This window comes from Pomacea canaliculata, linkage group LG1 (assembly GCF_003073045.1).
Source record: "Pomacea canaliculata isolate SZHN2017 linkage group LG1, ASM307304v1, whole genome shotgun sequence".
Taxonomy (NCBI): Eukaryota; Metazoa; Mollusca; class Gastropoda; order Architaenioglossa; family Ampullariidae; genus Pomacea; species Pomacea canaliculata.
The window spans coordinates 44,469,490-44,613,668 of NC_037590.1; the positions used below are offsets into that span (position 1 = coordinate 44,469,490).

The following is a 144,179-nucleotide window of genomic DNA, read 5'->3' on the forward strand; positions in this document are numbered from 1 at the left end:
CTATCTTCTTGCCTTCTTGGACATCTTAATCTACATGTTGGCAAAAACATCTGGAATCCTCACCTGAGTTTGTAGGTCGCCTCATTCTTCGGTATCATGTTATTTCATGCAATGAGTGTACTTTTCTTTATTGTTATTAATTTAATAGCTACTTTAGAATTAAAATAAGTCGTTTGCGTGCTTACAAAACCTTAATCAGTAATGTTTAGAACAATAGCAGCACTGTCTTTTCTGAGCGTTACATAAAACATAACATTTTAATTACGATTTTAGGGCTCCTTGGTACGCACCCCCCCCCCCCCCTTCTTCTTCCTTTGCACTCTCAGATTACCACGTTATAAGAACAGCGTTGTGTCTTTCGAGCCAGTCCAGATGCTGTCACCAAGGTATATTGTCATTTTCTTTTTGGGAGTAACTCAGATCTTAGATGCCAAATAGATAAACTTACAAGAACTATATTATAGGTGATATTTCCTTGAAGAAGTTTGTTTTACGTTTTACATCATGGTTGTCTATATAACTCTTGCTTTATTTTTTTTTTCAGATCATTTTGTCACACGATTATTGCGAGACAAGAGTGTGACCATCAATGATTTGGTCTATGTAGTAGACTCCTGCAGTAAGTACCATGATTCAAGTTATATATATTATATATTCTGACCAAGTCATACATGTATAAAAACAAACTGCAGGCTTGATTTCTATATCTTGCTCGTAGCATCACAAAGTTTTGACCATGTGTTACAGGTAAAGTGTGAGCTGTTTACATCCACAACAAACATGGCAAACTATGCCACAGTGTGGGCATCTAATAAACTAACTTAAAGCAGCGAAGAGGAGAGCTGGGCGTGTCAGCTCTGGTTTGCATTCCACCGTGCAGTCTGAGCTCGTTGAGTATGAAGAGGTCATGCCAGTAGCAAGATTTTCTAGAGATACTTGTCTTCATTCTCTGCATTTTACATATTAGCTGAATTTCTTCTGTGTGTAATCTTTAGGTCTTACGCTCTCATTTTGTCCCTTTGACCTCGATGATGTTTTGACATTGAAAGTGAGGTATCATCCTGTCTATGAGACAATATTTTAAAGTATTTTCTAGGCGTGTTTACTTTGTTGTTCTTTAGGGACATTTTTGTGTGAACTTGCTTTAAAAAGGGGCGTTGTATCATGAGTCTATTCCAGTTTTGTTTTAGTATGTATTTTGCCAATTCAGACTGTTTCCTCCATATATTGAAAGAGTGTTTAGTCTCTTGGTTGCCATCTACTGCAAGGGGTTGGTTAAGATGGTCATTGGCTTCAATAAAAGCTGGGAATAAGCATAGCCTTAATGCTGACTAAGATTACTATGCTGGCATATGTAGCTTGCACTCTTTGCAGTTGCAACTTAGGTTTTTGTGCTTGTGGAGCAATGAAGTACAACTTTATTCATCCCAGAGAGTGTCAGTTACAGCGGATAGGGATGCAGCTATGAATAACAACAATAATATGTTATGACAAGAGAGCTTCGTAAATCTCAGAGTCACACTCATTGTGCAAGTGTGCTCACCATTCTAAGTAAGATTTCCTGATGTTAAATTATACAAGAGAAAAATAAATGAAGATAGTGAAAAAATAGTTTTTTAAAAAACCCAGAAAATCAGCATTAGACAGCATTTTAACAATAGTCAAGAGACCATAACATAGCAATTGATTAGAAATAATAATAACTAGAAATGATAGTTTTTAAGATTACAAAAAGGATACATTTTTTTTAAAAAAAGTTTATGTTTGGAAGATTCGTGAGAGAGATAATAACTGGGCAAAACTTTAGGCTGTTGCAGAATTCTGTTGGAAAATCTTGAGATGCAGCGATTGACACCTTTCAGGCTTGACCAGCACACAACACCAAAATCTTCGGCCCACTCCCCTTCATGAACTGGCCTGGCCATCAAACTGCTTCACTTGGGCCCCATTCCCCAGTTCCTGAACAAAGCAGTAGAGCCACCACAACCAATTGATGCAGTCGCGGGAGGCTGAAGCCACCTTGAAAGGTTCATCTTTGATCCATCTAATTACCTCAGTCCATGTTCTGAAGACTTAGCATTTTTCATTACAGATCACTCTTAACTAAGATGTGCATGTTCTTAAATATTTTCTTAAGTTTTTATGGTTCTCAAAGAAAAACTTTTTTGCTTAATGTGTAATCTGTTGTTTGCACACTAAATCTGTTTTATATGGCTGATAGCTATGCATGCCCTGGACAGTAATTGATGAGCTGACACCTCTGGCCGATCCCTGGCTCGCTTTGCCCATTGAGCCACATCTGGGAAGATGATCATCTATGGATGCATCTTCTAGTAAGCAAGTCTTGGAAACTGTTATTAGCAATGTGCAGTGTATATGTATGATAGGTGAACTTATTCTGTAACATACATGGTTGCTGCTCTTAGACATCTTCTTGTCACCATAAATTGAGATAAAAAAGACAGCCATCTAAACTAAAGCCATATAGTTGCGCTTGTATAGTCTTTCAGCAGGCCTCCAGCTAAAAATCTTCAAGAATCTTATAGATTGTGTTTCTCATTGCCGCGGTAGAGCTGCAGCAACAAATCTGACCACATTGATAAACCATTTTAAAGTGGATGTAGATTTCAGCCACTATGTTCAGTTGGTGGAAACTCCCATTTAATGCTTACTGTGCATGCACGTGCATTTTACTGATAATACAAAGGTTACTCACTGAATATTAGAGTCTAGTTGAACATTTCAACCCACAAATGTTTAATGCCATTGGGAAGATCAGATTTTCTTTTAGAAAGTTGTTTTTCTTTCTTATATTTAGCATTTCTGATTTATCTGTTTTGACAGCATGTTTTTATGAACAGGGTTTAGGAACGGTATCAGAATCTTCATCTCCCTAGTATTTAAACAGTTGCAGTGGTATTGCATGTAAATTCTATGTTGGGAAGAGAAGATGAGTAAAAAGAAATGATGGCAGCATTGGAGACTTTCGTGGTACACCCAGTCCTTATGTTGCAGCATGGGGGATGCTATGTGCACAATAGCAGCAAGCACTACATTTCAGGTAGCCATTTGTCCCGCCAAATTGATCGCAGGCGTTTAGGTTGGGTGCACAAATCTTTGGCAGGGTCACGGCACAGTGACCACGCTGCCCTGCTCAATGCTTTCCAGCTATGGGAAAAAAAGCCAGGTCAGTGTCTGAAAAACATGCCTTAAAACTATAGCGAAGCACATGATTCTGCTTGTGCAAGTGTGCAAAATACTCACTCACTTGAAGAATCTGATAACTGTTATGAAAAATACATGTTACATTTCTCGATGCTCAACCAAAAAAAAAAAAAATTCCTTGCGCTGTCAGCTAGGTTTTTGGAGAGCAAATAGTGCCCATTTCCTTTTTTCATGATGAGCTTATAATCTGTCATTAAGAGATTTCTTTGCAGATGTAATGGCGGCGAAGAAAGAGAGATCGCACTTTTGTGATCAGAAATCACCTTAACATGCAGATTCTTCGCATGACTTGTGAGGCCGAGGTTTGGGTTTTTCTCACAGTAGTAATATTTTTAAGGGGATGTTTTTTCATGATGGACCACATGTTATACACCTAGAACACAGACTTTTACACAATTTGATATATTATCCGATTTTAGAGAAATTTTTTTTTTCTATTTTCTTGAGAATAAATTATGAGCACGAATGCTGTTAGTTAATTTTTCTTCTTTCTAGGCGTACATTTATTTTGATCTGTGTTTAGAATGGTCTGCTGTGCGAAACTGTTATATATTTGTAGCAGAGATTGCATTCTAGTAATCAAAAAGGACACCAGCTCCATTTGCAGAAATGGGCTTTTCTCACATTGCATGCATACAAATATTTACACACATATGTGATGACATGTGTTCAGATAGATGTATACACACACACATGTGATGTGGACACATAACATGCTTCCCTACTTGCCTAGAATGGACATTTGGAAAGTTTGCTGTTTGTTTAGAACCAGTTGCGAGACATACTGGTGAACACAGGCGTTCCCAGAAGTGTGCCTATTGCCACAGTCATTTGACTTCAATGGTCCAGAACAATAACCTGGATGTGGTTGGTATATATTATATATTTTTTTAATACAGAAGATCTAGTGCTGGTGCATAAGACTCCTGCATTCTTTAAAGAAAGAAACTTGCTCTCTTCTGAACTTTCACTCAACGAAAAAAAAATATATATATGTTAGATAGTCCCATGACCTTACTGTTGGGGAATGAGGTCAGAAGATCGCATTTACATTCTTTGCCAACTTTCTTGTGAGGGTGGTGCAGTCCAAAATGGCCGGTGCTTTGTTCTTGTAAAATAATGGCCTTCAATATATGAGATTATCTTAAAAGATTGAATTTTGGAGGCACTGCAAATTTCTGCCTTGTTAAGTTTCTTCAAGTTGCTATTACAGTATATCTAACAGCTATCGTTATAATTTTACCAATGATTTACATATAATTTACAATTCCCAAACCCTTGTTCTGTCTCACCAGTCCCCTCCTACCATAACTGTATTTGCCAGAATCTTTTATCTCAGAGTATTTTAACAAGAGAAAATCTGTTTTTCCCAATCCATTTTGTTCCCCAAATGTTATGTAACGGATGACAGCTGTCCTTTTTTTCAAAACCTTTGAAGATAACTGGTGGCTTGTTGATGTCAGGCCATCACCCTGCTGTGTATGGGGCTGTACCCCAACGTGTGCTTCCACCAGGAGAAACACAAAGTTTTGACACAGGAAAGCCATGCTCTTATACACAAGTCCTCTGTCAACTGTTCCAGCTTTGAGATTCTCTTCCCATCTCCCTTCTTCATCTTTGGAGAAAAGGTATGAATACACCTGTTGTTTATGTCATTATTACTCGTGTCTGCTTGTCACTTTCTTTTTTTAATCAGTAGCTTTTGAATAAATACTAGAAGGAACTATTTGTCGTGAATGGTTGAATACAATTAGGTCATGCATAAATTACAGTTCCAGTGTGTTGTCATGGCAAAGAGGTTTTGGCATATAGGTCTTGTAGAATCTGTTTTCAAATGCAAATAAATGCAGCCATATATTCAACTGGGAGTCTCTCCTGATGTGTGCTTAGTGTTAACGGTATGATGATGCTATATTTCACATAGGATGCATAGTGGAGTGATATTCAAGATGACAAGTGGTCAAGTAGTTATAGGTGAGGATGCATTCCTATCTAAATGCATGATGACACATGATTACAGACAACAATGTACAGATCAGAATGTCGTTTCATATCATGATTACACACAACATTGTTACAGATCAGAACCACCGTGCTGTATCAGCCAAGCAGATGACAATGGTGTCACCTCTCCAACTTTTACTGTTTGCCCACGATCAGTATCATGGCAGGAGTCGATGGTGCGTGCTTGACAACTGGTCAGTATGTAAATGGTCAATGTAGCACTTATTATGGCATTTGGCTCATATTATTGTCATGAAGTCTGGTACTGTGCTGGCATATTTTGACTAATGCCACTTTTTTTTAACCTTTTACTACCAGTATTTAACACAGAAAAGTTAATACTTTGGTAAACATGCTGACGAATGCTAATTCATACAAATTAATAGTTAACTCAGAACCAATAGTATTGTAGCTACATGTCGGTGGTGCAACTGTTCTCATCTGTCAATGATACAGCGAGGACTTTAGGTTTAGATCTCATCTTGGGCATACTGTTCTTTCTCTGCAAGTGCCATCTGCCTTACAGGATTGGCTGCTTGATATAGCCTTAGTTGCTGGCTCATCATAAAATAACAATTCCTGCCTCAATGACCACCCCGTTGTCTATCCTGCCTGCCCATGCAACGCTAATTATTGGGTGGTCTGGAAAAACATAAAGACCTGGTAAAATTCCGTCAGAAGACCATTGATTTTGTTTGAAGCTATGGTTTTGGATTTGGGTACCCTCATCAATTACAAAGCCAGAAGTTTTATTGATAAAGTTTAGATGGAAGACTTCGCCTTCTTCTATTCATTATTCACTAGGATGTACTTTATCACTAGTTTTAGATGTGGAAAACTGGCTGATAATTGAATTTTTTGCTGCTTTAAAAAAATATGGTTTTTGAAAATGTAGAAGGTAGAATGTCATTCCAACATTGAATGTCTTTGCTCTGTGGATTTTTAGGATCAACCTACAGCTGGATTCAGAGGTGGCTGCAAAAGTTGTGGCTTTCGCGGCCAGCTCTTGAGGCTCTAATGATCCGGGCCACCAAAAATCCTTCAGGGGATAGGTCATCTAGACCCACAGGAAGAGAGCCTCGTGTCAGTCCTTCAAGCACTTTCTCAACCATTGCTGCTGGACAACATGAGCTGCCAATTGAGGGGTGAGGATCGGGAATGCAAAGATCTACAGCAGTGAGACTAAGAGTGTGTTTGGGCGTGTGCTTGTGCACTTCCACCTCTTTACCCAAGTGACACTTTTTTTCTTGATAGGTAACTGTATTTTGATGCTTTTCCAAACTTGTTACAGGCAAGCTGGAAACTACCATGGTCGTCCAGCAAAGATTTCAAGGATGGACTTTGATGGCAGTTTTCAAAGCCGGGGAGGCCATGGCTTGGGTAGGAGCTCAAGGGGGCGGAAGAGGAGGCTATGGTGGCCAAAGCAGTGGCAGGAGGCTTCTTCAGCAGCGGAAGAGGTCATTCTTTTGGAGTTGGCAGAGGAAGTTCCTTCAGCGGCGGAAGAGGTAATTCTTTTGGAGTTGGCAGAGGAAGTTCCTTCAGCGGCGGAAGAGGTCATTCTTTTGGAGTAGGCAGAGGAAGTTCCTTCAGGGATTACAGAGGTGGTTTGATGGCAAGAGGAGAAGCTTTGGGCGAGGAAGAGGATATGGCGGACGTGGTGGCTACTAACCTCTTTGGGTTTCCTGTGTGATTGCATCGCAGCTGGTTTTAGATAACTTTTATTTTCATTTGCGACTGCACTCACACGACAGCATTTGGCATTCCTAAAATCTCTGATAACATTTATTTTCCGAAAACATGAGCATGTTGATTTCCGTCACCTTTTTTTTTTTTATTTTTATTTCGGTGTTCTGCATAAAATGTACATTGGTGCTTGTGGGAAATGTATATTGGTTTGATCTGCAGGAAGAGAGTAAAGCAAATATGATTGATTTACAAGACTTAAGTCTGTAAAAAAGATTGTCAAGTATGACAAGCCTTAGATGTTCGTCTCTCTCATCTATAGTAAAAACGTTTTTTAACTATAGCTCAGTTGCATCAATACACCTATATCTAAGAGTTAAATTTGATTGTAAAATACTTTTGTTACCTGCATTAAAAAAAAAAAAACCTCCACTTTGACATGCATTTATAGCATTTACATTTTAAGTCAAAGCTAGTAAGTTGTCCCAGCTGTACAAACTTGTGATATCTTTATCATTTTAAGAGATTTTATAGGACTATGAACCAGGCAAGAATTACGGCATAAAAATCTGACACCTCTCCAACTTAAAAAAAAGCTTAGAGCAGAACAGCCAAGAAAAAGAAGCATTTGAGCTGCCAATAGCGTAGTCAAAAGAATTTGGAAAACATCAAATTAAGCAGTTATTAATATAGTTAAAACTCCCTATTAAGATTCTCTAAAATTCTCTAAAAAGTAAAATTGGCCCAGGCTAAATGAATACCTGAGCAGTAACACCTTTTTCATATTTTATATGCATATTTAACAACATATTTAACATCCAAACAAAAGAGCGATAAACTTTTTAAAATTCGATTAAGAGAAAATTGTGTTCTGCATCATTGTGTGATTTGTTCTGAGTATGTGTAAAGTGGTCATTTTTATTTAGTAAGATGGAGGCTGAAACTGTTTTGAACACATGCTGTTATTTGGTGAAATATATGACATTAACAGTTACTTTCATGTGATACTGATTTGTCTTTTTGTGCCTGGATTGATTTGAATTTCAGTGCTGGGATATTTAGTCATTATATGGTTGTGGCAGGGTCAATTCAACTCAGGCAGGTGGTGGATATGACTGGAGTTATATAGTTTGCTTGTTTATTGGGATCGGTCATTGTGAACCAGTACTAATTTTATGTGATTTCAGCAGAATAATGTAATATCAGGCAAGCAGTCAGCCGGAGGTAGTTATTTACAAAATATTTTTTCAACAAGCTACTTCTGCAAAAAAATTTTAATAGAGCACAAACTGCTGCTTGTTGTTGTTGGGAGGTATAGTCATAATAGATTGCAATTAGATATACAGCAAAATACATCCATGAAATATTTTGGGGTTGGAACGAAGAGGGGTTTGTAATATAAAAAAAAAGGTCTTAATAAGGAAGTTTTATTGGACAAGGAAAAGTCAGGGTAATATTGCACTAGGTTTTTTCTGAAAGAGGTTTTAAATTTAAAACGGAAAACAGTGTCTCTGCTTCATGGAGAGAGAGAGAGGTAGCAGGACCAAACGAGAAAGAGCTACAGCTGAACCTCTCCAGGCTCATCATCTATCATTTATAGTTGAACATAACGACAGCAAACAATATGTCATGCGTAAATATAACTTACTAGTCTCCAGATTTAGCTTCTGAAGGTGACAAAGACTGTATTTTCCATATACTGCTAGCAAATGTAAGGATCTGTATAATGAGAAAATTAATTTTTTTTTTTTTTTACAATGTTTATCCCACCACTTGGTATTTCAAATGGGTTACATCATTTATTGGGAAACATTCAACTAAATCATTTCTAGAACGCTATTTTCAAACTACAATTGTTCCATAAGCACAATACAATATATCTTTATTGTCTATGTCTGGTTGCAACAGAGATAGAAATTTTCCTTTGTTGCTGAGAAAAATAAACTGAAGAGATTACTCAGGCAGTTATACTCATGCTTAACCCCCTCATATGACACAATTGTCAGATACACTTCCTCTTACTCTCTTACACACACACATTCAGACTATGTCATCATCATCATCATCAGCATCATCATTCCTTGCTACTCCTCGATGAGCATAGGGCCGCAACAACACCTCGCCAGCGGACCCGGTTTTGGCCCCTTCAGTTAGGCCCATGTGGTTCTGGCAGCCTTTGCCTCGCTCTCTACTGATCTTCTCCAAGTCTGTTTTGGCCTCACAACTTTCCTCTTCCCCTGCGGGTTCCAGTCAAGTGCCTGCCTGGCAATGGTGTCAGCTGGTTTCCAGCCCCACTTGCGCTTTTTGATGTCTTGACTAGGAAATCTATGTACATTATTGAGAATAGATTACACAAAATCTTATGCAGGACACCATGACAATGACTGGTTGAATTAAAAAAGTGTTACGAAGCTGCAAAAATTTAAATAAAACATATGCTCAATATTTTTATGTGGGCTAATTGCAAAAAACACATTGAGGAAATGACAATATGACCATTGCAATAAAATCTGCCCATCATAGTGAAATTAGAATATCACTAGAGCGGCAACATTGTTAGCCTGAGAAAATGTGTCAGACGGTTGTACATTTTCCCTTGTATCTGTGCACAGATACATGGTTAAGAGACCAGTGCATTATGTAGATGTAAGTGCTAGAGGCGGGTTTGCAGGGATTGTTTCAGACTTCCTATGGTTTGGTGGTGCTGGATAGAATAGCGCAGTAGAAGATTAGGTCCCACTGCACCAGACGATCCCCGAGCAAGACCAGCTTCCCTGCCATGACAGTGAACAGGATTTGGAAGATTCCTGCAGCCAACAGATATGTAACTATTTTTAGATGCAAATATGTTCACTAAAGAAGACCTATTCATGCCCTGCTGTAACTATAATAAATTAGCAAACTGCATGGAGAAAGATAAATCTAAGAGTTGCATCCAAACGCCTCACCCTTCAATTCATCCTTTCCCCTCCCCTCTTCCTCCCCCCTTCAAAAAAAAAAATCATCCTACCATCATAAAAATAATCATATAAAAATGGCATCGTTCACCAGACAAAACACTTACTGTAATAGTGATAGGTGTGGAGCAACACACAATGATGGGTGAAGTATTGGGCCCGTGCCTTACAGTACATTCCATCGTGACTGTGTGGCCAGGTTGTTATGCCTGGGGTTGGCTGGTGACAACTGGTGACATCTAAATTATCTACCTTGGCAGGAATAGGCCTGAGTGTGGAGAAAAATAAGGAAAAGGAAATGTTTCCTTCAGTAAAATTAGTTTTAGTCAGGGTAGAAATGCATACTAACTGCATCATCAGAGTGAATTAAATGACATACTGTGTAAAAGATAAACAGTCGAACCACAAATTTGATGAGTAAATGACTATCAAGGTAAAGAACATAAAATGGAACAAAGATAAAAAAAAAAAAGCCAATGACACTAAGCCACACTCAATGGTCAAAATGTACAGTGAAAAAAAAAGACAACGTGAATGGAAGCTTTTGTTATTTTCCTAAAATATACCAAACTAGTTAACCATAACAGCTGGAAAAGAAACACAGGACAGTTATAACAACCTTTAAGAGAGCCAGGTTTTCTGGGTAAAACCTAGGTGGCATGGAGGGACTAATGTCATGCCATCAAGATTTTGTGACAAAAAAACCCCAACAACAAAACAATAAGGAAACACAATAAAGGGGTAGGTATAACATGCTCATCGGTCATGAATCCAGTTGCAACCAGTGATAGCAGTTCTAGTGCATATCAGGTCTTTTGATCAGGGACTCACGCACTTTGTTCCCGCTCTTCCAACAGGTGAGATATGTCTGACGATAGATTGAGTGCACCCGCCTTCTTAGCTGTTTTGCTTATGGGGTACATATCCAACAGTAAGGTCGTTCAGAGGCTTGGCAATTTGCGCGAACTGGGGAACCTAGCGCCTATAAAATCCTGCAAACCCCAAGAACGCCTTTACATCGCGAACTGTTTTGGGGACAGGCCAACTGGTCAGAGCCTCGATCTTTTCAGGGTCTGGCCTAATGCCTTCTGCGGAGATGAGGTATCCTATAGGTGTCTAACCTCAGTGGTGGCGAAAATACATTTATCGGGGTCAAGTTTCAGTTTAAAACTACGCAACCTCTCCAGAGCTCTAATTGTTCTATCTTCTAGCTGCTGGAGGTTAGTGGCATGTACTAAAATATCATCAAGAAAAATTATTAGCTCTGCCAAGCAACAGTCACTCAAGCAACAGTCCATCAAACGATGAAAGGTCATGGGGGCGTCGACAAGGCCAAATGGCAACCTCTGAAACTCATAGTCCAAACGGGGTGTGAATGCAGAAACCTTCTTTGCTCGCTCGGACAGAGGTACCTGGTAGTATGCCTTTGACAAATCTAGGCTAGTGAAAACCTTAGCCCCACTCAATGTTAAAAACAGTTGTTCAATCTTTGGCAATGCATAACCGTCTCTCACTGTCCGCGCGTTCACTCTTCTGTAATCCACACACATGCGCAGTGCCCCATTCTTCTTCCTCACTAGCACAATCGGAGAAGCGAAGGAGATAGTCGACGGCTTGATGATGCGAGCATCTATCAACTGTTGCACATGCTGTCTGACCTCCTCCAGGTCCTGTGGCGGTATAGGCCTCGGTCTTTCTCTAATCGATGATCGAGCTGGAGTCAGTTCGATGTCATACACAACATCTGTCATGTTCAAGTCAAACTCTTTTTCATTAAAAACATCAGTAAATGTCAACAACTTCTTTGTGAATCTGTCTTTTCATGTTTGATCGACTTTGGCCCCGAAACGAAATCTACCCGACAGTTCAGGAACACTGTTCCTCCCTTCTTCCCCGTGGTTGGCATTACAGTGAGTCCTGCCAGCGTCTTGTATGTCACAGTTCAAATCCTGTAATACACTAAAAAATAAATGTCTCAATGTCTGACCACACCGTGAAATGTGTTGTCCAACAGCCAAACTGTCTTTGGGATTTAATTATTGTTGTTACACTAATTGTCTTAAAGGGCGACAACTTGCGATAAGACGCGATGGACTTTGACATCGTCTGAACACTTGATGAGAAGTTTGTGTAACAGGTACACTGGTATAGTATTAGCTGTTTGATAAATAAAGAGAGATTTGTGTTCTACTAGCTATAACTTAGCAGCAACTTTACAGTCTCTATAGGTCTCATTCTTCTTGTTATGTTTTTTTCTCCGTTTCGTGCTCGTAGAACTCTTGATCGGGGCCTTGCATTTAGATATTTTTTTCGTGTGTTTTAATGGACTGCTCGGAAATCTTTTCATTATAGACCATCCATGTGTGTGTGTGTGAGAGAGAGAGAGAGCAGTTTTCAGCTGCTATACCAATTCAAATTCAAGATCTCCTCTAGGTCTATGGCTGCCAGTACTTTGAAGGTCCCTGCAGCAGACGGCTTTGTAAAGCCAGGATTTGAACACGTTCAAGATGTTTTTAGGTATAGTCACGTTAATAGTAAACAGTAAACTTATTTAATTTTAACACAGCCTGACAGTTTTCTTCGATTGATAGTTCAAGTGTCTCTATTTGGTGAACCCATCGAAATAATGTTAATCATACTTTAATGCACTTTGAAATATATTTCAGTTTACAAGTGCCATATATATCTTTGTCATTCTCATCAGTCGCATTCATTATCATTCTTCTGCTGCACCCTTTAAGGTAATCCAAGTTTGTAAGGTTTATTTTCAATTAATGATGGTTTCCTGCACTTCAAAAATATAAACTCCATAATCACTGCAAAGTCTGCATATTAAAAATGTCATAATAGTATAGTCAGAGTTGTAACAAATGTAAACCGTATTTTATTTCTTGGAAAATATGATTTTAAAACTGCCTATAAATTACACAGTTTGTGACATTGTTATGTAAATAGTGATGTCCAAAACATTTGTTTTATAAACATATGTATATATAGTATTCTCTCTGTATATCTCTTTTCATGTGTATTTCCAGGCAGACCATTGAAGAAGGAATAGAGCGAGGTGGAAGTTTTGCAGCATACTTTCAGGGAGAGCTTGTGGTGAATCTTTGGGGTGGGTTTGCTGATGAGGAGGCTCGAAGACCTTGGAAATATAACACAGCAAGTGTGTTCTATTCTACAACAAAGTCTCCATCTGCTGTGGTAATAGGTCACCTGGTTGACAGGTATGTCACATCAGCTTCAGTGTCCGAACTTGACACATTATCAGAATTTGTGTTGTATAGCCAGTTTGCATGTCTGCAAAATGTTCCTCTAGCTCAGCCATAGAGGAGCACATTATAGCTACCACCTAAAGTGTGACTGCTTATGAAGCACATGAGAAAAATATAACACTGTTCTAGAAAATGAAAGGAATTCATCGATCACCATTGCCACTTGCTAAGAATTCAATCTCGACTCACAGGAATGCATTGTCACTGTTTAAAAAATATGTATCCTCCTGGTTGATCAGTCCATCAAAAATTATTTCTTCTTCATGAAAACGTAGTTCTGGTTAGATGTTGCTGTCCTTTTCTGTCAATTTGTTAGTGAAGGTAATATTCATTTGTGGATGCTCACTCTGTTCAAATCTAGAAGGCAGTGAATAACTATATAATTAATACTTTAATATCATTTCTGAAAAATAGTATGCTGTGAACACATGATCTCGAGACACTGCAGCTGCTGCACATTTACTGACTAGTATTTAAAATTAAGCCAGGACAACTAAAGTAGAACAGTTTGTGAGCTGATCCTGTGATGCCATAAGGACTATAAAAGAGTGGCAGGGAATTGTGTTAGTCAAAATAGGCTACTCATTTTTTTTCATTTTTAAAAATCATGACTGTTAACTGTTAGTTTTGACAAGGAGATGACATATATATTTATCTTGTACTACGGGTTACATGACAGGGCTAGGTATTTGACTCCAGTAGTTCGGTGGGGGTTGAGGGGGTATAAATTATTATATTCCAAGCCAGCAAGGTAGCCAGCCCTGTAAAGAGATGCCACATACAGAGAAAGAACAGCGTGCTCGAGGTGAAAGCTAAACCCAGGACAACCAGCTCTCACTGTATTGGTGACAGGCACTAATTGTTGTGCTACCAGACCACCCCCAGTGACTCTTTGACTGGCTGCTACTGACTCAAGAGTGTGATGATAGGTATTTCAGATCTTGGCAGGAGTGCATGGTTGCTAGGAGACAGAGATGATAGGCAAGGAGCTGGGAATAAGATTAATCAGTGAGTGAATGGAGTTGTTGCTAACAGTCCATGCAAGGATGTGAAAAATAAAGTGTGTGCACTTCAACACAGCGACCAAGTTATGTTTTATGAAGGTACTACAGAACCTATAGCTGCCTTTGTTTATCCTAGCATGTATGTGACACTGACCAAACAACAATGTTTCAGGGGATACCTAGATTATGAACAGCCAATCAGCAGGTACTGGCCAGAATATGGACAGAATGGAAAAGAGAAAACAACATTAAAACAACTGCTTTCCTTGAAGGTGTGTTGGATATTTTGCAATTATTTTGTGGCTGTTCTTATAATTGTGCTTTGATTATACTTTATTCTTAAGTCAGGTAATTTTTAAGTATTTATGTATGTATTGTTATAATATAATACTTTGAAATTATAACAAGCCATTACCTGACAGTCCTTAGAGATCCAGATAAGTCGCAGGTTGAGGAATGCAAGCCTGGCTTTGTTTATTTGGCTTCTTACTCCAACGCTTTATCTCTACACACCAAGATCTGCATCTTTAACACAAATGTAAAGTCAGTCCTTCTATATGGATCTGAGACATGGCGTGTGACAAACACCATGACCAACAAGCTTCAGACATTTGTCATCAGATGTCTGCACCACATCCTCAACATCAGATGGCTGGAGAAGATCTCCAATACAGACCTGTGGGAGCGAACCAACCAAAAGCCTGCCAGCCAAGACATCAAGAAGCGGAACTGGGGCTGAATTGGTCACACCTTGCCAACAATTTAACAAGACAAGCTCTGGGCTGGAACCCACAGGGGAGGCGCTTGGTTTTGAGACCCAGTCAGACATGGAGATTGGTCCACAGCAGGGCAGAGGCAGCTGGCATGACTGGGTCCCAATTGGAAAGGGATTCCCAAGACCGGGTCCAATGTTGTGGCCATATGCTCCACTGGGGGCGATAAGGAGCAAGAAGAAGAATTTGACAATTATACATTGTGCTTAAATGTTCTTTGACATGTGTGAAAATGTGTGTATATGATACACATATTATTTTTTACCTACCTATTACTGTCACCTGTGTTTTGTTGCAGTCAGGGGTGCCTGTTCTTTCAGACCCTTTTAAGCTAAGTCTTATTCGTGATGACCCTCAACAGCTGGAAAGCATTTTAGCTCAGCAAACTCCTTGGAAAATGGGTATGTAACATGATAAGATGTTTTAAAGTAAGGGGTATGGTTAGAGGAAGAAGTTGTTTAAAGGGTTTAGGATCAGGGTGAACAGCAGAGTTTTTAATAGAATTTTTGAATGTAAGTTTAATTAATAAGCATATGCACCGAACAACAGAAATAATACTATGATATAGATTTTTGTGGTGTTGTGTAGTGCAGATCCTGTATCTCAGCACAGTAAAGTGACATGTACTTGAAGTTTTACTGTCTGCACTATTTTTAGTAAATTAAGTTCGTGCTAGTTATATCTATCTGACTCAGTCTTGACCTTTACCCATTTATGCCAGAGGTTGACCTTTTTGATGTTGTGCATGAAATTCATTTATGATAGCACCAGATATTCAAGGGACAAAAATTTGAAGAGAAAAAAAAGTTTGTTACAATATTGGAACATGAGGAATAAATGGGTTAAACAAGTCTGTAACTTCCTGGCGCTAACAGGAAACATTGTCTGAATGATGCTGAAGTGAAAGTGATAAATCCATTATAACTCTTTGCACTAACATGGTGATTTGTGTTCAGGAGATGAATTCTATGCATACAGTCCAGTTGCCATAGGTCTGTATCTAGACCAGATTGTACGAAAAGTTGACCCACTTAAAAGAAACTTGAGCCAGTACTTTCAAGAAGAGATTGCAAAACCCTTTGGTAAGCATATTTCTATTATCTTCACCGTGTAAAAGATATAGCCTCTATATATATTTTGCTCTTTGAGAGGTAATCATCAATGATTGAAGAACACGTGTTTCCATTGTGATATCGCCATTTCAGGATACTTTAATTATTGTCTTACATGACCAGAAAATACAAAGAGGGCTTCATAGAATAGAAAGTATCGTAAAGAGTATAGAGTGATATATATATAAAATCTCTTAAAGAACAACATATATGTTAAATAAAATTGTTAAATACCAATTGTTAAATAGAAATTTCTTCCAAGTGATTGCATTCTCTACTTCATACTATATATATATATCCATGCTGTTCACAAACCACAGATTCCTGCACAATAAAATTATTATCAGCTGCAAACCATAATAACTGGGACAAAACAACTATCTAACAGAAACACATCATGCTACATTTTTAAATTTCATTCACTAGTTGAGCCTCTTATTGGAGAAACATCAGAGCTATCAAGCTGCAACAGAGTGGTAAATGCTTGAAGAGAAATAACCATTATTTCTACGTGTATAACTGTCCTATAACTAAGAAAACTGCTGCGTTTTTATACTTCTCCTAGGCGTTGATTTTCACATCGGGATTTCCAAACCAGCTTACTGGAGAGTTGCACGACCAGTAGTGACAGTGAGAGGCCAGGCTTACAAAAAATATATTCAACAAATGGCTGCTAACCCAGACTTAGACATAAACCTCCTGCTGCTCTCCCAGTCTCAGCCTATTGATTTTCAACGTGTAAGTCAGGCTTTTGCAATATACATGCATATGTGTGTGTGTGTGCTTGTGTACATACATATATGTGTGCCCAATATCACTGCACCTAAGTAACAGCTAGCTGATCTGTACATCAACAGAACTCATTGATTCACGATCCTGATTTCATGGAGCTTCCTGTGGGTTCTACCCATGGTGTAGGCTCAGCTGAGGGAATGGCAAAACTGCATGGCATTTTGGCAAATGGTGGCTTGCTAAGAGGACAGTGCCTCTTATCTGCCCAGACACTGAAGCTGATGCAAACTCCACTATCTATGGGGACAGAGAAACATTTTGGGCAGGAGATGTTTTACAGCTATGGGATGACTCTGCTGCCTGTGTTGGAGGGCAATGAGGTATATTTTATTTTTCTACTCTCTCATGAGCTATTATCAAACATTCACAAGTGAAACTGAGGAAACAGTGTATAAATGTATCTGTGTAATTTGTTAGCATTGTTTATCAGCACTTATCATAACATAAATTTTCAGAGAAGATTAATTGGAGCGCTGGGACCGCCTCTTTTCACTAACATCATCAGGGACAAAACTGCTAAAACATAAAAGATGCAGATGGAAGCATTAAACATATTTATGCAACTGATCCTGTCCAGTTTTGAATTGAAGCTGCTGTAATTTTAACCATGCAGATCTACAGAGTGATGTAATTTAGCTGTCTAAGGCATCAAAATATTCCTGTTGGTATTTTGGTTTAGATTGTTTAAAGATATCCTTTTCTGTAAATTGCAAGTACATGACCAAACATTTTTCTGCTTTCAGGTGAAGTATAACTTTGGTCATGGTGGTTTTGGGGGTCAGTTTGCAGCATCTGATGTCCAGCACAAAACAGGTTGGGCCTATGTGACCAACTATCTAGACCCAACTATCATGGTTACAGGAAACTGCAAGTGGCAAAAACTGGAGGAAGCTCTGTTCAAATGTGTGCAGAAAGTGAAAGGAATAAATCTTCCTCGCAAACATATCTTGAGTGCCAGAGACTTACAGAATACATTAAAAAGTAGTCTTTGATCATAGACTTATCTTAGTGTACAGATGTATGATCATTACAAGCAAAATTCATGTGATGAAGAATTTTGACAACAGATTTGATTTATAAAACAAAAACAAATAAATGCTTTAAATTAATTATTAGGTGTCTTATTTTAGTTTTATTTCAAATATATTTGATTGCATATTTTCTAGACAAAGGTGGGCTCAAAGCAATTTACATAATCATTTGTAAGTAAAAGAGCATATGAGCACCCACCTTAGGATACATCAAATGCGCCTTCATATATGTGTGTACATGCATGCACACAAAATGGAGGAAATTACAGTAACTGGAGAAAATTAATGATAGTCAGCCATATGAAAAACTACATCAGAAAGACGTACGTGCTTCAGTCCGGAAATCCAAACCCATAACACCTAATTCTCACAGCACCACTAATTCCCCGTGCAGAAGATATAAAGACTGGTGAATCTTCCATCAAGCTGTTCTTTTCACCCTTTCATTCTCCCATCCCTCTTCTCTAGAATAAGATATGTGCATCAAATTTTGACAAAGTATTTTTGTTTCCTTCCCTGCTTCCTTTCCTCCTCCTAAAAAAAATAAAGATGGTTAACTATTTCTTACATACATTTGATCATTACCTGTAATATCACAGTAATATATATTTATCAGGAATGAAATGTAACATTATTAGGACGATTAAATTCTTAAATGCAAATTTTTTTTGCATGAAAGACTCATTATGTCTTTTGACTCAATAAAGTAAATTGGATTGAAGATTTTAAGAACTTTGTGAAGGGGAAAGAGCAGATAGCTGAGAGATTAGAGCACTGCAGTCCAAAACTGAATGCATACTAGTTTAATTTGATACCTGCATGTGTGGTGCAGCGACATAGTCAAATCAGCTGTTGGTAATGGGCATATGATTATACAAAAGGCTGGGGAAGGTAAAGCAATGAGAGGAAGAGGAGGTGGGCATCAGCCTTAAATAAACAAATAAATAAAAAGCTGACATTGAGGGGGATCTCTTAACACCTCACTCCCCAAACGACTTTAAAAAAAGGGAGACTACCTTTAATTTACCTTTACTGGAATAAATTTCTGAAAGTTAAAGTTGCCTTGGAAACATAAGCGGTAGCTGTTGACAACACCGCTGGGCCAGCAAAAGACTGAGTTGAACGGATTACTTTTATGAACAAGAAACAAAATGCTTAGTTCATAGACTTTCAAACAACAGATACAGTACACGACAGAGATTCATACGTCACATTTACCCCTCCAAATGTAAGACAAGAACAGTTTTTGATTAAATACCATTTCTGATTACCTTTAATTTACCCGATTCGATGTATTCACATTTACACATATTAAGTGGAATGTGACTTCTATACCGTTCTCTAAATGTTCTGTCGCTTCGTCTATTGAACGAGCTGAGAGCTTTTGTTGGGCTGGTCGGTGCGGTCAATGATGAGACAGGAGGCAAGAAACGACCTTCACTTTGTTGGTCGATGTGCTTTTTCACTGTGCTTTTTCAACTTGTGGTCTGTACTCATATGATATCTTAACCGGATGGTACATCACAGGTATTATTTTTGAAACCAAATTTTTGTTTCTTTTAGTGGTCGGCGGACATGTTTTCCCAGGGGCCTGTATACATATCAAAAGACAAAATTGTGTGAGTTATGTCCCTTAAAATAGAAAATTGTATATTTAGCAAAGATTTATAGTCATTGCTGCTCTATCACAACACAAAATGCATGATAATATTGCGTTTTGTAGTGAGCATTATATAACAATAAAATAAAGACTGTCTAAATGTAAGATTAGAAAAGAAAGATATATATAGTAACAGCCCCCTTAGATATGGAGAATTAGCTTGTGAGGGCTGAACGACGGACCTTGCTTCATTACTCTGGTTTCTCTTCAACTCACGAGAAAATCTTTCGCCTTTTACTAAAGATTTCCGTGGAGAGGAACAACTTAATGAGTCTAACGACTAATTTCTTGTGCCCTTCATGAGAAGGGTGATAAACTCAATGGAAATATATGGTGTTAGTTAAATTTGTTTATAGTATACATGTAGTTCAAAAGCACATAGCGTTTTCACACGAGTGTATCTATTCGTTTTGTTCACATGACGGGGAAGGTGTGTGTGTGTGGGGGGGTCAAGTTCTTGCTGACGACTATGCCTGTCGACAGTAACAGATGGCTGTCGACTCGTTTGTGTTTTGTGTACAGCTGAAACATGTTCTACCAATTCTATTATTATTATCGTCATCTTCCTTTTATGTAGTTTCAGTGCCACATTCACTAGCTTCCGGGTAGACAATCTGGATTAGACGAAAATCCTCTTAATACTAATATGTCATTTGTGTAATTACTCTTCGATAGAAAGGCAGGAGAAATTAGTCTACAGACTCGCTGACTTGTTCCTCTCCGCGGCAATCTTTAGCAAAATGCGAACGATTTTCTCATGTTGTTGAAAAAAACCCAGAGTAACAACCAATTTCGAATTAAAATTTTCATAGTAATATTAACGAAACAATTTTGAGCAATTTTCTCATTATGCATATAGTTTTTAATTTCTTCCGCAGAATTAACTTTCTTTGTGAGCGTCACAAAGCTCTGTTTTATGAATAACACATTAATAGTTAAAGGGAAATAAGTCGTCCCAACACCTCTGCACACAGTTATGAGTGTTTGTTTCCCTTGATTTGGGAGAAAAGAGTGAGAGAAAAAAAAAATGTCAAGTTTTTTGCTGCCTCTTGCTCAAATCCAGATGAATCACGAGCTGAATTCCTGAATGCCTATGATTGCATGATTGTACATGTTTATGTCCACAGAGCTGTCAGAAGCCACGTAAAAAGACACATGGATCACGCTGAGTTCGCTGTGGTGGAGATGAGGATACATTGTGCCCCCTCACAAAAACAACAATTTAACTTGTTCTTTTTTTAATTTTTTTCTGAGAATCAAGAGAAACCCTGTCTAAAAAAAAAAAAAAAAAAAAAAAAATGAATGGGGACATGCGTAAAGGGAAAAAGAAAAGAGAAAGGGATACATCCTTAAACATAATATGAGTAAACAATATGCGGGCTATCGTTCTTTTCGTCTTTTTTCTGACTGATGTCTTGATGGTAGTTGTGATCTGTACTCAAACGATGCCTTAACCGGATGGTACATCACAGGTATTATTTTTGAAACCAAATTGTGGTTTGGTTTTAGCGGTCGACTGACATGTCTTGCCAGAGGCCTGGGTTAGGGTTAGATTTAGTATCTCAAAAATTGTGCGAGTTATGTCCCTTAAAATAGAAAATTGTATATTTAGCAAAGATTTATAGTTAATGGTACTTTATTGCAATACAAAATACATGATAATATTGCGTTTTGTAGTAAGCATCATCGACTTTAAAATAAAGGCTGTCTAAATGTAAGATTAGGAAAGAAAGCTATATATAGTAACATCCCCTTTAGATATGAGAATTAGTTTGTGAGGTGAACGCTGGACCACTGAACGATACTCTGGTTTCTCTTCAACTCACGAGAAAATCTTTCGCCTTTTACTAAAGATTTCCGTGGAGAGGAACAACTTAATGAGTCTAATGACTAATTTCTTGTGCCCTTCATGAGAAGGGTGATAAACTCAATGGAAAGTAAGGTGTCACTAGAAAGAGTATATTGTATTTATCTACACAAGACATGAATGTTGTCCAGCGTTTTCCTCTCGATTTGTTCACGTGACAGGGGAGGTTTGCGTGCAGGTGTGTCACCTGCTTGCTGACTACTGTTTCTTGACTGTTACAGATGGCTTACGACTCGTTTGTGTTTTGTGTGCAGCATGTTGAGCTCTCCTCCACACCAGAAACGTGTCCTACCAATTTTATTATTAGTATCGTCATCTTTCTTTGAAGTAGTTTCAAGACTCTCCGTAAATGTTCACACACTTTCTATTAATGAAAAAAAGAGAAAAATTATGTTAATTTATAGAGCTTTCGCTACTCTTGTTCTCCATTGAATGAAATGAAGGGCAATAAAAAAGGTTTAAATCTCCGCACTCAAACTTTTGCAGTTATTTTCCGTCAAAGATTGTGAATAATTATTCAGGGGTTGTATTCATGAAGCAATGGTAAGTCGGCGACTTGGGTAAGTCAAGGGCAGTCTTTGTCTCCGTGGTTACAAAGCGGCGTCCAGAGGTCCTTTTCTCGTCGTTTTTATCTCCAGCAATAGATTCACATCATGTCATCGACTGTACTTTTACATCAAAGGCCCCATATCCCTCCAACATTATGTCAGTGTATCTGTATATAATGCAACCTAATGGTAACATTCATACCAATGATCTGCACCATGTGCACATCACTGGACAACATGAATAACCCTACGCACTTAAAAAAAAATCGCGATTAATATTCTTTTGTAATTCTTCTTTTAAATTATATTGTGAATGATCTATTAAAAAGGACGTTTATATGTATCTGAGAGTTCATAAGTCAACTGAGTACGATACGATTATCACTAAGAACTTGACCAGATACATTATCGATATTTTTTTAAAAAACCTCATAGTTGACACGGTTAATGTGGCCAGCAACTTGTGGAAGATAAAAGCGATGTGTGTTAGTGGAACACTGTTCATGTCAACGCTCATATCTTGATGGCGCGCAAAGGCTTTGGATTGCAAACCTTTTTAATTGTAGATGAGTCAAACCTCTTTAATCTGAACGTTTCTCAGGAGTATGAGGTGGGATGCCTGGACTAAATGCACATGCCATCATTGTCAGGCTTGAATTGTATGCGGACGTCATCGAGTTACCAAGTGTATGTATCTGGGTTGTATATCTGCCGAGAAAGCTAACTTGCTTTTATCTGTCTCTTTACCAGTATCTGATGATCTTTTGTTTTGTTTTGATAAATTATATCAAGTGCAGCACATGAACGATTTTCCCCAACGTGGAAGAGTTGTAACCCCTTTCCAGTATGATGCCAAATAAAAATTAAAAAACTTTCTTGTCCTTCGGTGATCGTGTTTTTACAACCAAGCCTGCCACCTTTGTACATCCGTGAGGGCTTTTACACCCTGACACGAGACGACTTCTTCCCCAACGTGAGAAACGTTTGCAATGTAGTGAGTCAACAGTTTTGTGCTCGACAGAAATCTTTCTTCCCCCTCACTCCCCACGCCTTCCCCTCCAATCACACTCACAACCTTTGACCTGTAGACAGAGTTATCTGGAACACGGCGCTGACCTTTCGTTCTTGGTTGGATTAGGATCTCAGAAAGCGTCGATGGCGCCAGTGTATTCGATGCTCAACGTCAATCTTTTACTCAAATTATGTTTTTGTCCAATGGTGCGAAGTTCACGAAGGTTTTCTTTTTTTATTCAGTGTTCACATTTAATCGCCTTGCCACCTCTCCTCTCTCCAAACACACACACTCCTCCCCCATCTCATGACCTTCAGAATGTTTGGGCGGCCTGGGTTACCCGGATACCGGGGTCACAAACCCAAGTAGCGTGGACTCTGTACTCCCCAGGACGTAGATAGACGTAGTCCCAACCTGACCAATCAACCAACGTGCTGGCTGCGTGTTACACATACAGTTGAGCAGGTGTGCAAATACCTATCAGCGATAAACAAGATCTTCGGTGTGTGAACGTCTCCAGTTGTACTGGTCTGTGCTGACCTTGTCGGGTGGTTAGTGAACACATATTGCAGCCGAGCTCCCACGTGTTGCCAAGGAATATTTTCTTCTATCTATGTGACCCCTGCCCCACTCATTGGAAGAAGACACATGTACACAACAATAATAATGCACTTTAGTATCCTGAGAGGTAAAGCAGGATTTCTACTCAAGCTTGAGTGAAGGTAAATCTTGTACTTCTCTTATCATTAACTCTCGCCAGACATGCAGTATCTGTATTTTTCTTCTTTGGTGATCATTTTGTCATTTATCTTTCTCATAGTGTTGTGTGTGCAAGAAAAACTGAACTATATATACATGCAGTTCTTTATTTATAAGCATGTCTCCAATATTCAAAGCCCAGAATTCATTTTTGAGGTGACGACACCAGCAGCTCTGTATCCAAGCATTGGAAGCCTTGCCCAGGACCCGTTGCCATGGAGAACTACGGCATGGAGAAGGACGAGGACACGTATGATGAAGTATTCATGGACGACTCGGAGGTCAAGGCCAGAATGGAGGCCAACACAAAGCCGAAGAAACAGAAAGTCACATCTAAGAAGCTGGTGGTCGTCGTCTGCATCTGCTGACGGAGATGTGCGAGAGGCTGACCTTCTACAGTGTCGGCGCCAACACCGTGTTGTTCGGCACCAGCGTCCTCAAGTACTCCTCCACTGACGCGGCGCACGTCGCCAACATCTTCACAGGTAGGCAGTAGTATGTCTACCCAGGCAGAAGTAGTCTCAGGTGAACATGGCATGCAGGAATGTTCTCAGCCAAGCATGCAGAAGTATTTTCAGGTAGGCAGGATACCTTTCAGGAGTATTTTAAGGCAGGTGTTCTCAGGTATGCATTGGTATTTTGAGGAAGAAAGAAGTGTTTTAGGTAAACAGTAGGTTACCTGTTGAAGTCTATAATATTGCTTGAACACACAGTCAGTAAGACAACGAGATGTGCAGAGAAATGCAAAAGAACAAACAGCATATATCAACAATGTCATGACCTGACATGTATGACAAGTTGCAAACTTGCTGAAGTACGTTACACAGGTTTATCATGTTTCAGTAACTAAAGCAAGGAATACACAAACACTGTGCAAGTTGTTTATAATTACATCGACAGTTTCCCAGTGCCAAGGGATGATGATGTCACGGCTGTTTTGCAGGTGTGGTCTATCTGTTGCCTCTCCTGGGTGGCTTCGTGTCGGACGCCTGGGCGGGAAAGTTTAGAACCATCGTGGGCGCCGGCTTCCTGTATACCCTGGGTAATTGATATACACTCGTGGTAACTGATATACATTCGAGATAATCGACACGTCGGGTAATTGATATTTACTCCGGTAATTGATGCACTCCGGGTAGGAGGAGGAGGAATATTTTATATATATAAATGATTGAAGATCATGATGGGATTGGCTGGATAAGTAGTTGGAAAATGTGCTTGCAGGTCTGGTGCTGTTGCCGGCCTCTGCCATTGACTACCAGACGCTGTTCGGCCAGCAGGAGGACGGCTCTTACTATGACTTGAGTGTCGTGAGTTATATCTTTGAATGACATGAGCATCGTGAGATTTATCCGTTAGTAAGCTGTTCCATGCTGTTACCTAACGCCGAGTTTCAATGGAAATTATTAGAAGAGGATTACAAATTTGACAATGTGTCTCAAAACATAATGCTGTAGATGTTTTTCTATATTGAAATTCACCACAGTGGATGTTCTATTGCAATATATAACACCGTAGATGGTCTGTTGCATATATAACATTGTAGATGTACTGTCGCAGGACACAAGACGAGCTTTATTCCTCAGCGGCCTTACCTTCATCGCCCTGGGTACAGGAGGTATCAAGGCTAATGTCGGACCCTTTGGGGCTCAACAGCTGGTGGACAACGGCGAGGGGGCTGTTCAGGCATTCTTCAACTGGTGAGAAAAATATTTTGTGTTAAAGTATGTCATTCCTCGTTCTTTCGAGAAACAGTGATTGCCAAGACGGAGGCAGTCAAATAAAAACCAGTTAAAATGAAAATAAAGCAGCTAATCAACTGTCGTAGGCGATGCTATATTTGCAACACAGAGACGTATCCTTTACGTCTGGCACTCCCTCAGTCTTCTTAGTTTCTTTTGCTAGTATATACTCTGTCAAGGATTGGCAATTCTGCCGGTCTGTCGCAGCTGACTCAAAAATCCCGATCCTCCTAAACATCTGTTCAAGTTTTTATGATTCTCAAGATTCTGTACATCTAATGTAACGTAGTCGATATTGTTCCCAAGGTCCACCATAATAACATTCAGTCTGTTAGTACACAATGACAACGTTTAGCATGTCAGCATCCAGAGATTCACCATGGCAACATGTTGTGTGTCTCTGTCCCAAGGTTCACCTAAACCAATGTACTCTATGGCTGCTTCCCAAATTCTCCATAACAACATACCATCTGGGTGTATCGCAAGGTTCACTATAACAACATACCATCAGAATGTTTGTGATTTCCCAGGTTCTACTGGTTCATCAATGTGGGGTCACTGATCGCTTACACCGGAGTAGCCTACATCCAGCAGGAGGTCAGCTTTGCCTGGGGCTTCTTCGTGCCGCTCATCAGCATGGTCATTGCTATTATCATCTTCATCGCCGCCCAGACACTGTACATCCACAAACCTCCAGGTGGTAAGTGTTATCCAGTCACTGTACATCCACAAGGCAAGTGGTTCACGGGTCGCATTGTGTGAGACACATCAGAGAATAAAGTAGCCCAATCTTCTCTAGATGGCGCTGATGCTCCTTTCAGGAAGCCGAAACATGGTGCTTGCATAAAGAACTTTTAAATAAAAGCAGCGCATATACCTAAACCAAAAATGAACCCCACAAACAAGCAAAATCAAAATCAAAACAAAAGTAGGACTAGTTTAGGAGAGCTCCGAACCTTGTGACTAACATACAGAAAGTGCTAGAAACGTAGATAAGACGTAACAAATGCTACGGACCCGACGCGCGACGTAAGAGTCAAAGGACTTGTCTTCACATGCAATGCAGGACAAGGTCTTCATAAACTGAGACTAGTGTCCACGTCTTGGCCCTGACTTGTGTAGGACGTAGCACGTAGCACGTAGCACGTAGCACGTAGCGTAAGGACGTAACAGCCGTGGTTGTGTTGCAGGAAGCATCCTGGCGACGAGTGTGTTAGTGTGTTGTCAAGTCTGTGTCAGAAGACGTCCAGTGCTGCCTCCTGGCCACAAGCGGCGGGTGTTCGACAAAGCCAAGAAACAGTATGGCGGCTCCTTCGACTCCGACGTGGTGGACAGCGTCAAGAGCGTCCTGGCCGTCATCCCCGTCTTCATCACGGTCATCATGTACTGGGCCATCTACGCTCAGGTGAGCATTGCTTTCTTCTCTAGTCACCTGGCCAAGTGTCTGACTCCCTCAAACACCAACCTACCTGAGGCACATCTTTGGGTGGGGATAGGGAGAAGGAGGGAATTGAGTTTGATGTTCGAGTGGTAGGGGATGCTGGAGAAGTTGAACGATATGGCTTTAGAGTGTGAGTGTTAAATTTATTGATAAATGGATCAATCGGTTCACGGAGTGATTGGTGGAGGGTGTGGAGTATTGACCAGAAAGGATGCAGCAATCAAACTATGTTGGAACGAGAGAAGGAAGTATGAACTAAAAAGGCCTCCGCTTATGAAATAATAACAACTACTACTACTACTTTTGTAAAGAGCAGCCTGTCAAAAATAATTGCCTCATTACATTTTCTTGCATTTATTTAACCACGAGTCATTCCATCCCACACACCCTCATACCCTGCCATTCGAAAACTCACGCATGCACACACACATACGCATATACACATACACGGACACATCAACTAGCCCTCGGTTTGAGTTTCTAACGCTTCTGGGTGCTTGCAGATGACAACCACCTTCTTCTTCCAAGGGGAACGCATGGATGTTCGAGTAGGGGGGATAAACATCCCTGCTTCCGGTCTCAATGCCTTCAACACCATCATCATCATCATTCTCATCCCGATCGTCGACCGTGGCCTCTATCCTTTCTTGCAGCGCATCGGCCGCCCCCTGACTCACCTGCAGCGGATGGGTAAGTCATTCGTCCTTTGCTTTATCTTATTTAATTTCGTCTGTCTGCACCTGCCATTTGTGCGAAAGAGTATTTTTATTATCTTTCTTTCTATCGCAAAATAAAAATTTAAAATTAAAAAAAAGGGGATGAGTTGCTAAGTGACTGAATGCTAGATGTGGAGGTCAGGTGATGTGAATTGTATTGTATGGTATACACTGACACTCAGGTGAGGCACTGCTGTTTAGTTAGTGTGTGACCTCCTATATGAATCCAGGGTGATCTCTGTAAAAAAAAAATCTGTAAAATACTGGCTGATGCTAAACTTTAGAACAGAAACTTACATCGTCTATCTAATGAGTGAACATGCATACACCATTTGTGTATGTGGTTGATTAATAATAATAATAGACATGGAAGACTACACCAGAACTAAATGTATTCATGAAGAACCGAGGAGTGATCGGAGCAGAACTCTCTGTAGCAAGGTACGAGCGGTGCTGAAAGTAAACTTTATAGTTTGAAGAGAAAGAGGAAGAAAATTCCTGAGAGGGAATAGGGTTTGCATCCACCGAATGTCTCCTGTCTCTCTCTCCCCCCTTCTTTCTCTCTTTCACACACACACACAGCGGGAAAGGCGTCGCGGCGAACGTGCTGAAAAGGCAAGACTCAGGTTTGTTGGATTGTATTTCAAACTGATGTTGTTTATTCCTCCAATTATAGACAAAGTATTTTGTACCGAGCTCAACCCAGTGACAGGAAAAGAAAATTCTTATCTTACGAGACCAGTGAGCTAGTCTGTCTGTCTGTTTGTCTGTCTGTCTGTCTTTGCAGGCATCGGCTTCCTGCTGGCCGCCCTGTCCGTGGTGGTGGCCGGCGTGGTGGAGATCGCGCGCAAGGACCGGATGCACGAGGCGCACGGCGTGCACATGCAGGAGCTGGGTGGCGAGAAGTTCAACGCCTCTGACCTCTCGGTGTTCGCACAGGTGTCGGAGTACGCGCTGGTGGGCGCCAGTGAGGTCTTCGCCAGCATCTGTGGTACGTGAACGCTGCGGCATCTGCAACCTCACAGCACTACTGTCATTGCCAGCAAGTGTGTGTGTGTGCGCGCGTGTACTTGTGTGTATATGTGAGTGCGCATATGTGTGTGTGTACTCGTGTGTTTGTCATAATGCATGTCACGAACTACCGCAGGTCTGGAGTTCGCCTTCACTCAGGCGCCCAAGTCCATGCAGGGAGTGGTCACGGGACTCTTCTACGTGGCGTCAGGCCTGGGCAGCTTCGTGTCCGACGGCATCCTCAACGCCGTGAAAGCCGCTTCCAAGGACTGTAAGTCACTGGCTTACATAGAGTGAGAGACAGGAGAGTGTGAGTTACGTCACGGGAAGTGACGTTAGAGTGTGAGTGACATCACAGTTTTAGTGACACTAAGGTGTGCGTGACGGCAAACTTCGAGTGACAATAGCATGACCGGAGACGGCAAAAAAACCAAACCAAAACAAACAAAAACAAAAAAAACAAACAAAAAACCCCCCCAAAGAAAAAAACAGAACAAAAACAAACAAAAAAAACGACGAACCAGGTGAAAGGACTAACGTCAGACTGAATAACAACATCCTGTGTGACACTTCCGGCAAGCATCATGTTCCTGTGATTGTGAATAACAAACTTTTAAGGCCTTTAGGCATTTGTATCTACCCAATAATAAACGCATCTCATTCTTTCATTATCCCAAAAATATTTGCAAGCTTAAGTTACAGACATGAACTTCTCTCAACAAAGAAAACTGTCGCCATGTCAGACAGCTGGAGGATGTGGGGAGAGGGGAGCGGACATCACAAAATCAGATCCGGGATCCTCAGGTTGTTTTGGTGAAGGTTCTGTCAAGTCGGAGGGGTGGGAGTTGGGGAATATGTACAATATTTGCACAAATGCCAAGTGGTCAGCTCAGCTACTCATATGTAGCTCAGTGCGAGAAGTTTGTGTCCATACCTCAGTCACAGTCCAGGCCGTCTTTAGTCCCGTCGTCATGACTACTGGAGCCTGCAAGTATCCCAACCACGGTTTCTATGACTCGTGAAAAACTTTGTTACTTTCGGATTTACGTGCATGATTATATTAAGTGCTTCAAAGAACGACAACATGCAAATATTGTATCACTAGGGCGCCATGCCACTGAAGCAAAGTGTGTCCGTGCGCCAAGATGTTTGTGATCAACCTCCTTTCCCTAATTATATTTTTCCCATGTTAAGATCTCAGTCCGGTTGTTGTCTATTGGGTCAGTGCATGGATCGAAAGACCGTTTGGGAAATAGGTGATGTTGTAACAGCTACAAAGTTAAAAGTATAATCCAGCACCAATGTCCTATACAAAAATTTGCTGAAAGTCTTCAGACATAAAAAAATAGTGCTAACAGTTAGTTTACACAAAAACTAGGTGACTGAGCTAAGAGTGCGGCGCATTAAGACAAACACCATTGTTTAGAAGCAGATTGAAACCTGAAGGGCATCATATTTCAGCGATCACCAGTTTCTTGCAATGAAATTAGCGTCTGGACCACACACGAAATCAGGAACAGCAACTCGCTGCAGGGTGTCGCCACTGATTTTATTTATTTTCCCCGCACTACTTTACGTCTGTCTTCTTGCAAGGTCGGCGTGGAAAGGCTGTCAGCGCGGAGTGTTCTGTGATGGCCTCTGGAGGACGAGACACAGACGTGGACAAGAAACCTCGTTGTCATCGATACAATTACATCGCGAGGCCCACTCCAGGGCGGCTACATCTGCGACCATCTGCGTTTCCCTGTAAACGTCCTCTCTCTGTCTCTCCCTGTGACACACTGCAGTCTCTCTCTGTGACAGAGAGAGAGAGAAAGCGAGAGTGAGAGGGAGATGATCACAACTTAAAACACAACTTCCACATTTTGTCTTATCTGCCTCTGCAGTCCGTGATTAGTATTTCCGCTACTCCCACCCATCCACATGTACACCTGTCTTTCTGAATGATACCTGGAAGTCGACTGTTGGTTGTGAAATGTCGTTGCAGATCCCTGGTTCGATGACGAGATCAACAACGCCCACGTGGAGTATTTCTTCTTTCTGCTGGCGGGTCTCATGCTGCTAGACTTCCTCGTCTTTCTCGTCATCGCCCGCTTTTACCGTTATCGCAAGCCCAGCCCCGAGGGTGGGGGCGAGGTGAAGGCAGGGGAAGGAACAATAGAATGGAAAGAAGACCTTACTCACCTCTGACCTAAAGGAAATAACGTCACCGAAGGACAGGAAATGACGTCTTTGAAGTACAGAGTAAGCGGTCTTCACCAGATCGCCATCGCCATAACTACACGTTGACACATTGTAGTCTCATTCTAACTGAACGGCAGGGGACAGACATCAACATAAACATCTTTGTATGTACACACTTTTGTATCAGACTTTAGATGAAGTGTAAACATTGAGTGAAGCATTAAGATGAAATCCACCGGAAGTGGCTCACATGACTGGTTTCTGGTCTGACTAACCTGATAGTGTTTTAGTCCAGTGTCCGCCACACTTGTACTTAACATAAGTTGTGAGGGCAGCGTTGGTCCTGAATAATTTCATGATCATTGTTGTCTTGTTTGTAAATAAAATATTGTCGTAAAGCATTGTCGTCCTTCAAATTGTTGTTTAGATATACGTCTAGTTCACTATTATTTTTTTATATTGTAACTAATATAAAAAATAATATATTTATCTTCCCGCATATTTCTCTGTGTGTGATCGCCTGAAAATTTCCAAGTTCATTTTTTATATTTATTTCACAGACTTGTTTTTTGGCTTGGTCTTTTATTTTATTTGTTAGCGCTTGTTCAGTCGGTGAAGTAGATACTACACGGAAATGCTGTGACACACAATTAAAATAATCCAGTATTCTAAAATTATGAAAATTATGTGTAAAGTAAATATGTAGAAGCCGAAAAGAGGGATGGAGGAGGAAGGGAAGGCTTTGTGTTTGTGTCTTGAACCATCATTCATTCGTAATTAACTGATGAGTTCCGTACCGTACCAGGTACCGCCAAGGCAAAGTATACAAATCATTGTATGAGTAAATAAAATAAAATTAAATTAAATACAAAACTTTGATGAGGAGATTAAGCGTTTAACGAAACACAAGCGAAAAGTGATAAAAGATTTAAAGAGTCAGTTCTTTTCCATGACAAGGTTCAGAGAACACCGATGAAAGAGAGAATGTCTATTATCATACATTGGAGATTTGATTAGTACAGAATATGATAATTTCTTATTTCAATAGCTAGAGGTTGTTCGACTCGTCGTTCTTGACCTTATAATTTTCGCTAAAATAATAGCAGGCCTCGACTGGGCACAAGAATACAATTTCACTCCCTTTCCTCAGATATATTCACAGACGATTATTTTGTCTCCCCCACAAAAAAAAAAATAAAACAAAATTCGAGCCTTAACAGCTCACGTCCCTAAACATTTGTCTTATTATCATGATTTACTAAACACAAAATTAATGTTTCTACGAAAAACTCAGCCTGCGCCTGTGTCGGTAGGGTCAAGATGCGATGTCCAACTTGATGTCATCGCCTCCTTGAGTGTGAAGGTGAGAAGTAACCATAGAGGCAACAGTTTGGTTCTTTTATCGCAGATTGTGTGAGTGTTTATTCCGGGTGTACGTGTGTAACAATGACAGACTTCTTCCTGGGTCTGCAAAATAATGTGTGCCTGTGAGTGCTACAACATCTACTTTTCACAGTTGCTGTCGCATCTCTGATGTATTAAACAGAGCTAAAGTTACTTCCTCGACTAAAACTGCCGCTCATCATGATGTCCACAGATGTGAACCATCTGGGATCATGTCATTGTTTCGTGTTTGAGCACCTGAATGTAGGCAGTAAAGTAATAGCCGCGCGTCCTCTTACATGGATGAAAGAGAAAGAGTGAGGATAGATGAGAGAACAAGTACATGAGAGAGAAGGGAGACAGCCTAATCCGCAATAACCATTTCACTCGCTCAGCCAAGCGGTGACAATATAAAAATCCACAATTTTATTTACTGGGCGACTATGGTAAGAGGATCCACAGCAACCCAACAATAAATATGAATGAAGTCAATCTGACAAGTCCTGAGACCATCTGTTGTAGAGTGCTGGCTGTACACCTGCTCCATTCCTCCTCCCCGGCGACTAGACGAGACTTCTTTATATTTTGTAATCAGGACACATGATATATATATATCGCATTCCTGATATTCTTAAATGACTTACTTCGGCTCAGATTTCTCTTCAGTATCCGAGAAAAATCTCTTTCCTTAAATGAAAAAAAACTTAAGCTTGGGTGTAAAATGTCTCGGCCTCAGAGAAGTGAGGCAATAAAAACACAGATCACCATAACACTCAGTCTGTACCACGCGATGAAGCAGCTTTTTTAAGTCAGACCAAAACACAAAGACATCAGTAAACAAGAATAAATTCTTTTAATTCTTGTTGCCAGTATAAATCATTCTGGGAGCGGTAGAAAGACATTTGAAAGTAGATCGGACCTACACCAGCACATTTCGGACAGTCACAACGGGGAAACTGTCTTCTCTCTCAAGCAATACACATGTAACAACTGAGTACATACCTACATACCTATGGCATAGTAGTACAAAACATACATTGCAACACCGCGCTTCTAATGCTAACCACAGCATTCTGGAATAATGTCAAATACTAGACGAGTAAGTAAAAATATGTTTTGTACACTCGTGTGGTGAATTTTCACAATCTCCTACAATCCAACACATATGATCATCATCTAGATTTTATATTTTATCATAAATAGTAAACAAACCGCAGAGTTTATTTATTTGTGCCGAGTTCCCATTAAAAAAAAAAAAAAATAAAGAGAGTACCTTAAAAATCCCCAATGAACAAATCCATATCAAAGATTTACAACATGAACAGATCACAGGACAACATGAATAACCTTAATGTACCAACAACAACAAAATTAAATAAAAAAAGACAAAAATAGCGAGTATTCTCGTCCTGAGTACAGAAATGAATCCCAGCTCTAATTACGAAGTAAAACTGTCACTAACGACTTACACAACACCAAAATACAACCGAAGCAGCATACGAATGCATTTTAGTATATACACCTGCAATAATCTTAGATCGCTTTTCAATAATTACAAAAACATCAAACGACCACCACCTAAAAAAACTAAAATTTCAGTCACGCTCAGGAATGTTTATAGGACGCTCCCTCAGTCTTCATTCATAATAGTTTCTCAGACATTTAGCAAGTTTGCTGACATACACCTTATCTCTCTCTGTTCCATGAACTCGACCAAACACCTTTCTGTGGGGAGCAAAGAAACTGTGGACAGAAAGACTTCGGGACAAACACCTACAGCTACCCACAATGCATCGCACTAACCACAGTGTCTACAAGAGATGCCCACAACCACAGGTGTCGGTGCCCGCCACTACAATGTCGAAAGACTCTACACCAAGAATGTGTTCCTCCAACTTGACTCCGAGATACTCCGCAAACTGAATCAGACTTCTGTGTTAGAATTTCCTAAGTCGCACTTTACACTAAGAACAATTTTCAGCTTAACATCCGTTAATGACCGCTGAGTCTCAAGTCATCAGTCTTAAGTAGCAAGCTGGAGAAGCCTATAACAATTAAAAAATAATACAAATACTTTTTCTGCCCTAAAAAGAACAACCGAAACCCAAGAAACACTTTTTACTTTTGGTCTTACGCAGAATAACGGCGATTATCTCTAATTATAGCCACTGTCATAAGGCTACACAGCCTCTGGATTCATCCGAAAGATGTTTGTCGTTTTACAAGGGTTTATTGCAATTTTTTTTGTGTTTTTTTTTTTCACGCGCAATTTATTTGAACTTTACATGATGTCATTTGATAATACAAAACTGTCCCGCAGGCAAATCATGTCGCAGATTAAGTGGTTCACTAAAGCCTTTGACATTCAACGAAAGCTTATATGTTTTAAGAGTTTAAAAATAAACTTGCTGTTATGTTGGCAGAAACCTGTAGAGCTCGGCGAGAACTCTTACAAGAGGTAATCATGTATAACATCCACAGTCTACAGGAGACCGAGTTATTTGTGAGAGAGTGTGAGTGTGTCTCTCCCTCATTCCTCCACATCTCTCTCTCTCTGTGTGACCATCAAACCATACAACGAAACAGATCCAGGTTTTACCGAAAGGATTTTTTTCTGACCAAATTGTCCACCCCACTACTACTACAACCCCTCACTGTCATCAATATTTGTACATCTCAAGTTAGTAATACAACCATGCATTGTTTCTAGTTCTTGTGCAACTTAAGCAGACGTGAATGTGTCGGCATTAATCTGTGGAAAGATAAGTGGATGGGCTTATTGGGGAGAAAATGAGGAAGAGAGGACAGAGGGAGGAAATAAACGGATAAACAGATAAAGATGAAAAGAGAACTGCAGCAAAATATCACAATCTAGTTATGTTAACAATCCCTAGCTATGTTAGTGATTTGCTTCATCACGAGAATCTATAAACAAAGAAGAAAGCCGAACAAACAATGAACAACCGAAAAATGAAAACAAAATGCAATTTCTGTCATTACAAAGTGGAACCAATGAGAGGACCACAGGAAACATAATACAATTATATTAGCCAAATATTCCACAGCCAAATAAAGAAAAACACACACAAACCACTTCACTGACTGCAATTATGCACATTATTAAAAAAATCTGTCAAAGACCATTTCCACCCAGTAATCAATGAAAGGAAGAAAGCAAACTAATCTCGATTCATTGATTCAGAGGCGACGGGTATACGCCATCCGCCCATGGCATCTGGTAAGGTATGTCGGGGGAAAACAGAACCGGGCAGTGCACGGCAGAGAACACAAACAGGTCAAGCCAGGGTCACTTTTATAAAGACAAAGCAACAAAGGACAAGATAGGAAACAGAAGCCATGGACAGGCCAAGGAAGAGGGTACAGTAACAGTGTAAGGGGACATCAGGCAATGGAGAGATGTTTGCTGACATTAATAAATGCAGAGATATATCCTAACATTTACACGGACCTATAGCCTCTTTCTCTACGCTTTTATACAGCCACCGCCTAAATGTCTTGTGGTATATACATATCAACATTAACTGAACAGTCAGATTCTTCCTTTTTGAAACCAACTCTACCTTCTATCACGCTCAAGCCACCCTCTCTCTCTCAAGAAGAAACACTTCTTAACTCCAACTGACTCTCATCTGTTTTTCTCGATCTACCTACCTTCCCCATCTTTTTACAGAACAACTCTCTGCTCAGATTTTATTTACGGAGACAGAAAAACTCTACAAAAAGATGCTAGTCGTAACTCATCATTCTGTACCACCTGGTCACGGTATCGTAAAAAATTGTAAAATTAAAAAAAAAATCAGCAATTCAAGCAGTTGACAGCTTAACACGTAACCAGCATCCACTGCACGTGAAACGAGAATTCGAGGAAAACAAATTTTAACAAAGCCCACCCACATATTGCGCTGTGGTTGTGTCCACCATGTCTGTGTAAAGGTTTACATCTCAAAGTTATGTACAGCCAGACACCCAGGTCCCCCCGACCCCTGTCCACTCACCCCCCAGTCGTCCCTTGCTAGCTCGCGGAATGCACTTTGGGAGATGAGGCCCGGGTAAGCGGGTGGAGGCCGAGGCGGGTACCCGGTCATGTGATGCAGGACTCAGGTGGCGGAGTAGCGACTGAGGAGCTGCGTGTGGCAGGCGTCACACACTCGCACAGGCTTGGAGGACGACGGCAAGGGCATCTTGTTGTCGGAACACTCGCTGCAGTAGATGTCTCCGCAGTGCCGACAGTGATGCTGGAAAGGGTAAAAACAACACACACACAAAACTTATTTAAGAACGCGAAGAAAAAAAAAGTTCAGTAATTTGTTTTGCGGCATCAGCGACGCCTCAATATTGGTTATTCTGACCCTCCCTTCCCCTGTCTTTGAAGTGCTTCCACGTCTACGCCTTCACTGTCCTATGAAATAAATAAATGTTCATCGTCATGTCTCATGAAAGCTGACCATTGGCAAGTGTGGGTCGTGATGTGCCTCTTATGGATGTTCCACATCCAGCTCGCCTCCACTGCCCACGGGTCATTCTCGGTTATGAATTGATACTTATCCCTTGGCTACGACTATGAATCACTTACATGATTGGTTGTATAAAAATGTATAAATTATGGATGAATTAGTGGCCTATAGTTCTCAACCTGCTCTAACCCCTCAAAACATTATTCTTAAAGAAACGTATCCCTCCCCCAAAACTAACATTATTATTATTTTTAAGTTAACTTTTCTGGTAAAAGGAATCGATTATTTTGATATTACGGCTGTACATGGCGTTGTACATAATAAATTATAGCTACAAAATACAACCATTAAATAAAAATGCTAAACACTGAGTTATATCTTCTTAAAAAATTAACAATTCTTTTGGTACACTATAAGCGTAAAGGTGGAGAGGGGCGGGATATCGGCTCTGCCAGGCATCCCACTAAATCTAGATTTTTTTCCACAGCAACAAAAATTTATATTAAGTGAATCATGATAATAAAGTAAATTGTGAGGGACAATCATCCAACTTCCATTACGGGATGGAGACGACACATACGAGTCTGAGTAAATTCCAACAGGTCAAAGGTTGTGGGTCATTAATGGTGCACGCACACACACACACTGTTTATAAAGAAAGAACACACTTATGACAAGACCACAATTTTTGCGCCAACACTGTCCTCAAAATAGGTTTTGATTGCGACTGATTAAGCAAATGATGAAGAAAATCTGCGGACATCTGCCGAGGCTTTCAGATGGCGATCACAGGGACCAACTTTGTATCAGGTCCCAACTAAATGGAAACAGAATGGAGGCCTGCGGCCTGAAGCAGGTGTCTTTAGACAAACAGTCAGATTGAGACTGATAATTTCAAACTGAAGACTGCAGTGGAGTCAACAGAGATATGGACTGACGAGGGAATGTCAAGTGTCAGAGGACAGCGAACACAAGCAGGGTAGAAGTCAGCAACTTACATTACAGGGGTTGTAATCTAGGGTCTGGGCATCATCTAACACAGTTCTGTTTGTCTGTGTAACTCTCTCAGTCATCCTGTACTTGTCCGTTAATCCATCCATCAAACTGTCAATCATCTATTGAGTCCACTGTGAGTGCGTGTCAGTGTGTGTGGCTGTCTGGCGATCCATCCTTAGTTCTTTTATCTTGTCATCTACATGCCAGTCCGAGCAGGTAAAACAAAGCAGACTGGTGATTGATTACGTGACAAGTAACGAAATTATTATGTTTCTTATTAAGATGTTATATGTCAACTTGATTCAGTATTTTATAGAATTGGCGGAGGCTGCCCAGATCTTTTGCATGTCTGAGTGAAACCTTTGAGTTGTTTTTGAGAAAAATAATGATGAAATGGAAATCAAACTAAATCTTTAAAATTAGAGCGCTGCAGTATGATGCAAATAAAGTTTAAATGTTTTTTCCCCTCAAATTACAAAGCATAGTTAATATGCTCTTGCCTAAAATTCTCTCTCTCACACACTCACAAAGTACACACGCGCACATGCAAACACAAATGTGCATCTACAGGAGGTGAGATGGCGCGCCCCTGTCCCCTCCCGCTGTCAGCAAGCTGTTGGGGATGGCAGGGTCCAGGAACCAGAAGACTGGCATGTCAGATGTTCAAGGCGCCGGCCTGGCGGCATACCGCATGTAACCCAGTCTTTTCTTGAGGTCCTCTCCTAGCGGACACCTGCTACAGACAGCTACCAACACTTTTGCCCCGCGGTCACCATAGCTACGACGTCGAAGACCAAGCTGGTGGAAAAGGTTGTGTTGGTGACGACGATACGATAAGGATGATGATAAGGAGACGTTATATACCGTGTGAATAACCCTTCTTGAGATTCGTGGTCATGACAATATCTAAAGCAATCTCCTTAACACACAGGGCAATGTCTTTTCTCTCCATCTAAAAGTATTACAGCATCCGTCTGCTGGCCTCTCTGTTTGCCTGCCTGATTACAACGTATGGTAGAGGGCGATCCACTGTGTCCAGAGTCACCCCCCAGCATACATTAAAGTCCCCACTAAGTCCCGAGTCACCCCTCCCCACCCAGCCTCCATGCAGGACATACCTTTCTCCGAGAAATCGAGAACTCCTTGGAACACTGCTTGCAATGGGTGGCTGCCTCATCACTGACCCATTGGAACTCTCGGGTTAGCAGCTGGGCCTCGCGCAGATCCTCCACCCTCAGCTTGGACCTGTGGCAGACACAAAAGCAGGTGTGAGGCAGTGGGCTGAAAACATGTTGGCTACGCGTTGGTGAGAGTGGCCATGGGGTTGCCAATCTTTGGTAGTGGACGTTAGCGGGGAGGGAATACAAAACAAAAAAGATATAACAGATCCCAGTGATTATGGCAGCACAAAGAGGTCGAATCTGAATTAGCACTTACAGCATCAATAAACGCAAGAAATTCCAAGCAGGACATGTGTGTGAGATAAATGTAACTTTTCTAAAAACAAAAAACCAAAAGTCGCCCATTTTTAGCCTTGTTCAAAACTGTCAAATCTTTCAAACAAATTTCGAGCATGATTGGAAAGGAGAGGCAGGATGTGGCGAGTTTTAAAAAATAATAGTAATAATAAGAATAAGGAAAAAAATTTTCTCCAAAAATGAAAGCGATGGGCAGAAGGTGCTAAAGTGGGGAAGTATTCTGAAGAAGACAGTTTTGAAATCTCCAGTTAATAATTAATGAGTACTATCTAACATGAAGATCGTCTGTGAATTTCGCCCCAACAAGAATAGTGTAAAGGACAAACTGAAACCATCGAATAATGTTAGATGACTCTTTCGACAACACTTGATAAAACGTGAGACTTATCTTTTAAAAGGCCCCAGCCTGATAACACCAAGCTTACAAGACCCACAAAAACTAAAGTTTTGTGAGACCGAAAAAAAATTGACGAGAATGTCAAGGAAGGTGCTGACTTCATGCAATAATCTCACTAAAAACAAATCAAGACCGTACAAAAATAATGTTTTCCTCGAAAGAAAAAATCCGACAAATGGGATTGTTGTCCTTAATGCAGCGACAAAAACTATTAATAAGAGCAGACCGAGTGAAAAAACACAAGATTTCAGACAAAATAAGAACAACCCCCAAGATTTTAGCCTTAATATTAAATGGTTGTCTTGCTTTTGTTTTCTTGCGACTTCCAAACTTTACTCGTATAGCAGGGCTGTATCACGTGTACACTGATGCTTGTGAATGTGTGAATGTGTGTGTGAACGTGTGCACATCGATGCAGCACGTACAGGCTGTGAAGCACATAGACAGCCAGACAATTATCCACAGAGACAAAGAATAAATACAACGTAAAAAGCACTCACTCGCTGAGATGCGATCCCAGTTCTGACAAGGCCTTCTCCTGCTCCTCACACAGGTTCCTGGCCTGCTGGTACTGTGCGTCCAACTCTGCGTATTCCTAGACCACAGGCAACAGGATGACACTTACTACAAGGAATAAATGAAGTGAAGAAGAAAGAAGAAATAAAGACAACTCGATCATCTCTATCAAGACATCTTTCTATCGATTTCTCGCTTCTACGGACTTGTCGTCTCCTGCGCGCGCAGCTTCCTCGCACCTCTCACAACGATGCTTTTCTTTTTAGGATCGTTAGACCTTCTGGAATTCATGTCCAGCCTGTAGCCCACAGGACGGTCAAGCCAGTCACCTCGGTTCTTTGAACTACACATGTTAGTTCGCCATGAGCATTAACAATTAGGCTCAAAGGCTCGTGTTACAGCAAGCAGGCCGAGCCTATCATAAATGCAGGCTTAGAGTTCGGACTCCGTGGACATAAAGTAAACGCTGTAAGATGCAATAAAAAGGCATAGCTTTGCAACATTCTATTCTCCCTGCCATACAGTTTTGGGCGTGTTTAGAGGGAGCATTCAATTAAAATAATCAGAAAACATACACAGTATCGTTCACTGGTACCCGTTCGTCATTCTGTTAGTGTCTACCGAGGTGTTGTGCAGCTGTACTCGGAGTTGTGCATTGCTTTGTGATCCTGTGCTGAGGGAGAGTGTGTAGCCCGTATAATCTAAACATGACCATCATCACCACCACTTGCCCCACCCCCGCCTTCAACGACAACAGCAGCTGAACGGGCAGAGAAACACTAGACACACAACACACAGACAAACACCACACACAGACACAAACACAACACACAGACAAACACCACATACAGACACAAACCCGCTTGAGTTCCCTCATCTGCTGCAGCTCCATGTGTTGCTGTGCAACCTTCTCCTTCTCTTGCTCCAGGGTTTTCTGTAAAGTGCACCGCCATTCTCTCTCGATCTGCAGGTCTGTCTCCAGGGCCGCCCTGAGCACGTGACATCAACATATGTCATTCAAGAACTAATACAAATGCCAAAATCATCCTAATCAATCAATCAATCGTGTATAAGCAAACATCCTGACCATAAGAGCTTGTAAACGCAGTTCTCGATAAGGTTGAAGAAGTGATGGGGGAAAAAAAGGGCACAGACTGTAACCTGGCCTTTTAGCTGATCCCGGACAACCACGAGAGTTGACGAGAACTGGTAACAATTATCGCCGGGGCTCTAACAAAACTGCAAATTAATGATGGTTGTTGTGGTTGTTGCTGTGGATGATGGATGATGATTGATGACGTACATATGCTGGTCTTTAAGCAGGGCCTGTACTCGACGACAGGTGGCGTTACCTGCCAAGGGTATGACTGCTCACCTCTTGGAGTCCCTCTCTGCAATGATCTGCCCGAGCTTTCGCGCCGTCTCCTCGGCGGCCAACTTCTCTGACTGACTGTCCTTGATTCTGGACACAAGGATCACAACGAGACACGTCACAACAACGCAAAAAACAACAACAACAAACAAAATACAAACAGACACAAAACGTTTCCTCGTTCCACACCCCACCTCAAAGAAGAAATAAAACACTCAAACTGACTTGATGTCTCGCGTCTAGCTCAAAAGGAAACATCGATCATCATTATCAAATGTATCAACACTGATGTGACACCCACACGTTAACATAATTTTAAAACATCTCGACATCATTCGGTGCTGCCGCTCGACAAGAACGAACATGAATAACACAGAAAATATGATTTGTGCTGAACAAGAAGCGTTGCCACAGAATGAACGGTCTATGCTCGGGCAGGAAGCCCACCCACACATCTCCACAAACCACCCCCCCCAAAAAAAAAAAACAAACAAACAAACAAACAAAACAAAAAACAAACAAACAAAACTTGTGTACAGAATATACGATGTGTAGTGGAACCGACTAGACTCAGAAGCTGTAGACAGATTCTAAACTATGGGGCCACAAGCCACTCACATCCACACTAGTGACCGGTGGAGATATGATGTGTTCGGCTGTCTGCAGCCTGTTGGAAAATAAACATGTAACGATGTCTGCCCTCCCTCCTACACATCCATAACTGTAGACAACAGAAAGAGTCAGGTCACCGACACACACACAGAAGGAGGGGCGATTGTTATAGCGACTAGCTAGTCGATGCCTTTTTTCTGGGTCCCAGTCCGGGACCACTTGTGGCCGAAGACAAGCGACCCCAGCCACCTCAAGGGGATGCAAACACCTTTCCCTCCTACCACCTTCCCCTCACCATCCCAACTCAAATCTTATGATGAGGTAGGAGTGAGGGCAAGCAGGTCACCTATAAGTATTTTTTTAAAAGAACCTTTGTCAATATCTGCGCTGGAAGACTCGCCTGGATGGCGCGGGACCGCCCACACATGACGGAATAAAGACAAGTTTCTGAGCTGTGCGACAGTTGCACCATCACTGATGGATGGCTGCTCATCCAGGGACGGAGGCATACACCAATTAGGTTGAATTGCGGCAGGACTAAATGGCTGCGACTGGCACCGGAAACCGACGTGTCGGGGAGCTGTAGCGTGCACGCGCTTACTCACGTGTGACGTGCGCGGCCCCCCAGGTGTCGCTCCACGCAGCAAGGGCCATAACCACGAGGTCTGGCAAGCATAGTCGGGCTTTTCATGGCTGTCAAAACTGCTTTCAGTACACCTATAAAACCTCTCTAAAAGTAATGTACTATACAGAACTATTTCTGACAGGCAGGAATGCAACATAACATAATTTAGCAGCCATTAAAAAAAAAAAGAAGAAAAGTCGGATCTTGGGGACGAAAATATAATTAGTTTTGTGGTTTACGCCTACACGTAGGTCTGGAAAAGTGTGGGTCATGATAAGTACAGCCTCAATGTTTGGTTGCTTGGTTGTTTAGCTGGAAAGTGCTTCCACCTAAAGGTGATTTCGCACTATGGGGAAGACGACGACGAAAAGAGAGAGGAAACTGGAGTATCCAGAGACCAGTCCTATGTGGAGATAAGTTCAGTCCAGTAGCCAAAAGTCACAGAATGTGACTCAAAAGAGTCTACTGATTCTCCTTTGCCTTCTTTGCTCTCGATATCCAATGCAATACAAGATACATCAATGTTGTATGTGTACTGTGATTATTTCCACAAAAGCTCCCACGTAAAATGGTTTACGGCTGTACCATTAAGAATTTTGCTGTCAGTGAAGTTGACTGCCAGCTAAATGACAACACAAAGAGAAAGCGATGAATGCATATTATGTGAGTATTCAGTATCTATTAGGTTAACATGAAGACCGAGCACTTTGATCAACCATTTTTAAGGGTGACTGATTTTCTTTTTTCACCGTGAAAGTTGATTATGCACTGTGCTGTTCTCTCAAGGTCCCAGGACGTTTGGCGACTTTACAGGCAAAAAGTCAGAAGTCCAAAATGCGTGCACTGATCTGGAAAAGGGTTTCTAATTATTTGAAAACTCTTCCAGCCTTTGTGGGAACCATGATCAATGAGAATACTCACTTAAAGAATCTGCAGCACAATGCAAGCGCAAGGTCTCTTGCAGGATGCTGAACACAGTGTGTAGAACAGGAACATCTCATGTGGGACACTGAATACAGTGTGTAGGGCATGAACAATATTGTAGACAATCAGTACAGTCCAGTGCGTAGGACACAAACATCTCATGTGGGACACAGTATAGTAGAGTGTGTAGGACAGGACACAACATCTCATGTGGGACACGGCACAGTGTGCAAGACACGAACAACATGTCATGTGGGACCCAGTACAGATCCGACTGTAGGAGACGAATAATGTCTCAGGTGCGCAGTCGTTACCGTTTTTCCATTTCTCGGAGAGTGGACACTAGCTGGTTTGTCTTTTCCTCCAGCTTGCCAACCATCTCAGTCTTGTGCTTCAGTGAGCTTTCACAGGCCTGCAACAAGATACAGTATTGTACTTTATTGTTCCATCGTCTGAGATATTCAAGTCAATCATCATACGCCACACACCGACACATATTCTATTTCACATTCACCCGACCACTCGCTATTCTTTCTCAGATTAATGAGTAGATCTTCTCGAGAAGCCATGGGAAGTCAAGTGTATAGGTGGCGCTGCAGGGAACAGAAGACACGCTGACGTAAGCGTCGGTAGTAACCGACAGTGGAACTGACCACCGCGATGAGTTACTGCCCCCGAGCGTAGCCCCCCGTCACGTGACGCGACGTTGACTGGCCGCAGCAAGGCTCCCTGCAGATGGCGGCTGGCTGGTAACGACGGAGGGACGACACACTCGGGGGCCAGTTTATCAGTTCCGTCCTGCAGGGTTCTTACTTCCCTTTAATTTTCGTCTCGACTTTTGACAGAGTGATTTCCCTTAGCACTCAAGGGCTTGTACTAATCACATTGAAGCAGGAGTACCGGAATTCACTATACAGATTATTATTATTATTGTTATTGATACTCTTCTCCTCCTCTTACAAAACTATCATCACCGTTTCCCAACAGCAAGCAAAGCAGAACAACTTGGGAAGCGAGCAGTGACACTGGCCACAAGATACTTTCTTTGTCAGATGGAAACTTCTATCCACAATTTCCTTGTAATAGCATCTCATTCTTGCATACACCCTGTGATGATTACGTGTAAAAACCATCAAAATTCACTATGACAGAAGAAGAAAATTTTCTAATTAAAAGTTTTAAAAGGTTCACTTAAGCGACATGCGGACACGCCGATGTTTCAATTATTCAAGCAAACTTCTCTACAAGATCTGTCTGTTGCCCGGATATTCGCTCACATCGTCCACAAAGCTCCGCTTTTTGCCGGCACAGGCGACAAGAACACAATTCCGACATAATCTGAAGCGAACAGCTTCTAAAAGAAGAAAGAACAATCAACAGAGCAGTGTAGAATACAACTGAAGCTTGCTTCCTGTCCTCCAGTTCCTCTGTGCCACCTACCCGCAGTTGTTCGCTTTTCTATCGCAGAGACCATCAATTTCCTCCTTCAAAAATACACAAACAAACAGAAAGAAAACAAAATTTGTTTTTAATGAAAATGTAATAATATTTTTGTTGTCCTTTATTGTTTCCCTTGCAAGGTTGGTGAATGTTGCTATAAAATAGTTTTAAATTAAATTTTGTTTTAAAAATTTTATTTTCGGGGAAGGGCGATGGAAGTGTGGAGCCGCAGAGGAGACAAAAAAAAAAAAAGAATGTAGATGGACTACTGGTAATTGCAGTATAGTAAGATTCCATCACTTGCACTTAAATCACGCTGCCTTTAGTTTTGACTGAAGGTCCTCCCTACTGCTGGCCCTCCCACTGACCCACTGACCCTCACACTGATTAACGTCAACGATGAAAAATGTGCACTAGGAGGTTGCCCTGGCAACTGCAGACGTGTCCGCTCAGTGTAAAGCGAGGGTTAATTAGCCAGTAATACGAGGAGCTCTAGTGAATTGCAGCTGCAGACCTCTGTATGTCTTGTCTGTAAATCCACCGACAGTCTGTAGATGTCATGACATCAGGTGTTTACACCAAGCAATCACTGCCTCTACATTGGACCGTACGTCTCCCCTTCACACTTGGTGTGGACTTAAACAATACATCAACAGTGAGAGAAAGTGTTCCAGTTAAAATTTGAATAATTTACAAACAATACCTGGCAGAAAAGAATATAGATTTGACTAACACGACTGTCAATCCTAAAAAAAAAATACGACTGAAGTATTTGTGATTAGAACAACCATTATTTTGTAGAAGATATAATAAACATGTCATATTTGGTGGTGGTGGTGGGGAACAAAGGACGCAGTGACAAGGACTGCACATCAACTGTGTATGTGCGCGCACACACACACACACACGTACACACACACACACGTACACTCGTACACGTCATAGTTTTAAAAACGCACAATACCCATAATACATAAAATACAAAGTGATAATTCTAAATAAATCGTCCTGTTCGCCCCTTTCCGCTGTCTACCCTTCCTACACTCGGAGTGCATGGATACACACACATTTGAACGCAACCAAAGCTGCCAGGAAGGCCAAAGACAAATTCCAAGCCAAGGGGTTAAAGACAAAAAGGTCAAACGCGAGGTCAGGGTGGCGGGGAGGGGCCGTGTGTTGCTGGGAGATAAGAGATGCGGGCTCCCCCCTCCAACATCTTGGATTTACCGTAATCGGATCAAGTCAGATTACAGAGGAAATTAGTTCCCGATGCAAATAATACAAACGAACAGAAGCACACACTTTTATCGCCAACAGCCCATCTATCTTGCAGTTAGTCATCAAGTCAACAGAAACAATTAAAAAAAGTGAATGCCGGGTTTAATGAAGGGCGGACTAGACGGACAAAAAAAACGAGGGCAGAGTGAAAGATTAAATGCGCAGAACGATGTAAGAAGAAAAATTAAAAGACTAGGCGTTAAAGGAAACATGAACGCAGCGACGACAATGAAAACGGAGATGACGAAGACCAGAAGGATAAGGGGCGTGTGACGTCATCGATCACACCGTCCAGAAAAGGAAGCCAGAAAGGAGTGACAGAAGGAAGCAGCAGCTGTAACAGGAGTATTAAGTAGCCATGTCAACAACAATAAGAAATTAGAGTCAGAGGCGCCGGTAGTAGTAGTGTAAGACACGGCAGTAATAGAACAATCGTGAACAAAGCGCTACCCCCAGTGTCATCAATGCTACAAAGACACTGCTCTCCTCCCCACCCCCGTCATCATCAATACTACAAAGAGACTGCTCCCCCACTTTACCCCATGTGAATTTATCCCACCCAACAAGCCTGCAACAAAGTTGCCAGAAGAAGCCTGGGACGAAGTTTTTATCTAGCTCCACGGCCGCCAGGAGAAGATGCTCCAGGACGATGTGCACACGGCCCACCATCCTCGTCAGAAAGAGGCGCTAGCAAGTGCGCATGCGCCAACGGACGTCACAGATGCTCCTTAGCACGCGCGATAACGACTGCCTTCACGCGCAGTGAGACGGATGGCCACGTTGACAGAGAAACAGTGATGGACACTGCGACTCCCGACCGCACATGTCAACGCCGCCGTCAGCAGTCCGCACGCACACCCCTCCCACTGAGCGACCCCCTCCTCCCCTCAACGACTGCACCAATGTAGGGACTTGCTGGCGGTCACACATCTACATGTACAAACCACGAATATTCAGTGAGCCACCCTCCTCCACTTTGTGGGTGTCGGGGAGAAGACAGAAAGACACACAGTGGACGGGAGGGACGTGGAGGAAGTTCAACTGCCAAAGTCTTCTTGCCACACCCACTGGGCGGGTGGGGGTAGAGCCAGCCGGGCCTCGCCACCTCCCATCGCCGTTCTCCTCTATAAGATCGCCTATAAAAGAAGAGAAAGAGAGTGAGAGAGGAATGCGCAGTGGCAACAGGTAACGTGTCGTCACCACCACACGTCGTCAGCTACCACCAGCAAGACGCCCGACAACCAGCCACCTCGGTGTTGCTGAGCTAGCCAGTCCACCCCTGAGGTAGCCACGACTAGGACCAGGAACCGCCAAGGTCTGCGACTCGTACGATTTCCTGTGCTGGAAACCGTCACACAGTAAGTCTCACTTTTCCACCTTTTCGATGATGAGTACAACTACACACCGAGGCCTCTGACCCGGGAGAGGGTTGTGGAGGGTGGGGTAGAGAGGCGAGAAGCCTTATAGTAAGACAGTGAGGGCCAAAAGTAGTCAAAGTGAAAAAAGCACTGTACTCTGGAAAGCACGCCTGCTATATCTGCAAACTTTAATTGTGAAAAGGGAATTGAAACAACTAACTAGCTAAATGAAAAAGTAAATAAGTAAAAGACTAATTAACAGATGTGTTGAGACGCGCAGGAATCACGCTCTTGGCTACAATTCCGTATTAAAATTAACTTTTATTGCTTACATCCAGGAATAAATGAAACTACAGTAGATCAAATTCAAATATTTTCAAGGCTTACCTGAGTGTCACAACTTGAGTCTTAGCAGCAATGTAGCCCTTTGACAAGGACTTACCATCTTTACGGGAGACAAAGAGGGACACTCTCTTTTCTTCTTGGCAAAGTACAGCGGTACACCACAACATACACGACTCCATACGTAAACTACAAACATTTGTTGAAATAAAATTCTCAAACGAAAGACAAATTTCCAAAGAAGGCTCCAGATGCTTAGACGATGTGCTAAAGATGAAAGTTAGGGTTAGGGAAAGATTTAGTTTTATGTTGAATGCAATGCAATACGTCTACTGAACAACAGATCAGCGATCATTTCGCTTGATTGATTATCGATCACTGGCTATTGTTCTAAGGTAAAACAGTTGCTAGCAGTCGTTCGCCACCTCCACAAGTCAGAACAAATAAACTAAAAACAAGGCACAGAAAAACGCGAAGATGACTTGAAGCGAAGTCCAAATCCCGTAGAAGGAACTCTGAATCACGTAAAGCAATTTGTCAATTGTGAGATCATTTTGAAAGTGGGATTCTGAAAATGTGAAAGTTAAGGTCGGAGGTTTCATTAAGTAATAAACAACATACAAACATACAATGTTCTGTCACTAATGTTCTCAGTGTCAGTGTCAGTGACAGATTCACGTGTGTAAAACCCTGTCCTGTCACTCATACTTGTCTCTTGACATCAGGGACCAAGACACTCCTTGTGGACAATTTCTGCGATTAGTTGGCGAAATCCAGGCATACGTGAGGCAGTAAAAATCCCCGTAATATTAACCGTGGCTCTCAAACCCCGACATTTTAAATTCTGAAAACCCATTGAATGTTACAGATGGAAAATTTTAATAAAATAATTCTCTTTCAGGCTCTTAGTCTCTCTCTCCTCTACAAACTTTTTGTAAGTGGTTCGAGGGCGCAGCGGTTGTGCTTCTGACCAAGTGATGATCGCCTGTTCTGGGTTCAGACCTCGCCTCCACCAAAGCTGTTATTTTTCTGTATGCACCTTAGTTTCTGCTCGGCTTCCCTTCTCTCGTCATCGTCGTCCCCTCGCTCTTGTCCTCTTACTTTTCACACACACACGCACAACTTCTTCAACGCTTTGCTGACCAGCACTTGCTGAGTGCTGATATTGTTTATCTATATACGCCCACACATCTGTAACTTCATTCTTCTCTCGTGCACTAACCATGTTAATTTGTGGCAGACGACAAAGTCTGCTTCCAGCGCTACAAACCGACGACAACACGAACACAGGCAACAAGGTCAGAATGCACATCAATACAGGTTTGTCTCCTGTGTAAGCCTGTCCAATTTTATTTGTAAATTTGCTGCCCGCCCCCTCTCTGGAAATACAATTGACAATTCAAATCTTCACCCACCCGAAACCCCGAGGGTACCGCTGACATCCGTGGGTCGCGAAGTTCTCGGGGTGGTCAGCATGAGACACGGCATGCTCCTGGGTAGGGTCCCATAGCGTGTCCGCAGGTCAGCTCAGACCAGGAGGAGGAGGCCACTAGAACTGACTTCACATATTTAACTGGACACAGGCAGCCTCACGGGGGACACAGTGAAGAACGGAGCGTCCATCTCATCGACTGCGACACGTGCGCGACAGAGAACTGGTGGAGGGGTCGGGAGAAATAGTGTCTACGATGCTGGACTGGAGATTTTAGGTTGCCAAAAAAACCTGTCGGTTTATTGGAAGGTGCCTGTGATGGCTGAGAAGAAGATGAAATTTTTGGGGTTTTTTTTTTCTTTCTTTTTAATTTCTCAGTGGTTTGGGTAAAGTAGGAAAGAGGGGAAATAATCTTGGGACCGGAACAAACATGTGAAATCCTTAAAAAAACCAAAAAACCAAAAAACAAAAAAAACAAAAACAAAAAAAAAAAAAACAAACAAAAACAAACAACAAAATAAACGCTGTTGTAATGTGACAATAGGACACGAGTCTTATCATGTATAATAATGCTCTACCCACAAGACGGTCAAATGTTGGACCCGAGGTTGTTTTAATCGTTGACCTGAGAGGTGGCCTAAGCATGTGCACACCTGTGGCTCTTTGCGCGTTGTTTGTACAAAAAAAAAAAAAAAAAAAAAAAAAAAAAATAAGAAAAGAAAAAGAAAAACCAAATGAAACCGCAGATTTAACACCATCTTCTGCTGATGCAGGAACATTCATTATTTCAGCATTACTTCAGAAAGTGACTGGAATATTGCCATTCGCAGCAAGCACAGTCATCGTTGACACCCTGGACAATAGCTAGACAAGTGCGATGGCAATGATACTACGTATTCATCAAGAAAATGAGGGAAAGAACGTTAAAGGAGGAAAAATGGAAGAATAAAAAAATGAAGCAGTGTCATGTCCAGTGAGCAGGCCACACACCAAAATAGAAAAGAAAAAGTCGAACAAGGAGATATTTACGACCACATAACATGATGCAAAATCCGATACCTCTTTGTAGAGTTCAGGACTTGACGATGACATCAATGATGCTGTTCATTTTCTAACTCTCTTGTAGAAAGTGCAAAGGCTTTTGAACAGCACATCAGCTTTAAATCTCGCAGAAACAAGTTGGTAGAGGTATACACCTCAGCAAGCGTGCTTAAGCACATTCTATATTCAAGAAGACGTGCGTGCTCTTTGTCTTACAAGCTCTCATTACCTTCCATCCATCTCTCTTTCTCTTCTACCCACCCCACATCCTCCTAATGTCATGAGACAGGGTGATTTTGGAAGATATCCACTTTGATGCAAAGCCTGTGAAATGCTAGTGCGACTAGACAATAATGTCAAACAAATCCGGCGATATGAAATGACTCCATTTTGAGATTCGGTTTCATGATGTCTGACGAGACCAGGAAATGCAGTCTGCAGTCCTACTACTGAGGTCGGTGCACTCTGATTAGACAGGTGCCAGACTGATTAGAAAGGGACTGGTGCGACATCGCACTGACATTTCAGACATCCTGGAACTGGGGTAGCTTTAGGTCCTTGCTTTACTTATTCTTTCTGTCTTAAACTCCACACAAATCTCTTCCCGCTCCATACGACAGGACGAGTGCACGTGCTGCCTGTTGCTCAGGGTCTCGCGCGTTTTGTGAAATCTGCAGGTATTAACGTCTTTTGTGTTGCTATGTCGACAGGAGGAGGAGTAGGAGGACAAGGAGCCGAAGTGCACGGTAATCCCACCATCGGAGTCATGGTGACCGTCGTCTGCCTGGTCACGTGTTCTGCAGCCTGCCTGCTGCTGGCGCTCAGTTCCGCGACAGTCGACGCACAGACCTACCACTACAGGTACGTCACTGATAAGACCTCTGCTTTGGCGATTTTATCTTATTGGATTAATTATTGACATTGTAGGATTGCAAGCAAGTTTTTTTAAAACATGAAAGCAGAAGATTATCAATCCACATAATACTAACTCTTGATGAACACATTCTGCATTATGTCTACATTATTGCCTACAATTCATCCTGTTCATCTCTTAGTGCTTGACATGACCTGGGTAGCTGAGACCCAGTGTCATCCCCTCTTTCTTCCCTCCCCAACCAGAGCCACCTTCTACCAGTGAACGGCCTGGGTCCTCTGTTCATCTGTGATCTCTGACATCGCAATTGTTAAAAAGCGCATCGTTAAACATTGTTAAACAGACCTACTCGTGGCTAGAACTTCAAAGTGTTTAGAGACAGCGACTTTTGAGGTCCCCTCGTATGCTTTTACCCTCAATGATACTGACAGATCTCACTCGCAGCCACTAATGATTCCTGCCATTAATTTGAGATTGAATGTGGGATTTTAAATGCCAAGTTTTAAACTATTATCAACAAGGATTGTCGTAGAACCAGAAACAGTATTTTGGAGAGCGCAGAGCAGGTCTGACTCTCAGAACTCTGCGCCCTTCAGCGAAATTTCGCAGGAATTCCTCAAAGCCGGATCCTAGAACACTCTGTGGAGTCACGCTCTTTCTCGAACTCGAATACTTTGTCCCCAAAACTTATTTTTGTAACCTTTTCTTCAATTTTGAAGTCTTGTTTGTAGGTGAATTTTTCAAAATGAAAAGCAACAGTAATAAATGTAATATGACAACATGCTTCAAGAACTTATGATATAAAGCTACATAACAAGCGAGCCGACTGTGAACTGTGCTCTGTACTTGTGTCTGCAATGTTTGAGACACGTCGTGATATAACCCCCGGTGACACCACTGTGACATCACTGTGACACTACTGTGACACCTGTGACACCTCTGTGACACCTCTGACGTATGTGGTGTCTGCAGCAACGGCTGGCACCCTGGCAAGAAACGAAGTGACATACCGAGTGCAACCTTCGACGTCACGGGCGGCCTCAGAAAAGAACCATGCACCTTCAGGCCAGAGGTCATGCAAGGGATAAGCCTCCTGATTCAGGTAGGTGCACGTGTAACAACTTGCTGACTCTCAGGAGAGAGACAGAGACAAAGACAGAGAGAGAGAGATTGAGAGAGAAACAGAAACGAGAGACAGAGTTACACAATAGGGAGAGAGAAGTAAAGAACAGGGGAAAACAATTACAGAAAAGGCAGGGAGAGAGAGAGAACGAGAAGGGTGAGGTTGGAAGAACGTTCCCACCCAACATCAAGAAGAGAGAGAAGAAAAAAGAAATTGTTTCACACGCACGCCTATTATTTTTTTCGTGTGCCCCTGTCGCCATTAGCATCAGTTGTATACCACGAAGATAACATTCGCTAATAAATGTGGTAAGTTGGACTGTGTACATGTTACAGACACTTCAGCTGACTACTGAGTACCCAGGGTGGGGTTGTGCGCCTGGCTCCTGGACACGTAGCATTATCCATTGTATGTGCGTGTGTTTGTGTGTTTGTTCACATGATGCCACTTTGTCTTTCATGCCCTAACATCTGTCCTCAGAAAGAAATAGCTCGCCTGCAGCGGTCCTGTGTACGGGACACGTCAGTCACGTTCAAAGACATACTGCAGACAGCATTGCTACGGGTGAGCCATGGCCAAGGCTTCTCTTACAGACTTATGATTAGTGTAGAGAGTGCAAAGTGTAAACGATACCTTTGAATCTTTGAGACACAGTATTGAATACTGCTATTGGAAAGATTATGTTTATTATACTGACAAACTCGTTACTAGTATAGACCTGATGAAGACAAGAAGGCATGTAATTTTTCTGATTACTGATTTTTTTTTTCATTGTCTTGAGACACAAAGTATCAACAGTAGAGCGTATTCGATAATGTACATTAAGTATCCAGGGTTAAGATTAAAACTGAAAGCAAACAACCAACCAACCAACCAACATCAAAAAAGAAAAAATCCAAGTCGCGAGCTGAGAAAGCAAGTGTGAGGTTTTCGTCAGACACTAACGACTTCCTGTAACGGTAACCCAGAACTAACGACCTCCAGTAACCCAACAACTCCAGAGACTGGCTGTATAAACGCCCTTATTGATTGTCCATACATAAAAAGGTCCATATCTTTTAAAGGTGAGTGGAGTTTTATGTGCACAAGAAATGGAGCAGTGAGTAGGCGTCCACAATGCCGAATGCGTTTTACAGATTCTATTATTAGTATTGAAAAGAAGGAAAAGAGGAGGGAAAGAGAGTAGAGCTATTTTACGCTCTGTCTTCCAAGAATAACGTGCGAAGATGTAATAATGAGGAGGTTGCACACACCTATAAGAACCCCGTAATCACCAGCGGGTAGCGGGGGCAAGGACAAAGAACAAACAAATAATGTGGATAACGAAGGTAAAGAAAGAACAAGCCCTACTGTCACAAGGTTTAAGACGAACATTTCAGCAGCTTTTCAAAGCCACTCAGTCAACAGTTTGAAATTAACGACACTACAGGTGATAAACATCGCGACAGTCCCACGTACAACGAGAAAAGTCCACTACAAACTACATCTTCCGCTCTGGGGGTAGGTTTGGTGAGGGCATTGGTGTTTTACACAGAGCCAGCTGTTAAGGTTACATCAGGGCAAGACAGCCAGCCATGTAAACACAGCAAAGATGCCACATGCAGAGAAAAAAAAATGCATGCCGGGATGAGAGCTGAACCCAGGACAGCCAACCCTCAGTGTACTGGTGACAGGCGCTAACCGTTGCTCCACCCGACAGCCCCTGGGGTAGGTTTGGGGGTAACTTTTCTAACTCTAGGACCGTGTAAAAAGCACATGACAGCTGCCCTCAGGACAAAGAACGGCAAACCGTTCTGCTACTGCTGTCTCCACTATCTCCACTCAGCACGATGAATCATCGTGTTTCTTCTCTTTACATTCTGTCTAGACCCTTTTCTATAAGTCCTCTCATAACTTCTATATAAGTCATGTAAATGTACTTATACTACATGCAGTAATATATGTGTGTGTGTGTCAGCAGCAAGGAGCGGACCAGACTCTCCTTAAGAACAAGCTGGAGGAAGAGGACGAGGACTCGGGCAAATGGTGACTGACGTGCCTTAACTCTACAACCACGACATCAGTCCCGCAGCAGCCGCTGACAACTTTTCCACTACTCCAGACTCAATTCAGAAGCAAGAAAATAAATATTCCAACAAATAAATACAATGATACATTTCGCAACATCACGAAAATGAGAAAGCTAAGACGCACATTTTGCTTCCATCGAAATTCATATGAAACCGAAGTTGGTACCTCCAGAAACATGAACCAAGCATTTCGTGTTTTCTTCAAAGAAATTTAACTCGTCCCCAAACTTCCGTCAGAATTTAAAAAGCACAAGCATTAACCTTCTTGAACCTATTTCTTCCAAAAACAAACTTCGAAGAAACTCCGAACTATAAAGGCTTAAGTTTCAAACCCTCGCACATACGCCGGTGTCAAGAAGGACTAACGGGGATAAGGGGCTGGGGGAAGAGTACAAGCAATTTCCCACTCTGAAAACTCTCTACCCTCCCTGTCATAACAAAGATTCTTTCTGTAGAAGGAGGTACTTTCCCGTTTAACAGCGAACTTTAAAGGTGATCAAAATGGATGTCTTCAAAGGACCCCGTTGTAAAAATTCAATCCCTGGCTACAGCTGTCTTTAAACTGTTTCGATGGACAGTCAGAGCAGGGGAGGGTCGCCACAACACCAGAAGACACAGGTGATTAACAAACAAACAAAAACCAGAAAACGTTTGCCCGAGTTAGCTGCGATTGATTCTAAGTGAAAATAAAGGCTGATGTTAAACAAACTCATAGTTCCTTGGAGTTGTCTTTCTCTGTGGATGAGCGACAACTACACCAGGTCAATAAGTACACCACTCATCTACTTCTTGTCCAGACAAAAACTCGGAGAACTGATTGCTGGCATACAGTTTCCTCCCCCACTCTCTCTCTCTCGTGCACGTGACAAACGCTCACATGCACACACATGCACCAACACAAACTTAGAAATACACGCGATCCATGGCAATGTGTGTGCGTGTGTGTGCGTGTGTGATGTGGAAACGATGACGTGACTTCACACACTGACCTCGACCGAAAACAAAAAGCGGAAAGAGAAAAACCACGAACTTATATCTCTGGACTGCTTGCAGAAGATTTTTCCGTTAACTACTAGAACGAGGCTACTTAGGCTACAACGCTTCCGGTTTAGCCACCGTGGTTTAGCGAATAACTTCAATGGCTGTCAGCAAAGTCTGCAAGAGTAACAACAATAAAGAAACTCACAAAAGGTGTTTTATACTGCTGCATGGTAGAATGCTGCTGTGCAAGTATCAAATCTTTCGGTGTAAGTGTTTTTTCGCTTCCGCGGGCAGGTGGATGGACAGAGCGAGACAAGTGCGAGCGGCTCTCATTCATGCTGTAGGCCACTCAGACAACAGTTTCAATCCATTGAACGCCAAGATTTGTTCAAGGCACTTTGAAAAAGAATGCATTAAAAAAGGTACTGAACTTATTGTCGGCTCACTTATTTACCTCTTCTCTGTCCTGTTCATGCTTTAGTTCGCGACTATTTTAGACTTGGCTTAGACAATTTTCACATAGCCGAAGATATGCCCATAAAAAAACAAATTTAGTTATTTACAACCGCGTCATTCATGAAATTGCTTGAGAAGTGTATTGACTAAATATTCTTCTTATTGTTTAAGAAAACTCGCTGTATGTGAACAGACCAAGACCAACACCAGTGCTTTCAGTTCACACACCCCTTCGCCAATACAGAGATGATTTCAGATGTTTCTTATGCTTTAAACCAGAGCAAAAATAAATATAGAAAACAGCCACGTTGCCCATACAAGTGGATTTTAGATAAAATATCATCTGTACAATAAAAAAAGTTGTGGGCAACAATTCCATGCGATGTTGATCAGATTTTGCTGACAGAAGGTTTTTCTCCCTTTAATTTTGGAAACTCATCTTATCTTAGCGAATAAACAAAAAGATTAACAAAATTAGAGAACAAAAAAGACGAAATACTAAACTGAAAAAATTTATTTCTGTTTTCACTTTCTGAAAGCCACTTAATCGCAGTGTTTCAATCTCTTAGTGATAAAAGTATGCCAGACGACCTGACACTAATCTGGTTTTACTAAACTTTTTCGCGTTTGGACCTCTGCCGATGATGGCCATGAGACATCACTATTTCACCGCATACAAGAGAAGAAGAGAAGTCAAGACCTAATAAAGAAAAAGAAAACCAGATGTCTGAGATGAAGTCTGTCGCAAAGCATCACGGTCGAGGATTTTTGTTTTGCAGGCGCCAGAAAGAGAGATAAGTGTTCAGGCACAAGGGCGGCGTCCAATGCATAGAACAACTTGCTACTGGCTTGACGGATCGCAAAAGCCTCGACAATTTCAATGAGGAGGAGCAAAGTTTTAACCTGTCATACGATATTTAAATTAATATTAAAATGGACTCGCCCTTATTTTCGTTTCCTAGAAGAACACAAGTCATTAAACGTGGTCACAGAATCTGAAACAATATTTCTGCGCATTTTAACATCGTGAATGTAACTACAGGATGAGATAGTAAGCTTTTGGTGGCTTACAGACGGTACACACCGATACAGTGCAGTGCATGATGGGACTTGTAGGACATTGCATCAGACTACGAAGAGCTGGTGAAGACACTTACCCGCAGTTTGTTGTAGAGGTCAAGATTGATGGCCTTGATCTCTTCGATCTGACCGCGCAGCCCCACGATGGTGTCCTGCTTCTCGTGAATGTCCTTCTCCAGCAGCCGCAGCGCCATCTCCATCTCCGCCTTCATGCTGATCTGTAGCTCCAGCTCCTTCTCCACGTCCTGCACACACGCACGCACGACAACACAGACACACACACACACACACACACACACACACACACACACACACACACACACACACGACAACACACACACACACACACACACACAAAGGGTTTTAAAGCGCTTGATTCCAACATCAGCAGCTAGTAAAGCCTCATTGTTCACGCTCATTCTACAGAAATAATCCAACCACAGCGAACTTCAAACTGAAAAATCAAAAGAATTTACTTTATAAGAAATACCTAGAAAATTGTTTTTATTCTAAAACAAAGACAGTGGACAAATGTTTCAAATGTGTAACTACAGGCATGACAACACAACGAAAAGCTTTAAAGCAAGTTTAAAGAAAAGTCCTCCGGTCCACAGGTTTGCCATCTGCCAACATCAGTTTGTTGCCGGCCTATAACTGGCGCTAATTAAGCTTCCACTATTTCTCGAAATCTTTGTCGAAGAGGCGCAGACGTGGCACCTGTGCCAAGAACATCGCCACAAGTGCCGGACACGGATGTTCATGTCGACTGCTGTCTTCTCTTCCACCGACGCCCCCTCTCGAGCCTTATTCAAAATCCTCAAGTAGATGGAGAAACTGGCAGGGTTGTGAAGCCCTCACGATGATGATACTACTACTAGTAGTCTTATATTCCCATACAGGTTGAAGGTACTTTTCCAATGTGACAGACACCTAGCAAGCATGCATCCCTCCAACACACACACAATTACAGTCCCTTGCAGTCCCTCAAGTACTCAACCGTACAGCAAGAACACATGAATTTACACGTTGCTCAAAAGCTAATGGAGAATTATTTAATAAACAAAGTGTACGAAATGATCTTTTAGTCGGGACAGGAAGTGCGTCAGACACTTGAAGCAATACAACAGTGTCCAAGGGATCTGAGGTTAGTTTTTAGGCCCTTAAGGAGTTTTTACTCCCATCCCCTACTGACAGACATCGGAGAGAGATGGCAATCCTGCAATAGAGATCAGACTTGTATACGATACGACAATTCAGATATAGCTCGCATATACTCTAATAGAAAAAATAAAAATATACTCTATAGTTCGCTGTACTCTAATAGAAATAACTTGTATGCGTGCGCGCGTACACACACACACAAAATTCAACAACAACCATGCACACAGTGGAGCTCCGGGAACTTTAACATACTATACTTAATAATAACAACGAAAATAATAATTAGGATTTAACCGCGTCCCCGCTGTCAGTGTCAGCCCTGTTCGCTTATTCCCTCCCTCCCATGTGTGTCTGTAATTAATCCATGGAGTTCACAAAAAGATAATTTACGAAGATTAACAGTCACTTAAACAGACAACAGAAGATTCCTCTAGAGAAAAGTGTCCACAAAACCGCAGATGTCGTCTGTTTACGAGTGGCGACGATGTGTTTTTGCTCGTCTGCTGACACCTTCAGCCAAGTACCCCGGCTAGTGTAGAAAATCGTTGTATCTGATCATCTATATACTGTGTGTATATATATATATCTCTCCAGTTTAACATTCACTTGCAAAATTTGACGTTGGACGAGAAAGTATCTTTTCACAACTAGAATTTGATCATTTCCGGCAGAGCAACTCGTCGTTTTTTCCCGATTGAAATAAAGTTTATAACAGGTTTGAGCTGTCTGTTGTAGATGGCGCTCCACAATGACGAAAATAGTTGAGGTGCCGCAAACAAGACAGACCAGCTTCATCGCAATTCGCTCGAAAAACTGTAAAAAGTGTTTCTGTCACGACATAAAGCTCGCGGAATTCTGAAATACATGACTGGAGGTCTGTAGGCGTTCAGAAAGGTAGCACCGGAAGTAGTTTGTGACTGGAGGCCATTAGAGGCAGTTATGGAGAACTTACTACGGTTGGTTTCTCTTGTCTTTGTTTGCTTCTCAAATGTGATTAGCTTTTCTTTGTTAGCTCTTCACGTCTGGTTCCTTTCTCATTTTCTTGACACGCTTCCAAAATCTGGTTCGTTCCCATGTTCTTAGCTCGCTTTTCTTATCTGCCTTTTTTCCTTGATAACACCGACGACTTCCAAGTGGAGAACGCCTACTTCCAGCTCTACTTTGATGTAAGTCTTTCTACCTCTACTCCAGATGTCAGTTATGCACTCGTTCACCTTTTACCTCGGCATTATCCTCGTCTTTCTTTGCTTTATTTTTCCTTTGTCTCTATATCATCATATTACTCCACTAGTTTACCGACAACTTGATCCCACCAAAAGCAAATATACTTAATTCTAAATACGAATGCCGCTTTGACATTTACAATTTTGTCTACAGGTTCATATAGAGCAAAAATTGAAAGAAGTGAAAATATTTTCTGTTGCCCACCTCTCTCTTCCTCTTTGTGTGGGTTGGAGACAGAGAGAGAAAGTGAAACTGAAGTGACGATCAAAGCTGATTCGTGTTTTTCTTGTTTTCTTTTGTTACCGTAGATGAGACTATGATGGGGAATCAAAGCCAGACAAAAACGACCACGTCACCGAAAGGTGAAATTATAACCTCCAGACAGTAAACTAATCACTTCTTTAAAAAAAAAAAAAAAAAAACAAAACAAAGCAACGAATGGCGGTGAAAAAGAAAGCAGCTTTTAAATATCATAAAGATGGTCCTATCACCTTCTGTTTGTCTGATGTATCTTTGCCATAACTTTACACGTGAATGCATGAGGACGAGCTCGGCCAATAAATTTTGACCTAAAAAGCTTCGCGAAATAGGGAAGAGTTAGGATACCTAGATGTAAAATACAAAGATTGTCACTAGGAACTTATTTATAGTTTGTGACATTCTGATCCTGCCAGAAGTGAATCTCCTTGGTGGCACTCGGTGAGTAAATGCTCGTCTAAGTGAAATGAGGGCCCTCTATGACCCTTCCCTCACGATCCTCTCACTTTTTGAAGGCCTACCATCGCCACCCCTTCAATCTTTTAATCAAATGTAAAGACAGTTTCTGGACTGAATCAGAGTGAGAAAACATTAATTAATAACTACGTCAGTCAAAGTGCACAAGAAAACGAACACACACCTTCCTCCCAAACATCCACCCACCCATAGCACTCACTATCTCTTACACACAGACACTGTCGGCTATCACGAACATTTCTGTGTATGTAGAAGTTTCAAAAGACTGCGATTTATGATTTCAATTGTCTACTTTATCGACGGCGATGGAAAAAGGTATTTCACATAAATCGCTTACTTATAATCTTTGGTTATAAATAGTATTCCACATACATCGAATGAATACGCCGTCCTTGTTGGAAAAAGATCAATTCTGCTTTTGTCAGTAAGACATCTCCATCAGAAAGTCTTTCAAATTCCACCATCCTCTTCATTCCACCATACTCTGCCACCTCTCTATCCTCTCTCTCTTACACAAACACACATTATAAACACACACATATATAAACACACACACACACACACACACACACACACACAAACATGCTTCAGGTCGACGATGTAAATCATTTTTGTCAGTTGACAAAGTGGCCGCTAAACCTTACTTACTTCACTTATTTCTTTTTACGATATTAGCACAACCACTGATGGCGCTCTGAGAGAGACATCTGCTGCGAAGTGCTACCGGAAGATGCTGGGAAAAGAAGTCGGAAAAATCCAATGGATCTCCGTTTTTCGCCGGAGCGGAAAGAGCTCTTCAATTCTGGGAAGAGCGGAAGCTCTCAAATACTAGCTACCAACATTTCCCAAATTTTGCCACAACTCAGCTGTTCAACGAAGATGCAGCTTCAAAGAAAAAGAAATTCTGTTTCCGTTTCTTCATCCTTCTGTTCATTTCTGAAAGAAAATTTGAGGGTCTTAACCAGAGCGTTCTCGTCTTGGAGCTCGCGCCGTCGTCATTACCCCCGAAGGTAGTGATCCTGTAAACGGACGGCACCAGGCTCCTGTCGTGCCAGGCTGTACGGACCCGCAACCTTTAGTGTCCATCGCCACGCCTGCAGGTGTTCTGCAAGAACATCAACGACAAATGACCACCACTTCAAGGATTTACGAAGACAACGACGTCGCTTTGGCGTGATCAACAGCATCGACCTCGCAGTACGGACATCAAGAACCGCCGCTGCCGGAAGTCGTCTGACCACGTGCTCACGTTTGACCCAAGTCATAGGTGAGCTGTTTAGAAGATTAATGAAGCGCGTGAAGATGCACACCAGGTACATCATGTCAATCAGGACGCACAAACCAAGGGGCATCTCCGTGTGTAAAGGTGAGCTGGATTGTTCAAGCGGTTTTCTGATGTGAAAACTGAAAGTGAGGAACGTATCGTCTCTGTCATCATCATCTGGCTCAGGACCCGACAATCAGCGTCCATCTTCCGCTGTAGTTCTTTGATACTCCCATGAGATGAATGTCACTGGACATGACATGAATGTCTATGGCAATGAGATTAATATCATCACTGAGGCAACTGGTGCCTGGGTCTGCCATTTCTGGAGAGGGGAATGTGGTCATGGACAGTTTCCTGCATGATCTTCACTAAGATGTTAATGGCGAAAGTCGGCGTCTTTTATAGACTTACTTTTTCTGGAAGACGTCCTCATAGAAGCAGATTGCTGCTTAAAATCGTGCTGGTTGAATTCCAACTGCTCGCCATTTTAATTAACTTTAATAGGTGAAAACAATTTGACAAAAACCAGATATTAGAAAACAAACAAATGAATGGCGGCAGATAGTTACAAGTCTTGCTATCGTATGAAGTTTCATATCCTGGGTAAGGCTTATCACCAAATTTCTTGGATCGTTTTTTTTCATCTCTCAGAATTCCTGGCAGAATGTCGTTAAGATGAAGATGTTTGCTTTTGCACTCTGCTCCTCCCACTCTTCCTTCCTCTACCATAACTAACATCATCTGAAGCAGACGTCACCCACACCGACGCCATCCAACAAAGTTGAGCAGTGCCAGCCCACAATGCTATTTATCAAGTACAACATAATATCATACTCATGTACGCTGACTGGTGTTACAAGACCTGATTTCCAGGTAAAGACACATGTATAGGTCCATCCAGCTACTTCAGGTTCATTCTTTAAGAGAAGCTTTTGTATCCTCATCTAGTGTTACAGTAAAACAATTGTTTCAGGCAGAAATAACAAGTACAGCTACTAAAACTAAGAAACGCATACCCCCCACTTCCTCTAGAACTTAAAAAAATTGAGGACACTAGTGAAAAAAAAATCGACACACTGTTTAAAAAAACAACTTTAAGTGTTATCATTAGCAGCACAGGTGAACTCGGCCTGTTCAAGAGCAATTAGCCTGACAGCTGTAAATGGCTCACTGGGATATGAGAGTGACAAGGCATTGCGTCAGGCGCCTCGGGAGTCGAACCTGTTTGGCGGACGGTGACGGGCGCGGTCCTCTGACGGTTCTTCGCCAAAAAGTAATCAACTAGCAGCTGGAGCTAGCTTGCACGAGTTTCTAAAACTGTTCTAAACAAGCAAATTTAAAACCGTTCTTCAAAAATCGCTTCTGAGCCATTTAAATGCATCGTACAAACACATAGGAAACACTGTGCAGACAGCAACAAACGTCTGGCTTTAGAAGCTTTATCTTGTTTAAAACAATGTTAGTTTATTAAAAAAAAATTCCGCACCGTGTTTGTAAAAAACTGATTATCTGCACAGATAAAAGGCCTAGATTTTAAAAGTATTTTAAATTAGAAGGGTGTCGTGCAACTAGCCCTGACAGTTTATTTCCAGAGCAGCTGCTGCGTCCACAAATCTTGACAACGCGTACGACGATGACTTCAACAGTTTCCCACTGAGTTCATTCGTCACGCAGCGCCCCAAGTGGCAAACGTGCGAAGCGAGACAACTTCTACATTGCAAACTGTGCAATGTGGATACTTGCCAGAATTGCCACTTCTTTTCTATCTAGGAATATATCCTTTTTTTATATCTTTAGAGAAAACTGTCATTTCATAGTTTTATCAAGAGATCGCACATCTGACATAAGGAGCGCTCTCTTAGGCCTTAAGAAAAGAACGAGACATGGACAACATTCGAAGAACGGAAGGATATACAACAGCAGCGATGTAGCGATGACCAATAAAAAGTAGCGATGACCAATAAAAAAAAATATAGAAAACTCAAAGAGGAATCGAGTAACAAGAACTGAGGGTATTTGATTGTGCAGAGGAAGACGAGTAGGGAAGTAGCACAGACGGAAAAAAGGTGGGTGGAGGGGGAAGATGGACTATCATTGTGTGGACTGCTGTTAGGAGTAATGCTTTAAGGAAGGGGCGTTTTTATTTTAAAGGATTCAATGGTGAGTAGATGGCGGATATGAAAGGAGGGGTGGTGGGAAAGTTTCATTGTTTTGGTTCAGACTTACTCAAAATCCAGTGGCCGAATGTTGCTGTGGTGACAGGAATAGTTAGGATACGGTCATCAGAGGAAGAGCTTATAAAGTTATCTGGCTGGGATGCAGGGGAAGAGAAGTTTGTAGAAATAGGACATGAGCTTGAAACCTGAAATTAAAACACAGCACGGACAATTTGTACTGAATGTCAGACCGGATAGGAACCCAGCGCAGAAAACCAAAAAGTGACATGGTCCCGTTTCCTAGCTCTAAGCAATAGATGTGCCGCAGTTCTGTACTTTCTGGAGTTTATGAATGAGGTGTGAGGGGCAGCCTGTGAGCAAGGAGTTGTAGTAATCAAGCAGAGAAAGAACAGGTAGCGCGTGTAGACAGAATGTGACGGATGGCGCTGATCTTAAGAAGCTCATGATAAACAGAGTGACAGACACCTGTAACTTTATCAAGGGTCGTCAGAAGTGACAGATTACGTAAAGGCGATGTCGGTTTCGCCCACCTTGACTTGCTTCGGTGAACTGATTTCTTCTTCTGAGGGCTTCCGTTTCATCGTAATTGAGTTTAAGCTTGTTTCTCACCATCCAGTCATACAGCAGACAAGTCCTGTAGAGCTAAGGCACCAACATCGATTCCCATCAAGGGCAGATAATATGTCTGTGGTTACTTGGATGAGAGTAGTTTTGGTACTGTGAAAAGGTTTACATGCCGACTAAGCTTGGGGGATAGGATGGCGCTCTTGTCAGTAAGCCCAGAGCAAAACACCAGTTGACAAACTGGCATTTACAATATTTGTGATGACAGGAAGTAAAACATCTAAGCAATCAATAAGAGGGTTAGTGGGCATTGGGTCTAACTGGCAAGTTGTTGGCTTGGCTATGAGAAAGGGTTACATCCCTTTGAAGTAAGATGATGAGGCACTTTTCCGTAGAAAGAATTACAGCAGTATGTGTAAACAAGGATCCACTCTAATGTTATTCTTTTGTCTGAAGTACCAGTGGGGTTCCCCACACTCTTGTATTTTATTTATTCAAAAGCTTTCTCCAACAAATCACATCTTAAACCTCTACATGAAGATTTTTTAATCATTTGTTAATGTTTAAAACATTTCTCCACTACAGGAACCTATACAAATTCTTTTAAAAGATTACAAATATATTCCTATGTATTTCTACACAGAAAAAAATATATCATTCTTGTGTAATCTCATGAAAAGAAAGAACAAAGGTGGAGTACTATCTGCTTCCTTGTAAGGAAACCATGGTAAAGGGATTATAATTTCTTTTATGGCTAAGGCCCTCTCTCTTAGACACTAGTATAAAATTACAAATTGCATGACTATAGTCTATGGTTACTTCTACTCTCATTACAAATATACTTTTACATTTCTGGTACTACTAAGTACTAATAAGCCACATTAGGAAAATGATCTAAAAGAAAACTCGGGTTGCCAGAGTTGACAGGGTACAAGCTCTTTCATGTATCAGGACATTTATCATGCTTTGCTCTTCAATAGGCCACGAAAACGTGGGCAGCAATACCATGGGAAACATCAATAACTGGAATTTCAGAGTATACTGACATTTATGGCTGTTATAAACATCTTTTTGGAATAATCCAGGTCCTGTTATTGGTGTTACGGTTTCAATACCAATACAGCATTCTAGTGGAGCTCCACTGTCATGCATGGCTTTTGCCCATTTTCTTCATGTCTTTCTGCTGCAAGCATTTGTGGTTCACTTGATGGAGACAATGACAGTGCCACAGAGAATATATCAATAACTGTGTTTAACAGTTTTGAAATTATTTTAGGGCTTTTGCCAAGCATATGACAAATGTCAAATAGATGACTGGGAATTTCTTGCCTCTTTACAGCAATGAATAGTTCTTCAATCCCTGAAATAAAAACAAGATTCACGTTCAGAATTTCATAGGAAAATTCTGAAAATCACTGGAAAAGCGCTAGATAAATTCTCATTATTATTAATACTTAAATAGGGTTAACAATTCATTCTTACTTTAGCAATATAATGTTTGGTCTTGAAATCTTAACTGTGTGTATATTGATTGTAAAAAAAGCAATTCTGTTACAAATATGTACTTAAGTAAAATTTAAAATCACATTACCTGAACATGTGCCACTTAGATTCCGCGATCATTTCGGACATTCGAAGAGCACAAAGTCTATGGAAGTCTTCTAATTCTGAAGTTCTCGTATCACGATTCATTTCTTGAAAATAGAATTTCGTCTTTTTTTTTTTTTTTATTTGTCCCAAGTAAATGTTAGTTCTCGTTTCTAGTCACACTCGAACGTATATATATATAAAATGAAGTAGGAAGTGATTAATTTAGAAGACATTCAGAGCCTGCTGCGTCTGAAAACTCTTACCAAGGGAGGCAAATGAATGTGATTGGCAATGCAGTTACCCCCCTGTCTTCGCGTTCTCGTCGCTAAAAATCTTTTACTCACAACGGGAACACCTAAAGAAGTAGCGATCCCGTTGTCGTACACATTGACCCAACGCATCGCGGATATAAAGCCCTTTAGTCACTGTGTTGTGTCTGTTTGCACCAATTCACGAATATTAAGTCATTCTCTGTGCAGGATGGCTCAGCTAGGATAAGGGAGGCAACACGTTTAAAACAACGCACGAGATGAAGAGGGAGGGAACCCCGACTGCCTAGTACACGATCAACTGCTGGTACAGATCAATGAGTGGACTGGCAGTAAGACTCTGATAACCGGATATTCCATTCTCTCTTAACTTTCCTTCATTTGCGGGTCACAAATGCAAGATCTCTGGCGTGAAAACCTTTAAATTTTTTATTATTATTCTTTTAATCAAATCATGCATGTCTGCATATATATATAGTGTGCATGTGTGTGTGAATACTGATTCTGTCATTCCGATTGATCACATAGAAGGGTAATATATATATTTTGTCTATTCTATTCTCATCATTGTCATATACTGTTGTGAACAATAAAAACAAATAATAAAACAGGTATTATGAAGTCAGCTATTACTCTGAACAGCCTATTTGAGACAAAATATTACAAAGGGATTGTGATAAAATTCATATTAACCCCGAATATTCTGATCAATAGAAGCCCTAATATTTGTACAAAGACTTAATTTTAGAGTCTGCAGGCTGTTCATGGAAGAAAAAAAAAAGAAGGTTGTAAGGAAAGGTTTATTGAAAAGGAAAAAATATTTCATACTTTAAATATCTCTTAAAACCTCCCTGAAGTGGTCTAGTAACGGATTCTAGATTTTCAGGCAGCTCCATCAAGAGACAAAATAGCAAACACAGTACCATGGACTAATACATTAACAAGAGTATTAGGAGCTTAGGCAGAGGTACTGCAGAAAGACTGAATAAAAAGCCTTTCCTGTAAAATGGGTGAAGAAACTGTTTTCTGTCAAGAGCCACTTAAATGTTTTTAGCTTCATTTGCAAGCCATAGAAAATTATCAACTTAAAAATTGCTCTACTATATTTGGTAAAGGTATAATTTTGTCCAACCTGTCTGGCACTGTCATCTGCGTCACCCTAATAAAGGCAGACCAGCCATAGGCAGCTGTCTGTCCCATCATGTACATGTGGCCTGTCTATCCTGTTATGGATGTTCCTTGCTTGTCCCTCAAAATTTATATTATTATCATAATTATCATAATAAAAATTTATGTTACTATGAAAATTAGTTATTCATTTTATATGAGACTGATTAAATTTCAAGTCCTGCCTGTGATTAGTTAGGCAGGGCCAGAACAAATGATTTTGGCCTGTGAGCCATATGTTCACCACCCTGCTGTAAAAGATAACCATGAATTAAAATGCCAATGCTGAACAGACAGGATTTTAGAAGGCAAGTCAGCACCATGGCAATAAAGTTATAAAAACCACATGGAACCAGTAAATTTACTACCCAGAACTGCGGGTAAAAGGGGATATAACATCAGCATCAAGAAAATCCACATTCAATGAATTAAATAATAAAACTATGTTAATAATGCTGATTGTACCCACGCCTTCCCTCCACCCAGCATGCATGCTTGTTCATACACACACATGCATCCATCAATCTTATTCACACAAAGATGTGTTGCGGCTTCCAGAGTCATTGTTCCCTGTAAGGCACCATGCTGAAAGGAATTAGCCCTCAAGTCAAAGTATTGGTACAGATTCCAGACAAAATATGCTTTATTTTATAATGGCTACCATTGGCTTAAACGACACCATTCATCTTTGGAATGAGGACAGCAGCACAAACACTGAGCATACTGCAACTGGTGTGAGATGGTAGTAAACACCAAAATATGGTAGTATGAAAGCACACATACTCTTTCACATGGTGGAAGTGATTCTGATGATGACAACAATACAGCATTCAGTGGAAAAGTCAGCACACAAGAGTAGAGGAAAAATATTGATCAAAAGAAGGGGGTTCTGTGTATAAGTATTGTACTTCAACACAGCATGGCGATAAAATCATGATAAAAATGGAAACAATGAAAGATGATGATGTGGTTTAGAACACATGAAGACAACAAATATTGCCTCTTAAAATGTATCACAGATAGACATGATGGTATGCCCTTGAAGAAAAACATAAAAAAAGCATTTAACTTTCTGTGATATCACCGTACTGCTTGACGAATAATGCAAATAGCAAACACCGCACAGCACTGCTTATCACAACACCTACCCTCATAACTATCAGCATAATCAAATTAATAAACAAAACTGTTAATTACATACAAATGGAGACTGTTAACTTCAACCAGGATATCCTCCTGATTACATGAAGGATGCAACAAACAGGTACTGCAACTCTAAACATTCTTCTGACACACTCATTGCTCTCAACTGGCCAAAGAACCTGTAATATATGCTTCTTCTCTCACAATTTCTTTTTCAGAGTTACTTCCCATGCATTTCATGCTAAGGTGTCATTTCTCTTGCTTTGTCACAGTTGGAAAGGAGAATAAGTTAACTCTAGTTACAATGATAAATAAACTAATTGGATAAGAATACTTGTGCAGAACATATGAGCAAAAGAGTTATGCTATTTCCAAGCATTAACATAGAAGATCACATTTTAAATCAATAAAATATTCATGAGCAGTTCTCCAACGCTGAGGTGATTGAACATGAAGCATTGCACAAATACATATTTTGAGAATCCATGTGCTGGTTAGTAATGAATATCTCTGCATGGTCTTTCAAACTTCAGTGGCATGAAGTCTGATTTCTCATTACAGAAGTACATAATACAATTATATCTTGCCTTCCTTTCATGACAAACCATGTATCATGAGACAATTTAAGACAAAAACTCAAAGAACCTGCTAGAAAGCAAGGAAACGACTTTGTTGGCTAATGAATCTCCTCCATACCTAAAGTTAAAAAAAAAATCATTAGACTTCTCTCTAAATGCATTTTCCTTGGTTAATAACCAGCACAGCACTGCAAAATTACACTTTTGTGATAAATTTCCCTTGTTATTGGGCAATATATCAGACCCTTGTCAGTAACTTGTTCTGTTACAAACATTTTTTGAGGACAAGGGGCATTCTACACTCCCATTAGCCACAGTGCAAAACAGGTTACTTAATGGAAGGCTTTGATGTCTAACTAGCTGCTGCATCACGAAGCATGTCAGAGCTTTAAGTTAGCAAAACAGCAGGTGCTCAGTTGAGATCAGAGGGAGCATCACTTACTAGTCTTAAGCGGGTCTCCTCTTCTAGTTGCTTTTTGGCCTCTGTGAACATGGTGTCGAGTCCTGCACGGGACACCTGATACACTTCACGCTCCACGTTAATGTCTTGCTGTGCTACCTGTCATGCACACCCACTATACTTTGTCAACGACATCATGGAATAACTAAACCAACCTTTTGACTTTAAACATGAAATAGCATATTTTTATTCACTTCCCTAAACACACACAGAATCACTCAAGGAGGTGCATGATGGCCCTCACCTCTATTTGTTTTTGCAGGTCTTTGGTAACAAGATCTCTCTGTGCCGTAAGCTCTTCATTTTCCTGCTGCAGTGCAAGGATAGTGTTCTTAGCAATGGCCAAGTCCTCCTTCATAAGGGCATTTGTGGCCTGAACCTGTTCTAGCTTCTGTTGCAGATTGGCGACTGTGGCACTGCAAGATGCAAGGACATCATGACTTCCATCCATTCCATTCAAAGCTTTGTGTAAATCTTAACATTGGCTTTTCGAATGTTTTGAAATAATATTTAGCACCCTTAATTTCCCTATATCCTTTATCATGAAGAAAACTGCATCAAATGACTATAATAGCTAAAAAAATCCTCAGATCTTGTAAGCTAGGTTAAGACTGATAAACCTCATTTTGTTATTCTTATCATAGTAGCCAGTGCTATAACAAAACAAATCAAAACAAAAAAATAGTATTTGAGGTACAATTTTCCACTGATCTTTAAAAATGCCTAGAGCATAGCAGTACAACTATAAAAACAGCTTTGTTTTATCCTGATGTAGTTACTTGCATGTAAATATATTTATGTGGTGGTTAAGCATAGAAAGAAATTACATGAAACAAAGATCTTTACTTTAAATGCCTATTCAGCTCCTCCAGGTAATTTTTTTGATCAAGAATGGTTGCCATTTTAGACTGTCCTTCCACACTGGAACAAAAAAGTATTATAGATCTTTTAAAAATTTCTCCTGTACCTGCATCAAAAGCTAAAGAAAAGAGAGAAACCTAATGTTGACAACTCAAAGTCCTTGTAGCTGAGGAAACTTAACTTATGTCTTTTGTAGGTTACCACCAAAAAAAATGCAAAGCATTGGACCACTTTTGCTTAGACTAAATAGCTGTCTAGAGGACACAGCCTACTAAATGGTTATGGATAAAGAGGAGAAAAAAAAAATCAGATGAAATAATGAAGTAATCTCAGAATTCCATAACCATATGGGAAATAAAAGTGATCACTGTAAGATGTATTAGGTTAAGTTCTGTCAAAAGAGCAAATGATAAACACTAAAAATGTTTTTGCAATCAAATTTAAAAAAAAATGAACTGCTCTCCACTATCAAAACTATTTCTAGGATCTGTTTTTATGTTTCACTGATAGATAAGACAACAGGATTAATGAAGAATCAGAAAAAAAAACAGGAATTAGCAATCTAATTCAGGAAAATACTAAAGTTTTCGTACAGGATCAGGTACATAATTTAACTTTAAACAATAAGCTGTAAGTTCTAATAAACATTATCAACTTACCTGTCTCCATCCTCCTCTGTTAAACCATTATACTGCTCTCTCATATACAAACTGAAATCAATCACACCCATCTGAAAAAATAAGAATTATTACTATCAAATAAAGAAGTGTTCAAGTCACTTTTAAACAATAAAAAAACTTTGTCATATCCTTAAAAAATATAATTCAGAAAAAGAACAAATTAGACTGAATTGAACAGGACCATACTCTTCATCAAACATTACTAAACTCTGTGTTAATCGTTTCGTCTAAAATAAATGAAACAGAAGGACTGACACAAATTTATAAAAAAAAGAAAAACTCACTGGCTGATCAAGGTCCTCTCCCTTGATACACATGTTACAGTCCAAGACATTAAGGCCGACTAGAAGTCCTGCAATAACCATTCCCTCCTCTTCCAGCATGAAGGCACCAATCTCATAGAAGTCACTGTTAAGTATAGAAAAGTTTAAAAAAAAAACCCTTTGAGATGCAAGATGCAAGATGCAAAAGCATTTTTCTCTGACTTTATTCAAGAATTGCTAACATCCTAACAGTTAAGATATCACTGCATGACAAGAAGGGTGGGTGCATTTGTTTGTATATCACTCACTTCAAAAGATCTTCTTTTTTTTCAATCATCACTTTGAAGTAATCAGCCAGAGATTTCTGCATCATGGCAAGGCGAAGCCATGCACGGGCTCTACCCAGTGGTGTTCTAAAGAAAAATATGAGTACAAAGATGACTTTTAATACTTCGTCAAGAGTACATACACTTGAAATGTGTTGTGGCACCTAAGCAACAGTTAGAGCAGCCACAAGCACAGAAAAATAATTTCTTAGAAAATGTGGACCAAGCAATTATTATTTTAAATTAAAAAAATTCCACCAAAATGTACTTTGTTTGGTAACTTTTCTTCTTACATTGTTCAACTAACTGTATACTAACAATAAAAAAATTAAAAATCTCCAGTACTTTATAAAAGTGATGAAATTTTAATTTTTTTTCTGTTAATTTTGAAAGGACTTGGAATATGCTAAAGACAGTCATTTTCAATACAAAACTCTCTCCCACATACTTAATGTTTGGCATTTCTCGGACGCTCGTCGTAATTTCTGCTGCTTCTGGTGCAATTTTCTCAATACTTTCTAGTACTGACCAGAATTCTTTCTTTCTTGAGAGCATCCCTTTTTTGGCTGAAACCAAGAAAGATGTTTATATGTAAAATGCTTACAATGGTCTGAGCACTCTGAAAAGGGCCTGATGAAAAACAGTGAAGATGAGAGAAAATGGTGAGAAAAGTCTTAGAAAGAGAGAGAACTACCCCTTTTTTTTCTGAGCTACAATATATTGTCTTTCTGAAGACAAAGGCGTTATTTGATTAAAACAACATCAATACCTGGTTTGCTTGGACTTACGTTTCAGGCCATGTCTCAATACATGTTCCAGAACAATGAAGAACTGCTGCAGAGGCACATAATCATCATCAAGCATCCGGCCATGGGCCAGGGAAGAATCAATTAACTCCTTGATCAGCAGCTTGGACACGTTCATCAAGTTGGCTCGTTCTATTGTCTTAGAATCTTTCCCTGCAAGTATTTATAAAGAGATTAATATGCTATGACTATTTATGTTTACTCATAGGGTTCTTCAGAATATAAGAAGGATAAGAGTTTTAGTTTTGCATTTGCTTTTAGCAAGAAATAAGTTCTACATCTCCCTTTATTTAATGTAGTAACACATGCGAGTACTGATCCTCAATTCCTGTGAATGTACTTAGGTGGTGAATGTACACAGGGTGGGTACTTTGGACACTGGAAACAACCAAAGATGCTTGAGATTGTTTCTGCAACAAAGATTATCCTGTGGACAAGAGAAATCAATGGTGACCATAAAAAATATTCAAATGTCTACAGAGAAATGAAGATGAATGTTGATCAGCCAGTTTGATTAGACTTTTGACATCGCACATCACATTTATTATAAATAAAAGGCATCAGATTAACTTCTGTGATGTGACATGAACCAGTTTGACAGAATCAAATTGGAACTGTTCAAGACTGAAAACAGGTGACTGTCTTTATTGATAAAGATATCAAAGTAGAGCTGCTAAAATGTCCTGAGTTATCTATAAAGTGTTTAGGTTGTCTCAGGGACATTTAGGAAGTCATATGTGTAGCAGTTGGCACAGACAGTTAACACGACTGGAAGACAGTTTCACACTTTTCAAGTTTTCAGCATTAAGCTGCCAAGTCTACACGTGTACCGGATCCAAAAGTCTATGAATGGCCTCTTTCCAGTCACCAAGTCTGCTCAAGTTTTTAACTCAAGTGTCTATGCTATCACAATGCAGATCCCAGCAACAATAGCAAAAGTTTGGTTTCTAAGCTTCTTAAGTTCCTAGTCACAGCATTATTCAGTATAGTTTCTGCAAGATGAATCTGCAATCCATATTTTGGTATTGTCTCTCTTGTAGAGTAAACTGTATTCTCAGAACTTTCGTCAATAGGTTAGAATCTAAAGAATGTTCAAAAAGCACATGATAATATGTTACAAATAGTGACCACTAACATAAACAAGAGCACAATGAAAACACCAAGCACTATTATTCAGTTTGTTGTTGTGGACACCATTGTTCTGTCGGTGAGATATCATCTGTAGAAAAGAAGAATAAACTGTGCTGTTGACTAAGTTCAACAGGCTCTCCAGTCTTCTCTGATGAAGAACAAATCTATTCAGGTTGAGCCTGCCGATGAGAAAGTTCGAATTATCTTGCAATCACACAACACAGCTCCATCGATCGTCGAGCCTCCAGCATCATACAAATGTTGTCATCCATAGCCGGCGCCTTGTGATCCGGAAGTCAAGCTGGTGACGGCTGCTCGAGGTGCACAGTAGTCTATGCACAAGGAGCAGCCGCGGAGGGGACTGGGTGATACGATGCTTAGACTCACCATCCTCGATGGATATGGGATCCGTTTCCATCTCCAGCTGGACATCGCTCAGCTCTCGTAGGCACAGCCAGTCGCCATCGACTGACACACGAAAGTTGCAGAGATAGATTGTTTCCTCGGCCATCGTCTGCTGTCGGAGGAAGGCGTTCAGTGGCCGATAAAAAGAAAACAAAACAAAACCTCGATCGACCAGCTTCGTGGGGCCGCTCGGATTGAAACACAATGGTCAATGCTGAACGACCGTCTTGTGTACAATATGTCAGCGACGACGACCTCGACGTCAACACTCACGACAATGTCGTCGCATTCTTTCACTCACGTTGGGGCGCTCTAGGAAATGCGTCCAGATTCATTCATGTGCAGGTGCGATGCTAGCGCGCCCTGATCACCGCGACAGGTCTTAGTGGTTTTCTCCGTGAAAATCAAACTGCGGCGCAAGTTCCGTTTCGTGTTTGTGTATCAGTTGTAAACACAGCGCTGCCCGCAGATGTGATTTGGTCCCGACTCTGATTCCAGCCTCATTATGCGTCTCTCGAAGAGCGAGATGCCGCGAGTGCACATCGCGACCAAAGCACAAGCCACTGCCGGTTGTCGTCCCTCTTCCTGTGAGCGTCTCACTGCCCCATCACTCACACAGCAACAGCAGCAACGAAGGAAGCAGATGATGAGGAAGATGCACCGGCAACTGTTGTGTCTGCAACACGCTTTGCGAGGAAGATTCCACGAATTCCAAACAAACGTGCAAAGCGTTCGCTGTCTCACGGAGGGTTAGGACACGCAGGCTCGCCTCCCAGCACTGGGAGGGCAAACGTTTCACAACAACGGCTTCACGCTGGGTCAACTTGCTGTCTCGACAAACAAGCGCAACGCCGCGCAGGGACCTTCTCGACGCGATTTCTTCTTCCCTCAGTCTACGCCATTAGCAGCCATCACGGCACGCCACAACAACGACAACCGCCACCACCAAGTCGGCCGTTATGCTAACGTAGTTCCTGGGCCAACGGCACGCACGCGCGCTCATGTTCACGCACGCACCTCTCTGCTGCAGCCGCATCTCGATGGAGAGGCTATACCTGCTTGCTTCACGCACGCACGCACGCCGTGCGCTGGAATTATCGATCGCGTGGCCAAGAGTTTTCACGCACGCACGGCAGCTCCGTCGTCTACATACATTATCATAATCACAGCACCCAGAGGCTTCTCCTGCACTCTGGCACTGTCGCTGGCTGATAGACCTGCATCCGTGCACGGGTTATCACATACAGACAGCACCTTCCTCAACACAGGCGTGTCGCCTTATGGGGGAGGGATGGGGAGGAGGGAGGCATATGGCTTTTAAGACGTAAGTCTTCTTATGATTCCTAGTTCAAAGGCTGTTAACATGGACATAGGTTCATGCAGCACCACAGGGTATCACCAGCAGGTGACACGAAACTGCTGTCGCTTGCCTCAAACCACTTCATCCCGGCAATCGCGTTGTTCGTCCTGAGGAAGGTATTACCCATGCTGTTCATCGAACAGGCAACGTCAATGGATGTGCTCCGCATAAGTATTTTATTAAAATGACCTGATGAAAAATTTCCTTTGTGCTTTCGTGGGCTATGATAGTAATCAGTGAAACTGATCGATACTGTCTCCCTTAGAACAAGATTGTGCAGACGTAGATAATAAAGACTGCTGCTGATGACAATATTTAGTGCCAAGATCCATTACAAAGCTCTGCACATGCATATGATTTAAAAATGGCAAAAATGATTTTTTTTAAAAAATAGCCCCCAAAGAAAAGGAAGTGTTTTTTCCTCGTTTATTTTGGCCTTCCTGCAGAGAGAATGGTTGGTTGAGTTTTACTTGATGCAGCGACTAGCCATGTTATATAGAATTGAAAGGTGATTGCAGAGAGGAACAACTCACATACTTAAATTAGGCAACAAGGAAATTCGATATGGATGGTTAGACAAAAGAGATAGATACTAAGGAGTCTGCATAAGGCATGCAGATGAAGGCAAAAATTATAATAAGATCTTTCAAATTTATGAGACTAATAATAGTAATGTTTCCTGTCTACAATTAACTAGCACGAGTAAAAGCCAAAAAAAAAAGTGTTGAGTGTGGCAAGCTTTTCGCTTGTTGCAAATAGGCATGGATCTGTGTTTGAATAAACACCGGAAACTGCTGTTTTGTGGCATTCCAAATACCATGTTTAGCAGATGAAGGAAACACATTAAGAAAGAAATACACAATAGAAAGAATTCATGCTTCAAGCACATGCTACATCTGCTGTGTTATTACGGTTAAGAAAATTCTTAATCATTTCATTCATTTCAAAACAAATTAGTTTTCACTCTAGATTTTGCTGTCAATGAAATTTTTCACATAGTATTATCAAAGCACTTGTTTACAACACTTGAGTTCTGTAACCCTGGATAGTTTTCCTCTAAATTTATCACCGACTATAGTGTCTCAGAAATACTCTCTTTACGTCTGTCTTTATTAACTGAACAATGACTAGCAATATATTGACTCAAATCAGTAAAATACATTTTCCCTTGTAAACATGCTTATGACTATCCAACAATATTTAAATTTTATATGTTGACATCTCAACTAAGGTATAAATAAAATTCCCCCTACTTTAGAATAAATCATAAAAATAATATGACAAAAATATAAGGACAAATCAAACTAATAATTACAATTTAAATTGTACAAAAATTAACCTTTCCTACCTGAATCTAAACTGACACACTATTTTCTTGTAAATCAGAGACATTAAATTAATTATATAGAATGGCTTCTCCAAAATCTTTTGTATACAGATTAGCACAAAATATACGACTGTCTAATCAAGGTCCGACATAAGCTGAAAAGTTCTAATGATTTTTGCAATGAATTCAGCAAAACTCCTTCTGCACAGTCAAAACTATCATCTAATATTATTATTATCACAATGACCAACATCAAAATAGATTTCCATCTCTCTTTCTCTGCCTGTCTTTATGTGTAATGCACTAAACCACTCCTTTCATTTAAGGGATGCAACTCTAGTCCAGCTAGAGCTATGTGTTGTAACTTCCCATGGGACGAAAAATAATCAAAAATTGTATACAACATAAATACTAATAGCAAAGCATAAATAGCAATAATGGTATTATAAAAAGCTGAAGGTTGAGTACAACAGCAATATCAATGTGTGAAGGTGAACATAAAAGATTTTGTAGCCTAGAGGCCAGAAAGACTAAGAAATGTGTAGTCCATTCCGATTGGTTCTACTCAGCACTATACAGCACAGCACAGCACAGAATTCTTCAAAAAAGTTTGGCTAATTTTGTGTTCTTAAGATTTGTTCTTAATGTAAAAGTAAGTTATTTTCTGTAAACAAATATTTAATTTTTGATTTATACAGTGTGCGTTCCCTTGGCATTCTTGTTCTTAGCACTTTCTCTTATCTCTTATATACAACCTTTAAAGTTATTGCTGAAATAGATCTGCAGTATTGTCTGCTATTTGAAAATGATTCTTTTATAGGATGTAAAACAAAAGTGCATGGAAAGAATAACTGATGCAGTGTATGATTAATGAGACTGATTAAGTACGCATAAGAATGGTGGCCTTTTTATCACCTGAATAAAAGACTATACATGTAATAAAGGAATTGTACTGGGAAATATTGCCACTGATAAATTAAGCTTTATGTCTTTTACCAGAATAGAAGAAACTCGCGCATGTTTACAAAAATATGCTGGGCAGTAAGGATTATATAAGGTTAAAAAAAAACGCTAAAACTACAGACGTGGCATGATGGACATTTATTTTATTTAAAGTGAGTGAAGTTGTGGAAGAGATTGTATGTGTTTTCTATCAGAATGTGACCTGTGAAGATGCTATCTGATCTGAAGCCAGTCTGTTCTGCTAGCAGCAGCTTCTTATTGGTGGTCTTGAAGTGATTTTTGAATTATGTTTATTAGGCTGGCAATTTTTGCAGTTTTGACAACAGCATTTCCTTTATTTGGAAGAGGTATGACTACTCATTGTGTCTACTCTTTATGTTTGCAGATTCTTTGCCACAGATGAGTAGGTGCATTTGTTGTTTCTTTTCCACCCTCATTCAGCAGCTTATCTCAGACACTGTCAATGCCAGGTGACTGTCCTCCCTTGAGGCTACTTACAGCTATCTGGCTCTTCCTGTAGGACCACTGGTTGTTAATTCATTTCCTTGGAGGACATTAGTGTTGCTCCTCAACAGGAAGCTGCCCAGGTCTTTTAGTATTTGGTCATCAGTTTAGTATATTAGTGCTTTCTGTGAGAATCTGGTATTGCTATGTTAGGCAACTGAAGCTGTTTGTTGACCTGTCTTGGTAAGACTCCAGAAGTTGCTGTCAGCTCACGCCATGACCTCCTCTACTATATGACACTGCTCCTTGCTCCTCTTCTACTTAACTGCCTTCGTTTCCTTTCATATATCAGTGTTTACCATTTAGTACTTGCTTGCTGGCTCAAGGTTGCACTTTCTGTCCTTCATCAAGGCCGTCCTTTGGTCACAGAGATCTAGAGTATCATTTGTGACCCAGGGTTGATTCCTCTTCCCCCAGCTCCCTAACATCCCTTCAGCTTTAGAAAGTAGCACCTCTTGGATATTTTCAGCACATGTGTCTTCATCACAGTTCACTAAGTTTATGGCAAAAGATTTACCTCTGACTTAGGCCTTGAAGCTTTCCATAATACCCTGAAGCTTGCTGGTGGGGTATTTGGGTATCTCATATGGTATTTTGCTGGCATTTTCTATTGTCCTTTCTATGCACTTCTGTACCTGGTGGTACCCATCTCTTCTCCAAGATCCTCTAAACCTGCATTTCTCAACCAGTGGTACGTGTCTTCCTAGGCAGTCCCAAAAATAGTTGAGAATTTCTGTTCTAGACCACAGCCAAGATCCTTCAAATAAAAGATTGCCTTGGTTTCAAACACAAGGGCAGTGAGTCATGCCCTGTGGTTTCATCATTAGGATGAGCATGAATTTGAGCTTCCATCCCATTAGACATTTTGGTAATTAATATGTTCACATGGAAAAGAAGCTCTGGAGCACTCAACCACTAGGTCATCCCAGAAATTAGTATAACAGTACCATCTGGATAGACAAATAAACTGACCAATGATCAGATAAAAATAGGCAGTCTGGCCTATATGATGTCAATTTATATATTGTATAGTGTCATATATGAACTGTTCAATGGCATGATTTTTTTCCACAAAATATTTTAAGAATTTTAAGTGGACCTACTATGAAATCTGCTGAAATTACTTATATTGGCAGTTTTGTTGATTAAAACTTTTCCTTAATATAAATCATGGAAATCTATGATAATCTCATTAAGGCATGTGACAATCTGGCAAGAAAATCAAACAGGTGTTTGCTCTAGGTACTGTACAAGTACCCAAGTACCACAATGCTCCTCAACTGCCTGTTCTTTCAGACAGCATGAAGTCGTATCCCACACACCCATACAATTACTACACTCACTCTTAAATACCCCTCCTAGCAATAATTATACCAGAGGCGCGTACACACACATGAACACACTTGGTACACTTGTTAGTCCTGTTCAAGAGTGATATTGCAGAAATACTCTATATTTTCTCCATCTAAGTTAGGCCCATAAGCAACTTGGATTTTAAAGATGACACTGATCTCAAAGCATGCAGAATCGATGGGATTCGAGAGTTTACCATCAAACTAACACCGAGAACAGTAATCTCAAAAGCGACGTTATGTTCAACACCATTAATAATAACAATCATGTATATAAATGAACAGGTAACGGCTGAAAGACTTAACAGTATCCCAAACTAGGGAGACACTTGCATCAATTCTGAATTGCTTTCAGATGTACTGCAAATAATCAGAAGTAACCCTGCACTGTTACAAGTCTACCGCGCAGCTATCAAGTAAGATCAAACTTACGTTCACGAAGTATTTTTGCCCTTATGCTGTTAGCTTCCCTCTGATAATTTCCTGCATTCGCCTGCTCGTGAGTTCTTTTTGCCTCTGCGGGTCGTTCACTCTTCTGTGCACTGACGTTTGTCGCATCTTGCAGTTCTTCCAATAGAGATTTCACACCCCCTTCTTGTTTTGATGCGGGGGCAGCCATCTTGTATTAATCTCAAAGAAAACAAAGACCAACTTTTATTTTAAAAACAAAATCTTTATTAATGCAAACTATTATAGCACGATATAAATTGCTGTTAGCGATAGGAAGATAAATAACTAATCAATTTTAAAAAATGTTTTTTCAGAAGGGAGGATACTGTGAATCGTTCACAGTTCATGCTTTAAAATATTAATTGCCTCAGTATCTTTTGGTATAGCAGCAAGTGGCAGATAGAGTTTTTTCAACATAAGATGTAAAAATATTTTTCTGATTAGTTTGTTATCTTTTAAACGCCAACAAGATGAAAGCCAAAACCAAACGAGGTTACGATAATAAATCGCATCGGCAATGCGGGCTGTCGTCTGCTACCGGGGCGCTCGGCTCTTTCATCATCTCCTAGCACGTATAGTGACTGGCGTCAGAGGTATGCTCGAAAGAAACCTGAGAGTCGAACCTGCTGTGTCGTGTTTTATTCACTAAAAGATGACCCTTACAGTGTGCTCCAGAGTACTTTCAGGATATAGACATCTATGTAAATTTACAGTAGTAAAGCAAACAACACCAACTAGCTCCGATTCTCGCATTTTTTGTAGTCAAGCAAGTCGCCTCGTCCAAAGTTATGATTTTTCAGAACGGTCAGTGGCATATGTTCTTGGAGTTAAGCGTTAGTATGCATAAGAAGTGTAGAATTGACATGAAAATAACAGTAGACATTATCATGTGCAGTGGTGTGTGTGTGAGAGAGAAAGAGTTATTCGGTTATCTGTCTTGTTAAGACTTATGTTTAAAAAACATTTCTCTTAGCTGTTTCTTATGCATAGCAGTACTGTTGGCATATCTGGCTGTCAGTAAATTACTATCATTTATTAATACACTTTGTAGCGGATGCCAAGATTAGTATGCCTCATTGATTGATAACGTATTTTGCATGCTAGTTTTTCCATGGGTATACTGAAACTTGAATAATTCTCCAGACAAAGCCACTCTGCATAAGAATTTTTCATAGAATACCTGTAGAAAAACCATTTTCTTCTGCATGGTCATTCCTGTATAAAATGTTTGCTATGTCTGTTAACACTAATTAGCAACAAAACTGTGCCGGCTAGATGACCAGACCATGTAGACTTCTGTTTTGCTTCTATAAGCCATCGTTAGTTACCTCCACTTCTCTTTTTATATGATTTTTAGTCTGGACATATGGTGTGCTGGACACTGAAATAAAATTATAAAAAGATATGCAAAAAATTTACATTTGTAATTTTTCTAGAATATTAAGATTATGTAGCAATATATATTGTATCATTGTCTATACATTAACGCAATCATCACTAAAACACTACATATGTGGTGAATAATTAAATATTTCATCATAGGCTATCATCTGCTAAGCTGATTGATGGAAAAGCCATTGCTAAAGAAATCAAGGATGAAGTCAAAGCAAAGGTACAAAAACTTAAGGATGCTGGAATGCGACCTCCACAGCTCACAGTTTTGTTGGTGGGTGACAATCCAGCCAGCACAGTGTATGTAGCAAATAAAATCAAAGCAGCACAATACACAGGTATGTTCACTCAAGTTACAGGTTTTCATCATTTTAATTTATAGAAATAATTTTTTTTTTTTAGTATTATAAATAGCAATTTCCCCATATGTTTGACATATTCAGAAACACGAACAACAATAACAAAATAAATGAACCCATAAAACATGTGTTTCTACTTAATATCTCTTTATTAAATTTGGCAGTCAAAGAGTTGCAAGTACATGTTTTCATTCTTAAAATGCAGAATTGCAGTCTAGACTTGTTTTAAATGACACAAACAAAAAAATGGGCCAGATGATGCAATATATCACTAGAGGCAATATTGGATGAGTGAAAACTAGTTAGCAGACTCCACTTGTGATCTGAATACATCACCTCAGTAAAGGACGTGTGACTAGACATAGGTCCTCTATCTGCCTTGCAACATGATCCTAGAAGGCAGTACCTGCAGTATCCTTTTCTCTGCAGGCTTTAAACTAAGCAGTTGTGAAGCATTTACGTAATAAGCAAAAGGACTGATGTGTATGCATGAAGCAATTGGGTAGCATTATAACTTGTCACTACTACAGTAAAGACTGTAGGGTTTGGATAAGAAATCTGTTCACAAGGATGACCACTTGGGGGTTTTCTGTAGGTATTTCAGTTATCACTTCATCTCCTGAAATCACATTATCACTTGACCAACCATTGATAGTGTGATTCAAGCTTGCATGCTATGTGCATGTGAGTAGGAGGGTGCATGTGTGTGCTGGTGTGTGTGTAATTCACAGATATTTTATGGAGGGTGAGTTTTGCTTTTCGCCAACTTCCTTTAGGTGTACATTGCAGAACCTGGCCGTGTTGGGATTCTGCACTATATGATCAAGCTGTTATCATTATTTGCTAGCTTACGTTTAGCGTGGACAAAGCAGCAATGTATTCAGTTATATCAATATTACAGATAAGCTTATGTCTTTGAAAAAAAACTGTTTGGAATAGTTGAAGGTGTATCTCACATCCCTTCTCTATGAGCTGCACTGGCTGCCAGGTCAAACACATCGATTATAAGATACCTGCAGGTATTGTATGATAGTTGCTACCAGTATCTACACAGTCACTCCTCTATGTGTTCAGCTACTGCTTCACTACCACCTGAGTCAGTCTATTTGTGCTAACCTTGTGCTGTGCTGATCTCCTCTCTGTAGCACCCATCGGACAAATGGCATGATGCTCGGTCTCCTCTGGCCTTACCGTTTGGAATTTTCTGCCCCTTCATCTTCAGACAGTGTCTACGTTAGAGGCTTTTAAGTCGGGCCCTGAAACAACCTTTTAAGAAATACCTTTTATAATCCATCAAATTCCTGCACATACTCCTCAATCCCTCACCTTTATCTATGAACTTTATTCATGTTTGTCGTGGTGTCACTTGTGTACTGTATGCTTGTGGGTTTTTTTTTTAATTTATGGCTAACTGTTAAATTGGTTTATAGTCTTTTGTCCATAGCACATTGAGTTAATCTCCACAGGGGTAAATGCACTCTACAAATTCAGTTATTATTATATATTGATATTACTTATGGATGTCTGTTTACTTTTATAACAACTTTAAGAATTTTCCAAAGATTTGCTCAGAGCACTTTTGCAGAAGTGATAACAGACCTATCTACATAAATGAAATCACAAACACCATGCACCTATATTTACTTGTAACAGACATGCTCACTTCTACAACAGACACACCTACTCATCCACAAAATAAATACAGACATTAATATTTTTAGAGAAAGTTAATAAATCAATGATTTAAATTTTTTTTTTAAAGCCATTAGTCATCTCTTGTGCTATCTTTCTGCTCCAAAGCAGCATGCCCTACCACTGATTGTTAAATTTCAGGTATTGAGAGTAACACAGTCAGACTGCCGATCAGCATTACAGAGCAAGAATTGTTGGCAGAAATTCAGCTCATGAACAGCGCCCCTTCTGTTGATGGATTGCTTGTTCAACTTCCTGTGCCACAACATATTCGGGAAAGGGTAGTATGTGATGCTGTAGCACCACAGAAAGATGTAGATGGTTTTCACATTCTTAACATTGGTCGTTTTTGTGTGGATGAAAAGTCATTTATGCCAGCAACACCAGCAGCAGTGATGGAAATCATTCGTAGAAGTGGTAAACACAATCTTATCTTGGTTGTCATAGATAGTTTTTGTATTATTTTTAAAAATTAAAGGACCATAATTGATAAACTTACTGGCTTTTTAAAGTTCATCATGTTAATACTTTTTTTTACTGTGAAGAATAACTCTTATGAACAATAATATTATTGTTGATGAAGTAGTTTAAATAATTAAGTAAAAGTGTAAAGGTCCACGTGACCGTAAATATTTTTCACTTGAATTTGTTGAGTTCAGTAAAAATTACGATCGTCAAAACTGTAAGTGAATCTTTTCTGTTCTTGAGTTACAAGCCTACAAACATCACTATGCACAGAAAGAGGTAAACCCTGTGACATCTGAAATGCCCAAGGATATGCCTAATTTTAACATGTATAGTTCTAGTTCTCTTGCTCACAGTAGCCTTCAAAACGTAAGCCTCTCCATGTATTCTTTATATCAGTGTATTTAACTTTATGTTTTGCATATAGTGATGTTTAAACTGCATATAGTGATGTTTAAAAGCCTGCAAAGAAAGTGGGATGGGAAATTCATATAAATTTTGGGGAAATATTTCTGAGATTAGCCCAGTCATTATAAAATAGTAAAGCGTGCAGTCTGATAGACCTTTAAAGTTGCCCCAGTAATGACATGAAAATGTAATTCAAAAAGTATTTTAAAAGCAAGGAACAGTTCATATTAAACTTGCAAAATAAGAGCTAACATAGAACAGGATAGCTGCATGCACATATGCTAGTTTTCTTTCTTTTCTGACACATATTTTGGTTGGAAATAAATTATTCTTGATATACATATATGAAGTTGTGCTTCTTCTTACTATCATTACCCATATGATACATGTATCTAGAAGGCTATTCAAGTTTGGTAAGTTTCTCCGAATGATCATTACCTGATTTTTTGCAAATGTGTATACACAATGTTTGTATGTTTTTGTGATATTTTCATAATTTTTTTAATTGGGTGATGATCATTAGTGGAAAGTTATTGAACTCAAATAGTGTGAGCATGTATGGGCGTGCATGCACACATAATTCATGTGCTTAGTAGGAGACAGAAAAGGGAACCCAATACAGAGGTGAACTGCCATTGTTTGTTCTTTTTTTGATTGCTTCCCTTTGTCCACCTTTTTTTTTTTCCTTTTCAACATAATCATTATTTTGAAAAACAATGCTGTGAGACTGACTGCAAATCTTCTTATAGTTTAAAGGTAACTTTTTATGCACAGTTTTTGTTAAAGATGCTCATGAAAAACTGGTTAAATCTAGAGGACATTTTATGTGGACCTTTTCTTTAGATTTTACTTGGGCAACTATGTTTCCCATTATATAGAAACCAGTGTAAATGCCAAATGAGAGGTGTAGATCACATAAAGAAAATTTTTCTAATGATAGTTATGCTGTTTAAAAATAAAAGTAAAATGAATTTAGGCTGAAGTTCCTATCACGTAGGACAATTAGGATTAAACCAAATATTTGAAAGCTGATCTTTAGTATTATCAAGCATCAAGGAGAGTTTTATGTGCATAAAAATATTTCCACATTAACGTGGTCTCTACATCAAGTGTCAAGATCCTGATAATACACATGCATATTGATATTACTTTGTTTCTGTAAAGCATTTTACAAATGGGATGGACTGGAACTGGTAATGCAAGAACAGAGAAAACAAAAATAAAGAGCACTTTCATAGAGAATGCAGAATAGCATTTAAAGATGATTTTGATATCATCAAGCTTTATAACTTTTTAACTCGGATGGTCACATTTTGCTTGTATTCAGGTGTAGAAACATTTGGGAAAAATGCTGTTGTCTGTGGTCGATCTAAAAATGTTGGTCTTCCCATTGCTATGTTCCTGCATGGTGATGCATCACATGGCAATTATGGAGGTAAGCTTTGCATGCCTGCTCATCCTTCTGTCTGTCTTTCATTCTTTTATGTTTTACATTGAATGCGTTTTTGCAGTTTTATTTTTCTTGTCTTTGTAAGGGCATCTGAAAAGTTCAAAGCTTTTTTTTATCTTTTTGGAAAGGTGATGCTACAACAACCATTTGTCATCGACACACACCTCCTGAGCAGCTTAAACTATTTACAAAGTCAGCAGACATTGTCATTACAGCTACTGGAGTTCCCAAACTGATTACAGCTGATATGGTAAAGGAGGGAGTTGTGATTATTGATGTTGGCATTACACGTGTACCACATCCACATGATCCTGGGAAAACTGTACTGGTTGGCGATGTGGATTTCGAAGGTAAATGTTAAACTCTCAAGGATGTGTGTAACAGCCTTATAATTATTACCAACATAAATTAGTTACTTTTTTATACTGATACATTTTGTTATGGGAAGCAGTAATTTTAACTAGTGTCGCTGACAGTGCCCCCGTGACAGTGTCTGGTCTGGCTAGGAAGAAATCTGGAGGGGGATGTTCTGGGCACACCTCTGTGATTAAACAGAATTTGTTTTGTAGCCTATTGTCCTGGGGAGCCCTGGGGTGCCCTGGGATATATTTTGATAACAGTATACTTAAGCTCCTTATGCAGATAATATTTTTCGATTTGTGAAGTTGTGGCTCTTCATCCTAGCATTCCTAGTTTAAGATATGCAAAACAGCCATGGGAATTCGACCACCATGACAATAGGAAACATCATTTGTTGCTCTATGCTGAAGGCTTCAGCTAGGCAGTGAGGCATTCAGCTATAGGATGTGCCCTTGTGAAGAATATGTAAGCTGGCACCATATGGACAGTCACCTTGTTGCTGTTAACTGTAGCTGTTGTGCTTCCCTTTCTTCAGGCATCAGTCCTGCATGAAATAATGAATGTGAATGATGCCAAAATTCATTGTCTGAATGTGTGTTAAGTCAAATTTTGAATGCTTGTGATATATAAATGGAAATTTTGATCAGAGAGAATTTAAAAAAAAAAAAAAAGAAAAATAAGCCAGCTTCTTTTTCCATCCACATAAAAACTCTCTGGTTGTGTCTTCTTTTGCATGACTGGCCCATCCCTGTGTTAACTAGTAATGTAATGTTACATTACTTTGTAAGAAATGCTAGGCTGTTTATATAGAAACAATATTTGCCTCTAAGACTGTGTTGTATCAGAGCTTAAAAGGGAGCAGGTCAGGTTTTTTCCTTTGTTTGTAAAAAGTAACTTGCATACAAATTTGTGTAATGGCCGATATTACCCTAAATTTAACCCTTATGGACAGTCATTTGTAATGCTGCATCTTTCATCTAGCTATGCTGAGTAAAGGCACTGTAAGAAGTGACAAAATGCATGTCAAAAGTTGTTTTATAGATAAACATATGCTTCAGGCTGTGATCAGTTAAAAGCTGCCATTGTGCAATTTTAGCCATTTGGTAGCTGATATTTTTTATGTTAAGGTGTTTCCCAAAAGGCAAGTCTCATCACACCAGTACCTGGAGGAGTGGGTCCAGTCACAGTGGCAATGCTGATGAAGAACACGCTGCTGGCCTATACAAAAGAAATCAAGTTTCCACTTCACAACTAAGTATGACCTACAGTCATGGCTATGCGAACTGTCTATGACAAAGAAAAGGGTGTACATGCTGGTCATGTCACTGCACAACTGTGTTTTGCCTCTTAGAGAAAAGTTGCTGTTGTCAACACGTGAAAGCTGCTTTTCTTGAATATTGTTGGTTACATTCTGAAATGAAATGGAGAGTATCTGAATTACACCTACATTAAAGTAAGAAACATAAATTTCAGTTTATAAACATTTTGAACAAATATAATTTTAACTTGGAATAATGCAGATGATAGACTTTCCTAAATAAAAAATTAGTTTTTTTGTGTTAAGAACAGGATATATTTGATAATAACATTTCAGCATATAGATAGCCGTTACTATTTTTTTAAGATAAAAAGTTTTTTTGTTAAATTGAGGCCTTATCAAGTTAAAGTTTGTTTATATTGCTCTTGCTAATAAATACATTGCTTTTATTTTTCTGTGCGCATCAATACCACACATGCATCTGAAAGCATTGCCGGGTAGAACCTTCACAAATATTGACTGATAACATACTTCGAAAACATTGATCAGAAGTGTACCAAAGAAAAAAATCACAAATGTAAATGTAGGCTGAATGGTAATTAAAACACAGCTTTCACTGATTCAGGAATTCATGTTAAGCATATTCATCTTTGCAGTGGCAACCTCTCTTCATTAAGTTCATGACTATAAAATGAAATTGTGCCATATTCAAGACTGTCATAAAATGTAGTTTTGTTTGCTTGTTTATTTTTTACAGCTTGTGATTTGAGTGTTAACAAATATGGCAAATATGGAAAGAACAAATGTCACCTTCCTTTCATTCTTCTCCTTGCTGATGTTTCTATCCCAACCCTTCACTCACAAACAACTGCAAGACCTTACCAGTAGACTGACTGACAGTGAATGCACATGGAATGGACACCAGCACTGATAAGAGTAAAGTCATAGTCTTTGGCAATGGTAAAGCAGATATCTACATGAGTACAGCTCAAAGAGGTAAACAGCTTACTTGTGAGGCACCCTCTTCAAAGACAACAGTTCCGTAACAGATATCTGCATTAGGATTGCAACATGGCTATGCTAGATGGGATCTGTACTAGTCACTCGCAGTACCATTGCTGCTTTATGGATGTGAAACATCGACTCTGCTCGCAGAGAGAGTCTAGGAATTCAAGAGCAAGTGTCTGATAAGGCCATTCTAGATCTTGCACAGGAAAGAAAACCAATGACTTTGTATGAATCTTGGTTGCCACACTCATAGACACCAGGAAACCTTACTTGCAACAGTCCAGCAATATAACCTGGTCTGATTTGGTCATGTGACCTGGCATGACACTGTCCAAGACTGTTCTTCAAGGTACCTTGGAGGTTGGTCGATGCTGTGGTGGCCAGAGGAAGAAGATTTGGTTTACAAACGTGGAGTGGACTGGTCAGCCTGTGCAGGACCTGATTGCTATCACCCAAGACAAATGTGGATGATGGGCCTTGTTAGCTGTCATGTCTATCTGTGTGCTCCGCTCACCGACCAGTACGAGTCAAGGGACATATTTCCTGGCAGACTGACTGACCTACATTCACTTTCTCCAACATCCACTGTAGTAATAATTTTTTCTATAACTGCCGTTTAAAGTATACTTCCTTCTGTCCATCTCTGTCATTTGTTTTCATGTAAATACATCTCACAGTTTGTGGATGTCTTCATAGATGTCAAACCATATCTTTCTCATGTATAGTGGTCTTCAGTGGTAACAGATCTTTGAAACTAAATGTCAATAAGATAAGCTAGAGATGCATATATACTTAATAATATCACTCTTGAACAAGACTAACAAATGTGCCTTCTGTGTATGTGTGTGTGTTTTGATGTGTGTATGCACATGCACCTCTTGATGATTATTGCTATGTAAGGAAGTGGAGTTAAAAGTGTAACAATTGTATGGGTGTTTGGGATACAACTTCATGTTGTTTAGTTCATGAGCTCCCAACAAAGAAAAATTTCCATCTCTGTTGCACAGAAATAGGCAATAACGATGTATTATAAAATGTTGGTCTTTGAAGATTACTTTTTTGTGATATGCTCTTATTGCTGCTTTGTTTTATTATTACAGGGACTTAAAGTTTTCTTGTGGTCATTGGTGACAAACCTATCAAAGCATGTTAAAATTAAAATAAATTAGCTTTTTCCATGTCTTGGATTCAGTGTGATCAAAAGAAATTGTTCAAAGAATCTCTATCTTGTCACGAACATGTTTTATATTCATATTTTTTTTATAAATGCAAATGTGTAGACAAGTAGACAGATAGACTGGCTTCTCTATTGTAGTGTGTATGTGTGCATGCACGTGTACTTGTGTGAGGGTGGGGTCAGATTAAGGACATCTGATCACTTCAGATGTATTAACGTTCATATTATTCTGGAATGATTCAAGCTAATTCTCAGTGATTAGTGTCTTTGATGTCTTTTTTTTAATGTTTAATAGAGGGATCTGTATTTTGACAAGAATTTTTGATAAAGAAATTGAGATAATTTAGACTAAATGTATTTCATCTTAAGAAGAAAAGGTCAGTCTGCTTTGCCTTCAAGTTCAAGGCCAGCTATTATTTATATTTTTGTGAATGATTTAAGACTATTTTTTACGTTTCTTGTGAGAAGTTGAAATCAATATTTCTAAGAATCTTTTGAAGTAGGAAAAATGAGAAAAAGTGTTACATAGTTCAGAAACTCAGTGTTAATGAAGGAATGTAGGTACTTGCTGGATTAAATGCTCATCATACTTAATGACTTCTAAAGGTGTGGCATATTGACTTTTTACATTCACTAGCATAATTAACTGGAATAATTGCATTTTTATACATTGTAATCATAATACCCAAATACTAGCTTTTTCTCATTTTTGCATTAATATCCATATGTTTGAGTGAACAACGGTGAGGGTGAAGGAAGGTGGATGTATGTTGGTGCACTCCCTTTTATTTATGCCTACAGCTACATGTGAGTAAAGTGAAGGAGGCAGAGCTGACTAAAACATTTCCTTATATGTCCATGTTATATAAAGCATCTTTTTGAATAGGTGCAGTTGAACCAAACTGTGATAAGAAATGAAAAACTGTCCTAAAAAAGCTATTTTTTAAAATAATGATCACAATTAATATATTTCAGGATCAGTTCACATACTGTTGTAGTCAGTTGTTTTCATATTGCTTATCTTCACAGTGATGTGAATTGCTTGTTGCACAAAAGTACATGGAACGGTTGCTTGAAAGATGGATCAATATGTGCTTTATATGAGACAGGTGTTTGACATGTGGAAGTGGTTGGAGCAGGTGTCTTTCAAAAGAAGAACTTTTAAAATAGTACCAAACTATTTTAAAGTATATGTAAAGATCACACCATCTATTTAAAGAAACGGCATCAGTATTAACACCTAATCCTCCTCTTTATCAGTAATGTAAATTTATAATCTGAGAGTATCTGTTTGTTGTTGCTTCACCATCTCTATTACAACAGAACTAACCTGTCATTTTCTTCTTGAATAAGCATTGTTTCAGTAAACAGTTTGACAACATGGAGTAGGAACTGTAATGCACTGCTGGCAGAAGATATCTTTGGAATGAATGACATGATAATAAATGAAATGAGACCAAGAGCAGCAGTAGAAACGCATATTCAGTTCAGTTTTCCTTTGCAGAACTGAAAACTATGGAAACTTGTTTGTATTTATGTCTCATATGTGTTTACCTGACCATAGCTTAGATTGTATAAAATTTCTTGATGTTCAGGAGGGACCAGGGTCATGTATTTGTTGCTAAACCTTACACTGTCGCTAGTGTTTACAAATAGAAGGACAGTTATTGAAATAGACTGAATTCAAAAAAGAGCGAACACAGTATACCATGGTTATAAGTGGATAGTGTTTATAGTAGACGTTCACAGTATTACACAGCATAATGTGTACTTGGAAGAGAATATTGCATGATCAAAAATTTTAATGGAGTGCAAAAGTAAAAAATTAATTTTTTCAGAAATATTCAAACCATTGTCACCTGTATAACTTTCTTGCAGCAAGAAAGTTTACTGTTATTTGTTGAAAATGACGCAAGATAATAATTAGATTGTGTAACTATTCCAGAAAGCTGATCTTGGTAATAAACCTACACAACTGTCATGTTTTTTTGAACAAAATGATCAGAACGTCACAAATTTACCTATGTAATTGAATTGATGGTGCTGATTTGATGTACTCAATTGACAGGAGAGCAGTCAGCTGTAATTTTACGTTTAGTGCAGCATTTTCATAGCAGACTATGTTATAAAGCCTGAATAAATTTGTCATTTTTTATGCATCAGGCTATCACATTAAGCTAGTGATGTGTGGCACCATTGCACCATTGAAAATGGAATCATTCACTGACGGGTCTGGAATCTCAAGGATATAAGAGTCGTGACTGATTTTGACCACATTCTGCAAAAGATTTTATGTTCCTGATGGACTGATGTTCAAATGTATTGAAGTTCACCATCTCTGATAGCATTTTAATGATATTGATCATGCACATTGAATTTATTGAACAACACTTTAATTCTTTTCTGTCACTCAGTGAATGTAGTGTGACATTTTGACATAATACTCATCATCTGCTCGCTTTTCCCACTTCAGTACTTAAAACCTCACAAACAGAAAACACAAGGACCAGTAAATTTCCACCTTCTGTTATGTAACTCATTGATTATAAATGCTGTGGGTTTTTTTTTTAAATATAACATGTGATATTTAAATGTTTTCATTAAAAATCTGATGAAGTGATTGTCAGTTTTAGTAACTCACCTGTCTTTATCATCTAGAAACGTTTCTTAGAAGCAGGTTAACGAACTTTTTTTATGAAGCCATAGTGTTCAAGAGTGATTAAGATCACATTTGACGCATTTTAAAGAAGCCTAACAAATTCTAGGTCTGTTTCCAGGTAGCTAAAGGTTAATGGCTGTACGTACATTATATACTTTCAAGCTGTTCTCATATATTGTTCATATTTTGTGGTGGTAAGTTTATTTTCTTTATATTCGTCATTTTCAAAGCTATTAGTTTTAGTCATGTAGACTTGTATTTTACAAGATATTGATTTTTATCCTTTCGTGTTGATTTGGATGGGTTTCTCTTGATTTTTTTTTAAAGTTTTTTTTAATATTTTATGTTTCGGTAAAGTGAGTAAGAGCAACGTTTGATGACTTAATATTGATGCTAGGTCAATGTCATTATCTATTAATGATGTGCACGTGAAAGACCGTGAGTAAGAGTAGATCTACTCGAGTAGAACTCGAGTTATTAATCCAAACCCAGAATTACGGGGCGCACGCGCGCACACACACAGTCTAATATGTCCCCAGCATGTATGGATTAGTAGGGAAACCTAAAATCTACAACAGAATACTGTATCTGAGCTGAAATAAAGATTTGGAAAAGGGTGTTACATTGCTCTTGATTCAGTGTGTAGGTGCGTGAGACGTGTAGAGGAGACATTTCTGTGCTTCAGATTTGCGCACAAAAAGTAAATTATCGCCGACAGACTTTCGTGAAAATGTCGGTGTAGCCGTTGGGACCCGCTACCTCTGGAATGCACAACCACAATTGTTTATTCATACAGCACTACTTGCTAGTCCATATTAAGAATTCAACAAATCATGAATCGGCGTGTGGGTAAAGTGATGAGGCACGTGTATCGGTGTATAGATCACCTGCACCAACCACCCAACACGCCAATTCAATTATCAACAGATGGTCATAAATATCGGGTTCCCGTACAACCCTGTGCATCTGCAACATTTAGCAAGTGCTGGTTGTAGATAACAAGAACTACTTGCCATTTTAAAAACCGCCGAAAAAGGATGGTTAGAATGAATTTTTAATCGCTTTCAAATGGGAGTAAATGTCAACTAGTGTGCACCACGGTGCTAGACGACTGCCGTCCTTGTGTTGCGATGCTGTTAATGTCGACATGGCAAAATGGAATGATATCGGGTGTTATGTACGCTTGAGCTGCCTTCCCCCTCACTTCACCCCCCTTTTGCACGTATAAAAGTACACCGGCTCACGCATTCGTGAGCACGAGTGAGTTATCTGCCTACAGGGCAACACCACGCTGGTTGCCGCAAGATTTCACACAGTCGATAGACAAAAAGAAATCCTGCATGAATGAAAAAAGAATAGGAGTGCTTTTTTTCCCAAAGGTGATGACAATTAGAAGTTTTATGAGCAGCTGCACGACACACCTGCCCCCTGCACTCATTATTCACAAACACTTGAAAATACGGCGATTATAAAAATACCCCCAGCTTCCCAACATATGGACGCTAAAACTCATTGCCCAAAAGCTTAAATGAAAAAAAAAAAAAAAAGAAACTGCAATGAAGCTCCTTTAGAGATGCACCAGCAAAGAGGAACAATTTTTCGGGGAGTGAAGTGTGCCCGTGTCTGTGGTTATTATCTCGTAGCGTGCAGAAGGTGGTTGGAGTGGTGTTGGTGGGGTGGAGGGTAGGACCTACAGTCGAAGTGGGTGTATATCGCAGTAGGTGTGGGCTGAATGGTACACAGCACTATACCCAGTGCTAGCAAGTCTCGCACACCATCCTGAATGGTCTTTATACCTCGAACCCATACAATTCTCCACTCGCCCGCCCCTTTAAGGACTTCTTAACTGAACTCGTACCCACACAGCGTCATCCTCGCTCACATACATGCGCCCCAAACCACTGGATCCCTATGTGACCATCACATGAAAGGTTGCCAAATATTGTCACACATTCGACTGTGTGTCCAGTTAAGGTCCGTCAAAGATCACTTTGTATAGAAGACTTTCTGCCAGATTCCACAGACCTTCCTCCTTCCTTCATTTCCTTTTTTGTGAGCGAACGAGGAAGCACTAGCGCTTTCTTTGGTACGAAAGAGATTGGAGAGTAACTGGGATGTGGGTCTTCTCCGATGCCCTAAGAATCCCACGCTGGTATTAAAGCTCAATTGCTCCTCTCCGTCCCACCCCCCACACACTAATGACGTCACTAGGGATGCTGTAAACACCAACAAGCCTTCTAGACTTATTTTCTGCCGACTCTAGGCAAAGTCTGAAATTATCAAAGCTGTGTCCTGTGAGATGGAGGTGGTGTGAGGTGTGAGTGTAATTATGTTTACCTTTTGAATACCATGCGTTTATGAAATGAAAACAGACCAGAAGTAAAGCTTCGATAAAATAATGACGGAATCTAAATTTCGACATTTTTTTTTCTTAACTCCATCATAACAATTAAACTTACAGAATCCATGAGACAATCAAGAAAAAAAAAAAAAAAAATTAAGCCACCAGAACAAAGGGAGGAGAGATTTCCAGAGTCACCATCTAAGGCAATATCACGGTAAGGCAGCCAGCCCTGTAAAGAGATTCTACATTCAGAAAAGAGCAGCGTGCCCAAAACGAGAACTGAACCCAGGAAGTCAACTCTCACTGTACTGGCGACAGGCGCTATAACCACGGACGTGTATTTAAAGAAACAACAGAATACAGAAGTGCTGACAGGAAGGCAGACATTATAAGAGTTTGACGAGAAGTTAATGACACGGTCTGTGAGGACGAAAACAAAATTCTTAAGTGAGACGAAATGATTATAACGACCGCCATCTTCATATTATCTATTTCTGCTGCATCTTTAACAGTAGCGTTTAGTGATATGCTGTCTATTTATCTAAAAAGAATTCAGGGGCAAACATGCGAAAGGCCGATGTTAAAAGTGCGAAATCTTCGCTTCATGTTTACTTCACAGTGACGCCATGAATGCGATCAACAGATTGACCAATAACAATTCAGCAGCTGAGTGCGCCAGGGGCTGTAACTCTGCGCTGAATAATTGCATTTTCTTTGTTCGAAGCGATAAAAGCTTTCGGATTGGCAGACGTTGGCAGCGGCCTATAAAAACTCGTAATCTGATTGGCTGTTTTCATAAGGTCAAAGGGTGACGCGTTGAGCTGTGGGAGTTTTTACATCTCTTTCCCTAAATAAAAGAACTTTTTGTAATTATTAGAAGGTGGTATAAATAGTTTGAAAATAAATAATCAATGCCTTTATCACTATAAAGCAATCCTTAAGAGTCTGGAAGTGACAAGAAGTAGGTAGCACCGTGAACAGTGACGTCACGTGTAAGGTGAAAACAGCAACAGCATCACAGTCACACGTCACAAGTTCACTGGCTCGTGGCATTGACCTAAACTCAACGCGGGCTCTGTGGCTAGGATGCTAATGGTGGCTAACAGACCTTAGCTAATGATCACAGGTCTTGGTACTACTATTTCAGCAATTCTTGTCTCAAGCAGTTCAGAGTTCATTTACTAGAAACGAGGAGAAAGGCTATGTCACGTGACGCTTTCTGGGTATTTCAGGTTTTCAGCTGTCAGTCTCTATATTATTATTTTATCGCGTTCCCTGGATATTTCAGACTTTCAGAAAATCGGATGTTGTATATCATTATTTTATCGCGTTTCCGACGTAGGATTGAAATGTACTCAACTTTTGTAATTTGAGTTTAGTCACACTTTAAGTCGGTTAATTCTCGTAATGGGCGTAGGATGCTTGAGATGTCCTTCATTGTTGAGAGAAAACAGTGAATCAAGTCTTAGGACAGTTTACCTCTTTGTAAATAAACCCTTTTATGTTAGTCTGTCAGTAGAAGGACATAGCGACGTGAAAGTAAACTGTATTTTCGGTCTTAATAAAACTGAAAACTCCTTTAATTGCTCTCCTTTGAAGACATTCAGAAGACCTCCCAGAAGCTCCGTTAGTGGAGTCCCACAGAGTGGACACGTGATCTATGGTCAACGAAATACAGTCTGTGTACAAGAGTTTCATACAGTGACGATCTCAGAAGTCTTTGTAATTATTTGAAATACGCTTCTTGTGACTAAGGTATGTTGGAGCAATGACAAATTGTTGTCAATACTTCTAAAAATCGGCGGAAAAGGGTGAAGCATTTTTTTACGGAGCTGACAACGTGTTTCATTTATAACCCTTCGTGGACACAAAATGTCTCAACAGCAGACGAGAGGGCAGCCATATGACAGTCTACTGTCTTGTCTGCATGCGACACATTTTAGGACATTCGAGAGGATTCTCTGTATCTGCGCTGGGAGTCATCTTGATGTAGCTCAGTCTCAAAAGAAAAAGAAAACTATTTGCAATATCTGAAACTTTCACTCTTTGACCAGGGCCCTGCAAACTTATTTTCGCGGTCTGGCGAAAGACTTCTTTGACATCCTTCTATCATTCCCGAATCCCTTGACCTCTGACACAATGCGTGTGCTCGCGCCACGCTCATATCCTAACGTTTGACAAAAGACAAAAATATAAGCCCGACGTTTCTATGAGTGACGAAGCTTTGCTGATGACTTTAGTTGGCGACGAGCGAGGAAACTCTTTCCCGATGATCCCTCGTTAATCAGAAATCTGTTCTCCCGCTACTCAGTCACTTCTGCTAATGTTCCCTCCTCCCCCTGCTCATACTCATTGTTCATTATCCACAACAGTCTCCATCACCGCTCGATAATACTGATCAACCTTTCTGACAGCACTTTGACCGAGGGTGTGATTAGGTTATGTTGAAGAGAATATCTTACGATGATGATGATGATGATGATGATGATGATGATGATGACGACGAGGATCGAACAGAGTCTGTTGCGGAAGTAGAATTGAAATCGTTGACGTCAGAAGAATGAGGTAAAAGATTTTAGCGAGGACACAGCAATTAACTAGACAAAAAGACACTCCCGTTTCTTGGCTTGTTTTGTTCCAGAACTCGTTTCTGGCAAGTCGAAGGTGTTTCCATTCGCACGGACGTGCAGACAGAAAAGCTCTCAGCATAAAGTCCAAATGTGCCAGAAGAGGTTCGACCCGAGTTTATGGCTCCATTACATGGCGGAACCTTAAGGTTGGCAACGACTGTCGGCACCGGTGGCAAGCCTCACGGCTCCCCGAGGAAGCAAGCCATAGAGTGGCAACGACCATTGGCGTTAGTCCATTGCAAACTGCTCTTCTACCATGTAATAACGATGTCTCCAATCTGCTGCTTCTGTGGACATAGCATTGTGTGCATGATTATGTGTTTGTGTGTGTGTGTATAAACCTGTGCTAGATTATTTGTGTGCAAGATTATGTGTACATATGTGTATGCGCGCGTATGTGTATTTGCGCGCGCGCGCGTGTGACAGAGAGAAAGGGAGATGTTTATGGGCTCGTGCATGTGCTTGTGATTCCTCCTAATTCGATTCTCCCTTCATAAACGGAGGGAAACTGTCTAGGGGCATGCCCCCTTGCACTTCAATTCTCTCCCTGATGGAGAAAGCCGTTCATTGCCGGAGACGGAGGATTTCAATGGCGCGGGCCAAAACTTGTATCATCAGCGAGGAGCTTTCATTTTGACGTACGCTCAATGCATTTCTCCCGTCAGATGCGCCAGAAAATAAACACGGGGATAAGGCCATGGGAGACTAATGCAATAAGCGATAAGGTGAGGGAAGACCAATGCAATAACAGTGCCAGCTCTTTGCTCAGTGGTGGCAAAACGAAGTGAGGTCTAGACGGGTAGCTGGCGGCCATGGTTGAGGAGGATCAACAGTTAAGCTGCTGAAACAGGCGTGACACAGCCCTCGGGGTCCGAGCCAAAGACAGCTGATCAAATCGAAGCAAGCGCAGCATCCTTCGTCCAATGTATACATGAAGAGAGGATGTTAGAGGTCTGGTGAGGAACAGTTTATTTCTTCCTAATGACTCATTGCAAGAGACTATTTCCCCAAATCTTGGTAAACACCCTTCTTCCAGATATACACTTACGAGCATCACTTAGTACAGAGTGGTTAAACTCGTGACGTCAGGGTTGTCCACAGATACGCGTCATTAACATATGGCCTCAGCTCTCTCATTTGCTGTAGTCTTGACAACGTAAACGTATCCACGTACAATTTGGCTGAAATATTGAGTAATTAGTACCAGTGGTATTGGCTAGCGCCTGGCATTGACATTCTTACGCCGAATCGATACCAAAGATGTTTTTCTGTATATTGGCTCATACAGAAGAGTCCATGAATATAGACTCTGAGACTTTTTGACGCGTGGTCGGACAAACTGACGCGTGGTCAGACACATTTTCTAGCTCTCCGTGGACTGTGATGGAGAGATGGATGTTTGTGGGACCTAGCGATGATTTCATTCAATATGCACTGAGGATTTCGCTGGAGTTGATGACGTGTGAAATGTCGCTATGTGAAGGAGTTAATGGGTCGTAAGACGTTGACCTACAGCTGCGGGAGCTGGTCGGGTTCCAGATCATCATGAATTGCAAACAAAACAAGAAGCCAATAACTTTTGCTCCGACATGAACGAGAAAGAATGGGAGGCAGACGCAAGAACGCACACACGCTGGCAAAGCTTTGCTTAGGAAGGATGTGGCGAATACCCGAGTGACCACAAGAGTGGCATCCCAGGCTGGAGGCGTTCGAAACCCGTGTGACGCAAATTGTTTCCCCTGGTTGATCCTGCTGTAGAGTAGGTACTATGTATGAACAAATGTTTCTTTTTGTTCAGCAGTGCTTTTAGGCCCTTGGTCACCAAGGTTTGTTGTTAGGATAAACTATTTTACTCCTCCTTTACTCCTAACTGTGTGTTAGAGTCTGTTTTGATTTGATTTGAATTTGATTTGATTTGGAAGAGTAAGGTGGAGAGAAAACGATGTTTGCAGCCATCACAAACAAGCCTTCCCGGAGACAAATGCTGTCTCTAATACCTCACTTCCTAAAGATCGAAAGGTCATAGGACGATCTGAATTAATTTTGTAACTTTACACCTTTACTTCTTATTATTCTATCTTTTCGATGGGAGGACAATATATTTTCCTGTTGGGGGGAAGCAGCACCAACGTTTATATATATATATGCTACAACAATGTGAAGAAAATACTCTACATTATTCGCGAATGCGTGTATCCAAACCCTCCTCTATACACAGTGATACATACGCGTGATGTACATTAACTTATTATTTTCATTCATTCTCTCACAAGCCAAGTCGTTTGTCAGCATTCTATTTTGTAGTCCCATTGACAATCGGTTTTCCCAGTTTCTCAGCAGAGGAGAAGGAAATGAAAGAACAACATTAAGACTAATGCCAACTGATTTAAACAATAATTGAGGAGCCAAGTTCAAAGGCAAATGCTTTGCTAACCTGAATTACTGCCTACATTCTATCATAGGATAAAAGGGCTTACCAACATTTGAAATTAGGACATCACACGTACGTGCACGCACACACACAAACTACACGCACAGACAGACATTTACATCACACACTCACACTCACACACTTGAACACACGCACGTCTTTGCTTTCAATGCCAGCGAGCTCAAGAGCTGTGGTTAACTACGTGAACCTTGGAACCATAATCGGTTTCAAGCACTCGCACCTTCTGACGGCCATAGTCGTGTGGCCAAGTTTGTTGTGGACGTCGAGCATCTTCGACGATATAGTCGACTCACCAACACACTTCCCGTCAGACTTCGCCATCTTCTCGACTCTCAATACTTCATGAAAACCTACAGACACGGAGATCGATACCCAGAGGTTTTCTCCCAAAGTTCAGCAGCTTCATGCCGGAGCAAGAGATTCTTGATTTCTGGTACCTCTGCCATATGGAGATGACATTTGCGAAGCTAGTTTTAATAACTCATCAGCATCAGGATTTTTTCCCCAGAATTGTTCATCAGTTAATCCATCACGCTCACCCACTACTCCCTCAAAAATGTCTTATTGGTAATCATCGCCTTTATCTATACCTCGCGTACAGACATCTAGACATATCTCCTCTTCATTATTAGCGTGTGAATAAAGCAGCGGAGGGAAAGGTGGGGAAGGTGGGAGGTCTCCCTCCTCGTGCTTTCAATGTATGATCCTCGTCACTTTAAACGCTGGCCTTCCAATGTATGATCACTCTAAACCAAATCCAACTTTCCATTGTATGATCATCGTCACTTTAGTCTCAATGAAGGGCTTTCACTGCATTGTAAGGGGACAACCCCGGCACCGGGATTGGTTCCCACGACAGCCACCACATAAAATATCTGGGGACCGTTCGACCTGTCACACTGGGAGACACCTCCATTACAGAAGAAGCAAACCAGGAAAAAAGAAAGAAAGGGAATAAGAGGAGAGTGCAGCTGGGCATCTCGCTGCCAGACATAAAGGCGTGTCCCCCAGTGCCCGATATACTGGGAGCCAAGTGCCTTTATCGTAAAGAAGGAGAGAGGGAGAGGATAAGGGTAAGGTCATAAAACAGAAAGAGAGGTAGAGAAACAGTAGTGGAGAAATATCAATTGATAACAAGCTTTAACATTCAAACAGTTCTTCCTTACAGCAATACTTTATTAATTCTATTACTGTAATAAATCCTCGTACACTTACCCCAACACACGTACGACGAATTACCGACACAACACTTTGACGAGCCCCGGCAGATGAAGGCGAAGTAAAGTGGAGACTGTTGATCTTCAGTTGTAGTCAAGATGAGCAACAGAGACCTTTGACCTTCAGCTGAAGTCACAGAGGTGTGGAGCAAAGACAGTTGATGTTAGCGGTCAGAATGGAGTCAGTCCAGAGAAAGTACACAAATAAGCTGCACGATGACGTCGACAACACGACACGTCCATCGGTTGGTAGAACCACAATGTTGTTATTTTGTTGTTGACAGATTTCCCTCCGACAGACCGACCTTCTGTTTGCAGCTTCACGCAGACGTGTTGAACTGCCTCTCATGACGTCTTTTGTCCCTGGAAAATGACGTCGTCCAAATGACGCACACAAAGACGGATCTGACGCAGGACACCACTCCTACAAGCAATATGGCCGACTACAGCTGTTTACACAGTGCACCAATCATACACAAACAGTAACACACCGACTACAACTCTTTACACAGTGCACCACTCACACAAGACAATAGCAGACCGACTACAACTCATTACAATCACAAAGCTAATAATAAACACAAAAAATCTTACCAACTCTAACCTGAACCAATAAGATCGGAAGCTAACATCCTCCCTGCAGCTGACCTCCGGCTACATCTCTGCATCTTTCTCTCCTGAAGTGAAAAAGCGATGTTGGGGTGGTGGGTGGGTGAGAGAGAGAGAGCCACGTGTATTTATTCCCTGATTTTATACGCAATTTCCGGAAAAAGCTTCTGGATGCTGACTGACCAGACCTAGCGGAGCCCACAAGGGTCACGTGGTCAGGTGAAGTCTCACCTTACATGGTTATGCACACCCCTTGATACCATAATCCTCATTTATTTCCTCTCATACTTAATTAATGAAGCATTTGCCCTGAATCATTAAAGGTGTAGTTACTGCATTATTTTCCTGATAGAGCTTAGTGCAAGATACTATTTAGCACAACCCTTTTGATGATATACATCTACCAGCATCACTACGCACAGAAAGAGGTCACCAGCGATGACCCTGACCTGTCCGTGTCAGACACAAACTAGACATGATTGTTATATTTTAAAGATGGGGAAGGACTGCTACTATAGGTGCATAAAAAGCGTTAAAAAAATTCTCTGGAGCTGTAAGTTATCAGCGTTTTCACTAAATCTCTTAACTGGCGAGAGTTCAGAGGTCAACTTATGGTGCTTGTGACGTACCAGTTGCTGACAGTCCCCCAAGTGTGAAGTATGCACGGGGAAGGGAGTGGGTGGGTTGGACGTACGACTGAGTGGCTAATAGATTGGAAGAAAGTGTCGTCTCCTTGTGAGAGAAAGCTTGGTGTGTAAAAGTAGCGGTGTATCAGTATCGTCTGCGTGGGGCATGGATGATTTCTTCTGTGGAACTGACCGCTGGACTCACGCCTTGATAGTCACGTCACGACAAATCAAGTCGTGACTCCCAGTAGCCTCGGGACAAATGTTCACAGGAAGAGGTGCTGCGATAGAAGCCTCATCATGAACTACCAATTTGAAGAAAATATAATGAAAACTTGCTCAGACAAAAATCATACAGTGGTAGACGAGTCAAATGTATCCACGTATACAACTTCAATTAGTATAAAGTAAATTTGAATTTTTAAACTGATGAATGTCAGATCTTGCCATCAGTGTTCATGATCGTCGTCACATCCTCGTTTAGCTCATCTGGACATTGATGCAGATGCAGACTGAGTATGATAACATCAGATTTCAGGATCAACCGCCACTGTCAATCAGTATCAACACAAATTACTGTTTAATATTGTCACTTTGTCGACAACAGTCGAAGCAATGCTAAACTTTAACTAGATTAACATGGTTTAGGAAAAACATAAATAAAAACACTGAATGTGGGAGTAAGAGTTTGAGTGTAAATAAAATAATGTAAAACATAGCGAAAAGCGGGTTACTGGTCTACTGCGCATTAAAAAGTTAATTATTAACAAACCCAACCTTGCAATCACAGTGTTATTTTCTGTGAATAAAAATTGCCAAAGTTGCGTAGCTGTCACATGTTCAACAAAAAGTCAGGTTTGTCCAAGGTCCACATTTACTCCATTGGATTGTGAGAGAGGTGGGACTAATAGTGATTAATCAATGTTTTGTTAAAACATTTGCTGTTTGAATGCTTTTTAGCAGGATGATGCCAACTTTGTGTGAGTGCAAGTCATAGAAGATTGGCCGTGAAAGTGTTGTTTGTGATGTGTAGACGAGATGCGCGATCCCCCTTCACCCTCCACGACGTCTTCTGAACGGAGGGTTCGAGTCCGTGTTGCAGTTACAGTTACCCTACTGTGAGCAGAATTCATTTCTGTAGAAGGTTTGAACCTGTGTCCCAGTTACCCTACTATTACCGGAATTAGCTTTTTCAGAATCTTGATAAGAGCAGATCGAATAATTATTAAATGCTGTGCTTTTTGTTGTCCTGTCCAAACTCAGAAAACTAATATATCACGACCTGACACCTGGAAAGCAACCTTTTTGTTGTTGAAAAATTACAGACGTCCCGAGTGAGATTTGGTTGTTTAACCCTCGCACTTTGTTACCTCCATCAGCTCCTTGGTTTTACCGTTGAGCTTTCACTCTATGATCACCGTCAGTTCCTGTTATTTATTGAATGATCACAATCAATTCCTTGTCTGAAAACTTTTAACAAATAAACTTTTGATTTTAAGATTGTTGACGTGCTATGAGTGCGGACCAAGAACAGATGATCATGCAAAGTGTTGTGAGGAGCTGTTGAGGACTTGGCTACAGGGTTAAACTGTCGATCGTCTCTGGAACAGCGGCTTTGGTGTTTGGCACAAATATTCTGCCGCCCTTCGCGCACTGAATGTTACTGAGACACTTTGTTTCGATTTTCACCTTGTTTTCCGTGAGACCATATGGATCTGCACCGTTACAGTGCTTGTTCACTGTTCTCGCCATGCTCACACGGTTCAAATGTACGGGATGGAGTGTGGCAAGGACTTTGCCCGACTGCTTTAAAAACTGCGATAAAGATTTATTTTAAAAAATCGTTGGCATAATCACAGTGGATTTGGACGTAGATTTGTAGCATAAATGTGTACATACATAACCAAACAGCTTTTGCTTATTCCAGGTGCAGCTTCTTCCAAGGGACGTATTGTATGGCGAGTCTTGCTTTAGTCTGGAGTTCACTGTTGGGACAGAAACTAGCAGACAGTAAATTATGTCACCTGGTCTTTTGCCATTAAATTCTTTGAGCAGCTACACACTATTTTTGAAAAGACTTAAAAATAAGTCTTTTTTTTTAGAGGGGGGGGGGAAGAAAGTGGTGATGAGGGTGTAGTGAAGTTGATGGTGGTGGGAGTGTATGCTCGTGCGCGCGTGTATGTGTGTATTATTTGAATGCAAATAATATATATTTATATAAATATATAGTAGATACAGAGATATTCAAGGAATAGGAAAACACGCACACACACACACAAATCACAGACACTGATAAGACACAAACATTGAGGAAGGGAGAGAGAAAATTATCGATATGACAAGAAAAAAAAACCAACAAAAATCAGAGAACAAGTATTATCAAGAGGCGCCCCAAATATTTAGACTAATTTTCCCCGGAAAGCGTGCTCCTCCAAAGTCTCTATTAACATCTCACATGTGTTTCCGCTTTATATCTTCAGCTTCATTTCGAGCACTCTTCAGTAATCATGTCTACGTTGTCATAGCAACGTATTGCATGGCAGCGACACTTCTCGACGCCCAGATTCGATGCCCTCCGCTGCTCTCCACTTATCTGAAAGTCAGCAGAAGCTACAGAGAGACGAGGTCCACCGACAGACTGTGAGGTCATGTGTAACGGACTGTGTCCCTGTGTACTTGTTGCATCCGGGCGATTCAGTTCCTCATCCTCCCCATCCCCTCATCAGCGGTGCATCGACGGTCGGTGTGACCGTGCAGCTAGCAGATGACTGATGTTGAGCAAAGTCCCCGCACCTTGGCAACGCCGTCTGCTTCGAAAAGCGTGGAGTGGCCTGACAGTCTGGCATCAGACGGCTGCTTGCATCAGTTGTTAGGGTGGCACGCGAGAGATAGATGAGTGACTAATGGACCGTCAGTCTACATTCCCAACGTAGACACCCGGCGTCAGCTATTCACAGTGAATCACATGTTGAGTTGTTTCCTGCTTCGAGTGCCTCACGAAACTCACTCATGCTTCAGCTGGACGCCCGACACACTCACGTCAGCTGTGGACAGCATCCAAACACAAACATCAGTCGTGGTCAGAGGTCAGTGAGACAAAACAAGTGTCACCACTCCTGGTCAGGGAAAACCGTGGACACACGCACGAGGTAAGGTAGTGCAAGGGGGTTAGTGCAAGGTGGGGTAGCACAAGGAGGATACATAGCTGGGTATCGCAAGGCATTTACACATAGTGCAATGTACTAGGAAGCGACACAAAACAGTACAAAACATAGTTTATAAACAAGTCAGTACAAACACAAAGTGAAACACAAAGCAAGGTGAGGTGGTCTTTGCCAGCAGCTCTGTCCTACCTCCACCCATCTTCTCCACCCACACTGGTGCACTTTGTATGCGTACAAGACATTTATTCAATAAACACTGCGCAGTTCACATTCTTTGTCTTCTGCCGCTTACATTGATTGCACACCGCACCACACGCTCTGGGGGGAGAGAGGGAAGGAGGGAAGGAGGAGCAACAATTAACAATAGACCTTGAAGTCAGGACCAGAAAACATTTATTTCATTCCTCGTACTTCTCCTCAGTGACATTTCGAATGTCTTACTACGACTATGTTGCACTGATTTCTTGACACTGGAGTCAGCAGTCCATGTATTACTACAACCTCATCAGGTTGAATAGTTTCCGCTTGCCTTGTCATTTCTGTCCTGACTTGATACATATTTTTCTGTCCTGACCTGAGGCTTCAATACTAATTTTTCCTGTTCCTACATTTTTTTGCACTGCTTTTGACTGTTTCACAAGGAAACGAAAGCAATTCACGCTGCATATTGCACAAGGACAGTTAAGTTCAAAGATTTGATACACCTACTGAACTGCTTCCGTTAACAATACATTTTGTATTCCTCCATATTGCAGTAGACGTTCTGCACTCATCTAGGGTTCATTCATTAATCAACAAAGCTTGCTTTTCATTCTTCATCCATTCCTTATTTTCGTTAGCTTGGGTCTGGTAGATAGATGCTTCTGCGTGCTTCACTTTGAGATTTGTAGAATCCCTGTGAGAGAGAGGAATGGATTGTGTCAACATTTTGTACACAATTTCTGAAGAGGAGTGCTAACACTCCGTGGTAATGGCCCACAATGGCGACACGGCGTTAAACGTCAGCAATCAATCCCGCGACAATTTACAGTCCTTCATCACGAGGACCAATAACTCAGTCCCTGACCGCGACTGGGTGCACCTGTCAGGTGAGACAGACTAGCACGTGCGTTTCTGGCTGTTTGTTTCGATGCTGCTCGCTCAGGTTGCTAGGCGCCGTGCGGGGCGTGACTGCTGCTCACGTGCTCAGTGACTTTGTGCGTGTTTGCGTTCATGCATGCGTGCGTGCGAGTATGTGTGTGTGTGTACACATCTACGTCTATGTGACATCTACATCGCTTTGGCTGTCAACAATCGATGACGACGATGACAAAGGTAAGCTAGCATCGCCATCGCTGCTTGATTTCTTATCACCCTCACGAGCCAGTGACGTCACACTGGCAGGCAGTGGAGATCCCGAGTGGTTGTTAAGGTTTTGCCGCGTTTCTCTCGGTTTTGCAACGAAAAGCGCGAGACCAGGATTTAATTTTACTCTGTTTTCCCTCCCAACTTTCTCTTTAAGGGATCTCCTTGAAAGTGTTCAAACGATCTGACGTCAGGGAGCGTCTTCCACTGGTCGTAGACATATTTTTTGTTTTGTTTTAAGGTTTTTGTCCTTTTTTCCGCCCACGTCTGTCTGCTGTGCATTTGCGCCGAGCCTTTGTGAGTGGTTGGTACCGAGGTTTCAACCGTCTGTTAAGTACAGTAACCTTGACATTGTTGACGTGTCCACCCCGATTACCCTACTCCATCCGTTTGGGATGGGCTCGCACCTGATGGCAAGGTTACCTTCACAGTTTTTTACAGACGTCATTCGTTGTCTTCTTTTCCCTCTTACCTCTTTTTTTTTAAAATTCCCACTTTCAGTTTTCTTTTCGTTTCTTTCTTCTACTCCTTTCGCTTCTTTATTCTCCTGTCACTTTCTTAACACAACTTTTCTTGTTATTGCCTCTTTACGATGCTTTTTCTTTTTTAAGTGCCTTGTCCACCCACATTGTTTGGATCTTCTCTCGGAATTATATCTTTTGAGGCTATTCGTGTTTTGAAAAACAACACCCTGTCACTGTCTACAGGAAGTGACGTCACACAGCCGCACTGCGCAGCTGCGTTGCGAATTTTCATTTTGTTTTGTAACTCATCGTGGCTAAGTGCATTTCGCAAGCGACGAATAATCTGGAAGACAGTCTGCGACGTAAGATCATTGATTGTGTAGATGTGCGCAGGTCTGTTGAATTAAAAAAAAAAGTTCTAAGCTCTGCCACCTGTTTCCATGGAAATGTAATGAAGCTTACTCTATGTGAGAGTTGTAACTCATTTCGCTCTTTTATGTTTAAGATTCTTTGTGTCAAGTAACGACACATTGTAATGTGTCGCTGAGTGGGTGTGTGTACTGTCGCCCCTGTGTATGTGTATGTGTATGTGTATGTGTATGTATGTGTATGTGTATGTGTATGTGTATATGTGTGTATGTGTATGTGTACGCGCGCACTGCATGACTGAGTTTTCATTCTTTGTGGACAGGCGTGTGCTCCTGATCACTGCATCTGTCCAATTGACATGTTTTGAAGATAAGATTTATAGCACAAATTTCTGTTTTCATGGCATAGACATTGCTGTGGTCGATGCTGTAATGATCTGTCATAAATCACCAACACTGGCACACGTGACGCCGAGCTTTTTCCTCTATTGACGAGAGCGCTAAAAGGCTGGGAGTGTTTGTTTTGTCATCACGAGAACGTTAGGAACGTTTGTCCTGGTAAGAAACAAAAAAAATATTTTGTTGGTACGTCTAAAACCTAAATTAGGAGGCACATTGTAAACAACTCAAATCTGATGAAGGTGAGAAACAGTTTCATCTTCGTCCATCTAAATCCTCATTTCAGACGACAAGCAGCGCATGCGCATTGCTGTTCGGACATCTGAAATGTAATGTGAAGAGATAACTAGGACACAGTCGTTGTACATCCACGGACAGAACCACAGACCAGCCAGACGACATCGCTTTTTAATCGTCTGTGAGGTGAGCGTAGATAAAAAGTCTCGTCGCGCGGCATGCTGGGAAGGCTGATGGCCTGGAGTCCCGCCGTCAGTCGGCATCAGATCGTCAGCAGTCACTACTCTGCTTGTGTGGGCGGACTTCAATACAATTTTATTTATCCACAAAGACAATTCAGTATAGTGCTGATACACTAGATACAATATACAGGCTGAAACAATTTATCTCTCACACAGAAAGGCGCGAAACTGTGGTTTGTGTAAAGTATACAGCTGTAAAGGGTGAAGGAGATCTCTGTAAAGGGTAGATAAGCTAAGTCAGGCTAGGTAAGTGAGTCAGGCTAGGTTAAGTGAATCAGGCTAGTGAGTCAGGCTAGGTATTTGTAGCTATGGCAGCGTTTTGTCTGCCAGGAGTTATCGCAACTTGATAACGAAGGGATGTCTTTTAGGATTCGTCAGCATTCTTCTAATGTAAACTGTAAAAGTCCATTGATGTACGTGTGCATTGTCCGTTGTCTAAACTCTCTAACTCTAGTCACTGTCTTGAAAAACTCTATCTTGGCGTCTACTCTACACGGTGCTGTCTGCAGGCTGAGGTCAGCTGAGGGCAGGAGTTCAACATCAGAAGGTAGTGTGGACTAGGGACATCTTTCTCCTTGACACTAGAAATCACTGACAGTTGTTTGTCAACACTAGCATCTGTCATTAGCCACACTGGACCTTCGCAGTTTATCATGAGTGTGACTGTCCATTCATCATCTATTGCGACTGTCACCGCTGGAACCTATCGTTTGTAACTCACAAACTTGCAATTTGTCATCATGGACGAGTCATTTGACCCTCACAAACATCTATCAGCCCGACTATATAGGGCCTGTCGTCTGCCCCGAGTCCATGTGGGTGTTACATTGTGTCCTGGTGGTGGGGCAGGGCAGATGTAGAGACTCGCATACACGCACGTGAACCTATTCGCGGATACCCTAAGCACGAGCGGGATTTCCGCGCAGAGGTCGTCAGGTGTAAAGGTCGATGGTGACGTCACTGTGGCAGGCGGTCGTTTGCCGTACGTCTGCTTGAAGTGACTGTCGACGGTCGACTCGATGGTTCGCAGCACTGACGACAGGGGCAGAGTTGACGAGAGGACTGCGACAAGGGTAGATGTTCGACAACCGACAAGCGTCAAAGGATGTCCTGATGACGTCATCATTTGTCTTGTGGCAGATCTGTCTGTGACAGGTATGTGACAGTGACATGTGCGTGTCTGTAGGTTTACTGTGACACAAGAGAAGCTGACGATGAGAACGTTGGGTGTAGCCTTATTATCTCAGTCGCCTACCGCAGCAAATTGCGGCAGTCGATGGATGGGGATATCGGTTAGTGTCGTGGAGATGTGAGGAGGCAGGTAAGAGGATTTGTCTGGGTGTCCGTTCTGCGTCGATGAAAAGTGATGACTACTGGTGCTACATCATTCGGGGTGACCGCAGTACATTTACTGGTATTTGCGTCACGGAAAGTCTTCTCCCTAACGACAGAAAATTTCCAGAGATTCACCTGTCGTTGTTGACGATTGCCGCTCACAAAAGTATTTTAACGTGTATTTGCATGCGTGCTTTTAATGTGTACTTGAGTGTGCATTCGTGTGTATAATGTATAAGTGTGTGCGACCGCCCGTGACCGTGATTACCTACGTATCGCAGCATGATTACCTGCTGATGCTGGAGTTGTTGCTGATGGCGCTTGAGGACGTAAATGGTCCTCGGGGATGGCGGGTCTCCTAGTGGCTCACAAGCTGTAAACAAAGGGAGGCTATTAATAAGCTCGTAAAGCGACAATCACAATCATTGACAGGCCCGCCGCACCCTGACGTGAACTCACAAAAACGTATTTTGTCTGCTATAATACAAGCAGGAAAACAATTTTAAAACCCTTTTATTTAAAGGGGAAAGCAAGACAGAGGTGAAACATGTTTAAATGACACATGCACAACGTTCTGAACAAAATTTAACCTTACAAAACAACCTTCTACTTACAGTTGCTTCAAATACACATCTTGGGTCGCTGTATGAATTCCACTGGTGTAAATTTTCTGCAAAATATTTTTTGGCTTTACAGACGGAGCGTAAAATTATAATCAAATTAATGAGAGTGTGTTGTGATGACGCCATGGAAGACAACAGAGACATTAAAACACAGAAGCTCTAAGGATTGCTACGACATTGACATCAAATTACAGAGTAAGTCGTCTCGAAGGAAGAATCAGCGATGATAAGAGAAAAGATAAAAGGACTGCATACCCAAAGGTGGGAGATGGCGGTGTCAGTGTCTGTGTGATGACGGTCCACGGGATGACGTCCACACTCACATTTTGACTTCCAGTTGGGTCCAGCGATAATCACGTGAGTCTCAGCAAACTGTACATCAGTGACGTATGTGAGGCATAGCGTTCTCGAGGAAATCACTTAAAACGTCACCTGAAGTTAGAGACGTATTTTCATTTTTCAACGTCTACAAATAACCTCAGACATTCCCTCCACTGACATGGAGCAACAGCACAAACCATTGTCAGTACAGAAACTGTATTCTGTTCGCATAAACTGATGAATATGTGACGTAACGCAATAATCCACACGAACAATATATGCGTACGTGTCGATGACGTCAGTTTAATTGTCTAAACACGTGTGAATGATGTCAACAAGATTGTGACGTAAGAATGGGGAACGTTAAACGTGATGAAAGAAGCTAAAAGTTGCAGGGTTGATTGAGATTTGCAAAGCCACCCGTTGCCTCCTGCAGGTGTTGCAGGTAGATTGTGGAGCGCTGTGCTGAGTGTATTGTGGTGTTGTACTATTGTGGTGTTGTAGTGTTGTGGTGTTTGAAGACATGTTTCAAGTCGTTGCATCTTTCAACCGTCATGGATAGATTAAGGATAGCCTTGTGATAAAAATATATTTAGTATTTTCCACGCGCAGACGTCGTGGATAGATTGAGGAACGCTTTGTAGCCGCAACTCAGATTGTAATTCAGAATCGGATATGTCCACGTGTGGAAACTGTTGTGGATTATGTGGAGTAAATAAAATACAATTTGTGCTGGAGATATACTTGCACCAATCTAGTTCAACTTTTCTCACTAGCTGTGGTGTTTGTTTATTCATTTATCCCCTGAAAACCAGATAATAATAGATATAATGACAATAATTAAAACAGTGGATCCCCATTACAGCCACTGTGGAAGCCTATTCACAGATACTCTGTCTACAGCTGACAATAATCGGCGGAACTGTTGCATGTCTGTGTAGTGAGGCTGTGACAGTTCGCCACATTTTTACATTTAGCTATTGCGAACACTGATGAAAGTTCCAAAATGAACAAATTAATTACAAAAACTTTCATTCTCTTGGAAAAGATTAGAAAATGTAAAGCTTCAACACGCCGACTTTAAGATGCAATAGCGGCGACTGTTTTTGTGGGAAAGAATCGCCATGTTTACACACCGAGATGCCTGAGTGAGTTCACTTCACAGAGCTGCTCAACGTCGACAGAGGGATGGCGATCTAACCAGTAAGTTTGTATTGTTGGTTGTAAGCTTGGACTAGTGTTCAGCTTAGTTGTGACATTGTTTATCACGAGCGTGTGAACCGTCTCCCAATGTTTGACAGGTTGAGATTCTCAAGTGGGCGAACAAGAGGCAGACACGCGGTTTGGTGCGCTGAATCTTGGTAATCCTGCTCTCCACTTTAAACTTGGTCCGATTTTAGCTTGTTTTGACTGAGAATTATCCTGAATCATGTTTAACATATGTGGGATTTTGCATTTTGGTTTTGTAGCATTTGTTTAACATAGCCATCATCATCATCGTCCTCGTCATCATCATTCCATCAACATTTCATCATCCTATCATCCATCATCATCCCATAATCATCCCATCACTCATCAATCTCTGAGGGAAAGTTGACTGGTTTTTCCTATGCGGACACCAACAAGATCTCACCATTGACCCCTGGGATCTCACCCTCGGCATCTCCGTGATCTGTTGAATCCAGTCATCGAAGTCTGTCTTTCCTCCCTCCCTGTCCTTTTTCTACAGGCCCTTGCATGTCCTGATGATCTTGAGATCTGCTCCAGACCACTTCAATTTGTATATTTTAACCGTGTTCAGGTCTTACTTGGGCCCAGTTACTTAATTTTATTTCATACTTGCTTACTGGTGATGTGGTCTTTGCAAGAGATACAAAGGCTCGTCAGGTAGTATCTAATTTCCACGGTCTGCATTCTTTTTTGAAAGTCCGCTTCAAGATCTCAAGCTATGCGTGCATATAGAAAGATGGAATGTGAGATGACTAGCAATCATGAGTTTGGAGTGGAAAGAAGCACGTTTGTGGTTCCACTATAAGCATGAGTTTAGCCTAGTTGAAGTAAACATGATTCTTTGTGATCATCGCGAACGAAAAAAAAGCAACGAAAGAAGTTATTAAAAAAATACAGACTGAAAACTCAGACTGTTTGTTGATTTCTTAGCAATTCGTTCCACATAGTTCCCTAATGGAGCCGAGAAAACACTTCCACATCCAAGAAGAAGCAGAGAATGGGTGGAGAGGGGTGTAGGGTAGACGGTGGAGGTCATCGCGTCAGACTCAAAACCCAAGCAACATCCGGGTATTTGTGTGTCTGCTAAAGGGCAAGCGAGAGTAGCAGGAGTCTGCACACGATGTCCTAGCACGATGCTCATAAATCTTTTGAAAGCAAATGTCTGAAAAATAAGAATAATGCCTTGTTCGATAACTCGGCGCAATGACACAGTGGAAAATGTAAAGGTCCCTTCCCTCACAAGCAAATTACTTACAGAACTTACCTTTTCAAAGCTGAATAGGCTGTTTTTGTTTGATTTGACTTCTAGATTTAATCAAAATACAAAGATGATTATTTGGCAATAACAGTTCCGATCGCAGTAAACATGCTTTTCATTCTGTGTGCATTGCAGTCTACGGGGTTTTCATATGTCGTCAAACGCCTACGTAAGATCAACCAGATTTATCAACGTGTCGAAATGTCAGTATGCTGCAATGTCGAATAGACATCTTACAGTTTTGTTTATTTTAGCGTCCTTTTGTCTCATACAAATCAAGTTATTATCTTTTCCTTTAAAGTCAAATCAACAAATAAAATTCTTCTTCCGAACGCATACGTTAGAAATAGCAATGGCGCAACAGTCACAAAATGAAGGCATCCGTCAATTATTCGTAGTATTATGCGTAGAATGCACTCGTCGATGGTTAAAGTAGAAATGGGGTTCGGGCTGATAGCCACTCAGTTGCCGAGACAAACAAACGTAAAAGGATGGGTGAAAAAAATACTGTTGTGTTATAAAACTGTCGCAACGTTGAGTTAAAAAAATTGCAGAAGACATTATCTACTTTCCCAATGACAGATGGCTAAAAACTAGAAAGACGAAAATTGTGGTTTCAAGGAAAACAGAAGTTCGTGCTGACAGCACGCAAACACATTCATATGCCGTCGACATTTCGTGCAGGGATTTCAGATACATCAACCACATCCCAACATCACTTCGTGGGTATCAAATATTGTAAATCATACAAGCCTCACCGTCAGGAGCACAGCAGTTGCCAACAGTGTAAGCTCCAAAGTCTTTGGCAGGCTTGCAGAAAAGTAGCAGAAAGACAGAAAGACTGTCTTAATACACCTTATCTTTATTTACAATTTCTTTGTGTACAATACACTTGACACACTTCAAAGAACAATCGTCAACATCGACCAGCTCGTCATGTAGTTTGGTAAAGTGGACGAATGAAATGGCGTCTGATGTCGTCTTGGCCTTTTCAAAATATGTCAAGCTGAAATCCCTCTATTGTCTGTGTCTATCACAATACAATGAAGCCATTATCGGCCGCTCTGTATTCTGGCCTCCCATCTGAGACAATAGCAAGACTGCAATTAAAAATTCACGAAGCAGCCAAACCAATTCCGTTGCACAGTCCGACATTTCGAAGTTGATTAAGTTCTCAGCAAATAAGGTTGACAGACTTTTTACAAACTTTTTTGTGTTTGGTTCTTATCGCAGTGTATACTGTACTAACAGTACACTAATTAAGTTGATTGTCAAGCATCAGCAGTCAAGAATGTTCAACACAGCGCGCCATTCATTCTCTTTCCAAACATCGGATGTAATACTCTTTGGGTTATTTTATCAGTTTCTTAATGGCGGCGTGTTGCTTGCGCCAAATTATTAGCTGCTTGAACATTTCTATAATCATCATCGTCATCATAATCATCATCAATCATCATCCATCATCCATCTATCAACCATTTATCAATCATGAATCATTATCATCATGGCTACTGCAGCTTCTTCTTTATACCAATGCGCTTTTCGATTTTTATGTTTCACTATAGAAGACATTTAAAAACGTTTTTTTCAAACGCTGCTTGCTAACTGTCCCTGTTTGTGAAATGTTTGTAATGTGCTGGTAGCGGAGTAGAAAGCGTCCCTAACTCACAGTAATGGAGACGCGCCCTCGTCTGGTGGAGGAATCGCGCTTTGTTTGGCAGAGACGTTGCTAAGGCGACAGAAAGCCAGCAGGCAAAGTTCACATGAAGACAGAAAGAAGGTCTACAAGTTATTTATGGCAGCGGGTCCCGTGTCTCCTACAGCGGGATTTGACGGTTTTTGCTTTCATGTGCCGTCTCTGTCGTAACCGATAGTTCCTCGATTACCTACTGTAGTTACCAACAACGTAAATAAAAGTCTGCTGGCATCTGCAACACGTGGACCTGCAAAGTGGTTCGGTGTCGGGTTTCAACCTCAACATCCGCAGCCCCGGCAAGTCAGAGATGGACCTCGGCAATATAGTGTCAATGGTATACTCACAATGATTTGTTGATTTATTTGTTTTTTAGTCCAAAGTTGTAGACTTCCACTGCCAAGGGCACGAGCCAATAAACACGCAACCATAAAGCTTTATGTTCTCCCATCAACACATTGGCTCGCATCCTCTGCTCTCTTCAGGTTAGCGGAACCGGAAGCTCATTTGCAAAGGTTTGCGTTGTTAGCGCAGAAAGTTCTGCCACCATCCCGTTCTTACAAAGCAAACTGAATGTTTATAAAACCGTTTATATATATACTGCATCAGTTGCAAGCAAATATCTGTTTACGGCATCAGTACTACTATCATCACGCAGCTAATCGTTGGTCATTGTGATAAAACATCTTTGTAATCGTCCTTTGTAATATTTTTTTCTCCTGTGTGCGTGCGCCTGTGTCTGTAACAGCCCTTTCTTCCCCTTTTTTAAAATTCCTCTCAAAACTCGGTTAATGAGACACTCGTTAGTAGAAACCTGGTTTTTACCTCTGCTAAAAACTCAACCTTGGCCGTAATTCTCCATAAATGTTTCCACGGTGATCTGCTTCCTTTCATGTTTTCTCCCGTCTTTTTATATTTTCTTCTCTCGTGTTTCTCGGTAAAAATGTATTTTTATCTTTTTTTTCAGCTTCCTGCCCTCATTCTTCTTCTATCTCTTCTTCCAGCTCCTTTTTCTTTCTGTCTGTCTTTGTTATTGCAGAACCGTCCACAGAAAATCCCCGCCAGAGAATAGGAATAAATGCAGGGAATAAGACAGTCGTGTCAAGTGTCTGTAATCCTCGGTCACCTTGTGCTGATTCTGTGTCTTTACTATATCGTGGTCACATTCATCTTTATTGTAACTTTTAGATATGTAATAGATAAGTGTATTTCGATGCTATATATCTGCATATACCTGACCCCTGCGTTGTGTCTGTGATGTTCTGGGCTGACACATCAAATACATTTGCATATCTGCGGTCTCTGTTTTGCGATTCACAGACAAGAGAAGTAATAAAGAGAAATCTCATGGTATGGCCACACACACACGTCATTCACCTCTCTGACCACAGAGAAGCTCAGAGAACATTCTAGTGTCAGAGAACATTCTAGTGTCGTGGGCATGGTATAGCCGCCCACACACACGTCATTCACCTTTCTGACCACGAAGAAGCTGAGAGAACATTCTAGTGTCGTGGGCATGGTATAGTCACACACACACACGTCATTCACCTCTCTGACCACGAAGAAGCTCAGAGAACATTCTAGTGTCAGAGAACATTCTAGTGTCGTGGGCATGGTACAGTCACACACACACGTCATTCACCTCTCTGACCACGAAGAAGCTCAGAGAACATTCTAGCGTCGTGGGCAGGACGTGCGCCTGCCTGCAGTCAGTAATGACATGTGATTTACATCACAGGTGTGATGACAGACCGGCACGCGAGGGACAACAGACGTTATTCACAGTCGCTGTCACCTGACTTCGTCAACGAGGCTTCAGCGTGAGGTCATTGGCTGCGAAGATCACGTGACTTCCGGACCCGTAGATCCGGCGGAAGTTTTAACCAAAAGTGCGAAGATGCGATAGGACTCGCACTAATGATATTTTCAAGATAATGTCTGGTTTGAATTTTCTTTTATTGAGTTTATCAACGAAATGCATCGAAGAAGTCGCTGTTTTCAGCTACGAACAGTGAACTGTCCGAAAATGAAGTGAAATGTAATTATCCTCGAAAAATACAAACCTGCAAATTACTGTTCATTCACTGTCACATCCTTTCCAGGGTGGAATGTTCCCCCAGGTTTCGAACCTGTGATTAATTCACTGAGCGTACAAAATACGGTCGCCTCACATGTTGATGCCGGTGTGGCACCGAGGACGAAAACTTGTGTTACAGAGAAAGTAGGGCTTGACACGTGACCAAGATGGAGGCCGGCCTGAAAGGATGGGCAATAAGTGTAATAGGCGAACCTCGTGGCCGGACGGATGGTCTATTCACGGACATCTGCGAGTTGCACTGGAAGTTATGTCTCTGTTGTGTCTGTCGGCTTTGTTGCTGCGGTTTTCAATGAGCGACACAAGGACATCAACAACTCCAAGGGCCAGACCTAGTCACGTGTCCATCGTCAAGCTCTAGGTCCACATGGGGCTCCGTGTTCTGTATGTGTGCGAGCGTGGATTTGCGTGGGTACGCATGTTGTATATGAAGATCAAAGAGAGAATTTGTTTCTTTTTTCGTGTTTTCATTTTTTATTTTTCTTCTAGTTTTCGGATTTTGTGACTAAGAAAAAAACAAACACAAAAACGTGCCTAGCACAATTACATATCACGCGCGAGTACACATTTTCTCTCACTCTCTGTGGCTAGGTCTGAGTGTCAACAAGAAAACAAACATACAACCGTATCTCATTCCACTGCTTACTGCGGCTTAAAAACTTCAATCGTCGATAACGTGTCATTCCCCCTCCGTCCTTCTCTCTCTCTCTCTCTGACATACATCTTCCCCTGTGCTTGTATATTGTGGTCCTGCTGCCATGGAAGTAAAAATACAAGCAAGGAAACGAATGAAATATTTCAAAGTCTCCCATGTACACAGAACTCGACATTCTCGAGCAAAGGAGAGGAAAACTGATGCTTTAGACTTCCGGTTGTTTCCATATTTAGATGGTGAGACTGAAGATATATGAGCAGGACAACTGTATTTAGATCCTGATGCACAGATATTTGACCTCAATATCCTATAAATAGCGGGGTCACATTCATCCTTATTTTCAACCAAAAACGACCCACTTCTCCCCACACACATGTATTTACTTTCTGTCGTTCTAATTCCCCAATGAATATAGCTTCCAGATAATATCCAAAGCTCGATATCACTTTTAAACAACTTGTAACAAGCCTGTGTCTGTGTTTTTTTAATTGTTTTTCCTTTTTTCTTTTATTAAATCGTCTGTTTTCCTATCAGCAGGAGACGTGTACAGGGACACACCACGTCCTTATGATGACAGACATGGTGTTATCATCATAACAGTCCTTTAAAGCCACCCTGTCATCGTTCTCACGGGTCAATGTTACAAAAAGATGGAGTGACAGAACAAGTGGATACAAAGTTGTGCCACCATTCCTTCCTGTCCAGCTGTACATCTCGTCTCCAGTGGCGTTCGTCGTCAAGCGGTCGTTAGGCTCCAGAGTCGATCTTTCATCTGCACGGGACTTATATTTTGGTGAGAAGAGAAAGTCCAGTGCTGCCAAGTCGCTCGCCCAGTGGACACTAAGTCCAGCGACTTGCTGCCACCTCCAAGCCCTGGGCAGCGAGAGTTAATTACCCTTGGTTCACCGGTCATCCCCCACCCACAACCCTGCCTCCAGCACTCTTTACCCCCCTTATAGCTGCGTAGCAACAGTCACGTGGCCTAACTGGACCGCCCCTCCCTGCCCCACCCCCGCCAAAGATGGGCACCAGCGCCAGCACGTGCGCCACACCGCCGCCCAGCTCGCCGAAACTCCATCACGACAGCACAAGCACAAGCACCAGCAGCAGCAGCAGCAGCAGACTGCCGCCCAGTCGCCGCGAGCGCAAGTGCGGGGTAGCGGCAGGTCGTCTGCCTCACTTTGTCTCTCGGCGACAACGACGACGGCAGCTGCTGGCAGTGCGGTGGACGGCGGCGTCAACAAAGGAGGTTACCTGCAGGTCACTCTTAGCGGCAGTGCTGCCTTGGTCAGGGAGCAATTCTCGGAGGACGACATTTTCTACACCGCAGGTGAGTGACGCAAGCGATGATGCTGTCGAGGTTTGGTTGATGGCGTTGGTCTGACTGTTGGTCTTGATGGCATTCCGTTTGATGTGTTCAGATCATTGTGATTGATTCTGGTGGTTTAGTTATTTTTAAGGAGAGAACTTACAGACTAAGAACTCTCATTCAAAATTTCCGTTCTCCTCTCGCCTTTTTTATCATCATGATCAATCATCAATCATCCATCATCATCAATCATCCATCATCATCATCACTTTTCTTTCACGCTTTCCCCTCAGCCCCTATCTCTAGCGAGGAATTCTGTCGGAGACTCTCCACAGATGCCTTTATAAATGCCGTTGACTATATACACACATATCTGTAGATTACAGGCATTACAGTAACAATTGTGTAACGGTGTGTTTCCATATGGTCAGGCATTGCACTGGCCATGGTGTCCGCTTTCAAATAATACTGATCACGATAATCACATGATTATTATTTAGTGACTGATAAAAATTCGTATCTCGCCTCGGATACGAACCGCAGCTGCTGTTAGTGATGATGGCGATCGTTTGACCACAGCAAGTGTTTGAAAAGCGATGTTTTGATAGCAAACGTCGCTAAACCTCGTCGTTTGACTGCAGCAGACGGAGAAACAACGATCCTTCGTTTCATCAGGCTCAGCGACCTCTGGCGATCGTTTAAAAGCAGGATGCTTAGCGACTTTAGCGATCGTTTGACAAGGTGGACATAAAACACTCTTACTTTGTGTCTGTGCGTCTAGTCACCTCCCTTTTCTTAGTCTAATGGCCGAGTCTGTCTGAGTTACGAGTCTGTTCAGCAGGCGGTGTCGCCACCAGTACTTCTCCCACTTTTACTCTGTGCTTCATTCTTCTTTCGCTCCAATTTTCTTTGGAACGTATGTGCGCAGAGGGAAACAGCGCCACCTCCTTCTGCATAGAACATACTCACAGACGGGTAGATGAAAACAGAGGAAAACTGTCTTGCATTGAACGTCGTGTGTGGCGGAAAAGAAAGAGGGAGAAAAAAACAACAACAAACAAACAGAAAGCGAACGAATTTTTATTGACTAAATCCAAGTGGCCTCAACATTCAGATGATGAGCTCAACTGCATTAATAAGAAGCCTGTAAAGTATATCATGATACAGTATCATTGCATAATAAGTCTAATTAAACATTTTCTCTTAATGTCCAAAGCAGCGACATAGAGGTTAATCAAAGACGTTAATTTGAAGTGACTTCCTCATGACATTGAAAACAATAATAAAGGTATATAGGAGTACAGCTCGGTGAAAAGCATCTTTAAACAAAACAATGTGACAAACCTTCAAAACTCAAATTCTCAGATCTTTTAGACCAGGGATGCCCAACCTACGGCCCGCGGGCCATATTCGGCCCACGACGCGGTGCCATCCGGCCCGCGAAACTTCTGCCCACAGTACAGGAAATTAGCATGTTAGTAATAAAAAACCGAAAAAAAAAACGAAAAAAGGGAAGAAGAAGTATTTATCCCTACGTAAGGGCGTCTCTCAATCTTTTTTTCGATGGACGAACATTTCGATTCAGTGCTCCGACTTGGTGTCTCTTCGATGCAGCCGGACATTCAGAAGTTGATTTCGGGTAAACGACTTCAAATATCCCACTAATTACTACATAATTAATGGTAAGTACAACTTGTTTCTAATAAAAATGGTATCTGCTCTATTTTTTTTTCGGTATTTTTTGCGGTGAAGTGGCCCGCGACACGGCTGTCCGAAATGGATATGGCCCGCGACACGGCTGTCCGAAATGGATATGGCCCGCGACACGGCTGTCCGAAATGGATATGGCCCGCGACACGGCTGTCCGAAATGGATATGGCCCGCAGGCCGAAAAAGGTTGGGCATCACTGTTTTAGACGATAGCAGTGGAAAGATGTTTTTATTGTCTTGCGCTGTCTGACAAAGGGAAAATTTCAAGTGCGACTCCGAAGTAACCTCGTTTTTCTACCAATGAGTCTTCAGGTCAGAAATTTGCATACGAAATTTAAATTAGGGAATATCTCAGAATCGCGTTGCTAACGTTGTGCAAGTATGATTTGAACTTCACACAAGGTTTTAATGTTACATGAGCGGCAAAGCTACAACTCCCGTGTTTGTGGTAGTCAATAAGGAATTGTCTAAGCATGCCTAACCAAGCGCTTTGGTTCCTGTGGAGCAGAAGGAAGAGTCTCACATTCTATACACCACAAAGAACCCATAAACATCTAAAACCCTACGAATATAGAGTCGTGGACACGTTCGATACCCAGCGCACCTTTCATCTACTGTGCAATTGTAACAACACACTGCTTTCCGTGCTAGTCTGTTGAAGTCAAGTCTTTCAAGCATAATCAATACCGCAAACATGAAACTTTGGAGTATACCCACAGGGGAAATCTACCATTACCACCATAAATGATTCGTTTGGAGTTTTAGGTCTGACATTTCACAACTTCTAGAGCTGAAAGGCACGTATTCCCTCCACAGGAAGAGAAGTTTTTAGGCTCCATATTTCGGACCCGTCAAAGAGCAATGGTCTTCTTTGGTTGTCCGAAAGTTTAAACAGAAGATTTGGATCCATAATCTGCCAAACGCTTTAAAACTTTCAACATCTTGTTTAGCTTTTGTCGTTAGTCTATTGAAGACATTCGTAAAGAATAAGCCAAGATACTTATAAGAGTTCACTAGTTTGACTTTTTATTACATGTCCATTTTTTCTACTGGCCAACGCACCATCATTTCTGAAGAAGAGGAAGTTTGACTTTTCTAGGTTAACTGTAAGGTTTACTATTTCAGGACTTGTGGATAGAATGTTTAGCAGATTTCAAAGGCCAATGCACGTGTCAGATAGCAATATTATATATCACCAGCAAGCAATAAATGAAGATTTCGACAAGATCAGTGTGAAGTTGTACACCATGTATATCACTCTAAACAATATCCTGTGCTTACTAATAAATCATGAAAATAGGACAGAGCTGGTTACATCGCCTTGCGCTATGCCATTAGGACAGAAGAAACAGAAAGGAGAACCTTAGAGTGCACGCGTGCCGTACTGACTGTGTGAAAACTCATTAAGGCACGATATATTTTCATCATCATTTTATCATTCGATACCCTTTCTCCGCTGCACTTGCCATAATTTAGAGCGAGTCAAAGGCTTTCTGGAAATCTATAAAGGTTACATTTAATTTCTTCTTTTGTGAAAGGTGTAGTTGTACCATTGTGAGTAGTTGAAAACGTAGTCGCAGTCTCCCCTGAATTTCTTCCACAGCGTTTGTTTCTTTGAGCTACTCAGACAGGCTCTCATTTAGAACAAAAGTATAGTTTTTTCATAGATTAAAAATAAAATTGCCTTTGTATTTCTTAGTATCCTAAATATTTCCTTTCTTATGTAATAGATGAATAATAGCCTATGGCCATGATTCTGAAAACTGGTCTGAAGAGAATAGATGACTACCAGAAAGGAGAGAAACATTGCTTAGCAGTTCTGGTGTCACCCCATCAGGACCAGCCGCTTTATGTTTCAGATGCTTAATCGCAGGTCTTACCTCTTGCATATGAAGAATGTAATTTTCAATAACCTAGATACTGTTATCAGCTTCCATCTTTCCATGCATCCCAGAGGACAATTGGAGGCGGCTCTGCATGAGTAGCACAACCAAGCAACAATACCACAATATATTCCAATACTTTCCACCAAATCGACGTATATATTCATGATTCGTGGTTACAAAGTAAATACATTTATTCCCACATCGTAACGTTCAGAAGTCGGACAGCCTCAAATCTGTTGGTCCCGCTTGCAGGTACACAAAAGCTAAAAAATTTCCTGACAGGAGATGCCTTTCATCACTTTCAGAAATGTCTGCCTGTTAAACAGAGTCTGAAGAGTACTCAGAGCTGTCCCAATAACTTTGGAGCAGGTGGACACAACATGATGTAAGGTGCTCTTTGCCCTTACTGACAAACTGTTGTAAAAAATATAAACGAGGACAGCACGCTCTGTCTGAGGATCTGTAAATAGCCGAAGAAAGGAAAAAAAAAACCACTAGCTGGCATATTTTTTCTATAAGTTCTACGGTTCAAAGCGCTTGATCAATTTTCCCATTTTAACTATCGGTGTTACCGGTGCAAACCGCGTACTTTGCCGCCAGATATTTTAACACCGATTGCGCGTAAGACGCTGTCATTTACAGGCTTGATTTATTTAGTCAATATCTATCGATAGAAACCACTCCCCCCCTCCAAAAAAAAAAAAAACCCAACAAAAAAATAAATAAATAAAAAAAGCAAACCCCGACGTATTCGACATGGTCTTTAATCCCGTTCAGACGTACGTGCAAGTGCGTCCACGCTGCAAAACGCGTTTTCGATGTCCCAGCTTTTAGTGAAATCATCATGCAGGCCCTTCGGCACCGTTCCATCAGTTCCATCAGTTCCAGACTGCAGTAGCCAAGTCCCACCAGCCCACGGAGTCTGTAAGAGGAAAGCTGGGTTTCGTGCTCAGCTGACCGTGAAAAGAAGCTTTGCGCTGCTTTCAGAGCAAAAGGGTTTTCTTGTCCTCGGCGCGCGGCGTGAACACTGAACAGGATTCCGTGTACACTGCAGGGGGCCAGGGGCAGTGGGTGGGGGACAGGGGGATGTCCAATCTATCTCATCGAGGAGAAGGTCGTGAGGTCAGACACGAGTTAGCTGCTCTCTTGAGAATAACTCTTTTTCGTTGTTCCCCAGAGCTCTTACCTCTAATGGTTCGCAGTTTTGTCTCTTACCGCAGCTATTGTAGTCTGTAATGGTTTTTCTACATAAAGCTGTCATTCCATTCTTTCAATGTAAACAGTCAAAAAGGTGCGCTTACAGTAAGTAGTGTTCATAAACATTTCCAAGTAGTTCAAGCAAATCATTGCCTCAAATAAGGTCGGTGCACAAAAGTTCATTATAGTTTCATGACTTTTTGTATTGTGACTTTATAATGGAATGCTTTCTACGGTTAATGCTAAACGCAATTTTAGGGAGGAGAAATAATCCTGGCTATTCTTCACAACCTTCAGCAGTTTCTGTATCATCACGGCTGTCGTCTCAACTTTCTGTCCTCACCACTGTAGTCCTTGTTTCTCTTCTCATCATCGTGAGATGTCGACCTTTGTCTTTTTTCCCACAAGTCTTAGTAGTCTAACTTCATCTTTCTTGTCATTATTTTTAATTTTTACCTCTGCACACTTTGTTAGTTTTCTTTCTCGGTGTTTAAGTCCGGTTTGTTTAGGAGTGTGAATGTGGATTACAAAGAAATACTCAAGAGAAAATACCAGTGGAGGTGGAGATGGTCCTCCTGCCAGCGACTTTCCCGTCATTAGATATCCACATCTACTAATGGTAGGCTTCTTAACTTTGTCCCCTTCATTGTTCCCTCATTACAGTCCCACTTATAACATTACTTTGTCATGTTCCTTCATGCTGCCCTCATTACAGTCCCTCTGTCACATTACTCGTGAAATGTCACAGTCACCGCGACATTCATTTAAACAAATGTCCTTTTCTTCAACACCATCCCTGTCTTTAAAAAAGGGAAGGCAACTTTTTCTTTGAAAGACGATTTTAAAACAAATTCTTAGTTATTTTTAAACATTCCCTTTTTTAAACAAATTACCAGTTCTTTCCCAACACGTGATGGGTCTGTAGGCAACACATTTCTCGTCTTTCAGAGTTCCCCGTGTTTTGTCAACACGCTTCCCGTCCTTTATGGAAGATTCTTTTGTTAACACGCCCCCAGATTACTAAATTATCCCGACATTCTTCCTTTTCACCCATTTTGTGTCATGCGTTCCGAAATTCGAATTTGATGACAACCACACCTTTGTCTCATTGCGCTGCGAGAGTCACGAACCGTTCACTGGAGGGAGTGAGTGAATGAGTGAATGAGTTCTAGTGTTCACGCTCCTGGCTCCAACTCCACATTATCACAATGAAAATAAACTAGCCACACACTCTGGCAGTTCATCAAACTTTTATTTCATTTTAGAGGCTGGGAGAACTGCTTGTTGTGTGCTTTCCTAACAGTCAAAAGACAAACAACGTTCTGCCCTGATGGCGGTGTACAGACTTCCGGTCAGACAGTCACAGGAGATGACATGACAGTCACAGGAGATTGGGAGCAAGGGGAGCTGTCAGCATCTCTGTCAAAATTAGAGTCTTTATTTTATTTGTCAAGTCTGTACATATTTCATGAATGACTGCAAACGTCTGTTGTTATGTCTCAGTGTCGTTTTAATGAAGCAGAAGTGGAATCAACGTCGGCTTTACGTGCTTAATGCAATATTCACCGTATACCAACAAATGCTCAAAATGCCTGCATGAATTTCTCACGAGACAGATGATATGCATTCTCTCTCTCTCTCACTCACACACACACACACTCATCTACTTCCCCCCCCCCATCACACACACGTAAACCTGTTGGATAATGAAATGAATTGTTATTTCCAGTTGGTCTGTGGGTGCCCTGGTCTGTGGCTCGTCTGTATTTCCACCCGCAGCTTTGTTGTGGACGCAGGATGCTAACGTGCTAGTAACATGATTTTCTTTGTGTGCAGTTATGGCGAAAAGGTTTTCCGACTCACCTGGTGAGTACACTGGGAGTGGACACGCACATACACATTAATTATGCAACACCCGTACACATCCACACATACAAAAATGCACCCGTAGCATACACATGCCATATAGCTGGCACGCATACATTAATACCCACATGTATACACAAATATAGATATAAATACATGTTTACATTCACGGTAAACATGTACATAGACACACTCTTACATGTACATGCACACATACACCTATGTATATTTTTCACAAATACATATACACACAAACACATAAAATACTAACAGACAAAGCATCCTCCAGTTCTGAATATCATTGTCTATCTGAAGGTTTCACACTCTGCTATTTAAAATCCATTTTCTCCAGTCCAAAATGTCAGAGTAGCCCTTTCGAAGTCCACACACTCATAAAATGTACTTTAAACAAATTATTTTTCCTTTGTAGAGGACAAGCGATGTCTGGTGAGGATGAACAAGGTGGCGCCTGTCATCATCAAAGACTGTCGCGAGGAGTTTCAGCACATCTCCGACCTCAAGGACACCGTCATCAGAGGAAGTGCAGGTGACAACATGCCGGAGCATCCTTTGATCAAGGTAACGTTGTTTGATTGGCTTCTTTGTGTTTGTGTGTGTGACGTGTTTGTGTTCGGTGTGACGTGTTTGTGTGCGTTGTGACGTGCTTGTCATCGGAGTGTCCACAGTGCGCTTAGTGTGACGTGTCAATGAGTGTGTTCAGGGATTACGAGCATGGTGTTTAGTGTGACGTCACTGTGACCGAAGTGTTTCTCAGTTCTTTTGTGTGAGTGATGTAACATTTTCCCTATTTTCATCGTCATGTGACAAAACTAGTCACATAAATATGCGTTACATCAACTAACAATCTATTGTTGTAGTAATAACTGACTTTTCTTTACTGAGCATCAACAACACTAAAGTTCAACAAGGAGGTGAGTGGATGAGGTGAAACGTGCCTGAGAAGGACTCGTACCTTAACTAGCACAAACATCTTGTAATTTTATGATTAATATTGATAAGTGTAAACTGAATCGGCTTCATCAGTATTAATTAATATCTGACACGGACATCACTGTGCGACTTGATGTATGGCATCATTGTGTAACTTGATGCCAGATTGTTCCATCGGGCTTTGTCCTCGCCATCCTGTGTAGCCGGGGTTTATCCAAGGTTTGCAGTGAAATGGGATCCAAGCTGTGGAAGCACGACTTCTGACACATTAACCACTCATCAGGACCAGATTATCGTGGAGTCTGTCTGCTCCACGTGTTGTATCCGCTGTCACCTCCAAAGCTCCCTCGGCTTTTGTTTTCGCTGGAAACGAATTACTGTCCTGTCCAGCTTCCCAGTGTTCGTGGTCTCAGATCAGAAGGCGACGATGAATCAAAGTAGACGTGGCCATGATTCAGCTAAAGGCCAACAGGAAATGGCGACATCTGTAGTCTGTGATTTCGCTGTTGATCTTCCGGTGCGGGGAGGTCATGGTGACCTGCGGAACATCAGCTGTCACGTGGTCTGGTGTTTAGTCTGCGGTCTGTATCTACATGGTCATTGGTGTAGGTAAAGCCTGGATGGTTTACTTTCTGTTGGCTGTATGTACAGTCTTTATAATGTCACTATCCGTGCTTAATGTATGTTTAACAAAGTCGTAGATGGGATGCTGTATACGGTCTGCAGCTGGTTGGTTCGTTTCCTGGCCAAGAAGGAGCGCCATCACCTCAGTGACTGAATTGTCTAAACAAACAAAACAAAAACTTCAAGCTTGGCGTAATGTCTTACAGTCCGAGGGAGGATGCACAAGAATTCTCCACAATTTTCTGCCTTATTTTAAATCCCGTTGACATTCTAGTCCTGATTGAAATCAGGCACGTTCTGTCACGTCCCATTGGCTGTACAATAAAAACATTTATATACTTAAAACAAGAGGCTTCATTTTAAAAACTAAATCAAAATTAGTGTAGCTTTTTAAAATGGCTTCATCAAATTAGGTGTTGTCACCGCTGTTTTCCATCTGCACAATGTCGTGGATAATTCACTTTGATGACGTTGCAAGAAAACACGTTTGTAAAGCTTCTTGTATTAATTTATTTTCGCTGTGTAACGATTTTCACAACTGACGAAGGACTCCATCTTGCATTTTGCGCGCAGCTGTCCCCGAGAAAGCCCCTATAAATAATTTCTCCTTTCTTGAACCCATTGCCTCCTCCTATTAAGGAAGAAAGGCGTGACAAAACGCTCACCGTCCTGTTTATTTTTGTGCCGGCATTACGGAGCGAAATTATGTTAAAACGTCTCTTCTAACGAATGCTGGTTAAGACTGTTGGAAGAAGAGAAGGAATGGAGAAACGCGCTGAATTTTAAGTGAAATCAGTTTACACTTTCATTAAATTTGCGGCCATCTTGGTACTTCTTGAGAGAATTATGAGATAGCAAGCTTTGATTACAATCCAACCGTAAAGAATGTTCTCGCATTTCGCTATCTTATAAACAGGTTGTAAGTAGTTTAGCTGACTGCTAGGATGGAGGTTGTAGTAGTTTAGCTGACTGCTAGAATGGAGGTTGTAAGTAGTTTAGCTGACTGCTAGGAAAGAGGTTGTTGTAGTTTAGCTGACTGCTAGGCTGGAGGCTGTAAGTAGTTTAGCTGACTGCTAGGATGGAGGTTGTAGTAGTTTAGCTGACTGCTAGAATGGAGGTTGTAGTAGTTTAGCTGACTGCTAGGCTGGAGGTTGTAGTAGTTTAGCTGATTGCTAGGACTGGAGTTTGTAGTAGTTTAGCTGATTGCTAGGCTGGAGGTTGTAGTAGTTTAGCTGACTGCTAGGCTGGAGGCTGTTGGCACGCTGTGTACCCCTCACCCCAGAAGTCTCGTGGCGATTCCATGTTGTCTCCAGGCTCTTCAAACTGACGTAGACGTTGATCAGAGACTTGATAACGAGGACGCAAGGGTGGATAATGAAGGTGGGAATACAGCTGCGCTACAGCAGCCGACACATCGTCATATCCGGTATCGTCGAGGCTTCATTGAGTCGTACATCCCAGGGCAACGACTACGATTCTCACTTCAGGATCTTTAGATGCGTGTTAGAGGTTATTTTGTCACGATGTGAAGTGATGCGAAGGGGATATTCCAGAGTCTTAACTGTTTAAAACTCTTGGTATGAAATTCTTATCATGTCACCAAGCTCTAATTTTGCCGATATCTGAAATGTCTTTTTACCCAAACCTGAAATGTATTTATCCTTTTAATTTTCCCCTTTCTGTTTATTCTGATTCTTTCTTTTACTTAAATATTTCTCAAAAACTAGGCTCTACATATAATTTAGTTTCCCTCTCTTTAGCAAAAATGATTGTTGACGAGACTCGCATCTTCCGTATTTATCATTGCAAGAACAGTAATAGCGGATTCGTTGTTGAGATAAAGATGAAGAAACAGCGTAGTCGATTTTTCATCTGATTTTTATCTTTTTCTTAAAACGATTTCACAGTGAGAAAATTGGTTTGTCGGTCACTGAATTTTTTTCTGGAATAGAGACTAGTCGCATAAAGACAAGGAAGGGCAAAGCAGCTGGTGTTTCTGTGATCTTTCAATCCCCGAAGACCTTTTGTTGTTTCTTTTTTTTTTTTTTCTTAACACTATCTTTTGTTGAACGTTTTAATTCCAGCAGACTTCTCTGTCAACCAGCTAGACAGGTCAGGCATGATACAAAGGGAGTATCTCATGGAGTCAAGCCCTCTTCCCCTCCCTCAACACACAGTGTTCAGTCGAGGGAAAAATTGAATGACCCATGGCGCCTTCTTGCAAGATTTTTTTGATTTTTTTATGATGTCTATAAGATATGCCTTGTGCAAGGGCTGGTGACATTTTTTCTTTGATCTGATGTTTTTAGCATCAGCTGATGGAGGTTTTCACAAATAACTTCCTTTCCCTAGCAGACAAGCGAAAAATATTGTGAGTGGCTGAGCTCTTTTGACCCTCCCTCGCCTCCTCCAGCTTGTAAGACAATTTACCCATGCTGTCCTTTTAGGTCTGGGCCCGGCAGTGCCAGACTCGGCTAATCCTCTTCGGGGTGGGGAGGGGAGGGGTTAGGGAATGGGGAACCAGAACCAGGCACGTCCTCCGCATGATGATCGTAATTTGATTTCCCGGATGTTGGGAGGTTCTCCGCTGGGAGGACATACGGTGGACAGTAGAGAGGATGGTGGGTGAGAAGGGGGCAAGCTCAGACATTGACAGGGCTTGTGATGACTGTATGAGTGATACGTAAAATATACATACGATAATGAAAATGGAATAGTTTGAAACGTAGAGTGCTCTCCTGAGGGCGATTTGCATATGGTGGTAAGAAATGGTCAGGCTGAGAAGTAAAGTATAGACATGAAGGTGAGGAAATGATGAGGACGTGATGATGAAGGGATAGTTTGAGAAAGAAAGGAAACAAAGACAAAGTTTCCCAATCTCCGCATGCAACACTCGCCCATCCATTAAAAACGAATTTACTGCCAAGCGTATAATCAAAGAGCACAAGAGTAGAAGAGAACATCTTTTTGTTGGTTTTTTTTTTCTTCACAGATGCTTGGAGACATCCCACAGGTGTGAGCTGCAAGCAGCAGAAGATCTTAGCGATGTAAAAACCTCAACAAGAGTTGTAACAACTGAGAGTGTGGTCGTTCCTTGCCATTGTAGTCATTCGATGGGAAGCTGCTTCTAAAATAGCAAAACCTGAGGTAATCGCTGCTTAACAGTTTTTGTGGTCGGCTGCTGCAGCAGATGGCGATAAGGTCTCCAGTCTCCATCTCCGCAAAGAACCTGAGACTTTAAGCACCTTCTGTAGGCAATGGTTATCTTACTTGAAATAACTCTTGCCTGCGGTTGTCTGAAAGGCAGATCGTGGTCCTCGGGTCTTGTTTCCTTTCGTTGAAAGATTTATTTTCTGCGAGATATAGGAAGTTCAAGGATCAGGAATACCTTGGAGCTGGGATGTCTCAACAGTAGACAGTCCTTGTTAATGAACCTTGGGTGAAAATCACTTAGTAATCGCTTTTGTCTTCGTCCTCAGAAAAATATCACCTTTCAGCTTGGGTTTCAGTAGCAAGTCTCATCAGGAAGGACTTTGGTAGAACTTGTTTTTATATGATGGCTTGACAGGCACAGTTGGCTGTATGCACTCATTGACCTCAAGCTGACTTTGAAGATGTGAAGCCAAAGGTTCAGTTGTAGAAGCGCGAGGTTCACATACATAAAACATGTTTAAAAGCTCTGCTTGGTGAGCAACATAATCTGTTAGGTTACTACACACGTTCTGCCAGCGAGGAAAGGAGACTTAATTAAATTTCTCAGCCATGTTAAGGTGTTGGAGCAGAAGTATCGGGTACAATGGAATGTGAGGTGTTGGGTGTGGAGTTGTGTGACATTAGTGAACCGAGTGATTGACATATTTTAGGTTTTTTTGTCGGTTACAATTAGGTTTGGGACGTAGGACTGATGGCATTGAGGACCACCCAGGCACCCAGCCCCGAGTAATGCTCTTGCCGAAAACGTCTTTACTCCCCATATATATATATGCATTTTAATTTATACATACAGACTATGTGTGTATGTGTTAATGTGATTTCAGTATAATAATTGTCATGTTAAGCATGATGACAGTCTTGTAGTTAAGTGTTGCTGAGGTCTCACTGGCTTGAAGGGTGAGGGCAATAATCTGGCACGGACGACGGAAGTACTACAACAGGCAAAGCAGGCTGACTGTGGACAGAGAGCAGATACAATTGTAATAAGTCCTACGCACACTTACCCCAACACACGTACGACGAATTACCGACACAACACGTTGACGAGCCCCGGCAGATGAAGGCGAAGAAAGTGGAGACTGTTGATCTTCAGTTGTAGTTAAGATGAGCAACAGAGACCTTTGACCTCCAGCTGAAGTCACAGAGGTGTGGAGCAAAGACAGTTGATGTTAGCGGTCAGAAGGGAGTAAGTCCGGAGAAAGCACACAAAGAAGCTGCACGATGACGTCGACAACACGACACGTCCATCAGTTGGTAGAACCACAATGTTGTTATTTTGTTGTTGACAGATTTCCCTCCGACAGACCGACCTTCTGTTTGCAGCTTCACGTAGACGTGTTGAACTGCCTCTCGTGACGTCTATTGTCCCTGAAAATGACGTCGTACAAATGACGCACACAAAGACGTATGACGCAGGACACCAATCATACAAGCAATATGGCCGACTACAGCTGTTTATACACAGCACCACTCATACAAGAAACAGCAAAAGACCTGCTGCAGCTAATTACAAGAATTTTGAAGAAACTGGAAGGGAGAGACGTTGATACCCTGATACGTTGACGTAGTTTTACGTCACTACTCAGAGATTGTAATACATTGGTACAAAATGGGAATCGGTGTCCAGCCGTTGTGAATAATTGACAAACGTTTTCATCAATCACCCTGACAACCATTTCTAAAACACAGTGCAGGATGTCGGTAAAAGATTTTGACTGTTGGTGAAACTGAGTTCTGTAAAGCAAACGACAAACAAAACAAACTTGAACAAACCTTGACAGTTCGAGTCGAGTCACATTTCGAACTTGAGGCATAGGTTGCAAGACAATTTTAAGTACAACTTAAAACGCAGTTAAGACACAGTTTGAGACAGTTTCAGGCGCTGGTTGAGGAACAATTTCAGACAGTTTGCGGCAGAGTTGGAGCCACGAGCTGTGTATGAAAACATAAGAACAAGCCATTGACCGACTGCCACTGGTGCCAGGATTCATCACAAGATGTGGGATGGGGGCCAAGCGGATGTTGCCGTCGATGAATCAGATAGAGAAATAAAACCTCGGGTCCAGAGTGTAAGCCTCAGGGGCAGACAGCAATTAAAGCAATGGCTCCCAGTTATCCAGCAAGACAAGGAGAAATGGAGGCAGTAGTTTTCTCGCCGCGTTTTCTCTTCGAGAGGACTCATTACATTAACACATTTACTTCCATTAATATAGTTGTTGCAAAAAATTGGCTTAACTCAGCTCTGACAGTAAACAGATGTTTTTTCCCTGCTAGTTGCGGTGTGCACAAATGTCTGGTCTGCCAGCTTCAGTTATATCCTAGCACCGAGGTGAGTGCAAAGACAGAACAATATCCACGGTTTGCTTTATTTTGCGGCAGTAAGTGTCAGAGTGTCTAGAGACCTCGACATAAAACTTACAAATTAGCGGGTAGGTCAATCACTGGTCGCAGTACTGTTTGACAAACAATTTTTTTTAGTTCTGGTTGTACATGCTTGTTTCAGCAACTCTCTCCAGGACGAAAATGGTTCAGTAAATCAATGTTTGTTTAGCAAAAGTTTAAAGACGCCAGCATCCAAACTATTTGCCTGCAATCTCATGTGCGATCTTTCAAAAAGTGTTACGACCGTGGCAGTCAACCCCCGGACACCGAAGCCCTTGTAGTGTTTAAGCCCACGAAACCTGAGGGATGCCGGCTGCTGGCGGCTGTGTGGGGCTTCTGTCGCCCCTCAAGTGCGTCTCGTGGTCCTCATTAGGACCTGCAGACCTGCAGGCAGGTCCAGACTGTCACTTGGGGACTTGCTTCTGTCACATAGTGCAACGGGCTGTCAGAATTTAGCTGACAGGAGCTTTCTTTATCTGAGCGAAGGACACACACATAGATACATCTACAGTTATACAATCATACATACATATGTACATATATAAACACACATTTATATACATTCATTTTGAACGAGTTATCAATGAGGAGATGACATATAAACCTAGTTTTGTGTATGGCGGCTCTTTTATGTTTTATATTCTGCAAGGGTGTCATAATAATATGAAATATATATATTTCAATAATATTTGCAATGACTTTCCAAACAATAGAAGTTCAGTCCAACTTTCCTTCCCATCGCCAACTATTTCTCCTCTTTCATCCTTCCTCTCTCATTTCTTCTATGTCATGTCCGTGAATGTATTCATTTCTTCTTCGCACCTGCTGTGGGCTTAACTCCAGCGTTAATGGATTTTCTGCAAGGAGGATTCACAAGGAGGTTTATCTCCATCCCCGACATACACCGAGGTGGGTGCAGTCATCACCGCCTTTCACCAACTGCAGCAGCACCAACCTACACCCGATGGCGCCGACCAGAAGAAGCATCACAAAGATGTCTGGAGTTCCATTAAACCAAGGGTTGCCCAGACCTGGACTGTGAAACTCTGGTGGTGAACACGAGGCTGGCAATAGTCGGAGGAAACCTCAGCAACCTGCTTTGCTATTATCCCCTCCTCCACTGGTCGGTCTGCGCCAGAAGTGGCGAAGGAGAACAATTTTGTGCTAATGAAGCACTCAGCAGGGGATGCCACCTTACAGTCTAGTTGAGTAGCAGCCACACCTACAGCTTATATTCGTTGTGGCCTTGTGACTGTGTGTAGGGGTAGGGATAGTATATGACTGATGCACGTGTCGATGTAGATGCTATTACTGTTGTAGGTGTCAGACCTTTGGACCTTGTAGGATGAGTTTCTTTTTTGAAACAAATAGGACGACGGCAGATTGATGTCTGGCTGGAAACTAGAGGGAAGAACTGAGATGGTAGCCTTGATGATGAGGCCTTCTAAATATGCAAATAAAATGTTACATTTATCTAAGAAAACCGTTGCACTTATCTCAGTCATGACAGATCGTCTTCCTGGTACAACCTTCTTGCCACCGGGACTCATGCCAGTTGACTAGATCCCCAACACACGCACTCTGCCACTCATTACAATCCCCCCTCCACACACACAGAAGGAATAAAAGAGAGAAAAAAAGCCGGACAGTCGGACGGACTGAAGGGACCTTCAGACAGATTTGTCTTCCGGTTGACAAGGACGTGAGTGGGTCTGTGAGAAAGCAAGCTAGACAGACAGGTCAGGCAAGGCCAAACAAGGGTCCAACCCAAGCCAGCTGCATACAACGTGAATAATTGATCTTGAGGTGAGAAATGGTGGCCATTGGTCATGAGGTGAGAATGGTAGAGTCTGATCTTGGGGTGAGGAATGGTGGCGATTGGTCTTGAAAGAATGAAGATGCTCCTCTTCCCATCGCTCTCCGTTTGTTGCATTTGCTATCTAACCCTGATTCTGGACAATGGTTTCAGCAGGCTCAACTTTTCAGTTCAGTTTTTTGGTTACTCTCGCCGTCGATTGTTTGGTTCATTTTCTTTCTTTCCTTATTTATTTTATGAACAAATAAAACAGCTCTGCATATAAAACGACTCGTCACCCTTCATTTCAAAATCGAATAAGGTCATCGAGTACAGCTTTATTATGTGAAGCACAGCTGGTCCAGAACAGTTTTCTTTTGTCGTTGTGTTAGATAAATAACCCGCAACGACGATTCTTTCGTCTTCGGGAGAGTGGGTGAGATGATTTTTGTTGCTCAAAGCTTTTTGAGGCTTAGTAAGCTTTCACAGCAGACAACGAAGAGATAAATCAGGGATTGAAATGGCCAATAATAATGCTTAAAAATCTGTCAACAGACAAATTTATTTGAAATGAAAAAGAGGGAAAATGGAAAATTTCCTGGAAATGAACTCGAAAGGTATGCATCCATTTCAAGGATGCAAATTAATTGCAACTGATGCTCTAAGCTGTTGTTTCCTTTGCCCAGGTCACAAATAATAAAAATGATTCAAGTGTTGTTTGTGGACTCAATACCTTGTAACTCAGGCAACCTGTGACGACATCAGGTGTTGCGGTTGTGCCAGGTGCTAGGATTTTCCTTCCCTGTAACCCATAGCAACCGCTGCTAGTGACGTATGATCCCTAAAATATCCAAAACCAAGCAAAGAGTCTGATAAGTGTAATGGACTCTTTAACACAGAGGGAGGGTCCTTCCTTGGATGCTGATAGGAAATGAACGGAGCGTGCACTTGGGGAATATGAGTGCGTAGGTGTGTGCGCGTGCGTGTGTGTGTGTGTGCATTTGTGAAATAAGATTAAACGAATAAGCTTGTGTGTTTCTGCCGGACTGCTTTGATGTTCAGAAAGTGTGTGAATATTTATCAAGTGATGTAAGCTGACAATATTTTTATTCGTTAAATGCTGCTTTTTTGTTTATAAATCTGTAGGTTGATATATCAGTAGACAGTCATAAAAATTAGACTATCGTCGATTCTTTTACACAGAGGCACACAGACTTGTAGGAAGGAATGAGAGAATGAGAAGAGAGAGACAGATGGAAGGAGGGAGTGTTAAAATGTAATTAAGAAAGGGTGTAGCGATACTCTGTCCACGGCGCGATGTGGGTCTAACCAGTATTAACGTCCACCTGGATTCTCTAGCGTCTGGACGCCACAGGATACAGCGGAGACGGGAACAACGGTAACTCTATTTTAAACCCAAACAAAATGAACTGAACATTAGAGGTTGTCCACTAAGGTCCTCATTAACGAAGGGTAAGCGGATGTAGGTTCATGTGTCGTCAGCAATAAGGACTGGTGGGGACCTGAACGAGGCATTTCACACACTTACCTTATGTGCCAACTGGCGAGTCGATGGAGATGATGATGATGATGATGATGATGATGCTGCGAGTCCTGCTTCCACATCGCAGTCAGCAAGAGAAGGAGATGTGTGTGGACGTGGTGTGACAGCGATGGTGGAGCGAACGCCCGGATGATCTTCTGGACCAGACGACGTGGAAGGAGCACGAGCGATAAAAGGGTTTTAAGACAGAGGAACCTGTCTTCTGCCATAGAAACGAACTGTAAGTGTTCAGCTACAAGTTGGTGAAAAAAGGTCTTTTATGGTCCTGAATCTTTCTTGGAGCTAGCAGAGTCCTTTGACCAGTTGTAAGTATATCTGATTAAAGTGACCTTTGAACTGGCATTAAGACAGAAATACACATCACCGAGAGAAGAAAATCAGATTTCGAGTGAAGTGGAAAGCAAAGCATGTTACACACACTCATCTTCGGCATCTCCCCCTCATCTCGTCCTTCCCATCTGTACGATATTTTTTTCCAGAACCAGAAACTTCGCACGAAATCGAATCTCTTGACAATTTTCGAGTGATTTGTCGTTAGAAAGTCCTTCGATCTTTAAACATGTCCGCAGAAGTCCCTCTGCCTATTCATCCTGACAGGAATAGAGTTCTGCTACTCATGGAGAAGGATGCTTCAAGATGTCTGTTAACTGAAGCAGCTTTCTTCCTTCCGAGTGAAGGCCTTAATATTCTCGATTTCTGTTCTTTACCATGTCCGACCATCGTCTCGGAGAGACAGCCCCGAGGGGCCAGATTATCACTCTCCATCATCCAGTCGGTTAAGTGCTACAGGAGGTCTGCTGGCGGGATGGATACAATATTTCAAAAGCTTTTGAATGCATTTGTTTCTGCGAGACATCGACAGATTTGTGTTATATGTATTTCTGGGAACCACAAAAGCTTCAAAGAATACAAGGTTTGAATACAGTTACTATATTTAGCATTGAGAGGCTTTTTCTTTCGCGAATCTTCGTTGGTTAATATTTTAAAGGTGTGTAAACAGCACATTAATCCCAACCACATCATCCATGCTCAGATGCAGCCGATCTAAGGCCGGGAGACAACTCGAGTGGCTGCGGAAGCTGGTCAGATGTGAGCTGCAGGGGACTGGGTGACATCCCTTACTTCCTGCCTCGGTGACATCCCTTACTTCCTGTCTTTCTTGTCCCTCGCTTCTCCTGACCGCGCAATTTCAACCTGAGCCGAAACATTTTAGTTTCAATTTATTTTCTGGTCTTCCCGAAAATAGCTTTGCTTTTTCAATGAAATTGTTTCGTCAACCTCTGAACTCTCTGTCACTTCGCCTCAGTGTGTCACTCAGAGAACTCACAGCATGGTGACTTGAATAAGTAATGTATCCTTACCTTGTGAGCGAAAAAAAAAAAAGAAGCCAGCTTGTTGTATGTTTTAAATCAAATCTACCTGGTCTTAAAAACAACTTCCATTGAAAAGACAGTGTGAAAAAGACTGAGCATCTCCTAAAGCTAAACCAGAAAGAAAAATAAAGAAAATCCTGGTAGAAGAAGGAGGTACACTAACGATTTGCGGATTTTAAAGGAGGAGAGTCTGTCTTTAAGGGAGTGAGGGAAGGGAAGACGATCGGTGTTCTACGCTGAGCCAGCAGAGCAGACAGCATCGATAAACACTAAAAGTAAACAATAAACACCGAGCCATTGCCCACACTCAGGCTGTAATAACATGGCCAAGAACGACAAGCTTCAGCTCCAGTTGTTAGTAGTCTCGCCTGTCGCTCAAATCCCAGGGTACTGAAAATGGGGCTTCTCCAATTTGATTACTTAGCGAGTGCTGTCTGTGGCATCTTTATTTAATTAAAGCTAAGCACAAAACGAAAAAAAGTTGCTCGTGCCAAGCAGCCCCGCTGATTACAAGACGTAAATCCCTGTTTCACCATCTGAAGAGACACGTATCCGCACATCAGTCACATCCATCAACCGCATTTTTACATTACAAGCTGTGGGTTTGTTTTTTTTTTAGCCAAAAGGTCAACCCAACTTCCCGCAACGGTTGCGAACAATAAAAAAATCGCTCATGAAAACATAGAACTCTCCAACAAAAGAAGCTTGAGAACACGAATGTCAGGCCAAGTGGACCAGGGACGCGTGACAAACCAGGATGAAGCTGAAATAATATCCCGGCGGTTAGAAGCAAGGACTTCTACAAAGCCAACTTCCGGTGTTAGACGTTGAACAACAAAGTCGTCGAGCTAATGTTGTCAAGGCAAGCAACGGACATTAAAAAGCAAAACAAAAAATAAAGGATCCCATCAGGATCGCAGGAACTGATACTTTGAAGTCACATGTAAGCTTTATCAGCAGCTGGGTCGCCATATGCAAGCTGGATTCTGGATTCACATGAAGATTTTTACAATGTTTAAACTGGTCAGCATATGTGACATGGATGAGGTCCGCCACATGATGGCCGACATCATTGTCAATGGTCATCACATAAGATGTACAGGAGTCTAAATGGTCAGCAAACAGGACATTGAAGTCCGCCGTCTGCAGGTCGTACAGTAATCTTGTAGATGAGAATATCGATACTCCCCCCCCCCACACATATATAATAAAATAATCTCATCAGGGAACGAGGTGCCTGACGACTAAAATGCTGACGTTAGACATAGAGGGTCTTTCATGTCTCACTACACCTGTCTGACGGCCTAGGTGTCACGTGGCAGGTTGGACAGGACAATCGCCCACTAGATTACAGTTGACCATGCACCCACAATAAGAAAAACATTAATTACAAAGTAATTAGTAATTAGAAAACAGTAATTAGAAGACCTGTTAAAGAGCACTCGTGTGAGGTGGACTGGCCGGAGAGGTCCAAGCTAGGACAGCGCGAGGGTGGTCGTTGCTGTTTGCCATGTAGGTGCGAACGTCGTCTAAGGCAGAGGACTCAGGTGATAATTGCTACCTCGCTCTGTCACACTCGCGAGGCGTCGCGACGGTTGCGTCTGACAGCTGCACAGAGGAAACAATGAGATCTTTTTACACCTGGTAGGAGGTGAGAAAGTCGCCACCACTTCCAGGTCTTTACCTTTGAGGCGTGGCGAGAACTAGTCACTGGTCAGTAAGAGGTGTGGTCTTCCTCTTCCTTCACTTTGGTTAGTTAATGATTTGTAACGGTTTCTGGCTTTGTGTTTGACCAGATGGCATCCTTGGTTATTTGTCAAGAGTGTCGATCTATGAAGTTTAAGAGAAGTAGATCTTCTCGGCACGTCCTCAGTGTGAACATAACACATGGTCGGCGGTTCTCGAGGCGAAAGTCAACACGACTTCAGCTTTCTGTCAACGCCAAGGGACTTTCCTTCGTTACCGAGACTTCAGCCTCGAGTAAAGACCCGGGAGGAAATCGAAGTCTTAGGTTAGAGACAACAACGGACCAGTCAATGACAACAGACCGTGAGGACTGCCAGCTGCCGTCATGGACATTCAAAGGACTACACGACCAGAACTTGGGCGACCTGGGGAGGTAGTGCTCCACGCCCCAAACCGAAGTGTCGAAGATGTTGCCGTTCTCAAGGGTGAAGAGAGCGTTTGTGTATTCGTCCGTCTAAAGCACTGGAGTCGGGAGGATTACAAGCATCAGGTGGTGTTCGCTTGGCGGCCATGCGAGTATTGTTGTCCCCAGAGTCAACCTCTGTGTGCTGTGGAACAGTGTGGTCAGGTGGAAAAGCAGGCTTGGAAGAAACGATGTAACGTCTCTGGACTATGACAGCCCTCGGGATCCGTGTGCTGGGAGGAAGGGGAGGGAGCAGTCGCTCTCTGATGTGGTTGGCGGACCGACTAGGAAGTGACGACTGTGGGATGAGAGTCATCGACTGTCGGCTTGAGGACAATGTGAAGAGTCTGAGATTAAAGAAAAATTCAAGTCTGTTGTTGTGGAAAATCAAGGGTGGGGATTCGGGAGCCAACTGTCCTTATTTCAATCGAGTGACGTGTGAACATGTTGTACCTAACGTTCCCTGCAATATTACGTTGACGTGGGTGGTTGGATCACGCCTCAACTGTCACCCACATGCCCCATTCCCCGGGGCCAGTGTATCGCAGTTACCTAGAAACCCAGGCCCAGTGTCCAGGCTCCTGATTGCGTGATTAAGCAGTCTGTGTGCAGTCACTCGTTATTTACACGATACCCACGGCACACAAGGCTCAACAGATTCTCCCTGACAGCGAGCGAAGGACTCAGATAACGATGTGGAAAATGAGAACGATTCCAATAACTTGTGAGAAAGATGGTACAGACGGCTCTATGATACAGCAATGATAGGGCGATGACAGCGACAACCAGTTGCAAGGTTGTCATGATGATACTGTTAGTGTCGGTAAAAGTGTTAGCAGAAGTGATGATGATGAGGGTGTGAGAAATAACGATGACAATCATGTGAAATTGAGATGCCCTTCGCATCCCTACTGAGCTCAGACTATCGTCTGGACACGTATTCACCACGTAGATACTGTCCTGCAGGGCTTACTACACCAAACGTTTGCCACCTTGCTCCAATCATGTTGGTTTAAATACAGGAACACATTCTGGGAAATATACCTCATGCATCGTACAAAAACCTAGTTGTTTATTATCAAATATTATTCATTTACACGACTGTATGTGCGATACTTTGAGACGATTGGCAGAGCTGTCGGTTTGTTGACCGTCATTTATGCGGTTGGTTATGGACTGAAACATCAGTTATCATCATTTTCACGACATTTTAAATGAATGATTCAAATCAGCGATTGTTGAAACAAACAAAAGAAATGTGCCCAGGCATCTGTTTTATCCTGTAATAATAAAAAAAATTCTTAAGGCGAATTGAAGTGCTTGCTTTGCTTTTGCACTGACTTTTGACATCACCTCATTATCCTTTCATAATTAGTGATTGATTGGTGGACATGTTGTCTGTTGCTATCATAGTGAGGTTCACTGTGAGTGTTTGGATGTTTCAGGGGAGCTGCTTCCTAGTGAGCGAGGTGTCGCAGTCGGTGGACACTCTACACACCCTCAAGACTCTGAAGACCCCCAATTTCCACAGGGTGTCCGATCTACCCGTATACGCCTCTGGTCAGCCATCTGCTGGTGGACTCAACGCGGTTCTTAACAAGCTGACCACCGATGGCCACAAGGTGAGTTTCTGAATAGTTGTGAATGTTTGCGATCAGGCAGGCAAGAGTTATGTACCATAGAAGTATGGGTCAAAGAGATAGAGATGGAAGAGAGACAGACAATGAAGGAATAGAGTGAAAGAACGAGACAGAAATAAATATATGCTTACTTGGGAAGAAAAGTACGTTGGAGGCTTAAGACATATCTCTATGATTTGGTAATCTTTTGGTTGCTGGTTGGATGCTTTGGCGGTAAAATATTTCCACTTAGAGGCGATTAAAGGCAAGAATCTGGAGGATCCGGAGATAACCGCAGACGGCCGGCCCCTCAAACGGGTGTCTCATCCCAAGACGAGATGTGAACACAGGACCTCCCTCTGCAACGGTGACGAGTGTTTCACACTACACTACCGGATCTGTCTTGTATGTCAGCAACGCTGATGGAGGTTGCGGCAATGCCGACCCCCGTGGTAACGATGCCTGGGTGTCGGTTGACAAGACAGAAAACAGAATAACACCATAAACCCATCAACACCCGGCCGTCTGTCGCGGATAACGAAGCTGGTGTCAGCGCTGTGTCCCTGTCTCTATTTTCTCTTGTTTGACACTGAACAGAGTTGTCAGCAGATGTCTGGCCCCTGCTTCACGGACAGGAAGAAGGGTTAATGTAATCTGTGTTATGGCCTGACTATAGGACACAGCCATCATCCGATTTGGAATCACTCGAAACCCATTACATGGTGTCCGAAGTATTGAGATCAGTTTAGGTGGATATCTTTATTTCTGGATGATTGTACAGTGCTTGTTGGGTTGTTGGGCCCTGTGCTCGTCGAGGAGTAACAGGAGTAAAGTTAGATACTGGATATTATCAACATCTGAATGACGATTCATTTCATTCACAATATTTCTTGACTAAAAAGTGAGGCAACGTTGAGCTTCATTACAAAGTCACGTGACATTTCTGTCTTACAGGTCATCTTCGTCTTCAGTCTCAGACAGGAGCCGGTCCTCTTCCTTCGTTCGCAAGAAGACTTCATTCCTCACTCCTTGCGTCATCGGGAAAAACTTCGCCGCCTTTATTTCTCCGACCTCAGCCCCGTGCAGGCCGATGAGAACGAGGCCGCCATTCGTAAGGAAGTTAGTGTCAGTCGTGGTGATGGGATGTACATCGCCATCATGTGAGCTGCAATATTTAGGTGTAATGTGCTATGGTATGGTTGTCATGATATTGTGTGTAGTACCATGTCCTGTTGTCATGATCTAGTGTAACTCTCCATCATGGCGAGTGAATGTCAGTCATGTAATGACACGTGACTGAAAAATGGTATTTTGTTTCAACTTTGATGATGATTTAAGAGGTTAAAATCAAGGGTTTAGGTAATCTCCTCTCAGATATCAGCTACCCACTGCTGGTAAACAGCTGCATGGTGGGGGTAGGGAACAAGCACAGACCCGAGTAGGTGTCGAACCAGCCACGTTTTGTTTCGAGCGTAATAATCCCGAGGTATGTAGCCTTGTAAACAGCAGTCACTTCAGTGTCTAGTGGGGTAGCGTCCATTCCTTCTATCTGCAATCATCCCAGCACCATCTGAGGTAAAGTGACCGGTCACAAACTACTTTTCAGACCCTGGACCTCGCCTTACTTGACGAGAACCACGGCTTCTACGTGTACCACGAGTCTGGCAGTGATGGCGACACGGTGACACTTGAGCCTCGCCTCGTCACCCTGACTGTCGAGGACCAGCTGCTGACGTCCACCGAGCTCTGCTGCAGCCACACCTTCGCCAAGACCAACCTCAAGTAGGTGTCGCTGCTGGGGGTACTTACGGGTGGATGTTCTCTCCCCTTCTCTTTTATTGTCATATAAGTGTAACTTGACCTTTACAAATATTTTCATTCTGTATTTTATTAATGCTGAATACAGTGTTAAGTAATTAAGGAAAGGTTTCAGTCATCATCATCATCATCATCATCATCATCATGTCCCACACGTAACTTGGAAGCAGTGCTTTTGCCTGTGAACAGTAGTGCACGTGCTACTTTTACCTCCACATCTCAAGTAAGCAAAAACGGGAATTGGCAGACACGATCTGGTTTTCTTCCTACATAGCAGAAATAGTCCTAGACTATGCTTCATCGGTTTCATCTGCTCTGTCTGTCTGTGTCTGCTGTCTGTCTGTCTGTCTGTCTGTCTGTCTGTCTGTCTGTCTGTCTGCCTACCTGCCTGTCAACCTGTCTGTCTGTCTGCCTGTCTGTCTGCCTGCCTGTCTGGCTCCATTGAAGCTGTAGGACATGTTGGTTTCTGGCTCTATTGCAAGCCGCCTCCAGCCATCTCCAGTCTGCGGTTGGTGTCTGAGGCTCACAATGCTGCCTACAACACGCTTTCAGAAACTGTTTTGTCTGGAACAATGAAACTAAAATAGTCGCGAGAGGAGAGAGAAAAAGACATCCCAACAGACGGAGGGCTTTCTCGCGGTTTCTATGTTCGTCTTTCTGTCATTCACTGCTCATTTCGTTCTTTACTCTAGTCATTTTCACGGTCGTCCCCAGGCTCCAAACATTTCCTAACAGTTTTTTTCCCTCCTGCGTGTAATCGACCAGAGGATTAGGTTTCCAGCAAAACTTGACAAGCCACGCTATTCTCATTTCACAAAAATACTTGTTTTCGATTAGCATCGCGCAGTTTTAACTGTCATTTTTCCTTTTCACTAACCTCACTTTCTGTAAAATATAATTTAATTAAAAATAGATAATGATGAAAATATTGCCACCCTTGTCTCGTTGTAGTACACTTGTTCCTTTAGTATATGCTTTTCTCTACATTAGCTCCAGAAAGTTTTGTTAACCTTTGATTAACAGAAAAACAAGGTGCTGTGATTTTCTAAGGATAAATACGTTATTTACAGTGTTGTGGTAGTTAAATAGAACCTGCACGTGTGAAAGAAGCTTTGTCTACAATCTTGTAGACATGTTGTAATCATCACAGATACTCTAACTAAAGTTCACACGCACTTTGTGTGTAAACCTCACAGCGAACTTTACAGATTTGTAAACCTCACAGATGCTGCAACCTCACGCTGAGCAAATTCAAAAGAAAACATTCCGTCTGTAAACCTTGTTTACCCAAACAGACAATGAATTCCTTGTGGAGGGCCTTACACCTAGCAGACTGTCTACTCATAGTCTAGTCGCTAGTCCTTCTGCTGAGCAC

At 41.4% G+C, this 144,179-nt stretch overlaps 6 protein-coding genes, 2 long non-coding RNA genes and 2 other non-coding genes across 13 annotated transcripts in view; 7 read left to right on the forward strand and 3 right to left on the reverse strand.

The window, feature by feature from the left end:
• Positions 1–11,631: 11,631 nt before the first annotated feature.
• On the forward strand, positions 11,632–18,577 carry LOC112575027 (beta-lactamase domain-containing protein 2-like). Of its 3 annotated transcripts, none has more exons than XM_025256529.1 (9): positions 11,632–11,779; positions 12,303–12,386; positions 12,905–13,096; positions 14,321–14,420; positions 15,220–15,322; positions 15,878–16,003; positions 16,599–16,771; positions 16,891–17,145; positions 17,569–18,577. In XM_025256529.1, exons 2-9 carry the CDS (start codon positions 12,307–12,309, stop codon positions 17,815–17,817), a joined length of 1,278 nt encoding a protein of 425 aa, XP_025112314.1. In that variant the 5' UTR covers positions 11,632–11,779; positions 12,303–12,306; the 3' UTR covers positions 17,818–18,577. The 3 variants fall into 3 exon arrangements, with proteins under 3 accessions (XP_025112314.1, XP_025112306.1, XP_025112325.1); XM_025256521.1 differs by lacking the exon at positions 11,632–11,779 and adding an exon at positions 11,856–12,006; XM_025256540.1 differs by lacking the exon at positions 11,632–11,779 and adding an exon at positions 11,994–12,014.
• Positions 18,578–19,707: 1,130 nt separating this feature from the next.
• Positions 19,708–19,826, forward strand: LOC112553824. The gene has a single exon (XR_003097118.1). It is a non-coding gene; the product is annotated as a U5 spliceosomal RNA (small nuclear RNA).
• A 1,491-nt stretch (positions 19,827–21,317) lies between these two features.
• On the forward strand, positions 21,318–21,436 carry LOC112553819. Its single transcript, XR_003097117.1, has one exon. It is a non-coding gene; the product is annotated as a U5 spliceosomal RNA (small nuclear RNA).
• Positions 21,437–23,275: 1,839 nt separating this feature from the next.
• On the forward strand, positions 23,276–31,197 carry LOC112575022 (solute carrier family 15 member 4-like). The gene is made up of 11 exons (XM_025256508.1): positions 23,276–23,665; positions 23,859–24,187; positions 24,646–24,744; positions 24,927–25,012; positions 25,263–25,402; positions 25,975–26,144; positions 26,635–26,849; positions 27,389–27,575; positions 28,389–28,592; positions 28,749–28,883; positions 30,600–31,197. Exons 2-11 carry the CDS (start codon positions 24,076–24,078, stop codon positions 30,800–30,802), a joined length of 1,551 nt encoding a protein of 516 aa, XP_025112293.1. The 5' UTR covers positions 23,276–23,665; positions 23,859–24,075; the 3' UTR covers positions 30,803–31,197.
• A 1,816-nt stretch (positions 31,198–33,013) lies between these two features.
• On the reverse strand, positions 33,014–83,371 carry LOC112575003 (RUN and FYVE domain-containing protein 2-like). Of its 2 annotated transcripts, XM_025256487.1 has the most exons (17): positions 82,679–83,371; positions 79,794–79,991; positions 72,302–72,472; positions 71,962–72,079; positions 71,496–71,600; positions 71,209–71,332; positions 70,904–70,974; positions 70,230–70,304; positions 69,628–69,799; positions 69,366–69,482; positions 57,126–57,293; positions 43,889–43,986; positions 41,417–41,503; positions 40,901–41,030; positions 40,026–40,120; positions 38,769–38,895; positions 33,014–36,435 (listed from the first exon to the last, which is right to left on the reverse strand). In XM_025256487.1, the coding sequence occupies exons 2-17, from the start codon at positions 79,978–79,980 to the stop codon at positions 36,298–36,300; spliced, it is 1,983 nt and encodes a 660-aa protein (XP_025112272.1). In that variant the 5' UTR covers positions 79,981–79,991; positions 82,679–83,371; the 3' UTR covers positions 33,014–36,297. The 2 variants fall into 2 exon arrangements, with proteins under 2 accessions (XP_025112272.1, XP_025112280.1); XM_025256495.1 differs by lacking the exons at positions 79,794–79,991; positions 82,679–83,371 and adding an exon at positions 73,838–74,998.
• LOC112575045 lies at positions 47,273–55,236 on the forward strand. The gene is made up of 5 exons (XM_025256567.1): positions 47,273–47,650; positions 51,176–51,326; positions 52,312–52,441; positions 52,943–53,026; positions 54,423–55,236. Exons 2-5 carry the CDS (start codon positions 51,232–51,234, stop codon positions 54,489–54,491), a joined length of 378 nt encoding a protein of 125 aa, XP_025112352.1. The 5' UTR covers positions 47,273–47,650; positions 51,176–51,231; the 3' UTR covers positions 54,492–55,236.
• LOC112575041 (bifunctional methylenetetrahydrofolate dehydrogenase/cyclohydrolase, mitochondrial-like) lies at positions 80,078–92,658 on the forward strand. Its single transcript, XM_025256553.1, has 6 exons — positions 80,078–80,615; positions 81,354–81,541; positions 83,396–83,671; positions 85,455–85,562; positions 85,706–85,927; positions 87,065–92,658. The coding sequence occupies exons 1-6, from the start codon at positions 80,464–80,466 to the stop codon at positions 87,190–87,192; spliced, it is 1,074 nt and encodes a 357-aa protein (XP_025112338.1). The 5' UTR covers positions 80,078–80,463; the 3' UTR covers positions 87,193–92,658.
• Positions 92,659–108,417: 15,759 nt separating this feature from the next.
• LOC112575052 lies at positions 108,418–110,141 on the reverse strand. Its single transcript, XR_003101553.1, has 3 exons — positions 110,085–110,141; positions 109,761–109,843; positions 108,418–109,576 (listed from the first exon to the last, which is right to left on the reverse strand). It is a non-coding gene; the product is annotated as an uncharacterized LOC112575052 (long non-coding RNA).
• A 630-nt stretch (positions 110,142–110,771) lies between these two features.
• Positions 110,772–144,179, forward strand: part of LOC112561547 (paladin-like) — a 49,545-nt gene continuing 16,137 nt past the window's right edge. Inside the window, exons 1-7 of the mRNA XM_025234109.1 lie at positions 110,772–111,617; positions 117,883–118,678; positions 125,287–125,316; positions 125,747–125,895; positions 140,813–140,989; positions 141,941–142,105; positions 142,593–142,768. Coding sequence (XP_025089894.1) covers positions 125,289–125,316; positions 125,747–125,895; positions 140,813–140,989; positions 141,941–142,105; positions 142,593–142,768 — 695 coding nt within the window. The 5' untranslated portion in view covers positions 110,772–111,617; positions 117,883–118,678; positions 125,287–125,288. The remainder of the gene's footprint in view (positions 111,618–117,882; positions 118,679–125,286; positions 125,317–125,746; positions 125,896–140,812; positions 140,990–141,940; positions 142,106–142,592; positions 142,769–144,179) is intronic.
• Positions 126,293–131,696, reverse strand: LOC112575056. The gene is made up of 2 exons (XR_003101555.1): positions 131,109–131,696; positions 126,293–127,050 (listed from the first exon to the last, which is right to left on the reverse strand). It is a non-coding gene; the product is annotated as an uncharacterized LOC112575056 (long non-coding RNA).

Excerpts from the sequence above, each read along its gene's own strand:
- LOC112575027 (XM_025256521.1), top strand. The coding sequence starts at position 11,987 with ATGAGAAGTTTGTGTAACAG. Across the intron at positions 12,387-12,904 it reads CACGTTCAAGATGTTTTTAG|GCAGACCATTGAAGAAGGAA; the intron begins GTATAGTCACGT and ends GTGTATTTCCAG. Across the intron at positions 16,772-16,890 it reads AGCCTATTGATTTTCAACGT|AACTCATTGATTCACGATCC; the intron begins GTAAGTCAGGCT and ends GTACATCAACAG.
- LOC112575022 (XM_025256508.1), top strand. The coding sequence starts at position 24,076 with ATGTGCGAGAGGCTGACCTTCTACAGTGTCGGCGCCAACACCGTGTTG. Across the intron at positions 24,745-24,926 it reads CGGCTTCCTGTATACCCTGG|GTCTGGTGCTGTTGCCGGCC; the intron begins GTAATTGATATA and ends ATGTGCTTGCAG. Across the intron at positions 25,403-25,974 it reads GTTCAGGCATTCTTCAACTG|GTTCTACTGGTTCATCAATG; the intron begins GTGAGAAAAATA and ends GTGATTTCCCAG.
- LOC112575045 (XM_025256567.1), top strand. The coding sequence starts at position 51,232 with ATGGTGACCGTCGTCTGCCTGGTCACGTGTTCTGCAGCCTGCCTGCTG. Across the intron at positions 51,327-52,311 it reads GCACAGACCTACCACTACAG|CAACGGCTGGCACCCTGGCA; the intron begins GTACGTCACTGA and ends TGGTGTCTGCAG. Across the intron at positions 52,442-52,942 it reads GGATAAGCCTCCTGATTCAG|AAAGAAATAGCTCGCCTGCA; the intron begins GTAGGTGCACGT and ends ATCTGTCCTCAG.
- LOC112575003 (XM_025256487.1), bottom strand. The coding sequence starts at position 79,980 with ATGGCTGCCCCCGCATCAAAACAAGAAGGGGGTGTGAAATCTCTATTG. Across the intron at positions 72,080-72,301 it reads ATTGAGACATGGCCTGAAAC|CCAAAAAAGGGATGCTCTCA; the intron begins GTAAGTCCAAGC and ends TCTTGGTTTCAG. Across the intron at positions 43,987-57,125 it reads ACCTCTACAACAAACTGCGG|GCCTGTGAAAGCTCACTGAA; the intron begins GTAAGTGTCTTC and ends ATCTTGTTGCAG.
- LOC112575041 (XM_025256553.1), top strand. The coding sequence starts at position 80,464 with ATGACCCTTACAGTGTGCTCCAGAGTACTTTCAGGATATAGACATCTA. Across the intron at positions 80,616-81,353 it reads AGTTATGATTTTTCAGAACG|GCTATCATCTGCTAAGCTGA; the intron begins GTCAGTGGCATA and ends ATTTCATCATAG. Across the intron at positions 83,672-85,454 it reads GGAAATCATTCGTAGAAGTG|GTGTAGAAACATTTGGGAAA; the intron begins GTAAACACAATC and ends GCTTGTATTCAG.